The sequence below is a fragment of the Macaca thibetana genome, chromosome 15 (genome assembly GCF_024542745.1).
Source record: "Macaca thibetana thibetana isolate TM-01 chromosome 15, ASM2454274v1, whole genome shotgun sequence".
NCBI classification, from domain to species: Eukaryota; Metazoa; Chordata; class Mammalia; order Primates; family Cercopithecidae; genus Macaca; species Macaca thibetana.
Genome location: NC_065592.1, coordinates 64387105 through 64531283, shown reverse-complemented (window position 1 = coordinate 64531283; position 144179 = coordinate 64387105).

Genomic DNA, 144179 nt, shown 5'->3' with positions numbered 1-144179 from the left:
GTGGGTGTGGGGTCTCCTTTGGGACTGATGAAATGTTCTGGAACCAGATAATAGCAGTGGTTACACAACATTAATGCACTAAAAGCCACTAATTGTGCATACTAAAATAGTGAATTTTGTGTTATGTGAATTTTACTACAGTTAAACAATTTTTTAAAAAACAAGACAGTCCCAGGCCAAGTGGGACGAGTTGGTCACCCTATGGCTAGCATCCACACTGGTAAGGAAACCAGGCTCAACTGTATGGTAAGGGAAGATCACGATACTCAGAGATACCACGCCAAGCTCTGTGTTTTGCTGGAGAGGAACTGGGTCAGAGGAGTGGGTGTGGTAACCTATCTCACCCCTCACACAGGAACCTAAAAGTTGTGGAGTCCTCTGCTTGTTAAAGCTGGGGTCACCCTAACCCTGCCACACCAGAACCAGGGTCTCAACAGATACACGTGGTGTTGGACAGACAGGGAGACTCAACCAGTCATTAGCTATCCCTCAAACACTTGTGCTCATTTGATCACCTGTAATAAAGGTTCTCTGGCTGTGAATCCAGACTACCTTTCCCTAAGGTCTCTGGGTTTGGGATGGGAGATTCACCAGAAGTTGCTACAGGCATCTGGAATCCAGTCAGTGGGTTTTCAAGCCACCTCGAGGGCCCTTGCTCCTTTGTTGCCCTGTGTCTCCACCCCTTTACCCAGTGGGTAATCATTTAACCTATTCTTGGACCTTGATCCTCAATACACGACTTGCGTGTTTTGCTCATCAGTTGATAATGGCAGAAATGTTCGCTTCTGTCCAGTCCTGGGCTCCCACAGAGCTGAGCAAGGACATTTCTCTGCCCCAACTGCCAGAGGCAGGAGATTAGACAGGGATGACAATTAAGAGGTTACTGGTATTGAGAAAATCATTAAAACTGGAGATATAACTAGGTAAAAAAGAAAAAGCTAGAAATGTGGTTTCACTGGATAAAAAGCAATAATAATTGAAGCATTTATGAAAATGTTTATCATCTATATTTAATTGCTCTGCAGCATAACACAATTATGTGTATTGGTTAATATGTATTATATTAATATATTGTCACTTTAGATTTCCCCAGTTAACCCTCTGTGAGTTTACTCAGTCTTCATAATTTATTGCTCATGCAGCATGGTCATCTGTTTCCAGCCTAGAAAATTAGTGGGCCTATGCCTCGGGCTTATGAGCTATCAGTTCTATGCCTTGACATTGCACTTGGTGATGCAGGGCAGAAGTAGTTTGGTGGTTTCTCAGCCCAAGGTTGAGTAAACAGATGTCCCGGAGTTGATTTTCCCCAGAATAATTGCATACAATGAGCACAAATGTTTAATTAATCAGGAATCTTGTGCTTATTATCTTTTCTCTGGGCTTCCACTGATAATGACCCAGAGGAAATTTCTTTTCCTTTGTGGGAATGATATTTTATTTAAAGGTTTTCATTTCATCATCTGATCCTCCCCCCAACCCCCTTTTCTAGTAAAAGAGAGAGAAAGAGACTGACTGAGTGAATACCTGGACCACCAACAAAAGAAAGGAACACCCAAGCTCGTGACTGCAGAGAGGCAGTGATGCAGCCGGGTGGAAGGCATCCCCACCACTCACATCAGTCTCAAAACTATGCTGAACTCAGAATAATTTAATATTTTATATTCACTTGATGCAAAACTTTTCTCCCCAAAATCAAAGTTGAGAGGAAGGAAAGAGAGTTAAGCAAATGTTTAACATACAAGAAAGTGGAAAGGCACTTGTGTATGAAGTCAGGTTTGAGTTTTCAGGACTGAGTGTTGCAGTCCAGGTTGATTCCCTAATGAAGGGCCCACTTGTCAAGCCTGGTGCACGGCACAAAACATTAATCAGGACATTGTTTGCATTAAAGGGCTGAGTTTTTCAGTGGGTAATCATCAGGGAAACCCAGTCAAGGGCGAACAAGGACGGCAGACCTGATTAATTAAACATCTGCACCAGGGCTAAACGCAAGACTTACCCTGTTGGTTGTATAAGAGCTGTTGATATTAATGCCACGTGTGGAATTGGGAAATATTGTTTGCTGAAATCCTGTCTGCATGGAAAGCTCCACGTTCAGAGCATATCAAGTTATATCTGTCTATATTATTTTAGCTGCTTCCTGTGTCACTAGGTGTAAGGGGTTCTGGGCAGAGTAATGGTATACTTAGCTTATCCCTTCAAGGAGAAGGTGGCATTTGAACTAGCCTTGACACATAGGTTAAATTTTGTGAAGGGCATTCCAGGGAATGGGGCTAGCGTGAGCAAAGGCAGGAGATATGTCTTCACGGCCACGAGTCTTGGTCTGATTGGAGCCAGGGACTGGAAACTCAGTGGGAATTAGTGTTGCAAATGCATGTCCTGATACCAGACACTGAGGTTCAATCTGAAAGCCATGGAGCTACTGGAAGCTTCTTCAGTGGTGGATGGGTGGCATGACCACAATGTTTCCAGAAGAATGATTTGGAGTAGTGGGGAGAATGGATGTCTGGTTAGGAGAGAGACCGACCGGGAGAGGGATCCGTTAAGATGATACCCAGTGATGTGGGTACTAAAGCAGACCAAAGTAAATCTAGTACGAAAGAGAAAGGATTTTCACAGATAAAGTCTAGTACAAAAGGAGCTACAGTGAGGGTGGCCAGATAAAATATACGACACCCATATATGGACACACTGATACTAAATATTATTTGTTGTTTATGTGAAATAAAAACTTACTTGTCATCCTGTATTTTTGTTAAGTCTGGCAGCTCTAGCTCCTGTCAGTTTTGTTAAATCTGGCAGCTCTAGCTCCTGATGTGGCAGCTCTGAGAATGTACCTCTCAGATCTCCAACTGGAGGGAGAATCATTCATTGACTGAGGCCCCAGCTGCTGTATTCTGAAATTGCTGCATTTGTCCCAAGGCTGTGCTTCCCGTGGGCTGCTCTCAGTCAGTGACTTGGCATGGCAGGGATGCTAGGCATGGGACCTCTCTGATGGATGACTTTGGCTCTGGGACTTCCCCTAGTATTGCACTGCAGTCTAAGACACTTCCACTCAATCCTCCTTCCTTCCCTCCTTTTCATGGAGTTAGATCTATACTGTAGTCTGACAGCTCTCCGGTCTCTGCTGGCTCCTTTTTTTCTCTAGGGGCTTGCCATGGTAAAAAGCCTTAGCCTCCTCTTGGCCTCTTCTTCTAAAAAGACCCAGAGTAATGTATCTGGTGTCCAAATGGAAGATGGCAGGCCCTGGGTGGAGAAAGTTTAAGATTTTTAGATGTGGAATAGGAACTAGTGAGGGCTGTAAGGCAACAAGTGGTAAAAGGAGAGGAGAGAAAGGACTTAGAAGGGGCAACATCTTCTGATTTGGGCTTGTTTTACTTAGTCCTCGATGAGTGCACACCTAAATCATACATAATACATTTTAAAATGCCCATAATTCGTGCCCACAAAAATTCTGGTTAAGTCTTAGGTCTTAGATGATTCAGACATCTGTGATCCTGATGTTCCCTCCTGGATGAGAAACCTTGTTTTAAAGGACTTGGGTCAGGAATGGTAAATAGATTTTGTCTCTAGAGGATCTCTGATAAATTGGTGATGCTTGGAGGGCTGTGCTGACAAAAGCTGTGTGGCCACATCTGGGCTCAGGGGAAAAGATCTGGGATTGATTAGAATGGTCTGCTAAGGTTGAGGGAATAGGGGCACTAGGAGTGCTCTGTATTTGTTACGCCTGCCTATGTTGGTAGACTGTTAAAGCCAATATCCTATGCCTGAAAGGAGGCTGTTCCTGTAGTCTGGGAAAGAAGCAGAAGGGCCTGAAGTATAGTTGAGGCTGTCAGGGTTAGAGAGGGAAAAAATAGGGTGATAAATGTGAGATTTTTGGAGCTAGAAGGAGAAAGACTTGGGAACCAAATTGGTGCACAAAGTAAAGATGAGAAAGACTCAGATAAGATTCTGAGGTTTCAATGACTGAGAGGCGTGTATGTGTTCAACTAGCTGGACCATAGCTCCTTGCCAACTGGGACTAAGTCATAGTTGGGGCTGTTATGGCAAAATACCTTAGACAGGGTAGTTTATAAACAGGAAGTTATTTACCACAGTTCTGGAGGCTAGGAAGTCCAGGATCAAGGCTCTGTCAGATTTGGTGCCTGGTAAGGGGCTGTTCCTCATTGATAGCACCTTTTGTTTGTGCTCACATGGCAGAAAGGCAAGAGGGCAGGGCAGCTCTCTGGGGCCCATTTTTTAAGGTCACTAATTCCATTCATGAGGAGAGAGCCCTCATGATCTAATCATCTCCCAAAGACCCCGCTTTTAATACCATCACCTTGGTGATTTGGTATCAACACATACATTTTAAGGCAAGGTCACAAACATTTAGATAACAGCAGACTGAAAATTTGAGTTACTCTTTATATACCTAGTAGTAGTAGCAGCAGCAGTAGTGGTCATCATCAGTCTTTTTATTTTCTAGTTCATTTCACCTCTGTGTATTTTATATGAATGGCATATTTGGATGAATAGATAAATGTACAGATTCATATTTAGTTATGTACATATTTGTTGTTTAAATATGAAAATGTGTATAGAAATTTCATCTATTTTGAAGCACTTTCAAAGATTTTAGTATATAGTCTATAGGTGTGTACTGTTCAATGCATCTTTAGTAGAAAAAGAATGGGTTTAAAGTGGGTTTAGATTAAGAATATGAACATTTGATATGCAAGAGTGGCAGTGTGTATGGTGTGTTAAGGACAAAGGAACATCTGTCTGGTGCTGCTTCTCACCAGGAGGTCCCATGCTTGGTCAGGCACGTACCCACAGGGAGGGGAGAGGTGACAGAGGCTCTGGGTTTGTGACCACGGAATGCAGAGGACCTGACTCATTTCCCTTCCCGCGCTGTAGGCCGTGGTTTGTGGTGGTGGCTCACCACGCTGGCCAGGAGCTTGCCTCTCCTACCGTTCCCACTCCATGTTATCGCTTCTGAAGGTGCCAGCTCCTGGCTTTCCATCTGGGGAACGCAGACATTTTTTTCAAGAGGGTGGAGGGAAAATCAACATAAAGATTAATGGAGTTCAAAGCAGAAAGAGAATGAAAAGACTGGAAACCTTTGCCTGTGATTCAGTGTTCAGGGGCACAAGAATACACTGGAGACAAAGAAGAAGAGCCAAGTTGAGTTCTGGGGCCAGAGCTTTGAGTTTAAGAAATCACTTAAAGACCTCACTTTATGCAATATGGCCCTGAAATTAGCGGTTGAATATTGCCCACTTTCTCTTCTTTCTTGAATGCTGGCTGGGGGCTTAGGTTTAAGATGCATTTTAGGAGCATTCCTCTGAAAATAGGTTTTTCAGCCTGCATTTGTAAAAATAGCTTCTCCCAACTAGAACACCAACGCATGTTCCACATAATGTGGGCGTTCTATGGGATAACACGCTACTAAATACTACACAAAAGTAAGTTATTAATCTCATTTTAAGTAGCATAGGAAATTTTTAGTGACTAGTAAATCCAATATTTCACACTCAAAAAACTTGAAAGAATGTTCAGTACAAATCTAACATGTGTTAAGTTGTATGTATACCAACCAGCAGATCCACTCTTCACTGTAGACGTTGGCAATAATCTAGCCAGGCTAGAGTCACAGTGTTTACTGTGATATGCTAAATTACCTGAATCTGTTGCACCCTGATTTCTCTCTAAAAAGCCAAGTTGTTGATGGTCAGGGAGCTACTCCCTCAATTGGATCTGTATAGGGCTTCGGGGAAATCGAATGGCCAGTTAAGCTAATCACAGGTGTGAATTCCTTATGGGCCCCCTGAGGACAGCCCAGAGAATGCGTTTCCCAGCTGCAAGAGGTACACTGAATCATAATATGTAACCACATCCTGAGGGGGCGATAGGATTCCCTGGCTGCCAAACAGGGCCGTTTTTGATGAGGCTCAACTAGGGGGAACATGTTGAGGTGGGGTAGCTACTGGACACCACGGTCCGTGAGCATGCCCTCCACCCCAGGGCTCTGTGGGATGTGGCAGCCCCCAGAGCTGGGCAGGGAGCAAGCTTGCCCTTCCTCAGTTCCCACTGCTTACTCTTCAGCAGGGGAGCACAGCCAGTGCTGCTCAACTCACAAAATGGTGCCAGACGGGCCCTGAGAGAAACACGTTCAAAGGCCTTTTTGTCTAGGAATGCATCTGTGCCGAGGAAGGGAATGTTATGCATGACATGCACGGATGGGCTTTCAACCCACCCAAGTCCCAACCTCATTTGCTCTCTGGGAGAGAGGAAGGTGGCAGGAGAGGAAGCCAAGTGGGCAGGATGCTGCCAACATTCAAGCGGGAAGGGCCCTGCTCTGGAATGAGCACGCTGGCAGAGGAATGCATTTTAGAAATGTTGTGGTGAGTGAGACACCAAGGTTTATTTTAAAATGAAAGATTTATGAAAATAGCCTGATACCTGAGGGAAAAAAAGAGACGAGAGTTGAAATAGATGATGGTTTGCAAGCTTGGATGATGTGGAACATGAGAGAGCAATGTGGAGGACTGGCTGGGAGGAGAAGGACCACTGGCCATGGGCGAGAGGCCAAGAAGAGAGTTCGGGGAGGGCAGCGGAGGGCATAGGTGGCCAGTCTGGGATCTGGCTTCTATCCTACTTCCACATTAGTTTCCCTGACCTGGGAATGTTTTCTCATCTGTACAGCGGAGTGGGGACCGAGACACATTGTTGCAAAGCACAAATATCCAAGGAGCAGAGAACTTTTTTTGTTTGTTTTTTAGAGGCAGGGTCTTGCTCTGTTGCCCAGGCTGGAGTACAGTGGCACCATCATAGCTCGTAGCAGCCTCAAACTCCCAGGCTCGAGTGATCCTCCCGCCTAGGCCTCCCAAAGTGCTGGGATTTCAGGCATGAGCCGCGATGCCTGGCAAACAGGGAACTTATTGTAAGGATAAGGATTAGCTCCTAGAACCTGAGGAAGGGGTGAGAATCAAGGCAACTGTAGGGATTTGGCAAAACAGGGACAAATGTGCAGGTTCTCCAGGGTCTGGAATCCAGGTTTAATGAGCTCTAAAAGTCTTCTGTCTTAGTGCAGCTCCTCCCCAAGATCCACATTCTTAGGAGGGCAATTCCAGCTGGTTTAGCGTGGGTCACATTCTCACCTGCTGGCCAGAGGAGGGCACCCAAACCATGAGCCGGGGAAGAGAGGTTCCCAGAAGAGGACTGAGGGAACTGGAGCTGGACAAACAGAAACACTGGTGTCCACTGTGCAGGGTTAGGATTAAACCACAAGCAGGCATCATCTCAATTCCACAGAGTCATGGAAGCAAGGGAAGGCTGTAGTATATGTCTGATAGTGCTGCTTTGTATGTGTTATTACAGGGGTCCCCAGCCACCCCGTTAGGAACTGGGCTGCACAGCAGGAGGTGAGCAGCAGGAGAGCGATGTACGCTTCATCTGTACTTACAGCCACTCCCCATCGCTCACATTACGGCCCAAGCTCCACCTCCTATCAGAACACCAGCGACGTTAGATCCTCATAGGAGCGCAAGCCCTATTGTAAACTGCATGCATGGGATCTGGGTTTCGTTCCTTATGAGAATCTAATGCTCGATGATCTGTCTCTGTCTCCCATCACCCCCAGATGGGACTGCCTAGTTGCAGGAAAACAAGCTCCGAGCTCCCACTGATTCTACATTATGGTGAGCCGTATAATTATTTAATTATATATTACAATGTAACAATAATGGAAAACCTAGGGCAATAAATCTAATGCGCTTGAACCATCCCGAAACCATCCCCCTAGCCCCACCCCCTGTCTGTGGCAAAACTGTCTCACACAAAACCAGTCCCTGGTGCCAAAAAGTTTGGGGACACTGTGTGACTGTATTTACCTTCCACAGTCTCCCTGAGAAAGAGGAAACTGAGGACAGAGAGACTCAGGAAATTGTCTGGGTTCTCCCAACATCCTATGCTAAGATCAGGTGGCAGGACCCCAAGGGCAGGCGTGCCTCCTGGTTGTCAGTGGTGCCCACACAGGGAGCTCAAGGGAAGAGGGGAGTGGAATGGTGTCTTCCAGCCTGAGGCTGCCCCAGAATTCTGCATGCTTCATATGTGCACAACAGAATTTTTTCACCTAAGCTTCTTAATGTAAGTTTGAAGATCAAGTACTTATCTCATATCTTACATATTTTCAGGAATGCTGGAAGAGGGGAAACAGGCCACCTAGTAGCATTTTCAGAAAGAATTACCTAGGGGAAGGAAGCAACAACGTGCACTGACAGGTGCTAGGTTCAGTCACTGGCTTTGGGTTGCCACAGAGCCCTCCTTGTTTCTGTAGCAAGAGGTGTGGCTTCAGTTGCGTTGGAGTTCCCACCATTGGCGTCTATCAGCCTTCCTTATGAAGAGATGCAAAGATTTAACGGTTTCAGGAGGGAGGCCACCTAATTTGACACACATTTGATACACACATTTGACACATTCTGCACATTCTTGTACTAGAATAATAATAGGCTGATGAGATGGCATTTTCAACGGGTGGTAAACTGCCCTTTTTACCTCACTGTGGGAAGGGAGATCTCACACATTTTTTCCACAGTAATTTGATTTCAGCTGAGAACAACTGCAGGAGACACTGTTGGGAATGCAACCAAAGTTCAATGTGGAGCTCATTACTGAAATTAGATGTTTCAGTGCGTGTGACATAGTTGAGTTCTCCTGAATGCCTCAGGGAAGCCTCCTGTCGTGAGTTCTGTCCATCAGAATGGACAGGGGGCCAGTGTTCTCCCCACTCTGATGGACACTGCCCCAATCCTGGGGCGCAGGTGGCTTGAGTGTTTTGGAAAGCTAATATAGCCTGAAGACTTTACCTACCAAAGCTTCCCTGGATCTCAGGTTGGTACTACAATCATGTTTTTCATGTTGTGGGCTTTATTCTCCAGAGTTTTTACATGTGGCGTCCTCCATTTGGTTTTCAAGTTTTCTGGGCCCAAAGGTTAACTTGGAGAGTGGGGTCTATCCTCTTCTATCCGCAGGCCAAACTTAATAAATGCACAATTGAGAAGAAACATAGTACACTTGATATGCAAACACAGTTTCAAATTGAGTCTGCCAGTCCCTATTTTTCAACCAGATGGCCAACCCTAAGACCTTTGACGACTCTGTTAGTAGCGCTGAGTCGAATGAATTATATACTGAGAATAAAGAAAACTTAGGTAAGGCAGCGTTTTGTAAGGGAACTGTTTTCTTAGCTCCCAGGTTTTGACTGCAGCTCTCAGCTAATTCAGATATCTGTTTATAATAGCATTTGGAGAGATCCTTCAAACTGGGTCTTAAAAACAAAAAGAACATACTAAGAAAGAATCCACAGGAGGATTTGAACTGCTTATATGTTAATACATAATTAACATGGACATTATTAGATATGAAAAACTAACACAGTGGATCCCTTTAAAAAAAATTTCGGTTCTTTCCCCCTAAGTCCCTTATGCAGTTATGTCTAAGAGAATTGTCTTCTTTTTTTTGTGGGGTGTGATTTCTCTTAATTTAACACCCAAGTTCACAGATTACTTCCTGCCCTAGGATCTGTGGCGGATGTCACCACCTGTGACGGGGCTCTTATTTATGAACTGAGGAACATTCTCCATCTTGGTATGTATGCTAATTCAAAATCCACTCCAAGTTCCAAGCATTTATGATGACTTCTAAAAGAGATTACTTTCTTCCAGCATACTTTGCTTACCACCTGCTTCTAGTTACTTATTTCTCCAGGAAAGATTTACCTTTCTTTCAGCATGGCCTTATAGCTTTCTGTCTCCGAACATTTTCTCCCTGCTGCCTCTGTGTGTTTCATTCTCCCCTTACTGAAGATTAGAGGAGGGGATTGATGTTTGTTTCAACAAATATTTATTCAATATCCACTATGTCAGTCACTGGGCTAGGTGTTGTGTGGAAGAGTAACTTACACATTTGATCAGAGTTGAAAATAAATTCTACCGCTATGCAGAAACATGCTCACCTTGATGTTTCCTGAGAAACACTATCAACACCTTCCCTGGTTACAGCAGCTGACTCTTACCTTTAATAATTTTGTGCCCACAGCTGGGGGTATACATCATTGATGGCATAGCTTTATACAAGAGAAGTGTTGAAGAAAAGTTATTGGTTTCAGGGATACTAATTATTTCCTCTAATGATCACTTCTTCCCTTTCTCTAGGTCCTCTTGCCAGAAAAGTTCTCTCTCCACAGACCAACAGGAAGTTCCCTAAGTACTATGAGACCATGTCTCTGCCTATAGCTGGCTGCATTGGACATGGATTCCTGGCCCAAGGGGACAAAGACACAGAAACTACGTTAGTTGTGTTGGGAACATGAATTGGAAAGGCAAGTTTTGTGAAAGCTGAGACCTACATTTTGTGGTTTCCACGATGGCCCAAGAACAGGCCAAGAAAGCCATCAGCACAAAGCGACAAAAGAGAAATTTCTCTATCTTAACCAGCACAAAAAAAGTCTCTCAATTGTCAATCAAGAATTCTGAACCAAGAATCCAATGCCTTACTTCGGTTTGAGGTTTGAATTTATACTATAGATGTGCTCTAGGAATATCTGAGATGAGATATTGACATAAAAATGTGGTTCTATACTATTCAGCCATAAAAAAAGAATGAAATCCTGTCATTCACAGCAACATGGATGAGCCTGGGGGACATCATGTTAAGTGAAATAAGTCAGGCACAGAAAGACAAATACTGCGTGTTTTCATTTGTGGGAGCTGAAAAAGTTGTGCTCATAGAAGTAAAGAGTAGAATGTTAGGATCGGGGATGAAGAGGAAAGGATGGTTACAGATACAAAATTACAGCTAAATAGAAGAATAAGTTCTAATGTTCTATAGCATTGTAGGATAACCATAGTTAACAATAATTTATTGTACATTTTCAAATAGCTAGAAGGGAGGATTTGAATGTTCTCAATACAGAAATGATGTGTTTGAGGCGATAAATATTCTATTTACCTTGAATTGATCATTACATATTGTATACATGTATGAAAATGCCACTCTGTACCCAATAAATATGTACAATTATCACATGTCAATTAAAAAAAATAAATACATGGATGAATAAATGTGATTCTAGGCCATGATGCCATGCAATCATGAACCAAGCACAAAACTCTCCAGTAGGTCACATCCTCAACCCAGACCACACGAGATCCCCTGAATAGATAGAGCTCCACTGAAGATGATCTCGGCTTCCAAAATTATGAAGCATATTAGAAATGGTTCCCCATGAGAGAGAACCAGTGGATAGAATACACAGCGGGATCAGATCCCCAGGCACTTCAGATAACAAACATGTTACATAAAGACTATGTTTAAAATGATTTAAAGCATAAAATTAGGAATTGAAAACATAATAAATTATGACAAATATATAACATACCATGAAAAAATAAGAGATTTGAAAAAGAAACAAATGAAACTTCTAGAAGTAATAAATATAGTCATCAATTTTAACAGATTAGATTTGGTTAAAGAAAAAAGTAGTAAACTGGAAGAGATGTAATTCCAATTCAGAATGCATCACAAAAACATAAACATGTGAGGGAGTAACTAAAGAAATGAAGGAAAAAATGAGAAAGAATAAGAGTTTAGAAGTAGAAATAGAAAATGAAGGAGAAGAAATATTCAGAGAGAAAAAAGACAGAATTTTTTTTACAATGGCTAAAAGATAAATATCATGAGATTCAGGAAGTAAGGTGAGCCATCAGCTGAATAAGTAAGTGTGAATTCAAACTTCAAGTCCACTATAATGAAATTGTAAAATACTGATGCCAAAAAGTTCTTAAAGCAATCAAGATTTTTTGGGTGGGAATATAATTAGACAGGCAGCAGATTTCTGAACAGCAACAACAGAAACCAAAAGTCAGTAAGATGACATACCCAAAGCACTAAGAAAAATCACTGTCAGTTTGCAGTTATATAGCCAGCTAAACTAGTACTCAACAACACATACAAAATTAAGGTTTTATTTCGTTTTGGTCACTAAAAATGCTCGTAAAGTAATTGCTAAGGGATTTATTTCAAGTAGAAGAAAATTGAACTAAAAAGGAAGGGATGAACTCTAAGAGGGGAAGTTAAATTTAAATAAGCATTGTCTATAGAAGTTAATATTGACCGATTTTAAGGGTATAAAAGTGAAAATGAGATATTTGACAACAATAATAGATAAAATGGGTGGGAGATGTTTGGAGCTCTGAAGATTGATAGGTGAGTAGAGATGACATTTTGTACTTTTCAAAGTCAAGTATGTATGTTAAAAATGTAAGGGTAACATCTAAAACGTCTGTATGTATATACAGAAATACAAATAAGACTGATAATTACCAAATCAGTAGAATAGGAAAAGAGGAAATAAAGAAATCGGAATCAATCCCACTAAAAGTTTGGAAAAAAGAAAGCAAAGATCATATATAGCAAGGTAAATACAAAGCTCAAACTAAGATGGCAGAAATGAACCCTAAAAAAATGTAAATGAATTAAATGTATCTGTTAAAACACAGAGATTATTAACCTGGATGAAAAAAATAAAAATCTATGTGGTTTTATAAGAGAAAATATGAGGGCAAAGAAAAGAACAAAAACAGGAAAAAAAAAAATTAGAAAAAGACCTATCAGGCAAAAAAAAAAAAAAAAAAAAAAAAAGGCTGAATATATGCCTGAATATATGTTACACTTGTGCCAGACTAAAGGGCAGAATTCATGATTATTAATAAAGGTTGTTATAAAAAATGTAACACTTCTGGTACATATATAATATGATAAGTCTCAAAACTTGGAGTCCCAAGAGGAACTGTGAAATTACAATAATAGTAGATATTTTAACACATCTGTCTCAGGGAAGTAAAGCTGACTTTAATTAGAGAGGAAGACTTTTCAACAAGTCATTTTGGGAATGATAATGACAGTTGTCCAAATAGTGCATCTGGTTCCAGCTCAATGAGGTTCAGGGTCCTTCTTAGGCAAACTTTCCGTAGTAAAATCCTATGGGGAGGAGGGAGCAGGATTCTCTGACCTTTGCTGTCACCTGTGCAGGACTCCCTCATGTGACTGAGGCCCCTATTCCAGCCTTGACTCGGGGAGCCGGTGATTTTGGCATGTGAGTACTGCTGTTATGTAACTTGGCTACGATTTTTTTCCTTCTGCTTTTTAAGTTAGTGCAAGCTATTGTGGCCTCAAGATTCTTTGCACACAGCTGAGGCTGCAGAAAGTCACACGTGTTAGTTAGAATGCAGGCTAAATGGCCGTCACAAAGACATGGAAGAATACAGTGGCTCAGAGGAGGCTGATGATTTCTCCTCATGGAACAGTCTAGGTTCCCTGCAGGTCGGTAGCCCTAGGAAGGTAGGTGGCGCTGTTCCATAAAATCATCTAGCCTCCTGTTGTGCTGCTCCAGTAGCCCCTAAGGTTGTCCTCTTCCTCATTCTTATGTCTGCGTCCCAGCCCATGAGAAAGGCAAGCAGCTACTTTAAAAAGTTGTGACCCAGAATTTGCCCACATTACTCCCACCATGTCCATCTCCTTGGAAATCAGTCACTCAGTCACATGGCCCCCCTGAGCTACGTGGGTGTCTGGGAAATACCATCTCCAGCCAGGCAGCCATCTTCCTTGCTTCTGTGTGTGAGTGTAATGGGGTGGGGGGTGGAGGTGGAGGTGTGTTCATTCCATTGCCAGAAGGAAGGAGATTGGACCAGTTAACAGAAGAAAATGAACAGTGTCTGCCACAGCATACAAGTTTATTTCTAATCATCGCCTACTCATTACATGTGAGGGACACTGGAACCTTTCAGAATCTCAGTTTCATCATCTAGAAAACTGCACCTCCCAGAGTTGTTATTAATGGCAATCAAGTTGAAGGGAGGAAAGGTGAGGGCCAGCTGGGTGCCCTGTTACCCCCTCACTCCGCAATCCCTCCTCTGCATAGCACAGAGGCCCCTAGCCAGACGCATACTCCGCCACAGAGCCACAGGCACCGTGTTGGAGGCTGGCCAACACTTTGCCCAGTCCTGCCTCTGTTCGTGGAGCCCCTCTTTCCTTATCTTGATCCCCCCACTTCTCCCTCCTGCACCGCCCCCGTGAAGGGATTCTGCAGATTGATGGACTGTCATCTAGAAGGTGGATGCAGACCTCAGATTCCTGAGTTCTTGAAGGAAAGGGATTAATGAGCCCTCAGAGTTGTCTCTGGGCTGGAGCTCATCTCGGTGCCTGCTCCAGCTGGGACAGCCCACTGCAGAGAGAAAGGCAGGCGGCTGCGAAGCTTTGGTCATGCCGCCCTGTAGGTGACCTGTCAGGTTTTGTTTGTGATTGTTTGTGCCCAGTGGTGCAGGTCACACGCTGAGCTCCTTCCAGGAATTTGATTGTTTGCAGTTGTAAAGTACAGGAGCTTGGATCTGTCCGAGCAGAGGGTTAAATCATAGAGTGTTTTACAAGAGCAGCTATAGGGAATGCCTTGTTTTCTCCTTATATGGCTATTTTTCTCAGTCCAGAATCCCAGGGTGTATTTTACGTGGTTGAAATACACAAATGGAGTCACAGTCTTAGCCAAACATGCTATGTGGCTTTAAAATTAACAAGCTTCTCTCTACTTCTGTACCCCAAACACACATTCACATGCACACTTTCTGTTGAGACTCTGCAAAGATACTCTCTCGCTCTCTTTTTTTTTTTTTTGCCAAAAATATTTGATGGGGGTGAATTTCTACAATTCCCTTGCTTTATGTATAAGAAATATTTCTTTTGAGGAGAGTCGTTTGCAAGCATGTGGGTCAAACCTAAGCATCAAGTTTTTAATGAGCGGCTACTGTGTATGTAGCTAACTCTAGGGTATAAAGACAGAACTGGGTGCCCAACATTAAAATATGACAAGGAAAGATGTTTAATGAAAGTTCAAGATGACACTGGGCAAAGTAGCAGAAGGCAGCACTAGGTGAGTAAGCGCATGGGCTTCCTTTACCACAGGGGCTCAGAGGAAGGAGAAATCTGTTCAGATTGGTGTGTTCAGAACAGATTTCATGGAAGAAGTGGAGGTTCGAGCTAGTTGAATTTGGCCAACTAGGTCAGTGGGAATGGGGAGGCATTTGGGTGCAGGGAAAAGGCCTAAGAGAAAATACAGAGGAAATAAAACGAAGAAGCTTTTAGAAGACAGCAAATAGTCCAGTGTCTAGAGCAAATGGCTCATGCAGGAGAAAAGGAATTTTAGGTGGGAAAGATAGGCTGAGGCTGGGAATGTTCTGTATAAGGCGAAGAAGCTGGGGTTTTTGTTTCATGATAAAGGGAAGGCAATGAAGATTTTTTAGTACTTATTTTGATCTGAACCAGGTGTCTGAGTTACAGGATTTCCAATAATTTATATTTCTGAAACATTTTTTTTTCTTTTAGCTTGCATTAGTGAATATCACTTAACCCAGAAAACTAGGATTGGATTAATTAAATATGATGTTTGGATATTGAAAATAAGAGGATTTATCAAAATTTCCTTATTGTTGATTTCATAAATGAGAAATACAGAGTTTAATATTGAATATAGTTCTTGGCCACACCTTCTGGAACACAAATTATGAACTCAGGTTTTTCAGGGAAAAGTTGAATGACCAACTTTCATTCTTTGTGGGCACAGGAGGAAATTTTGGAGAAAAAATTTGGCATTGGATTCAGATCCAGAAACACCATATTTTGAGCAAGTTTGGATGAAAATGTGCATTTTGGGGGCATTTTGGAGATAAAATCTGGCATGGGAATGATGTTCCCCAAAGCCAACTTTCTGAGTCTCATTCAATCTTCATTTTAGTTTTCTTTCAGAGATAAAACTGAAATTATTGTGCATACTATAACTGCAAAGAAACTGCCAGGGAGTTTTAATGACTTTCCCAGACTCAGTCAGCTAGTTCATGGTGGAGCAAGACTCTTGCGAAGCTGGTCGGATCCAGGCAGCGTCTCTGGAACAGTGAGCTGGCAGTGGGCAGGCTCCAGTGGATTAGAGCACAGACATATAGTCAAGGAGGCAACCAAATTAGACCAGAGCCTTTTGCAGCCAGGCAGGTGTGAGATGGTAACAAGACAACTGGGAATGAGGCATGAGAGAGAAAGCCCTTATGAAGAGGATCATGAGGATTCTGGCCTGAGAGAAGAGGGCCCCATCAACCTAATAGGCAGCCTCCGAAGGCCAGGCGGCAGGTAGGGCTTCTGGGCAGGACTAGCTCCAGCAAAGACTGAATGATTGAAGGCGTTTTGTTCCCCAGGGACCTTGAGGAAGTCACTTGATTTTTCTGAGCCTCAGCTTCTTCCTGTGCTAAATAAAGTGAATTATAACCCCTAAGGACAAAGTGTTAAGAGGATTAAGTGAGAAGACTGGATGGAGCATCTAGCTCAGTCTCTGGGACACATTTGAGTTCAATACAGATTTTTGAATGAGTGCCATCAAGAACTGTCAAACTAGCAATGATATGGAGACCTGCAGTTTCTCTTGGGGTGAGGGTGGTGATGGGGTTTATGTCCAGGAACAAAAGAGAGGCTCTAAGGAAAAGTCTCTTGGAAAATAACTCTCTTTTTTATTTTCATTTCTAACAGTTCATTAAAGAAGATGAGGGAAAATAAACACACATGTACACACACACCAGATAAAACTGAATGCTTCCTTCTGCTGGGAACACGCTATAGGTGAGCAAAGTGCACCAAGGACAAGGCGGCCACCGGTAGATGCCCTTTGTAGGCCTATCAAGGATCATTTGAGATGATGCTATTTTCCTGCTTTAAAATCTCCTTCTAGAATATTTAGTGCTTACAGTGGGGAGTGCCAGGCTTCCAGGTTGCTTGTCCAGGTGTTGGGTGAGTGTTAAGCCAGTGAAGTGTGATGAGCCCAAGTCATCTCTGATCCAAGATCAGCACTGAAACATGCAAAGGTCCCAGGATGCTGAAGCCAGAGAGGTTGGGGAAAACAACAGATACATGTGGGTTCTACATAAATATTTATACATATGGGTTCACTATCAAAGTACATATTATTTGCAAATGTTTATTGTAAAATCCATTGTGTAACACAACTCATTCTTGCCTCTGGAGAGTAAAATTTTTATTATATATTTTTGGGTTATTAATACCGTTAGGGTATCCTTGTTCTTATATCTTGGATGACTGTTGTTAATTTATTATGACTGTATGATTTGTATTAGGGAGCTACGTTACCAACATTTATTTGGGGTGTTGAAAAGTTATAGATAAATTAGTTTTGTAAGAAAACAGAATCTTGGGGATGAGTACTGAAGTATGTAGAACCAGGCCAGTTATAAAGCAGATTTCATAAAACCATTCTCAGAAATAAAAATGTGTCCAAAAACCCCACCACAATATTTGTTTTCCATGGTTCTATTACACCTGCATGAAGTGGGCTCAGCACCAGAAGGGCTACATTTACCTGTGCCCCTTCCAAGACCAAAGGGAAACCTTTTGAGGAGAGACTAGTAAGTCCCAGTGCTGGAGGAGATCTGTGGATATCAGGTATGGCTTTGTTCCTTACTTCTTTCTTGGACCTTTTCCTACAATAGTACTTGTGGAACCTAAGCTATCTGTCCATCTCATAGTAAATTTGAGAGAGATTTCAAAAAACTGAAGTACAGAATCTTACTACAGGACCCTTAGGATGAGTCAAGATCTTGTTTGGGTTTCAAAGAACAATTCAGTGCCCTGGCATCACAGATACATCCGTTTGAGTTGCAGTTACCCTTGTTCCAGGGTCTGGAATGCATGGTTAGCATAGGCAAACCCAGCCGAGGAGAGAGAGCTCAGCAGTCACCAGGGAAAACAGTGCCATTTATTCTGAGAATGTGCAGAAACAGCATTTGATTGGGAAGAGGCCTTCGGTCATTTATCTCTCACTTTTAAAATGATGAGATCGATGTGTCTCCCCAGTGGGCTGTCCCCCTTCTATTCAGCAACAATACACTACTTCTTTTCAAAGAGAAATATGCTTCCAATAAGGGGGAAGGGAGGCTGGGGGTGGTAGTGAAGGGGATCAAGCAACTTTCATTGAAGGATTCATTTTTGATTTAAATATTTTGGTCTAATCTCCAACTTCCTTTTTAACTTGGCAGAATGACCAAAAGAAAAACAATGTCCCTCCCTAGCCCAGTTTACAGCCTGCCAGAGCAGAGGATCCGGTTACTTCTTCCAAATTGTATACGTTGGGTTGTTCGATATACTAGGTTTTTTTCTTTTTACATCTATTGCTCATGTACGTGGGGTTTTCTTTTAATGGCTTGTCAAAGTGGACTTTGGTGAAAAACCACAGGAGAAAAAAAAAGAATGAAAAATATAGATCAACTATAGCCAGCTATTTAATGCTTTTTTTTTTTTTTTTTTTTTTTTTTTTTTTTGGTTCTTTGAGTATGCTGCGGAAGGAATTCTCTGCAAGTGATACATCCTGTAACTGTAGGCAGATGTAATCCCCTGGCCGTGACACAGGCAAAAATTTCCCTTCACATTGGAGACATTCGCAGCCATTTTGTTCCCTCCCACAAAGAGGAAGTGCACAGGGAGGAGGGTGCTCTGGGCCCCACGCACTCCCTGTGATGCTCCAGAATTGTTTTTACAATTCCCATGGTGCCCCATGAATGCTGCCTTGGAAGGGAAAGAGGCCCAGGGTGTTGCAGCCTGGGGTTGGAATCTGGGCTGAATCTTCTCCAAAAGCCCTTTCTCCTTCTTGTTGCCGATTTGCCCCACTCCTTGCTTTAAGCTTGGCTTCAAACTTACCTCAAGGACACATGCTGAGATTGATTCTGCTCAATCTAGTCCCTGCTCTTTTTAGCGTTATCTATAGTGTGTCCTGAGAGGTACTGTTTGTGTTATATTCATTGGGACTTGTACCTTTGCTTTGTAAATATGTAAAAAGCATATTTTTTCCTTGTGGTGGAGAATGCTTCTCCTACTGGGTGTAGGAATAAATTCCACCTTACCCAGACCAGAAATAGCTCAACGCATGTCTTCTTTGGGGGTCTCCAGAAGCATAGCCTGAGACAATGATTTGTGTGCAGTGGCTCAATGGAGAGGAATCCCGGGAGATCCTAGTCGAGGAGTGGATAAATGAGACAGGGAAGGGAAGGAAGCCACCGAAGGAAGCCTCGTCAAGGTGGTGTCCACTGTGGACAATTGGATCTTAACACAGCCTAGGAGGCTTGTCAACCTCAGCACTATTGACGATTTTAGCTGATGATTCTTTGTTATGGGGGCTGTCTTGTGAATTACAGGAGGCTTACAGCAGCCCTGACCTCTGCCTGCTAGGTGCTGGTAGCACTCCCTCCATCACGGCTTATTGCATGGGTTGTAACAATCAAGAATGTCTCCAGACATTGCCTAGTACTCCCAGGGGGGCAAAACTGCCCATGGTTTAGAACCACAGGAGCCACAGGAACTCTGGCCATGGGTAGTCTGGCTGCCATGCTCTGAGATGGTAAAGGCCACGGTGAGCCCTAGAGTGTCCACTGCATCCTCTTCTAGAGCCAGAGCAGCACTTGGGGAGGCTGAGGAGTGAGCAGAACTGCCCGTCACTCAGCAGACAGCTGCTGGGATGAGGCAGGCCTGCCTAACATAAAACCAATGGAAATATTTGTTTTCAGTGACTCCTTTCTAACTCTGCAAGCTCCCATTAACCTGGTGATCTCTCATCCTTCACCCCCATAAAATCTTCTCTAAGAAAAGGTTAGATAAACCCAGGCTCTACTTCCTTGGGCTATACACATTCTTAGAGCCTGGAGAGAATTTAAGCTAAAAGAAAACAACATTTCTTGAGCCTGTTAGGAGGGAGGCAGTTTCCCTATGGGCTATCTCATTAATTCCTCAAATCAGCCCTGCAACAGAAGTCTTATTAACCTATTTTACACACTGGTTGGATCACTCCCGTAGACACAGTTATTGAGGGCAAAGTCTAGATTTGAATTCAGCTCTCCTTGCATCTAATAAAGGGCATGAATTTTCTGTGTTCACTATGGGTTGGTGAGTGTGAGGCCAGAATACTTCAGCAAGAGGAATATTTTCAGGAGGCTCCAACACATGGATGGATGCTGAAGAAACCAACCAAGAAGTAAAATGGGGTCCAGAGTGTGGGAACTGAGGGTTTCAGAGGAGCAGGGTGCATTAGAGTAGGCAGTGGCTGCCAGGCTTTCTGAGGCCCAAATCAGAGACTTGGGTCTGCAGAGCTGTGATTGTGTTCCATACAGAGCATCTGCAGGGCAATCTCTTTTCTTCCCCATGCCACTGATAGTATTTTGGCAAAGCTCTGGCAAAAATTCTCAAAATAGCCAAATTCAATGGACATAGTTCTCCCTCCACTGGACTCGATTTGACACGGTGATATGGTTTGGCTCTGTGTCCCCACCCAAATCTCATCATGAATTGTAGCTCCCATAATTCCCACATGTTATGGGAGGGACCTGGTGGGAGATAATTGAATCATGAGAGTGGTTTCTCCCATTCTGTCCTCATGGTAGTGAATAAGTCTGACGAGATCTGATGATTTTATAAGGGGTTTCCCTTTCACTTGACTCTCTCATTCTTGCTTGCGTGCTGCCGTGTAAGATGTGCCTTTCACCTTCCACCATGGTTATAAGGCCTCCCCAGCCACGTGGAACTGTGAGTCCATTAAATCTCTTTTTCTTTACAGATTACTGAGTCTTGGGTATGTCTTTTTCAGCAGTGTGAGAACAGACTAATACACACAGTAAACCACTCCCTTCTGGAAATAACCTTCAGTCATTCCCCAGGCATCTCACTCTCCTTCCCTCCCTTCACTCTGACCATTCCCCCCAAGTCCCCTTAGCTGGGTGTTCTCCTACTGCTTGCTAGAAAGCATGGACTCTAAGGACTACATCCCTGGCCTACTTATTTCATCACTTACCACAGTTTCCCTGGGTGACCTCTTAAACTGCAGTATATTTAGTTCCTGAATTTAAGAATGGCAGCTTTTAAGTCTGATCTCCAGCTCAGACCCTTTAGGGTGGGGAGTGTGGGTGGCATTTTCATCCAAATGTCCTCTGGGTACCTTGAACTCAACACGTCCCAAACAGAACCCAGTAATCTCCCCCCAAGTGCCCTTAAATCCGTGCCCTCCCTGGTCTCTTTCCAGTTGATGGTCCATCTATCTATGCAACTGCCCAGGCCAGAAATCTGGGAGTGATCCTAACCATCTTCCTTTCACCCACCCCTGCCTAATAAGCCTAGTTCTACCTCCAGCATCTCCTAGGTCTGTTTCCTCTTCACTACCTCCTGCCACTACTTTAGTACAGGTGCTTTTGGGAGTCATTCCTCGATTATCACTGCAGCCTCCAGATGGTCCCCCTGTCTCTAAAGCCCTCCTAATTTTCTACCTGTGGCCATTCTTTCTTAAAGATATATGACCATCACCAAATTCTATTTGAAGGTTTTTAAAATCTCACCATTTTCAGGGTGAAGTCCAATAGTTTAGTCAGACATACCAAGTCCTTTGTTACCTGGGAAGTGGGTAAGAGTCAGGAGCACCTGGATTCGAATCCTGGTACCTTGGGTAAATGACTCATCCTCTCTCAACGTCTGCTTCCTCAATTGTAAAATAGCGATCAACCACAGTATTCATATAATCTATAAAAAGCACTTTTAAGAGCACGTGGCCCATATTAAGAGATCAATAAACATTCTCGATCATCGTTGTTGCCTGGCTTCCAGGTTGTGATGGGTGTGAGGTAAGGGGACACTCGTGGAAGAGCTCTACCCCTGCACATCCTCCCATTTCTTCTTCTTTGCTTCCTCATCTGACACAGAACTGACGGCTTTCAGAGAGGTAGGGAGTGGGGACAGAGGAAGGATGAACACATTGCCTGCATCGGCAAGTTGGCTCAAAGGGATGGCCCTCAGTGGAAACACATAGGCAGAAGAAGAAGGGTTTTGAGTCAAAGCACCAAGTCACTTGTCAAGTTTTGACATTGGCTGCCAAGCTTGAGCTGCATCCTCTCTAAGAATTCACTACTCAGTCCCTTGAGCTTCCTTTGGAGCAACTTTAAGAGGTCTAGCGTGTTCCCAGTACCATTCTCCCTGATGGCTGAACTCGTGGGAAACATGTAGAGCCCTTATTGTAGAGCCCATACAGATGGCACTCTGCATGGCAGTGGGGCTGGACAGGAAAGGTGCAGACTGATGGGCCTCTCTCTGAGGAGGGAGCTGGCTGAGGGAGGGAGGATGGCAGGTCGCCTTGGAAGGCCCCATCTTGAAGAGTGAGCTGGAGGCACCAGGTGAAGTGGGGCCAGCCAATGCCACATTACAAATTAGTGACCTGGGGCCCTGGCACTTCAGTAACAGTGACAACCCCCCTCCGTTTCTTTCAGGGTCCTCTTGTGCCCCTTATCCTTTAGAGATGAAGACCACAGAGTTAGGGACAAAATTTTCAGGGTTAGAACCTCAGTTCTGCCCTTTAGTAGCCAGTGTAACTTTACGTAAGTGGCTTTATCTCTCTCTCTTTTTTCTTTTCTTTCCTTCTTTCTTTTTGTTTTGGAAAGTAGAGAAATAAAGAATGGCTACTGTGTAGGCAGAACACCCGGCTCTAATCTCTTTATGCCTCAGTTTTCTCATCTGTAAAGTGGGGATAAGATAGTAGTAGCACCCACCTTACAGAGTTATTGTGGGAATTTAAATGAGTTATTAGAACAGTACCTGGCATGTGGTAAAAGCTGTGGACAGGCAGTATTAACAAGGGTTTCAGGGAGGCATTTAGACCACACAATAGGCTGGGAGACAGAAGTGCTGAGTTTGGTGCCAATCATAATACAGAAAGACAAAAAAAAAAAAAAAAAAAAAAAAAAAAAAAAAAAAAACAGACACCCAAACACCATAATCCCAAATGTTGAAATCCCCAAAGATCAAAATCCCTAAAAATTACAATCCCTAAAGTCTAAAATCCTAAACATCTAAAATCCCTAATGTCTAAATTCAGAAAATCACAATCCCAACAGATTAAAATCCTGAATGTTGAAATCCTGAAAGCCGAATTCTAGGGAAGGGATTAGTATATTTTCAGTTGCATACAGGATTGCTGCACTGTGTTAGTTGCATCATGTTAGGCAGAACAATTAACTTGCTATTGTCTTTATTTGGAAATGAAGTATGGCTTACAGAGATGTGTGTGGGTGCCAAGTGGATGAGGGGTAGAATTGTGGACTTAATTTTAGGTGTCAATTTGACTGAGGTAAGGAATACCTGGAAACCTGATAAAGCATTATTTTGGGTGTGTCTGTGAGGATGTTTCCAGAGATTAGTGTGTGAGTCTGAATGAATTAGGCAGGGAAGATCTGTCCTCAATGCTGGTGGGCACCATCTAATCAGCCAGGGGCCTAAAGAGAACAAACACAGAAGGCAAGTTGGTCTTTATCTGAAGCTGGCACAGGCTTTTCTGCAGCTGCCTTGGATATCAGAACTTCAGGCTAGCTGGTCTTTGGGCTCCAGGACTTACACCAGCAGCACCCTGGGTCCCGAGGCTTTTGACGTTGGACTGAGAGATACACCATCTGCTTTCTAGGTTCTGAGGCTTTTGAGCTTCGACAGAGCCACACTACCAGCATCCCCGGGTCTCCAGCTTGCAGATGGCCTGTCATGGGGCTTCTCAGCCTCCATAATCATGTGAGCCAATTCCCCAATAAATCCCCTCTTGTATATCTATATCAATATCCTGTTGGTTCTGTCCCTCTGAAGAACCCTGACTAATACAGATTTGATACCGGGGAAGCCAGATATTATTCTTTCTTACAGTGTTGTTTGTTTGTTTGTTTGTTTGTTTTTTACAAGGTCTCACTCTGTCACACAGCTGGAGTGCAGTGGTGCTATCTTGGCACACTGCAACCTCCTCCTCCCTGGTTCAACCAATTCTCCCACCTTAGCCTCCCAGGTAGCTGGGATTACAGGTGCATGCCACCACACCCAGCTAATTTTTGTATTTTTAGTAGGGACAGGGTTTTGCCATGTTGGCCAGGCTGGTCTCGATCTCCTGACCTCTGGTGATTCACCCACCTTGGCCTCCCAAAGTGCTGGGATTACAGGCATGAGCCACCGTGCCTGGCCTTGTTACTGTATTTCTTACAGCACAATGGAAGATCTGTGTAATTGTTGGTAAGTCAAATGTATGAGGCTACCTAATGGTAAAGGATAAATGTTTAAAGGCTAATTATTACTGATGCTGCAAAAGCATAAATTGCTTAATTGCAACGGCCAGGCAATAATCCAGTTTTTGAATGGACAGCATATACTTTCAAAATGTGTAGACCACAACCACTGTCCAAATACAAATACAACACTCGCTGTATTTTGAAGATCTTAGAGGTAAAAATGCAGACGAACAGTACAAGAACTCTCCCCTGGCAAATTATTTAATTATGTATGACTTCTGCCCCTGTGCACACAGTGCCAGTTTGCCATACTGTTTTTCACCTTCACATTATTACCAATACTGGAGGCATGAATTATGTAAACTTTAGGGAGTTCTAATTAGTTCTATGCACTGTTTTGCAAATTTGACACCACAGAAGTGCATTATCACAACGTTGTCTTTGTATATGAGCATTGCACATGTCCATAAAAATGTTGAAACCCCCTCAATAAACGAAGAGCTGTCCTTTTCGTATATCTGCATTTGTGAAAAATACAATTTCGCAAGATCTGGGCTCTTGAGCCACTGCATATGTGATAGTAGCCCCTCAAAGTTTTTGAATGATCTTGTCAAATGACTGAGGTTGTCCTTCTAGGTATTTCCAGTGACAGCAGTTATAAAACTGCTGCACACAATTACCAACCATAGTGAAGCACTTTTATACATTTCACTTTTTGACCTGTTTCTTTATAAATATGGTTCATCTGCTCATAACTTTTATACTCATAACTCTAGTTAGTATACCTGAGTGTTTATACTTACAAAAATATATTTTATTGCCTATTTTACTGTACAAAGTGGCCTATGCAGTGTTCTACCATGTTTTTATATGTTTCTGAAATAAATTCCCCTTAAAAACATAAATAAATGTTTTTTAAAGAATTTCTAAAATTATTGTTTTCCATAATTATATTTTCAGGATTTCAGCATTCAGGATTGTGTCTTTGGGGATGATAGCCCAAGCTCTGCTTGGTTCTGCTGTCATCCGTGTTTCTAATGATTCATGTCACTTAGTCCCTCTGACCTCAGTTTCCTTATGTAAAAGAGTGTCTGGACAATGTGTTTCCATAGCAAGCAGTCCCCAGGCCTTGGTTTTGCCCCCTGTGCCGGGAGGAGTCCCAGGCTATCCTCTCTCTCCCTGACTGCTACCCTCATCCTCTGTGAGTTTTGGGTAAGTTTGCTCTGATTCCGTTTTTAGAGAGCTGTCTCTCTGGGTTCTACTTGCCAGCCCCCTCCTTGACCTTTGTGGCCCGAACACTCCCTGCTGTGACCAGCTTTGAGGTACGACCCATCCTTTGTTGTTTTCCTAAACCCAGTCCACACCATTGAAAAAAAAAATTCCTTTATTGCTGCCCAGCACAAGTGCACTATGATGGATCTGGGATCAAACCCCAGTAATTCAAATCCAGAGATCTTAACCACTACACTGTCCTCATCATCTCAGGATGCAAGTGACATCACATCTCCTTAGTTTTCTAACTAAACTGATTTGAGCCCGCTGTGTTAGTCTGTTCTCTTGCTGCTAATAAAGACATACCTGAGATTGGGTAATTTATAAAGGAAAGAGGACATGTGGACTCAAAGTTCCACATGGCTGGGGAGGCCTCACAGTCATGGAGGAAGTCAAATGAGAAGCAAAGTCATGTCTTACACGGTGGCAGGCAAGAGAGAGAGCTCCCCTTTATAAAACCGTCAGATCTCATGAGACTTACTATTGTGAGAACAGCAGGGGAAAAACCTGCCCCCATGATTCAATTACCTCACACCAGGTCCCTCCCATGACAGGTGGGAATTACAGGAGCTACAATTCAAGATGAGATTTGGGTGGGGACACAGCCAAACCAAATCACCCCCTTTGGTTTGGAGTTGTGGACCCCATGCTTCTGTTGGAGCCTCTCCATCCTTCTGAATTGTTTGTCTCAGTCCAAGTACTGGAAGGAGGGAGATAGGGAGGCTCTGAGGAGGCCTCTCTTGGTCCTGGTGTGATCCCTGCTGCTGTTTCTCCAGCATGTCATCGTGGGCTGACACTGTGGAAAGCTGGCCTCATGCAGTCTGGCCTTCCTGTCTGCTGCTGTGAGACTATGGCTCATCCAGGCTGTTTTCTGTCATGAATGAGTGACAGCACTCTCAGGCCCAAGATACCACTGGGTTACACATGTGCAGCCTCCTTTTATTCTCACAAAGCTCTTATGGTGCACAAACTTCTCTTCACACTGGAAATGAGGAAACTGAGGTCTAGAAAGAGTAATTCACTGATCTGCATTATATATATTAGAACTTTCCAGCTTTTAAAATAAAATTTGCCTCCAAAACCTCCTTTCTGGTGTTAACAATATTCTTAAGAGTTAATCATGGGCCTCCCAGCCAGGGCCCGAGGCCTTTTGTAGAATCTGCCCTCTATCTGATTTGTTCCATGATTCCAGGCTCTGAATTTGTCCTGTTTTTATCACTTTCTCTTTATTCCCCTCTGTTCACTCCATAAACTCTCTTTCTTTCCTCCCCCGACCCACCGCTCCCCATTACACTTTGAGAAGTTGTTAAAATCCGGAGTGAGTGAGCGTGTCCCATTAAAACCCTTTTTCTTTTCAAACAGAATGTGAGTCTTTCCAGATTCCCTTTTCCCATCACCCGGCTCACCATTCAGCCACATTTAAGCCCACTGCTGACAGATGGACTTCCGCTCTTCCCTAAGATCCCTCTCTCCGGCCAGGAATATTCTATGCACACATTGTTGCTGGAACAGTAACATTTGCAAAACCTTAACATTCCATGTCTCATATCCACAGGAATAATTCTTTTCAGAATTGTAGCTGGACAAATCCTAACCGATGGGTGTTAAGTTTCTAAGATCAAAGAATTTTTGAGCTAGAAGGCCTATTGGAGATCTACGGGCAGCTCCACTCTAGATACATGAGGAACTTGAAACCTGCAGAGCTCAGGGAACCTCCCCAAGGTCGACCATCAACTTGAGCCTGGACCAGAGCCCAGGTCCACTGACTCTTGGGCAGCGCCCAGCACTGTTGTGATGCAACTTGCAATATTTTCCACCTCCCGGCATCATGGCAGCATCGCTTGAGTTTTTGGTGTGGGAGGGAAGGGACTGGGGGATACAGGCAAGTAAGGGCTCACATGTCAGCCCTGCCACTTACATGCTCTGTATCTAGTCAGGTTACTGGACCCATCCGAGCCTCAGTTTCCTGTCCTTGATGAAGGTGTGTTTGAGTATAGGCGCATGGCACAGACATCGGTCAAGAAGCGATTGCCTCTTTTCTCTCGTCCTGCTCCTGTGCCTCTCCATAAAGCAGTCTGCTGTCAGCCTGCCTCCTGAGCATGGCCCCTCTCCATCATCGTGGCAGCAGATGCTATTTACCACGAAGGCTGAATCACCAAAGGCTGCAGTGCGGGGCCAGAGAAAGCTCCTGATGTGAGTCTGGTACCTTCAAGATGGTGTCTTCCCTCACTGGGGCTACCCCACTTCATTCCACGGGCTTTCCAGAGTGATGGGTTTTAAAGCACAGTTTCACAGCTATTCTACTAAAAGGCTTTGGGGTCCATAGATGAGTAAATCTGAACATCCCTTCTCATGGGCATGCTGCCTGCCACGTCACTGATGCATTCACGTTCTTGCCCTGTTAGCACTCTCCTTCTAGCCTCAGAACTGAGCCGGTCTTTGTCATAGGGAGAAGAGGCGGCCTTAGTTCCCAGAACCTGCAGCCTGGCCTGCTGATGTTCTTTCCTGCCTTCTGAGACCGTCTTTCCTTTTTCTTCAGGGTTCAGTGCTCCTTTTAAAAGTGGGCTCATGAGGCCACGTCTTTGAATGCGTGGAAAGATATGGTCCTTCTTTGAGGTCTGGGCTTTGTAGGCAGCAGCCAGACCATGGCCAGAGGGAGCGAAGGGAGTTGTCCACTCAGAGGTCCTGGAAGCACGCCCTGGTAACCCATTATCCTGCCCTCAAGGAACCCTCTAATTAGTAGGGGGAAAGATACATAATAAATAATTGCTACATTGTGACAGAGGCTGTCATTCAGGTGTGCATGAAGTCCAGAGATGGCACAAAGGCGTCTGCAGCTGCATGGAGTAGCCAGTGGGGCTCCCACAGGAGGTAACGTTAGAGTGAATTCTCAAGAATTCGTAGGAGGGCACCAGCTAGATGGGGAGGGAGATTTCAGGCATAGCGAGTCCCATAAGCACCTTTTTTTGGTGGTGGTTCTCTAAAGATCCTCTCCTCTCCCTTCCCTTCTAGGACTTGGAGATTCCTTGATTAGTGGTGGTTAACTGTGACAGGCCTCCTACCCGTCTGGGATAGAGCCAGGGGGAGAACTTAACATGGAAACTGCTGGCTTCAAGGTTCAAAAAATATATTTTTTAATGTAAAAAGCCATTTAAACATTTCTTCCAGGGAGCTGTTTGATGGAGAGAGTCCTTGCAATTTGGGTCTTGAAAGGATCACTGCAGGTGAGAGCTTCTCAGGGAAGAGTTATTGGCATTTTGGATGGGATATTTCATAGTGGTGAGCATTTAGGACACTAGTCCTTCAGGCACTAAAGCAATGAGCATTGTTGTGACAACCCAGAACCCCCCTACATATATCCAAACATGCAGGGGAGGGTGGGCAGGTGGAACTACTTTGGTGAGAACTTAGCGTGGAGACGAAGCCCCTCGGGGCAAGCGTGGATGCAGAGGGGGCAAGCGTGGATGCAGAGAGGCCAGCTGGGAAGCTGCCACAGTGGCCAGGCGAGAGGGGGCAGTGGCTGTCAGGCTGGTGGAGGTGGGAAGGTAGGATTTGAGGAATTTAATGATGGATGAGGCATTAGAGAAAGAGAAGGGCAAAGGAGGACCTCAGATTTTTGACCTGAGCATTTAGAAAAACGGAGATGTCGTTTATGGAGATGGGGGAACTGTAGTAGGGGCAGAGATTTTTGTTATCTTTGTTCATTTATTTGAAAGGGAGATGGATAAAATTACATTTTAGTTTTGAGATGCCCAGTGGAGATGCTTTGGCAGATGTCTGAGTCTGGAGTTCAGAGAGAGTTCAGGAGGCAGAGAGAAGTTTGGGGTCCTCTTGGCGGCTAAAGCCACAGGCTGGCTGAGCTGGGTCACTGAAGAGCTTGAAGGCAGAGCCTGTGGTCCTTGACAGTCATGTGAAGGGGAAGAGGAGACCGGTGTAGTAGGAGAAGAGCCTGCCAGGGGATGGTTCTGGAAGCTTTCTGAGAGAGTGTGCCAGGCTCTGTGTGGGGTCTTTTCACATCCACTGCCCCCTCAGCAACGCCGCTGGACCCTGTGAGGCTCACAGTGTATTACAGGAAGAAGGCTCTGAGGGGGCATAATCCTTCTGCGTTAGCTTTTAGCAAATGAAACGTGTAATTTCTTCATGACTATCCTCATTTTGCAGCATGTTGCCCTTACTTAGCATCTGCTGAGCACAGCCCTAAAGTCGTGGGAGATGACACACACGTGTGCCTCCTCCAAGTTCACGGGCTCAGGAAGGGACCGGAAGCCATCAATGGTTCAAGCAGATTATTCCTGATGCTCCCAGGTTTTGTGTATATTAGGAACTATTGTAGAATGCAGTAATTTCTCTGGGCTCTTTTTAAAGCAAGCAAGTGCTATTAAATCAGAAATTTTACCTTTATTTGAATTAAGAAAAATTCAAACATGTACCCTCTATATGCCAACAATTGGGTAGTGAAATATTCTGCAGGCATTACAAATGATGTTTCTGAAAAGGAGGCAACAACATGGAAGAATGCTTTTATTTTAAAGTTTAACAGACTATAACATTGCATATTCAATAGATCACAACCATGTAATCTAAACAAAACAAAACAGATATTCAGGAAAAAACCCAAACATTATAAATAATCTGCTAAATTATTAATAGTGGTTTTCATTGGTGGTGGGAAAATAAGAAATTTGTATCTTTTCCCTGATCTTATATGTTTTCCACATTTTTGTAATGAGTATATTCTGTATTATTTTAGAGCAGTGTTGCCCGACAGAACTTTCTACAACAATGGAACTGGTCTATATCTGTACTGTCTATTCCATAGCCACTAGCCACACATGGCTACTGAGCATTGAAATGTGATTAGTATGACTGAGAAACTGGATTTTTAGTTGTACTAAGTAATTGTTAATTTAAATTGAAATTCGAGTAGCCACATAAGCCTAGTGACTACTGTATTTGACAGTGAAATTTGTTGTTCTTTTGTTTTATTTTGTCTTGTTTTTGAGATGGAGTCTCCTTCTGTGGCCCAGGCTGGAGTGTAGCAGTGTGATCTTGGCTCACTGCAACCTCCGCCTCCTGGGTTCAAGTGATCCTCCCACTTCAGCCTCCGGAGTAGCTGGGACTACAGGGGCGCACCACCACACCTGACTAATTTTTGTATTTTTAGTAGAGACAGGATTTCACCATGTTGTCCAGGCTGGTCTCAAACTCCTGACCTCAGATGATCTGCCTGCCTCAGCTTCCCAAAGTGCTGGGATTAGAGGTGTGAGCCACTGTGCCCGGCCCTAACAGTGAAGTTTTAAAGTGTAAAAAATAATATAAGAGAACATGAATTATATCTCATTAAAGCTATTAAAATAAGCATTTAAAATGTGCTCACTATATTATGTTTAAAATTTAATTGTAGTGTAGAAATCAGTTTGGATTTCAAAATAGAGAATGTAGACACAGCAGAAGAAAGTACTGGAGTTTTTATTTAACTCGCTTATTTTCTAGCACAATAAAAAGCGATCCAGCATTGAGCTTGTTCATGCCGGAGTTCAGTTTTAGTTTAAGAAGAAACAATAACCTGGACATTATTAGGTGTTGTTCTGTAACAACTACTGCTATTATGAATGACATCCTTTTATATATATGTCTTGATCTTTACACAGGAGTTCATATCATGTGAGTAATGTTTTTTGAGGTGGGAGCAAAGCTTATTAACCCCATTTTATAGATGAAAATGATGAGAACCATGAAGGTTCAGTTCCGAAAGTCACGAAACAAGAAGCAAAATCAAAGCCTCTTAGTTCTGGAAGCCCAGAGGATTTTATTATCTTTTACAATATGGAGAAAACAGTTTCTGATAAACGGTAGTGGAAAGGGGACTTCCTCAATGAACTGGAAAGATTTAAGGTGTGCTGGTTTTGGTTAAGTTCTTTCAAGGAAGTTTATTTTTTATTATTTTATTTATTTATTTATTTGGTTAGCGCTTCATTTTGTTTTGTTTTTGGCTTCTAGGGCTATTGTAAGATCAGTCCTCAGAAGGCAGGGCACTATGTGTCTATCCAAGGTTGCTCTTCATCTGGTGGGATCTGCACCTTTAGGCTTTCCATGGGAATGCCAAGTCCAAAACCCTTGTCCCTTGTCTCTTCATGTGACCTGCCACTGGGTCCCCAGCCCCAAAGTCCCCTCCCTCTTCCTTCCCTCTGCCACATGCAGGCCCTGTTGCCAGACGGGGAGGTAGCAACTGTGATTCCATGTCTGGCAGTTTCAGTTTAGAGAGATTTATAAAGGTGTGAGCTCCCCCAGGATGATGTTCCTGGCTCCACTCAGGCACAGTGGACATGGCATCAGAGAGACTGGCTGCAGGTTAACAGGGGCTGGGACATCTCCCTGTGTGCCCTTGTCTGGGTGGCCCTGAGTGTTTGCTATGAGCAGCAGGCAGCAGTGCAAATGAAGCACAGCACAAATGAATCCCCTGAATGTTTTCAGACCTAAAGTCTCAATCCCTTTTGGTTCAAGGTCTAGGGGAGAGTTGAAGCCAGTTGTGAATTTTTTGAAAATAATAATAATAGTAATAAATTGGCTCACCCGTCTGTCAGAGCCACCAAGAAATATTCACACGAGTGGGACTATCCAAAAAAATGAAGAGTAGCTCTTTTCCAAGACCGACCTCTGGAACTCTCTCCCTCCCCTTGCTCAGAACCACTTCCTCTCCTCAAATCTCACTTTAAAACCTTCCTGTTTGCTTTAGCCTATGACTGACTCAGGCCCCATTCATCTTTCTTTCCTCTCTCCCCATGACCACATCCTTCCACTCTCCCCTCATCGCCCACCGTGAGAACACCCCCCTGCCTCTTTCCTCCTTCCATTTTTCAGCCCTCTTGCCTGTGACCCTGCAGTGACCGCAGGTATGCTGGGGTTCCTTGCTGGCCTGCACGAGTCACCTCCGCGTCCAGATGTGTTTGTGAGCATGAAGGTCCTCCACATGGGGGCCTGTTCCTTTGCCTGGTTCTCAGAGGAGGAGATAATGAATTTCAGTGGTACTTCTGCCTAAAGAGGGACTTTGCAAGGTGTATTTCAGGAGTTACAGATTCAGAAACTGGAGAAGCAGAACACGAAGAGACCTTGTAATAGACCAGCAAAGATACCAATTCCCCACTGTGTTTCCCTTGAGATACTTCAGGTAAAGCCTGAAGGAGAGGTGGGAATAAAACACAGGCCGAACTGGAGCTGTTGTTTTGCCTCCAGAATAGAATTCTAATTGTCTCAACTGAGCTTCTTATTTCCCTCAAGTAATGAGAAACGTAAATTCCTCAGCAAAGTTCTAAGGCAGGATTGACCCTGGGAAAACAATCCCGGCATAAGCTCAAGTGTTTGAATTCTTTTTGTTCAGGTTGTAGACTCAATACTTGCTAACCAGTGTGATTTCAGTTGTGTTTTCTGAACAACGAGCATGCTGTGGGTTTTCCCACAATGCATTCCTGTCCTCCATTCCAAGATGGTGCCTTTTCCCACAAACATGGAAGCAAAATGGTCTGTTCTTATCTCCACAGTGACCTCACTGCTGGCTCCAGAAGAAATGCTTCCAGGACCAAGCACCCCAGACTGTATCTGATGAGCCAAGTTCTTGCATCAGTTTTGATCTTATTACAATAATAACAGCTGCCATTTCCCTACCAAGTTATTGTTTCCAAAGCACATTTGTATTTGCTTGTGACATATGTCAGGCAGGTGTGAATGTTTCTGTTTTACACTTAAAGGACTAAGGTTGACATGACTTGTCTAAGGTCACAGAAGTTGAATGGTGGGGTTAGAATCCACACGAATATTCTTTAGAAACTACGGCCCAATTAGAGGCATTCCCAGGTGAGAATATGCATCCGGTATCCGGAGAGGACCTCCACGCTGGGAGTGATACAAACAGTAACTCGAGGGGGCTTTCCAGGGGACAGTGGGCTTTTTGCTTGAATTTTGATAGCAGGTCTTTTTTTTTTTTTTTTTTTTTTTTTTTTTTTTTTTAACACACCTGACTTATTAAAAAACTTGAAAGTAAGTGAGTCAGTATTGCCTGTGCTCACCCAAGCAGGTGGCAGAGTGATGGAGCTCAGAACTGTGCCAGAGTGTTTAAGCCAACCTGAGATGAAGTCTGGAGCAGTTAATTCTGCTGTGTGAAAAACAAATAATGAAAAGCATATTTTTAATAAAAACCTGGAAAAACAAATAAAAAGCAACTGCCCAACCTCCCTTCCTTAATTTTTGAGGGAGACATAGAATGTAAATATATATGTATGTAAATTTGTATTTAATTGTGTATTAGTTTTTCTCCTTTGCAGGGTCTTCCCTCTGAAGGCTAGTGGTTGGACCTGCACTCGGATGGCAATTCAGGTCCAGTTCATGAGATCTTGGACTGCTTTGACAAATGATTTGGGGAACGGGATAGGGAGAGAGTTGTCAGCACCAATGCTGAGACTGTGAGAGCCATTTCTGAGTAGAGGTGAGGAAAAACGGAGTGATGACCATGAGGGTCTTTGCGTGGCGCCTCCAGACCACACCTGGGAATGGTGACTTTGGAACTGGCTGACGTGTTTATTTGGTGTGAGGTCAACTACAGCCCTGAGGGCAATAACATGATCCTCATAAAACAGACCCCCAAGCTGGGCCTCAGCCTGCTTGCTGCCAAGGGGGTGGTGGCCTAATAAGTGAGACATTGCTGTCAACTCTCTGTCAATGGTGGGTTCATTCACTCTGTGGATGACATAGCCTCTTCTTTGCCCTTCTGTGTCAGTCCCATTGATTGCTTTTTAACCACCTTCTTGCTTTGTGCTGCTTCTTTCAGATGAAAAGGAAGGGAAAAGAGATTTAATTTCCGTGCCCACTAACCACACCAACAGAAGGCTTTGTGAAGAAGGAAGTAAAAGCTATCGCTAGGAGTTAGAAAAAAACATTTCTAGTTAGCAGAAAAAGACCTGAATTTCAGAATGGACCACAAATGAATATGAATTAATAACACAGATCTCTTTTCAAAAGCCAACAAAAAATGAGGATGTGTTTTTTGCAAAAGCAGCTGTTCTTGCCACTGGGCTTATGCTTGTCATTCGTTCATGTGTCACAACCAGATCTAGGAAATTCCCTGGTAAGTCCCCTTCATCACACTCCTGCAGTTTTTCCATTTGAGTGTAATTTTGTTGGGCCTTGAAAGACTTTGATCTTTGGGAAGCTCCTATCACCGAATGAATCTTTCTGCAGGAAGAAGACGGAGGAAAGGGGTGGACTATGAGATGGGAGCCTGGGTCCCAATTTCAGTTCAACCATTACCAACCAGATGGCTTTAGGCAAGTCTGGTCATTTACTTTGCTTCAGTGGCTCTCTGTAAAACGGAATTCTGTAAGGATGATAAAAGTGAAAACATTAGCCACTATGCTTGTTAGTGCTCAAGAAATGATTCCTTCCCGCCTGCCTGCCTCAGTTTTCCATCTGTAAACAAGGATTCAACTAGAACATCTTTGAGGTTCCTTGAGCTCTAACACTCTGTGATTCTGTTGGCAGCACCTTAAGAAATTTACAATGAACCCTCCAGTGAGTCTTAAATCTATTAGATCCCATTCAGTTCTAATAGTGTTGTGATTTTGACTTTGTAGCATAACGTTTATTTTCTCTCTTCCTGATATTTATATATTCTATTTAATTGCTTTTTCTTTTTTCAAGTTGCCACCAATTCTTTGTAGAATAAGAAAAAAGCATAACCAACTAGAGGAAAGAATGCATTAGCTGAAAGCCAAGGAATAATAACGCTAATGCTAATATAATACTACTGCTAATAAAAATAACTGCCTTTATTGAACACTTACTATGTGCAAAGAACTGTGCTAAGCACTTTATAAACATTGGGTCTCTTAATTCTGACACTAACCCCGTGAAGCCATACTTTTCATCTCCATTTTACAGATAAGGGGACTGAGTCTTAGAGATATCAAGCAACTTGTCCGTGGTAAAGCTGAGCTGCAAATTCAGGTTGGGATAACTCGGAGAAGTGGAGTGCTGACAAACAAGCACTCAAAAACAAAAGCAAAACCAGAACTCCAAATCCCTGGTTTGGAGCGTTTACTGATTTCCATGGTATTAACCCTCCCACTATGGCTGAATTCAAGTTACCAACAGTTTAAAACCAGCTCAAAAAGTTTTAAAAATACCTCATTGCTAGGGAATACCAGGAATTGTACAATTCGCTACCTTCATTTTAACAGTCCACTCTTGCAAGCCAGTCAGAGCCAACCCCAACACATCCTAGAGAGAACCTGTGTTGATGACCACTAGGCTACACTGTCTCCTTGTATCACAGGCTGGGGCTGAGGATGATAGGAAGAACAAACAAACAAAAGAAAAACAAAATAAACAAGAAAGGGGAGATGGTTATGGAATGAGAAAGTAAGGAGATTTTGCAGCAACATGGATGGAGCTGGAAATCATTATTCTAAATGAATTAATGCAGGATCAGAAAACCAAGTGCTGCATGTTCTCACTCATAAGTGGGAGCTAAACACTGAGCACACATGGACACAAAGAAGGGAACAACAGACATCAGGGACAACTTGAGGGTGGAAGCTGGGAGGAGGAAGAGGATTGAAAAACTACCTATCAGGTACTAAGTTTATTACCTGGGTGACAAAATAGTCTGTATACCAAAACCCTGGAACCTGCAATTTACCCATCTAACAAACCTGCCCCTGTGTGCCCTGAACCTAAAAGAAATGTTGGAAAGAAAACAAAAAGAATGTAAGGTGATGACAAATTCATCCATTCATTCCTGCATTCATTCCCTCCACAAAGCCTTTTTGAGTACCAGCTAAGTACCTGGACTTGTGGTACACACTTCAGATACAGACATGAGTAAGATAAAGAACCTGGAGTGTGTTGGTGAGAGAGTGACATGCACACAAATGACTGAGCACATGATGTGTACAAGTATGTGTAGGAGTCCAGAGGAACCCAGTGAGGGAGGAATTAATTCTACGTGGAGATCCTTGAAGGATGGAGCTTCAGGTGACACAAATTTCACTCCAATTTGTGGGGGAGTTTCCCTCACTAGAGACATGTGCTCAGCATAGCTCTTGACATTTTGGGACTAAATAGTGAAACAGAAGATGGGGCTGGGAGAGGAAGAATGATGAGAAAGTATGCTCCTTGGAGTTAGGGATGCTGGTGCGTCACCTGCGTGTTACCGACACCTGGAACCACACAGTTGGCGCTCTGTGACTATTTGTTGACTTGGTGAATCACTGACGAATAATGATTTGTAAGCTCCAAGGAAGGTTGTTTGCGGAAAGGGGACCAGTGATAGCAGGAAAATGCACAACGTGAGTAGTGATTCCTAAGCATTTAAGGGGTGATTTTCAAGTAATAGAGTGAGCAGAAGACACAATGGGCAGAGACTCCAGATGCCCCAGGCGGAGGTAAAATCCTCGGAAGAAGGGAACATCACTACCTGGTGGGCAGGTGGGGACAGCCTTGCTGGGGATGGTCTGGGGATGGGATAACTCTCTGGCTCCCAGTCTGAGAAGCAGGAGGCGATCTGGCCACAAGCCCTCAAGACGTGTTGCGTTTGGGAATACCTCATTGCTAGGGAATACCAGGAATTATGCAATTCACTGTCTTCATTTTAAAATCCTGTATGGGAGAAGCTAAAAAGTGAAGTTGAGGGGTTTTAGTATATTTCATTTGCATTGGTTTACTCTTCTGCTTCCTTGATTATCTGAGAGGAGGTTGCTGTTATGGAAAAGCGAAAACCAGGAGTGGTTTGAATATTCTTCCTTGAGACTTTTGACTGTTTCTATAAGAAGTGGATCTGCATGTGCCTCTTGGATATTGTATTCCTCATGACAATGCCTTATGTTCATAGACGGTTCCTAGTTTCCAAAGACTTTCCCCATAATAACATTTGCTGCATCCTCAAAACAGTCAAATGCAAAGGCCTCCATTTTATTAAAGGAGAAAGTACGACTCACAGAAGTCGGGTGACTCACCCGAGGTCACACAGCTAAATTCTAGCAGAGCAAGGGCCCAAGATAGTGAATTCTAAATGGAGAGACCTTCTTATTCTCCCAGTTTTCTGTCCGACAATGCCTACCTCCTGGAGTGAGCAAGTCTTGCTGGAGACACAACAGCAGCTACAAGTGGTCCTACCGACTATTCCAGAACTCCTTTTTCCACAGTGAAAAACGGAACCTGCCTGCCCCAGTTTCCCAGCCACCTCATGACTCGATGAGCAATTGCTTTAACTCTGACAAAATTAGGCCACCTCCAACCTAAATGTAACCCGTTTTCAGAGTGAGACCCTGCGTGGAGGCAGCTCTTTTCCTGAAAGGATAACAAAAGCATGCTTTTGTGTGTGTTGCACTTGATGGAAAGGAATCCCCAGTGAGGCCGTTTTTTCCCCCTGAATTCTCCCAAGTCCAGAATGTATCCAAGTTTCCAATATTATCTCAGAAGAGTCATTCATCTATGAAGATGGCCGAATTGTCTTCCAGCTCGGTAGACAGGGTGTCTGCGAGAGAGAAGGTGAGGGGGTGCGGATAGGGGTGTGGGGAGAGAGTGAGGGAGGCTGAGGGCAGAGGAGGAAGACACGAGAGGAGAAAATGTGTGCAGACAAATGCTGACAAGAGAAGGAAAGAAACGAAAGGGCCAGCCCTGACTCTGGGGTCCCATCTGCCAGGGACACTTTCAGCTGATTCTTTGTAGGGCCTGTCAAGATCTGCCTGGTGAGCTGTCACTTCTCATCACTTGGCTGTCACTGAGGAGCTTTGTGTCATCACTGGCACGGAGAGGCCTGGCAACTGGCAAAGAATTTCCTGGGGCGCTACCTGATCCACCATTATTCGCCTCTTATCATCTTAGCAGAGTAGTTATGCCACTGTCAGAGGTAATGGAGACCATGCCACTAAGAAAATTGGCCGTAATTTATTTATCAATTGTTTCTGTATACCACAAAAGCGGCCTTCTACTTTACGGCTGGGTCTAAGGTATTTGAGAGCCCCCGAAGTTCATGGTTTTCCGGTATTCTAAGTTCTACTTATGGTCTTTCCTGTAGATGACACACAACACCGCCCTTGTGGCTTGCAGTCGGTTTTCTTCTTTACTTTCTTTAGTCACAAATCATCCTGAGGCATCCCTTAAGTGCATTTGTATTGTTAAGTGCACCGGCTTGATTTGGTGTTAATTCAATTTGAGTGCCCTTAATATCTTGCGGGGGTGATGCAATGCAGGCTGCCTGTACCTTGTAAAATCGGGTCCCAGGTCTGCCTGTGAGCAAAGCACCTTTCCCATAGCCACTTACCAAAGTTGCTGATAAAATTTTCATAAGGGAACCTTTTTAGTCTGACCCTATTGTGTTATTCTACCATTAAGTCTCGGAGAACTGAGCTGGCTTCTAGTGACAGCTTATCACATTCTCCATTATTGCTGCCTGCCCGGAGAGCTGGCTGGCTGTGTGTAGTGCAAGCTCCCTCCCTCCCGACCACTTCTGGGACGTTCTGGGAAAAGCTTGTGGGCCAGCACCTCGGGGCTAATGGGAGATTGTCTCTCTGTGGGTGCCAGATAACTGAGCTCTCTTCCTGATGAGCTGGTTCCTTTCACCTTGGAAAGCTCAAGGGGCCCTGAAGGATGAGGAACCTGAGGGATAAAAAAGAGCAGTGAAGGGTGAGCTGAAGTGGAGGAAGAGTTACAAAGCACTTTCCTTAAAACAGCACAGAATTCAGCCACAACCGTGTCAGCACCACTCTGACACACAGTTTGAGGCAGAGGATTAGACCAAGTATTTGTCCTTGGACTATTTGCTTTAGAAACCTGATGACATTATTCACTCAAAGAGAACTCCAAAATCGTGGGCCAGTTGTCCCTGGGTTAGCATCTGAACTCAGTGACTTACCTGCTTTGTGACCTTGATCAGTTTTCCCATCTGTGAAATGGGAATATCAACACCTACCTATGGGTTTGTGTGCATGGTGTGGGGGTGTGTGTATGTGTGTGTGCTGATTAAACGAGGCAACACACATAGAGACCACCAAAAACAGTATCTCCTGTGACTATCTTAGAATCCAGGAGGCCGTCAAAGGTCAAGGTGAGAAAGCTGGTTCAGACAGTGCAGAAATTATCTGGGTACCACAAGATGAGAAAGAGATAATAAGTCTAGAAACTTGGTCTTCTGATCCTTGACCCAATCTAGGTCCTTTCCATCCATCCACTGTCTCCCTAATGCTGTCCATGGACATCAGGAGTTTGAGTAGATTTGGGGTGCGCCAGGGTACTTTCTACTTCCTTGATGACAAGATTTCTTAACTGCAGACTAACCTCTTCTAGGTCACTCTTCCTTGTTTTGTTGACTGTGTCTGAGAAATGGCTTAAATCTGCCTGACAGCATGAGCCTTGCCCCTGCCTGGCTGCTGCGTTGGGTGAAAAAGCATGGTGGTCTCATAAACAGAACTGGGAGATGCTCTTTCAAAAGAGCATTTTAAAATTATTGTTCACTGTAGATGTCACAAAAGTATAGATAAAATGCAAATACTACAGCAAAAGGGAAAAAATCCCTTGTCATGCTACCTGTAACTGTGAAGTCACGTGTTGTGTTTTCTTCCTCTTTTTCTATGCGCACACACGTGCTCACTTGTTCACCTGCTTGCTCTTTTCAGTATACTGTGATGGCTAAAAGCACAGACTCTTGAACCATTCTGGGTTCAAACTCTGGCTCCACCACTTGAGCAAGTTATTTCACTTTTCCGCTGTTGTTTCATCATCTGTTAATTTGGCTTCATGATGGTGCCTTCCTCAGCGTGGGGGTTACGAGAAGCAAGTGAGCGAGTCTCCGTAAATCAAGGTGCCTGGCACGCAGTCAACATTGTACAGAGATTCCTTTAGGATGACGATTACATACAACAGAAACCTGGGGTCATACGACGTATTCTGCCAGAGGTCTGGTTTTTATGGGGGCAGTTTCTTTGCTCACACCCAGCTGCTAGACTATAATGCTTTGTTAAACTGCTCACTCGAACAGGGTCTCAAAGTCAGGAGGAGTCCCGCCCGCCTCCTGGTTCAGCATGCCATGGTGAGCATCGCGTCTTCATCTCCAAAAGCGTCTGGCAGAAGTTAACACCCTACAACATGATTGCTGGAGTGGGTAGCTAGACGCATTTTAGAGGAGGGAGGATTAAGACTGAGCAGCTATTGCAGTGGCTGCATTCAGGCCTTCAAGCACATGAGATGGACTTCCTGCCCCGTGTAAGGGACTGGGCCACTCACTGGCCTTGGTATACACTTTTATTACACTGGAGATTGAGGCCTACATGTAGCAAGGAGTAAGGTTAAAATCACGAGAAAAGACTAATTCTCTGAAAAAAAAAATCTCATGGAAAAAAGCTCTGAGTGGCTTGATATACGTGTATGTGTGTGTAGATATGTGTGTGCATTACCATTTTGGTGTTTTTAAACATCTTTTTGTGAGATTCGAAAATGCTGAGAGTGAAAAATGATCATCTCAAACCAGACGGGCCAGGTAGTATCATCAGTCAGGAAGGAAGATCAGAGTCCAGCGGTGTGCGTGTGCGTGTGCGTGTGCACATGTGTGTGCGTGGAGACCATATGCACGAAGAAGGCGCCAGCGTGCGAGCCTCTCGGGGTGAGCAGGAGGAGCAGATGTGGGCCCGAGGAAGGGAGTAGGTTTTGATGAAATATTGGCTAACGCTTGGGGCACCGAAGGAGAAGCAGCTCTGGTCGGGGAACTGTGCTACATTAGAATTTATAATAGATTAGCTTAGCTGCCCCTTGATCTTCAAGGGTATTTGGGGAGCTGAGGACGAGGCATTTCTGCCTTGATTTTCACAGTGAGAGGAAACCTCTGGAACACTATTCCCAGCCTTTCCTTTTGCACAGCCTAAGGCGGTGAGAGCTTGCTGTTCACACCCCCGCTCGGGTCATTTGAAGGAGGCTGACAGTACCCGGGAATGCTGACATGCTTCAAAACATCACACACAAAAGAACCTACTCAGATTCCTAAGGGGAGTTGCTGTCGGCCCTTCCCAAGCTGGATTCTAACATTGGATGTGATTGCCAGGGCTCCCCCTCCCACAGCAGGGGCAGGAAATCCATATTCATTCTGTCCGTCTGCCAGACTCTCCTCTCCCTGTCCATCTGTGTGTCTGTCTGTCTGACTCTGCCTTACTCTCCGAGGGTGTGTGCTCTCATGAAAAGGGGAGCGCTCGGGGATGTTCCAGATGAGCTGCTGCCAGCCGTGTAGCTTTAAACTCCAATGAGCTGAAGCGGCCGGGAAAGAAAGAGCGAGGGGTGAAGTCTGGTTTGATGTCTTGGCGCACTGGGGAGATGATTCATATAACATGAGCCCCTCGGGGTCCGTGGTTAAATCCCAGCCTAACACCCCCGGCCGGACTGGAACTCTGAAGTCCAGCCAAGGAGTGTTACTGGTCCTGCCTCGGCAAACAATTGGTGGGTCAGAGGCAAAGGACAGAGGAGGGGTGATTCTTTCCCTGGAAAAATTACCTGCTGGGAAGGAAGGAATCATATGATGTGTGTGGTGGGGACATCCAGCCAGGGAGGATCTGGCTCTCACATTATAAGCTCCCTTGCAGAAGCCAGAAGGGACTTTTTATTGCCGGTGGGGCCTGGGGGCCCAGCAACAGTGGCTCTGGCTTGGTTCTGGAAGGCTGGAGAAGGGGTGGGGGGTTGTGAGCCGGGCTCTGGATGCCAGGGTGGGTGTGATGAAGGAGGGAAGCCAGGGATGGGTGTGACTGTCTTCAGACTCACCATCTAAGGCAGGAGCAAGACAGAGGAGAGGAGCCGCTTGGTTTCCTCTCTGGCCAAGTGCCGTGGGGCCTCTATGGCCCCTACTTTGGCCTTTGCCTGACATTTAACATGTGTGGCCACCCACCTCCACCCTCGGCTTCTTAAACATCCTCTCCTGCTGGACCCACTCTCTGCCACTCTGACCGTACTCCTTCCCTTTTCATGTGGCAGTTGTGTAGCCCTCTTTCTTCAGGGAAAGCCCCTTTCCCGATGCTTAGTTAATGTGGTTTTGGAGGGGGGACTTTAGGCTTGTGACCCAGGCCTGGCCACAGTGACTGGTTTAAGCACAGGCCTGTGAGCCAGTAGGGTCCAATCAGAGCCAAAGCTGGAACTTCTGTTGGCATTTTTGGGACAAGGAAGTTCCTTTTCAATTGGGGTTGATGAGATGAAAGGCTAAAAGCCTGGAGCTCCCAGGAGCCGTCACAATGAGAGAGGCTGTGCAAAGGTGAATGCACAGGAGAGGGAGGCAGAGAGAGGAGACGGAGTTCCAATGGCATCATTTGAGACCTGAGACCTAATCACAGCTGAGGTCAGGATCTACCCCTGGACTCTTCAGCCATGCTGCTAACCAAGATATCCCCCCTTTTTCCTCCACCAAGTCTGACTTTTTCTGCTCCTGTGATTGCCAGCACTGTGACTGTGTGTCCGTTCAGCACACCTTGTTGTCTGTCCTGCCCAGTCTCCTCTGCCCTTCTCCACTGCTGATCCGTGTCTTCCTGTTAAGTCGAGCCCTCGATCTTCAGTGTTTGCTCCTCTCTCCTTACTCCCTCAGACTTTCCAGCCACTCTTATGGTGTCCGCTGCGCCTTCTGTGAGAATGGCCCCACTCCCACGTGTTGTGTTTTTGCTTAGATCTTGCCTGTCCCCAGTGCCTGGCCATCGAGAACACATTCCCACATGGGCGTCGTGCACAAGCACACGAGCACAGCTGGCTGACGTCGGTATGTTCCTCCTGCTCCTTGGGAAGAGGAAGCTTCCCTTCCCAACCCTGGAATCACATCCCCAGGGTTCAAAGTTAGAGCTGTCTTTGATTCCTTCTTCTCTGTCTGGCCCCCTAGAGTGAGTCATCCACCAGGTCTTCAAACATTTCTCTTCTGTATGTTGTTTTTTGCTTCATCCACTGCCATCCTCTAGTCTAAGAGCTCATTGGGATTCCCTTAAAAGCCTCTTACCTGGCTTTCTAATACCCATTTCAAACTGATCCAACCCCATACCCCCTAATTTAACTCCCCCAAATCCCTCTTTCCCCTCACAGCTCACCTGAACAAATCAAATCCCTCACTGTTGTATATCATCCAATACTGGCTTTCATGAGGCATGAGAAGCCACGGGAGCATCTTGCTGGGATATTAATTTGACTGCAAGTATTCTTGGAGTGTGGGAAGTATTTTTACTGGAAATTAATTAAAAACTATTTTCATATTAAAACAGACTGATCTTATGTAAAGTAAAATGCAAAGCTCATATGAATTTTACAGATTAAACAGAAGTTCTGAGATTGTAAAAGTCCACTTCCAGTTACCACCCAAGATTTCCAGACCTTCTTTTCCTCTACTATTAGGTAGAAAGCTTTGAGAAGCACTAGCATGTTGAGATCAGCGTAACCTTCTCAATGTAGTGTCTACCTCTCCTGGTCCTAATTTACCTATGCTCCTCCTGGTCTCTCCTTATTTCCTGGAAGCAGGGAGCTCCACTGGCTGTTTTTTAAACTCAATACTTGCATTCTCAACTCTGTTTCATGCCACAGTCACCCTTTCCAAATGACCTCTGTTCTCCTTTTCCTTATCTTACCTTGAGTAGCCTTTGGAATCCACATCAACAAATGGATTATAAACTAGATAAGAGTCACTCCCTAGCTCAAAACCCTTACAAAGCTCATATCTAGCTGTGGAATGAGTCCTGGCTCCTTCACATGGCACACTGGCTCTTGGCTGATCTGGTTTCTACCTGATCTGATGCTTTAGCCTCAACTCTTCTTGGGACGGTGTAGTGATCAAGAACCATTGAAATGCCCCCAAAGCGCCGTGCTCACTCTCACCTCTGTCTTAGTCCTCTTCATTCCCCTTTCCTTTTCATCCTATTCATTAAGATGCAGCTCAGGCATAATTTTCTTCTTGGCCATCTTCGCTGAGATACCCTAGCCCCCTGAGCAGAGCTGCATCTTAGCATTAATCTTTCTTACCACTTTCTCTGGTCACCAGATTGTGGGGTCCTTACATGCAAGAACTAATCACCTTTGTTATTCGTGCTATTTCTTGAATAAGTTAATTAGTGGACAAATAAGAGATATCAGGAGACTCAGGATTTACTACCTGTCCACATGACTTTGGGCAAGTTGCTTTACCTTTCTAAGCCTGTGTATTATTTTTTAGTCAAATCTGTTTCATGCACACAATTTTTTTTATTATATTTTAAGTTCTAGGGTACATGTGCATAACATGCAGGTTTGTTACATATGTATACTTGTGCCATGTTGGCGTGCTGCACCCATCAACTCGTCAGCACCCATCAATTCGTCATTTACATCAGGTATAACTCCCAATACAATCCCTCCCCCCTCCCTCCTCCCCATGATAGGCCCCGGTGTATGATGTTCCCCTTCCCGAGTCCAAGTGATCTCATTGTTCAGTTCCCACCTATGAGTGAGAACATGTGGTGTTTGGTTTTCTGTTCTTGTGATAGTTTGCTGAGAATGATGGTTTCCAGCTGCATCCATGTCCCTACAAAGGACACAAACTCATCCTTTTTTATGGCTGCATAGTATTCCATGGTGTATATGTGCCACATTTTCTTAATCCAGTCTGTCACTGATGGACATTTGGGTTGATTCCAAGTCTTTGCTATTGTGAATAGTGTCACAATAAACTTACGTGTGCATGTGTCTTTACAGCAGCATGATTTATAATCCTTTGGGTATATGCACACAATTTTAAAAAATCTCTATTTTGCCTAAGGGCCCCTGGAAGTATCAATGGTTGCATAGATTGGAACTGAAGACTGGGTCTGGGACTGAGGCTACAAATAAGGAACTGGAGTCAGTGGATGAGTAGGACCAAGGAGTAGGACCTGCCTCCTCCCTGGGAAGACACAGCTTGCACAGAAAAGCATCCATATACTCGGGTTTGGTGTAGGAACCCTGGGTAAAAGTCCACAGAGAAACTATTTGAATTTGGGGTTAGACACACATTTTTATTCATATTATTCTGTCCCTACCTGCAGGAAAGCTATTATGTTTTTAAATTCCAAGAGCTCTTATTTGCTGAAAGTTATTTTTACAAGCACTCTGTTCTTGTTATATGGATGTAAAATCTTCTCTTATCTCTCTTAATAATGTTGCTTACAAACATAATTAATATTTGTTTTGTTCTCTGCCTTGTCTCTATTTCCTGTAAATTTCTTTTGATCTCTTCCATTTAGGTTAGTGGTTTTCCTTAAGTGCCAAGAATATAAACCATTTATATTTATATTTATACATATTTAAGAATGAGGGACCAGAAGCTAATTGAGAAACCCATGTGCCTAGTGGAACTGTTGGGTGGCAGACCTCACCAAATCACAATCTGGCAGCTGATTTGATAGAGGCCCCATGTCAGCATAGGTCGGTCATGAGTCAGGTGCTGTTCTTTTCACCTTCATGCTCACTATTCCTGGGTTAGTCCTCCTCTTTTCATTGGAGTTGTGTTTCTGTGATCCCCTGTCCTTCTAATTACCTGTCTGAGGTGAGGTAAACAAAGTAGAGAAGGGATTGGGAAGAGGGCTTTCAAAATTTCACTTAACCTTCTTGTCTTTGGTAGAGTATCTCACTGCTGCTCTCTACCTTACCTGATGCCTCTAAGGCCAGAGCCATTCTAGAACAATCTAGCCACAGTGCAAACTGATTATCTTTTGCTTGGATATGGGGTAGGTCAGTTGCTTAGTATCACTGGATGAGAGGATGGAGGTTTCTACATTCTCCATATAAGGACTTACTATCGGTCCCCTTATTTTAGGCCACCATTTTCTGAAATACCCAGTGCCTTCAGTTACTGAGCCTTTCCAGTTCTTCGGCGCTTTAAACCTTGCTTCTTGTTGGTTTCCACGCCCATCTACCACCATCCAATTAAGCTTCATATTTATCCCCTGTGATAAGCTATCTCCAATAGCATTCTCTTTGTCCTGCTGGATATATGTCTTGAAAACTAATTTTACTGGCATTTTAGTGAGGTTTTATGGGAAGTGGGCAAAGACAGATTTAAATGTACATTCTGCCATGTTGAACCAGAAGTTGGGCTAATTTTCTATAGTTAAACTTCCATTATTACTTTACAAATACTTTTTCGGATTCAGTTAGTATACTCACTGTGCAACAGGGTGTCCAGGGTACTAAAAGTATACCGGTGACCACCACAGGCACTGTTCTTTCCTCACAGTGCTTACTGTCTAGTGGTGGAGACAGAGAATTAAACAAGAAATTTACAAATAAGAGGGGTGCTATGAAAGGCCTAATACATTCAAGGTTTTGTGAAAGAAAGAACATCTCATCTAAGATGGTTTGGATAAGTAGTGATTATTTAGGCAAAGAGGTGGAGGAAGATATTCCAGGCAGAAGAACAACAAATTTTAGGGTTTGAAAGTAAGAGAGTAAAGGCATATATGAAGAATAAAAATAAACTCAAAATTACTGCAGAAAGCATTCCAGAGGGTAAGGTAAGAAAAATGGGCTGGAGAGATGAGAAGGGACTAGATCCCACTGGGCCTCACAAGCCCTGATATTGGATTTTATTCTGAGGGTGTCAGGAAACCACCAAACGCTGTAAGTACAAAAGAGACTAAATCATTTGTGCTTTTGGAGGCATGTCTAACTATTTTTTCTTCCTCCCAGTTTCATCCTTGTTACTTTATACATGCTGAGTCTGTATTGTGAGGTGCATATAATTTCAATGATGGTTACATGGTTCTTGCTTACTGTTCTTGATTACTTTTGCCTCGAATTCCATTTTACCAGATATCAAAATTCATACTTTCCTTCTTAGACTCCTACTATCCAGATGTTGGCATGTCTCCCAGGTTTCCTGTAATACTTTCTCTTTATCTCTTCCTACTTCTTTCTGTTAGAGATCCTAATATTTCAGCACCCTAATTTGTTACTGGGCTGTATCCTGTTGTTTTTCTGCCTATGGTGTTCCTTGTGTCAATTGTTACTTTTTTTTGTAATTAAAGTCGCTAATCTTTTCTTTCTTTTGATTTCCTGTTCCTTACTCATATTACCTACATAATCCCTTGTCTCTTTGGAGATATTTATTATACTTATTTTAAAATCTTGATCTGTTACAATAGATCTGCTCCATGAAGTATAAGCTGCTCAGCCTGTTGTCTTTCTGGTTGACTTCTTACGGTCCTCAGTCTTTGGGCTATAAACTCTGGTTCCTTTAGGGGCAACAGCTACTGTGCCTGGTTATCTATACTAACAAAGAAACTCAAATCCCACTCCTAAAGAAGGACAGGGTAAGCTCCAAGACATGGTGCTTCAGGTCTCACAGAATGATAGCCCATCACCCCAATTCTGTGTCCTCTATCAGGCCACAGCTTTAGTCAGGATCCTCCTTTAAATGCTCTGAAAAAAGTAACTCAGGAAGGAAATAATCTCTATAGATAAGCTTTTCAATCCCTACTGGCAACCCATTAATGGGTCACACAATCAATTTAGTGAGTCAGCTAGCATTAAAGAGAGAATAGCGTAGCGTAGCACAGGTTGAAATAGATAAGAGGGCATCCCACCAGTAAGCACACTGTTTTATGAAACTTTCGTGTATATGTACTGAGTCATCACGTAAAATGTACTTCTTATTGCAAGCGATAGTCAAAATCAGTTTGAAGAACAGTTTTTGGCTGTGATCCACCAATGCAGAGGGTCTGTGGGTGAGTGGGTGTGGAGGAGGTAGAGGGGTGAATGCTCTGGGCCAGTCAGCTAGTCAATTGATTCTTCTCATCAGCTCTTTACCCCACAGGGCTTGAGCGTTGCTCTGCTCTCCCGCTCCTCACACCTACCATCTATTGATGCTGCTAACTCCTTTTCCAACATGGGACAGGCAATTATCCCTCAGAGGTTACGTGGGCAAGTGCAGAACTAAGCTTTCCCTCAACCTGTCCTCCATCCATACACCTGGTACCCCCTGTGCCCGGTTGGTTGCACCATGTATTTAGTCAACCAAAGGGCTCCCCACAGTTTCTATCTGAGTCCTCCAGATCCAGTCTTCCTTCTCACTTTTGCTGTTCTTCCAGGTTGATTGTGTGGGAGGGGGCCGGGAGCCCAGGCTTGCTTTCATCTTTCAGAAGCAGAAACCTTAACTGCAATCCAGTTTTGAGCTGTGGTGGTCCCGTGCTGAGCTCCTTAGAGTCCCATATCCTTAGGGTCCCATGCTTCCGGCAGCCTTCAACTCTCTCCGCCCCACCCAGCCCTTCCCTCAGCACATCCTTGTGCTGGGTTTCTCTCCTTTCCTCCATGCACTGTTTTGACTTCTGCCTTTGCCCGTGACTATTAGAAACCTCAGGCCCCAGCCAACAGGAACACTTATAGCTAAACAATTACATTGTTGAAACCCTGACGAGTCCACTCTGGTTAATGGCTCTGAAAATGTAGGAGAGGTGTGAATGACTAAATCTATGAGGCTCCATATTGTGGGCCTATAAAGACAGACTTGTAGAACCTGGTATTTGATGGAAATTTCTCGTTTTTTCCCCCTGTGTTGTTCTAAATGCTACTCTCGCTCAACATGGATTCATTACCTAGAGAATGGCTTGGATATCTGGATAATCATCTTTTAAATAGTTTCTTTTTTTTCCCTTTCCTCTTGATATTTTTGGAACTCAACCAACAACAATGCAACAATGCAACAGGCAGGCAACTGACTGAGAAAAAAAGCAAACAGTGCTGGGTTACATTAGGAAATTATCATGTATTAGATGCAGGTGGGATTCCTCGACTTCCCAGCCTGGTGGAAAGCTTTTAATAAAGCAGCATGAGGAAGGAGTGCTTTTGAAGAGGTGGTGTCATGGAATCTGGTGGGGGGAAAGAGAACGTTGGAGGGCTCAGTGATCAAAGATCAAACCCTGTGGTTTGGACAGGTACATGATGGGCAAACAAGCCATGGGTAACTTGAAGAATGGGGCCCTCGCCTTACCGTGGTATCATATTATTGGTCACAATTCTCTGCTCCCTTGTAGTAGCATTATACCTGCACACCCTTGCCATGACCTTGCATGACCTTGCCATGACAGGTGGACTTTAGGCTTCTCCTTGACTTTAGGATTCTCCTTGGCTTTAGGCTTGACCAAGCGAATCACTTCAACCAATGGGAGACTAGTGGATGTGATGTGAGATTATGCTCACCCTCTTGTGCTCCTGCCTTTTTTCATGAGAAGAAAACACCTGACGCAAGTGCTCATCCAGAGACGATGAGAGACACGTGGAGGAGCTCTAAATCCAATCCACAGGTTGGAGGCAACCTCAGCTCAGCTGAAGCTCAGCCTACATCAGCAGCCAAACCCCTCCCACTCACAGATGTTAAGAGGGAAAAAAAGCCTTTTGTTGCTTTCCACTGAGATTGTTTTTGTGTGTGGTTGTTTGCAATGCAGCACACCTGACTGATGCATTCCCTGAACAGGGTTGCCCTGGGACAAATGGGGGAGACATACACTTCTGTTTTCTAAGAGGTTGATGCCTAAGAGGAGGTGGTTTCAGTACCCAGGAAAAAAATCTAAACTGTTGCTTTCTGTGGGAAGATGTTGGCAAAGAATACACATTTGTAGTTTATAAGATGAATAAAACCTAATATACACTGTGATGGTTGTAGTAAATAATAATGTATTATATACTTGAAATTTGCCAAGAGAGTAGATCTGAAGTATTAATACACACATGCAAACACACACACACACACACACACAAAGGTGAGGGATATGTTAATTGGCTTGATTGTGGTCATTTCACAGTGTATTCATTTGTCAAAACATCACATTGTACACCTTGAATATATACACTTTTTGTGAATTCTACCTCAATAAAGCTGGGGAAAAAATGACCAACCCAAAGGCATGCCATCCTCTCCAAGGTGTGAGTCTAGAGGGCAGAGCAGGAATGCAGCCTCCACATCTTGCTGAGGCTCGGCAAGGAGAATCGAGGTATGTGGTCTAGTGACAAGCAGGGAAACAGCATTTCGGAACACTGCTTATGGTGGGAGGTTGAAGTGAAAGCCACTGGCTGATCTGCATGCAATTGTGCCAAGAAAAAAAAAAAACGTTTTGGGCACTTTCATGGTCATGGCTTGGTTAAGAGTGAGCAGGAAGTCCACTTGGCCTCTGCTGGCAGGGCTTCTCAACACTGGAAGTTTTAGTGGTTTGATTTGACAGGTACCAGGGGTCCATCTTCAATACTGAGCACTGTGCTAAACAAATAGGAGATGTCCAAGAAATCAACTTGTGATTGATAGATTATCAGGATATACCTCATTGATATACCTCATCACAGCACCACCATTAATTAATTACATGACCCCAGGATAACAGCTTAACCTCTCCGTTCCCTCACATGGAATGAGCATGGTACCATTTGATGTCCTTGGCCTCTATAACTGTTCAAAAAGGGTAAGATGAAATGAAGGTGGAAAAAGTCTGCAGTGGGCCAGAAGTGACAGGTTAGTCTTCTTTCCCCACAGGTGCTGCTATTTTGGGTGTTTTGTGCTTGTGGAGCAGAAAGAATGCTGAAGCAGGAATGCAGGTGATTCAAGACTAAGCTCGGCCTTGAAGGGGTCACCACTAGATATTTTCCCTTATGGTCTCTGCAGGACAATAGACCAAGGAGGTAATGGTTATATTGCTCTGTACTTTTACTGCTCTAACTTATAAGGCCAAGTTAAGTTCCTGGATTAAGCAATCAAGCTTTCTATTGCGCCCTAAATTGAATGGTGCGAGTCCTGATTTAACCAATCATTGTTTTGTAAAGGCAGATCCTCAGCTGGCTGTATTGTAGGACTACAACCAGCAACATCTCTGATCCACAGGCCATCTGACTCTTCTGAAAGATCCCCAGTGGCCTGGTGTTATGGTTTGAATTGTATGCACCCCCAGCTCCAATGCATATGTAGAAGTCCTAACCCTCAGTACATAGAATGTGACCTTATTTGGAGCTAGGGTCTTCACAGACATGATCAAGTTAAAATGAGGTAATTAGGATGATCCCTAATCCAATACAGCTGCTGTCCTTATAAAGTGGGAAATGTGGAGACAGTTATTCACTTAGAGAGAACACTGTGTGAGGATGAAGGCAGAGATCAGGTGATGCTTCTGTAAATCAAAGAGCACCAAAGATTGGAGTGAGTTGGCTGAAGGCAAGAAGCAAACGAACAAAGAACACCAAAGATTGTCCACAAATCACCAGAAGCTGGGAGAGAGGCCTGGAGCCGATTCTTTCTCGGTAAGGAACCAAATCTGCCAACACTTTGCTTTTGGACTTCTAATCTCCAGAACTGAGATGATAATTCTATTTGTTCAAGCCACTCAGTTTGTGGCACTTCATTAGAGCAGACTTAGCAACCTAATACATATGGAATCTCTGTTGATGAAAAAGCTGGTTCTTTGTATGAATAGCAGAGGCTTATACAACACTTACAATTTAGCAGGCACTGTCCTAGGCACTTATATTAATTCCTTTATTCCTCATAAGAATCCTAGAAAGTAGCAGCTCATAGTATCCTCATTTTGCACATGAGGAAACTGAGGCACAGAGGGATTCAATAATCTGCCCGAAGTTACGATGTCACTGTGTGATAGAATCAGAAACCTTTCATGCTTGTGATGTGGGGCACTTCTCATGGCATCAGCTTGTTCTTACGAAAAGCTGAAATCTGCTGCCTTGGAATAACAGGAGCAACTTTATTTTCTACTCTATAGGATGGCCTCTCTGCTGTGTTTATGCTATGGCTTCTGGAGCCTTTACCCTCTCAGGCACTCTCCACTGAGTACCTCCTACTTTGTCAACATCACTATTAATTACCTCAGTGATCCAGAACAAAGGCAGGTCCCCAGATGTGGTCTGATTCAAATGGAAAATGGTCTAAATATTATAGTGATGCCTAGTCATTTTATTGGTTTTTTTTCCCCCAGCACTTTAGGGCTTTTGTGTGTATGTATGTATGTGCATGTGTGTATATGTGCCTGTTGGTATTTGTATTATATTCCAATATTTTAAAACTTGGTTTGCCCGTGGTTCTTTATTTTTGTTAAGCTTAATTGTTTTCTACCTCTTTCTCTCTATCTCTAAAATGCTGAATCACGCTCAGCTCCAAAGGCCACGACTTATTCCTGGCTTGGTCTGACCAAGATGAGCTCTATTACATCTCCTTCTCTGTGACCTTCCTTGGGTGATGCAGCAAGTCCAAAATTCCAGTCTACTCACCTTCCATGAAGTCTTGGAAGATCCTCCCTTACGAGAAATGTTCTCCAGCCTGGGAGAGAAAGGAAGGCTAAATCAGTGTTCTTAGCAGTTACCCTAGGACTCTGGGATTCTTTATACATCTTTGTCTCTGCGCCCCTATCTACTAGAAATACCGAGTCCCAAAGACATCTCAAATCTCCTTCTTTTCCATGGTGGGTGACTTTTGTCTTCTTGAAGGCATTTGGGCTTTTCTGCTGCCCCCGAGCCATGTCTCTCTGACTATAGTCAGAAGTTACTGCTTCTGTTTTTGCTGACGTGGGGCATGTCTTTGTTTCTAGTGATTTTATCACTCTCTAACAAGCTCTGATAAAGTTTCATCTGCCTTTTAAGTTTATTTGCAGCCCTCTCTCTTGTGGAACTTAGAATCCATTTTCCTGGGGCTAGATGGAAGCACATAGGCTTACACTTAGAGACAGTCCTTCCTGCGAGTAGCGGGCCACTCTCCTACCCAAAGTTCAGACACTCCATCAGAGCCAACATTCTTTTCATCACTTCTGGGAAGCCCAGTGGGTTCTGATATGGACATTGTCAGTTGCTTTCTAGCATCAATTCTTTCTTACTTCCTAATGGAACCCAGATTTTCTTTGAATATTCAACCCTTATGCCCAATGCAGCCCAATAACTCAAGAAAGGTACATCAAATCTCTCAGAGGTGAGTCTGGATGCATCCAGGCCATCTCCCTTACTGGTCAGGGCTTAAGACAATTACTGCTTGATAGTTCCCTGGCAACTATTGGTACAGTGGTGGGCATGGGAACTCATGGGTCAAATAAGACTGAAGGGAAGGATTTTTATTCTATGGTTGGAAGAGTTTTTGTCTCTTGCTCACTGAACATGAACAAGAAAAAATGTAGCTCTAGACGCTGTTGACAGTCAATTTGCAACCATGAAGAAAGCCAGCCTGGTACAACACCAGCACATGCAGAAGGGTCAAGCTGGGAATATTTCAGAGCAACAGAGCCCAGGCTATGATGTGCCTAGACTTTCTGCTATGTGGGGTAATACATTTTTTTTTTTTTATTGTTTACACCTCTGTGGGTCTAACACATCTTAATTGACACAGAACCTTAAAGAAAATAAGAATCCTGTGGTCTTGCCAGGTACAGTAGAGCTTCTGAGTTAGGTTTGCATGGGGAAAACTCAGATTTTCAATGTTGAAATATTGGCTGTATTTGTATAATGCAACTAAAATGTTTACTTCTTATTGATTAGTTTAAAAAAAAAAAAAAAAAAAAAAGCCCAGGACAGAGATGCTCACTGCATCCTCAAATGACTCTTCTCCACTGATCAATATTTTATTCCAGATATTTTGTCTGAATATTCTACCTGTCTTGACTAAAGAGTAGAAATGGTCACATGGCAAACTGAACATGTCTTATAAGTAATACATAACTATGAGAACCTTTAAAATCCCTCAAAAACCTGCTCTTGATTTTGTAAAATTGTCTAAATTACATTGGAAAAGGGAAATATTTAGTTTTGGGGGGACTGCATATATGACTAAAACAGAAAAAGAAAAATAGATCATGGCCTTTCATTTCTAGATGACTGCTCTTAGGAAAGGTATTTCATGTCTTCCTCACAAAAAGTGTAAATCTTCTTTGTAGTATGTCACATCTCTGTTGACTTGGAGAATGAGGGGCTTTATGCTATAAAATGATTATTTCCAACATTTCTAATCAAATAGCTTATAAGGAAATGAGTTGTATATGGTCCAAACGGGGTTGATGCAGAATCGGTTCTTGGCTTCGTGGTAGGTCAGATGAGTTTTCAAGTTTTAGACGTTTAGTCTCTTTTCTTTTGTGACAGCTTCATTTTAATGCCTAAGAACCGGTAGCCTGGAGTTTCCTCAATTCTTGGTTAATATAAAGCTTCATCAGTATTTTTGACCTGGGCCTGGAGTCATTTGCTTTTGTAAAGCAAAGAAGGGCTAATTCTTGTAAAGAATAAACTTTTCTGGTTTTATTTCAAGTAATCAAAGTATAACTTCTAGGTTTTATTTTAGCAAAATTTATGTATCTGTGGAGAGTGTGCGTGTGTGTGTGTGTCTAAGTACACGCATGCATGAGCTTTTTATAAACCGGTAACAACCAGGAGATGTGGTAACATAGAATGGACCGTGCATTCTTTTCTTGAGGGAGAGATAAATCATTCTTCTCAGGTGGAATCTTTTATTTATGCTTTCGGATTCCATTTTATCAAGAAAGCTTTGGTTTTCCTTTTTGGCTTTGTCTAAGCTGTTCTTTAGCAAGTAATTGAAATCAAGCTGACATTTATTAGTGAGGACATGGTCCACTCCAATCTCATACTCACAGTCTAGCCGCTGCCGTACAAATTTTGCTATGGACTTTCCTATTTGTGACTACGTGTGTGTAATGGCAATGGTGTATGGTTGCAGATTTACTGTCTCTAAGTCAATGGAATGAAATCACTGTGCACTCCCATGACATAAGAGTTAGTTATCAGGGGTTTTTATTTTGTCATTAAAAGAATGACAACTTAAAATCTGAGCAATTAGATAGGGTTATCATAGGAATACAAGATTTTTAGTAATGGGTCCTATGTTGAGAATGTTCCTATTTTCTAAGACATTTCCACACTCTTAACACTTTTTGCTCACAATAATCCTGGAAGTCAGCAAAGCACACACCATTATCCCTGCCTTACAGTTGAACCACACAACTCAGGGAAGCAAAGCAGTTTTCCCAAGGTCACTCAGTGAAAATGTGGCCAGTCTTGGGACTTACATTCATAGCTTCTGGGTTCTACTCTCTTTCTACCACAGAGAGAACCAAAGGTGGAAACAGTACTCTGAGATCATGTCCAGAATATTTCCTCTGTTGTTCTTGACATTGACATTTAAATATATTCCATTGAGATTTTGAATAACTCCCTTTGTTGGAAGACAATATATTTATTTGGGTACCTTGGCTGGTGTGCTGGTTAAATCATTTGTGGTGTTAAATGCTTCTTAGGACGAGGGTGGAGATGGTTCTAGAAAGACCTAGCCACACATTCCTATCTTTCTTAAAGGCCCAGAAATTCATATTCCCTGGGGATGGAACCTCTTAGGTTCAGGTGTTGAAAGACCCTGCCGGTGGTGTTAGCTCCCCTAATGGAAGACTTGAAAAATTTTAATGATCTTTCTGCATCTAAGAGATACTATTTTGTCCTGATAGTCATATCTCCTGGAATTCCCTTTGTGATTTCAAGAACTCGCTGAGTTAACCATTTTTTGAGTGTCTATTTCAGGCTGCAGGGCTCAGTCCTCCCTTTGGTGATCTCACCATGTTTTCTTGTTTGCAGGAACTGTATTTGGGAGCAAACAGTCGATTTTGCTAAGATAAGTGATACACTAAAGACACTGAAACATGGTTTTTCTACTTGAGTTACTCTGCTCTTACAGAATATCCCATTGAGTGAATGCTGGACGCAGATGGTTCCTTTTAAACCTGAATCAATATGTTCCAGAAGTTGTGCTATTAACGTTTGAAATCTGTAAAGCAGAATACTTAAAGGCTGCTGCTTTAAATTGGGGAAACAGTATCTTTTGGTCTTGAGTGCCATTTTTGTTTAACTCTGAAGAGTACCCCCTTGGTGGCTGACTGCTCGCTATCCTCAGCTCCTGATCATTTCTCTTTCTCTCTGTCTTTGGCTGCCTGCCTTCTCTGTACCTTAGATACCCAAGAAGTCCCTTCCAGGGCTGTGTAACTTGCTGCCTTTCTTGTGTTCCTCTCTCTACTTGGCATTCCGCACCTCTTCATCCTGGTATTCCTGTTGTCCTCTTTGTCTACCTCATATCCATGGCTCAACTTGAGGGCAACAACAGTAACAACAATTTATTGAGCCCCCTTGTAATTGAAGTCCATGCATTTTGGTAATTGGCCCAGCGTTGCCAATTAGAAAGTGGCCAGTTAGAAAGCTAGAAAATGTACTATTTGAACGCAGACTACCTGCTTTCCAATTTGCCATGGTGACTTCTCAAACTTTATACTGCCTATGCCCATCAATGATGAGCACCTCCGGGCTGCCATGGGGGTCCCCAGGAAGCAGGCCTGAGATAAACTGTCAATTCACATAGTCACAGAAGATTGGATCCAGGCAGGATTTTGGATGTCATCTAACCCAATTCCATCATTTAACAGATGGAAAAACTGAGGTGGGAGAATCCAGAGGGCTGGTGAGTTAAGGCAGCATGGCGGAGTAGAATGAACATGAAATTTCATGATAGTCCAGGGTTCCAATCCAAACTGGTAATAAGTCAACGGGCCTTGACCAACTCAATCTCTTTGAGCATCAGTTTCATTTGGTATGAAATGAAAATCATAACACCTAAAAATTATGTGTGTATAGTGCCTACCTGTGGTGGGTTTTAAGAACTGATGCCTGTTATATTATGACAACCAGTCTAGTAGCCACCTTGCTTGGATCCTGGGAGGGGCCCTACTGAGCTGGAGGGCAGCATGTCAGCCTGTGCCAGGCAGGGGAAGGAAAGAGGTAGCTCATGTGCCCCTTGTCCTCTTATCTGTTGACACTCAATCCATAAATGATCTTGTCCCATTCCAATGGTTTGCTGTATTTGTCAGAGCTTGGTCAGGGAAACAGAAGCTACACGAAGTATTATGAGCAGTAATATTTTAATTCAGAGAAGTAGAGTCTTACAATACTGTTGGAAGGGCTGGGAGCTAGGGTAGGGGGAACTCAAGCTGCTGACCTCAGCTGCATGTAGCACTGAAATGGGTCATTCTCAAATGCCTGCCCTGAAGTCACTGTAATTTCAAGAGTCTATAGGAAGCCAGTGCCACTGGCCTATAGTTCCAGGACAGGCGATTCACTGGGCTTGCCTGGAAACCTCTGCATCTACCAACTGACAACAGGTATGCCAGGAACCGATGCTGGAGAACACTGGTTCCAAATCTTGTGCAAGGGCTCTTAGAGGCGGACTCTAACTCACAGCTACACTGGGAAGATTTCTGGGAAATGTGTTTCCAGGTCCTCCCCTGTGATGCAGAGAGAATGTGGCAGGAGGTGGTATTGATGCCAAATTATCAGCCCACAAACAAACATGAGCTTTATTCCTTTTGAAAACATTTTTTCATTCTTCACTACATGCAATAAACACTGTTTTAGTGCCCAAGACTGTGTGAGACCTGGTCTCTATGATTGTCACAAATACAATAAAGACCACAGACATGAATGGGAGTGATAAATGGAATGCGGTACTCTTTATTCTCTTTTAAAACTTGCCCTTTTATCAGGAATATTGGCCTGAAATTATTTTATTGTTGTGTCTCTGCCAGGTTTTGGTAACAGGATGATGCTGGTCTCATAAAATGAGTTAGGGAGGAGTTTCTCTCTTTCTGTTGTTTGGAATAGTTTCAGAAGGAATGGTACCAGCTCCTCTTTGTAGCTCTGTGGCTCACCGGCTGTGAGTCCATCTGGTCCTGGGCTTTTTTTGGTTCATAGGCTATTAATTACTGCCTCAATTTTAGAACTTGTTCATTGGTCTATTCAGGGATTCGACTTCTTCCTGGTTTAGTCTTGGGAAGGGTGTATGTATCCAGAAATTTATCCATTTCGTCTAGATTTTCTAGTTTATTTACATAGAGGTATTTATAGTATTGTCTGATAGTAGTTTGTATTTCTGTGGGACCAGTGGTGATATCCCCTTTATAATTTTTTTTTTTTTTTTTTTTTTTGAGATGTGGTCTTGCTCTGTTGATGAGGCTAAAGTGCAGTGGCACGATCTTGGTTCACTGCAACCTCCACCTCCTGGGTTCAAGCGGTTCTCCTGCCTCAGCCTCCCAAGTAGCTGGGATTACAGGTGTGCACCACCACCCCTGGCTAATTTTTGTATTTTTAGTAGAGATGGGGTTTCATCACATTGGTCAGGCTGGTCTCAAACTCCTGACCTCGTGATCTGCCCGCCTCAGCCTCCCTATCATTTTTTGTTGTGTCTATTTGATTTTTCTCTCTTTTTTCTTTATTAGTCTGGCTAGCAGTCTGTCTATTTTGTTAATCTTTCAAAAAAAAAAAAACAGCTCCTGGATTCATTGAGTTTTTGAAGGGTTTTCGTTTCTCTATCTCCTTCAGTTCAGCTCTGGTCTTAGTTATTTCTTGCCTTCTGCTAACTTTTGAATTTGTTTGCTCTTGCTTCTCTAGTTCATTTAATTGTGATGTTAGGATGTTGATTTTAGATCTTTCCTGCTTTCTGCTGTGGGCATTTGGTGCTATAAATTTCCCTCTAAACACTGCTTTAGCTGTGTCACAGAGATTCTGGTACATTGTGTCTTTGTTCTCATTGATTTTAAAGAAATTATTTATTTCTGCCTTTATTTCGTTATTTACCCAGTAGTTATTCAGGAGCAGGTTGTTCAGTTTCCATGTAGTTGTGCAGTTTTGAGTGAGTTTCTTAATCCTGAGCTCTAATTTGGTTGCACTGTGGTCTGAGAGACTGTTATGATTTCCCTTCTTTTGCATTTGCTGAGGAGTGTTTTACTTCCAATTATGTGGTCAGTTTTAGAATAAGAGCAGTGTGGTGCTGAGAAGAAAGTATATTCTGTTGATTTGGGCTGGAGAGTTCTGTAGATGTCTGTTATGTCCTGCTGTTCCAGAGCTGAGTTCAAATCCTGAATATCCTTGTTAATTTTCTGTCCCGTTGATCTGTCTAATATTGACAGTGGAGTGTTAAAGTCTCCCACTATTGTTGTGTGGGAGTCTAAGTCTCTTTGTACGTCTCTAAGAACTTGCCGTATGAATCTGGGTGCTCCTGTATTGGGTGCATATATATTTAGGATAGTTAGCTCTTCTTGTTGCATTGATCCCTTTACCATTATGTAATGCCCTTCTTTGTCTTTTTTGATCTTTGTTGGTTTAAAGTGTTTTATCAGAGACTAGGATTGCAACTCCTGCTTTTTTTTTTTTTTTTTTTTTTTTTTTTTTTGTTTTCCATTTGCTTGGTAAATCTTCCTCCATCCCTTTATTTTGAGCCTATGTGTGTGTGTTTGCATGTGAGATGGGTCTCCTGAATACAGCACACCAATGGGTCTTGACTCTTTATCAAACTTGCCAGTCTGTGTCTTTTAATTGGGGCATTGAGCCCATTTACATTTAAGGTTAATATTGTTATGTATGGATTTGATACTGTCATTATGATGCTAGCTGGTTATTTTGCCTGTTAGTTGATGCAGTTTCTTCGTAGTGTCAGTGGTCATTACAGTTGGGTCCGTTTTTGCAGTGGCTGCTCCTGGTTTTTCCTTTCCATGTTTAGTGCTTCCTTCAGGAGCTCTTGTAAGGCAGGCCTGGTGGTGACAAAATCGCTCAGCCTTTGCTTGTCTGTAAAGGATTTTATTTCTCCTTCGCTTATGAAACTTAGTTTGTGAAAATCCTCCATAAAATACTGGCAAACCAAATCCAGCAGCACATTAAAAAGCTTATCCACCACGATCAACTCTGCTTCATCCCTGGGATGCAAGGCTGGTTCAACATACGCAAATCAATAAATGTAATCCACAACATAAACAGACCCAATGACAAAAACCACATGTTTATCTCAATAGATGCAGAAAAGGCCTTTGATAAAATTCAACACTCCTTCATGCTAAAAACTCTCAATAAACTAGGTATTGATGGAATGTATCTCAAAATAATAAGAGCTATTTATGACAGACCCACATCCAATATCATACTGAATGGGCAAAAGCTGGAAGTTTTCCCCTTGAAAACGGGCACAAGACAAGGATGCCCTCTCTCACCACTCCTATTCAACATAGTATTGGAAGTTCTGGCCAGGGCAATCAGGCAAGAGAAAGAAAAAGTTATTCAAATAGAAATAGAGGAAGTCAAATTGTCCCTGTTTGCAGATGCCAACCAAATGCCCATCAATGATATACTGGATAAAGAAAATGTGGCACATATACACCATGGAATACTATCCAGCCATAAAAAGGATGAGTTCATGTCCTTTGCAGGGACATAAATGAAAGTGGAAACCATCATTCTCAGCAAACTAACACAGGGACAGAAAACCAAACACTGCATGTTCTCACTCATAAGTGGGAGTTGAACAATGAAAACACATGGACACAGGGAGGGGAACATCATACACCAGGGCCTGTCAGGGGGTGGGGGTCAAGGGGAGGGATAGCATTAGGAGAAATACCTAATGTAGATGATAGGTTGATGGGTGCAGCAAACCACCATGGTACGTGTATACATATGGAACAAACCTGCATGCTCTGCATATGTATCCCACAACTTAAAGTATAATTTTTAAAAATGCTCTTTTGTACAAAAGTAGGGAAATAAAAATGAAAGAGAAGGAAATCAATGGTGGCCTCACTTTTATCTACATGTCCCCGAAGCACACAACCTCTCACCATGAAGTTAATTTTTAAAAAAATTAGTCATTCCAGTGACCTTATGAAGCCTAACATGAGTTTCAAATATTGGCTAAGAATAGGAGCTATATTCTGACATAAACAGAGACACTCTTAATAATTCCCAAAATGTCTGATGTAGTGAAGTACTTGCAGAGAATTAATGCAATTAAGAAAAATAGCATTCCTTTTAAGAGGGATGATTAGGGCAATAGGAGAAATAATTCTTGAAAGTTGAGACATGTGTCCTGGTTCTTACCTCTGACCGTTTCTTTTTTCTACTCTCTTTCTTCATTTTCTTGTTCTCCAGTTCTCTTTTCTGTCCTCTTCCTACTTGTGCCATTTGCTCTTCCCTTTCTAACAGACTTGGCCATAGCCAGTGATGGTCACCCCCCACCCGGGAATGCTGATTGTGTGACTAAATCATTTGTGGATCACATGATTAACTAACTGGAGCTGACTGATTAGTCCGCTAGGTCTCAGAATGTGTCCTCCCTGAACCCCTCCTCCATCCCACATACATCTTCGTCACTGGATTTCAAATACAGATAGTGCACAGGAAGAGATAGGAGCCATTTTTTTTCCAGTATCTTCTCCACCCCCACCCCAAACTCATCATTCTACCCAATGGCAAAGAAATGAGATAATTAGAATTCTTCTTTCATTAGAAAATGTGCAAGATGAGACCCAAGAGGTGGAACACGCCAGATGTTGTGGAGAGCATGACTGCTCAGTCCCTTTGGCCACATATGCTGAAGTCATGAAATTGGGAAATCTGACTCAGGAATCACCGTCCAGTGTGGGAGCTGACGAAGCACCAAATGCTCTGGGACAACTGGTCAACCTGCCAGTCCCTGGAGCACAGGCCTGGTCTGAGGCTGCTCTCCGGCCGTGATCAGTCAGAGGGGAATGGGAGAGTTGGGACTCCTTCTGCACATTCTAGGAAACCCTGAAAGGTTCAGATTCAAGGTGAGCTGTGAGCTGGGAATACCTGCAGTTGCAAGGGAAGGTCTGTTGATATTTCTGATTCTTTCTGAGGGCCTGGAGTCTATCTCCAGGTGAATGGTAGAGTACCTTGGATGCATATGTCTGTTTTAGGTATCAGAGGAATAAGATAGGATGCTCCAATAGGTTTCAATGAGAGAGTGTGAGAAACCACATACTTCTGTGCTTTTTGTTACAGCTGTATCTTTTTAAAAATTAAGATGTGAGGCCGGGCGCGGTGGCTCAAGCCTGTAATCCCAGCACTTTGGGAGGCCGAGACGGGCGGATCACGAGGTCAGGAGATCGAGACCATCCTGGCTAACACGGTGAAACCCCGTCTCTACTAAAAAATACAAAAAACTAGTTGGGCGAGGTGGCGGGCGCCTGTAGTCCCAGCTACTCGGGAGGCTGAGGCAGGAGAATGGTCTAAACCCGGGAGGCGGAGCTTGCAGTGAGCTGAGATCCGGCCACTGCACCCCAGCCTGGGCGACAGAGCAAGACTCTGTCTCAAAAAAAAAAAAAAAAAAAAAAAAAAAAAAAAAAAATTAAGATGTGAGTGAGTCATCACTTTCTAAAAAAATGAACAAAGACATAAGAGGGAACAAGGTTTTAAATACAGGCTCTAGGCTCAGCGTGTTCCTCACTGAGCCCAATTCCAATCAATTCTTGGTCTGTCCTAAGCTGCTGTTCCAGGTCTAAGTGGTACATTTATCCCAATTTTAAAAAATAGATTCAGAAAGTTTGAGCTCTGTGTTACTTTTCTCCAGTCTTGACACAACTTGGAGAAGCAAATAGGATCCTCCTCCTCAGCTTTGCTTATCAGCTCTGGGACCCCTCCAAGTTTCCTTCACTCCCTGAAGCCTGGAATGTCCTTTCAGGCTCAGATGTCAAAACATTCCTCAGACCTGGGGTCCTCTAATCAATATCACCCAGGTGACCTGACTCTCAAATGAATTTAGGTTGCAATCACTTGGGAAGCTTGTTCTAAATGCAGATTCCAGGCAGCCAGCCCCAAAGGTGTGGGTGGCCCCCGCAGGCACCTTTAGTGTGTTTCCAGGTGAGTCTGATAGAGTTGCTGAGATACACTGGTCTGCCTGGGACAGCTGCCTCAGGAACTTTTTTTTTGGCAGTGATGCTTCTGCACCACTTCCTCCTTTGGTTCCCCGCTCTCCCTGCCCACCCCCCTCCCCCGAAGCAGGTGCAGACATTTGCTAACAGAGGTTCTTTGCTATATGTCATAGCATTTTACAACTAGCTTTCTGCAGAACACTTGAAAAAAAAGGAGTTCAACCTAAACATAGCCAAACAACTTTTACCAGAGCAGTAAAGTGATTTCCTCACTGGGCTGTGCTCTGAGGCAGATCTGAGGAGCTCTGTTCACTCTGGGCCCTTTTGCAAGTTTACCCCGGGCTCACCTTTGGCAAGATTCACCCTGCAAGAGACCTGGACCACCATGTGGATCTGGTCTCCGTGGACTGTCATGCTGGCTTATTTCAGACTCGTGTCCCCAGGGGTGGGTGGGAGCTGGCTGAGGCCTCAGGCCAGCTGGGTAGCAGAGCCTCGTGCCCGGCTGGCCCTGTGCTGCCTGGTGGCCTTCTGAGCTCTGCAACATGGGTGGTCCTCGTGCTGGCAGAGCAGAAGGCTGTGGGAGTTCATGGCCCCCTCTGGGGGACATGACGAATGGCCTTGCTGACAAAACGTGGTCTGCTTTCCATCTCTGAGCTATGAACGGTTTCATTTTCAAAGCAAGAAAACAAACCACGGGAACCAGACACAACACACCCAGGCCACAAACGATACAGCCATTTTCTCATCTCAAATAAGGGACCTGCAAAGGTAAAAGAAAAACGGCTTTGTTAGAATTCTTTGATGAAAAGCAAATACGGAAAACTCAACCGGAGGTTGTAATGAGACTTCCTTCGCCTTCCCTCACTGGTCCTTCTCCTGACCTGGTGTAGTCCCAGTCCTCTGTGGTGGGCCAGCCTACATGATAGTGACCTTCAGGGGCTTCCCACAGGCCACTGTGGAGGTGGGAGAGGCAGGGAGTAGGGGGAATTCAGGCAGGCAGGTCGGTGCTCTCAGCCCCTCTGCACCCCACCAGCCCCATTTCTATCTGATTCATTTAATACACTTCCATTAACATTTCTTTTGAAGGAAAGGTTCAGCATCTAAAGAACATTTGAAATATTCTAGTCTAGTCTGATCTCACATGCATGCTAATGAATGGTTCCAGTGAAGAAAGAAGGAGAAAAGAATAGTAATTTAACAAGAAGTGCATTGATTTCTGTGCCTCTCCTCTCTCTGATGTTGCCCACTGTTTCCCTTTAACATTTGTTCCTTTCTTTAGGGGTATGTGTGATAACTTAAGGCTGAGTTCTCGAGAGTGAGAAAGAACTAGCCAAAAATTTTGTCCCTGTATCTTGTGAATGATAGCACAAGCATGCCAGCTAACCAACATAAGTGAGTACCCTGCCTCAGCCTCTAGTGCTTGGCACATAGACCCGTATGCCACAACTAGCTCATGGATATAGAGGCTATCCTGTCTATGTTCCTATAGTAATATAGGAAATATAATACAAAAATTGGGGTAGCTGCCAGATTGATAATGTCTCACCCTCCTATGGCCCCGCCACTGAGTACTCCCCATTGGCCATGTGTGGCTTTGTTTCTCTAGCCATTGTTAATTGAGCCAAACTGGGCCAGTGGATTCTTTCCCCTGCTAGTGGCTAAAAGCATGGACTCAGGCTAAGCCAGGAGATGTAGTAAGAGGTTGGACAATAAGCAGTGTGGGGAGAGAGGATCATGAGTAAAGGTAGGGGTGCATAAATGAGTACAGAGTGCACGGTGGACTGGAGGGAGCACTTGGAAAGAGGGGTGGGCCCCACCCAGCTGCATCAGGTTAAGGTATTTGGATTGTTCTTTTAGGCCTTTAGCAGCCATTAGGAGGTGCCTATGTGAAATCAAATCTAAAATTTACAGTGTTGACTGTAGTGGTCCAGTGAAGATGAATAAAGAGGGGCGAGGTGGTTAGGAGAGTCTGTCTCAAAATGGTTCATGTGTTCACATTTGGGAAACCTTTATGGAGTGGGTGCTCATTGTGTATCAAAGGAGAGGGGGAAAGGACTTAAACTATGGTGTCAGTGTGAGGAAGAAGCAGGAACAGATTCACAATCCAGGCCCAATTAGTACCTCATGACCAATTTGATGTGGGTATGAGGGAGGGGCAAGAGTCAAGGGTTATTTAGTCCACAAAAGGACTGATAGGGCTTTGTAGGAAAAGAAGCTATTTGGGAGGTGGTGGGGATGTATATGGAAATGAGTTTTCTCCTTAAGAGTGGGATTATTTTAACATTCAGAGGACTTTCAGGAGATGTAGTTCCAATGCACACCTTCTACAAAACTAATGTTAAAGCAAACAAGTATCTTACATCAAGATATGAAATAATCAGAAAGTGTTAACAGGGAGGTCATCCAAGAAACAGGTTATTAGAAAGGAGTGTGATAGATTTGGGCAGGGACACAGATCTAAACCATCAAGTCAAATTGCAAGCCCCCCAGTGTTGGAGGAGGGGCCTGATGGAGGTGATTGGATCCTGGGAGAAGATTTCCCCGTTGCTGTCTCATGAGCGTGAGCAAGTTCTCATGAGATCTGGTTGTTTAAGTGGGTAGTACCTGCCCCATCTCCTCCTCCTGTTCTGGCCATGTGAGACGTGTATGCTTCCTTTCACTTTCCTCCGTGATTGTAAGTTTCCTGAGGCCTCCCAGCCATGCTTCCTGTATAGCCTGAAGAGCCATGAGCCAAATACACCTCTTTTCTTTATAAATTACCCAGCCTCAGGTATTTCTTTACAGCAATGTGAGAAGGGACTAATAGTGTGTGTGATCCCAGTGCTAATGTGAAGCCCCCTTGGGAGCAGTTGTGCCTCTTATTGACTCCGAGCAAGGCAAGGACACAATCACCTACGGTGAGCATAGGCTGCTTTGCAGAACGTACATTCACATGTGGGCCCATGGAAAAATAGGGGTCAAACTGTTCTGGGGAAGAATGCTCAGAACAGATCTTATTTTCCACCAGTTCTTTCCCCTACTCCTATTCTTTTAGAACTTCCCTCAAAGATTTTCTTTCAAGCTTCTGAAATCTACACTTTCTTTCTCTCTCCCCCCTCTTTCATTTTCTCTTTCTATGTCCCTCTTTCTGTCTCTATCTCTATTCTCTCTCTGACACACACTCTCTCTCTCTGTCACACACACATGTTGAAATATGGAAAACTCTGAGTTCTTAGGATAGTTCTTCTGAATCACCTATTTCCTCATAGAAATGAAGGGAAGACATAGGGGTGGGGAATCAGAGCAGGGGCTTTTGTGTCAGGCAAACCTGGTGTTGACTTGTGAATCTGACATATGCCAGATGTGACCCTGGGTAAGGTACTGAACTTCTCTGAGCTTCAGTGTCTGTAATACTTCATAGGGCTATTTCAATGTTGGAGGGAGTATACATACACACACACACACACACACACACACGTGTTTATATATACACACATATGTATACACACATATGTATACACACACGCGCGCGTGTGTGTGTGTATATATGTATATACCGCCTCCAACATATGATATATGATATAGGGGTATGTTTATATATAATATCTAATGCTTAGTAGGCATTTGATAAATATAATTAAATTAGTTCTGTGTTTCTATACACTGAAGGCTTTCCTCCTTCATTGCTCATCGTCGTAAATAATGGTCCCAGCATATCTTCCAACAGGTGAAATTCTCTAGAAACAAAACTTTAGCAAATATCAGCGTGGAATTTATTCATGTTTTATTTAATTACTTGGGGCATTTAATGAAAGAATGAATTATTAAATGAGAACATTGATTGTTCCCTCTGTATGGCAAGAAGATCTCCTGTGTATGCTTAAAATAGCTCCATAAAATGTAGAGCAGGCCATAGTAAATTAAAGAAAGGAAGGAAAACGGAACAAGGATTGAAAACACAATTTAGCCTGTAAATCTGCATAAATGACAACCACACCCCAATTACCCCACACCTCTGCACTCAGGATTTCCATCTGTCTGGATGGGTGGTGAGTCCAGACCCAAAAAAGGATTATATGCTGCTACAGGAAGTTGAAGATGTGTGACTGCTATATTCATGAGTTAAAAGAAAGCAAGCTCTTTGGTTAGCGTGTGCCTCTAGACAGCTGTACCCTGCTTTACCCTGCCATGTGCCCTGGAAGCCTTGTTCTTTAACTTCTCACTTGTTCTTTGTCCAGTGGAAGCCCTAGACAGATATGGAAGGGAGGGAGAAGAGAAAGTTTGAGGTATTTATCCCCTGGTCCTCTCAAGTGAGACTACTGTCCCTCTTCAGTAGGGTCTTTCTCTATGACACACGTCTCCCAAGTTCTAGAAACCACTCCCTTTCCTCATCCACTTGGGGCTAGAAGTAGTGATAGCTCCCTTGTTTTTAGACCCAGTGTACTGCACCATCCAGAATGAACCAGAAGGTAGTTCACTCTGCCCACACTTGGTAGATAATACTTTTGTTAAGCCCTTCTAGAATTCTAATTTGAGCATACCACCTGTTTCCTACTGGGATCTTGACTGGTACAATTAGCTCTGATGAAAACCAAGTCTCCCTAATATCAAAGGCTGAGAAAATGGAAGGAAAGGAGACAAAAGGAGAAAATAGAAATTCAGAAAGAAGAAGAGAGGTTTATGAGGGTGATGAAGCGTATCCTTGGAGAACAGAGGAGTAGAGAAGGCATGATGCAAAGTGGAGTAACACCCACTGAGTGAATGGGGGAAAGAAACTGAAACCCAACCCAGGAGGCTGGCCTGTCTATCAGGCTGAGACTCCCCAGCCCTGGAACACACCCCAAGTGTCAAGGTGAAACCATACAAGCCAATCCACACAGATGAGACGGAATGTTTATGGCAGGGGGAAATTGGGTCCCACTTAGGTAAGTAATCGCTGAGTGCCTCACTGTATTAAGGCACAATCTAAGAGTGGATGGTTATGGTTTGTATATGCTAGCGTCTAAGAGAAAAAGCTAAATTATATTCCATATATTCCAAAAGGGAAAGCAATATTTGTTGAAGGCCTACTCATTGTCAGAACAGGTGTATTTTAATCCCCACAACAGCCAGAAAATAGGTTAGCATTATCCTCATTTTATTAGGTGAGGAAGTGTGTTCAGTGAAATTAAGTACTGAAGCTTGCTTGAAGCCACACAACTAGTGTGTTTCACAGGCAGGAGCTGAACACAACCTTTTGGATTTCACTGAGCAACCATACTATCTCAAAAAAGGATGAATCTTTACCCAGCATGATCCTTGAATGTTTCCAGTAGTTGAGGCATGACCATATACTTCTATGTTCTGCTACTTTTAACAGGGCAAGCCTTGCTAAGACTGCCCTGTGTTTAAGGTGCACCATTTACAAAGAGGCTCATAGAGATAAATAAATGCATCTCTCAGAACGAATCTGATCTATGTTATTGGTGAGAATCCAGACACAGCAGCATTGAACTTCAAATGTTGCCACTGAGACAGAAAAAGAGAGGGACTGACTGACTTACATTTCTGCCTTCTTTGCACCCCATGCATTCTGCCCTAGGTGGTGATCAACTTTATGTGGGTACCAGTCAGCTTCATGTTAGGAAATGTTATATGGAACTAGCAGTTAGAAGTGCCTACTGTGAGAAATTAGAAGCTAGTCTGAGCTTGAAAGGGAAAGAGACACGAAAACAATCCGCGTAGCCTTTGTAGCCAAGTATTTTGTTCAGTGCAATCCATTAGTTACTGAGAACATACACAGCACAGTTTAAGTGAGAGTTCAGCTATCTTTTAGCTTAGAGACTTTGGGCTAGTTAACATCTCTGAGCCTTTTTTCTCCTAATGCATAAAATGGGGCTAATACTATTACCCTAACTTACAGGGTTATTTTGAAGAGTTCATTAAATTCAAGCATGATACATGTGCTTTAAAGTGTTTGAAATGTAGTGGGTCAAAACAAATGGTCTCCAGTGTCATCATCACCATCATTATCATCATCATCATCATCATCAAGGACTTCATAGTCTGGTAGGAAGAATATATGAATAAGAGCTGCTGTTTAGAAAAAAATGTGTTGATTCTGAGCAGTTTCCCTCAAAAGGAGAACAAGAAAGCTGGCTTTGGTCCACACTCTTGAGTGTTGGAGTAAGCCACCTAATTTCCCTGAGCCCCAGTTTTGGCATATGTACAATGGGCTTATCATATGTCAGCTTCCCAGTGTACTGTGTTAATGAAGTCGATGAAATGAAATCTAGTACCTTAGAACACAGAATTACAAGGGACCAAGAGTGCTCCTAACTTACAAGACTACTAGTTGGGTTTTTGCCACCTTGAATTGCTGTCTCAATTCACAACCAGTGTTTTAAAGATCCCTTTCTGTTTTCAAAAACAATTTCTTGATCCATTTTCCTATGGAATATTCCCCCTTTGAAGAAATAGACTTACATGTGTTCGCCAGAGAAAGCGTCTAAATTGGGAGTGGGGGAGCAATGATGGTACAGTATGCTGTGCACATACGTGGGCACGTATGTTCCTAGAAAAATCGAGACTGCTCTGAGGATTTCCAGTGCCAAGTCCTGCATCAGGGAGGGCTCATTTTGTAGTTCTGACATAGGATGGATATAATGATAATCCCTTATTTGGGAAAGCTTTCATTTGGGGGAAGATTTTTAATACTTTTTCTTAAAACTGAAAAACTAGTCAATATCAAATCCAGTTGATTCCAGACTGTTTAGAGACAGACTGTTAAGTGTAAGACTCTGGGTTTGAAAACTTCATCTCTTTAAGGCTTATTTAAAACATCAATGTTTTGCTAATTCTTGGAGATTTAATAAAGCACAACCAGGCTTTTAGACACCCTTAGAGGGGTTAACATGAGAATTCTTCTTAGGAGCATTGGTCTGTGCCAGTGGGGATGCAGCCTGTTCCCCCTGGTTTATTCTCCTAAGTTTCATTTTCACAACAGAGGAAAAGTGACAGAGGAGCCTGTAGGCTGGGAACATGGATGGGAAATGCCATTGCAGGGGCTCTCAGAAGGTTCTGGTGAGGAAGGGCTTTGCAAACACAGGACGAAGATGTGGCAGGTGAATAAGCTCAAGGGAGCGTGATTCAACCTGAAGACGAATCAGCTGTTTCTGATTTATTGTTGCACACCCTTTTCTAAGCATTTCTGATGTCCTTTTCATAAGAAAAATGCTGTGAGCTTCCCTAGTGACTTCTAAAACAAGTGTCTGAGAAGCAGCTTGTGGAGGGCACCTTTGCATGAAGGGTGCATCCAGACTCCCCCAAGTCCACCCCAGCTGGCAATATTCATGGACTTCTGGTGGGTGACCACAGTCTGCACTGGTTTGGCAATGAGATAGTCTCAACAAGAAAGAGATCACACAACGAAGCCATTTAACAAGGACAATGATTAAGAAAAAGACTCAAATAGATCCTCTTCTGCAAGTGGGTAGGAAACTCGAAACAGACACAAGACAAGTTAGTGCATGTTGGCCAAGTATGAAGATGGAAAGAAAGAATGATTATAAAGAAACCCACCCACGCTCTCACTGGCCATTGCTTGCTTGTGGAAAAAGGCCAGTCTATGACAAACTAGAGACTCTTTGAGAAACCAACACTGTATGGAGATAGCTTTCAAGTTAAAAAAAAAAAAAAAAAAAAAATCTAATCCAGGCTTTGCAAAATATCAGTGAGTGTGTGTAATACCAGCAAAACCTGAGCTTTCAATAAATCAGAAAACAATGGGGGCATTGTCTGAACTCACCAAACAGTCTTTCGCTCCCACAGCACAGAACACTCTAATCTGTGTGCAGCCAAAACTCAGCCCCATCTTATCGAACTAAATTGATTTATGAGAGGAAAAACCTAAAAAGGGAAGCAGCAAAATAATGATATTAATTCTAATAATGCATTGACTGGTGCTTATATAAATCACTCTCCCCACTCGGATTGATTTCATCCGAGTAAAAACTCCATGCATAAGCCTATCTCCAGCCGCTCAGCTCAGGCAGCTACCTCAGGCCTCCTCTTGGAGATAGAGCTCAGGATAAAGGGTGGGGGGTCTGCTGGAAGTTCACAGGTATTTTGCCTGAGAAAGGCCTGTGGGATCAGCCCCAGAGGTATCGATGTAATTGGCCACACACACAAATGTTGCGGCATCCGAACATTTTTGGCAGCTCATGAAAGTGCCTTTCCTAGAGGCTACTTGAGTGTCCAAATAAAAGAGGATTTTGTTAGTGAAAACTGGAAGGAATAACCCATCTTAGGATCAGGCTAATAGGGCCTGGCCTGTTAAAATGTAACACTGGGCTGGCCAGAGTTGGAAATGTTGCTGGCAAGGGTTGGAAGCAGCTGCAAGGAGAGCCAAGCCTCGCTCCCAAGGAAAACTCTTCTGCTGGTTCAGGGGAGTTTTCTATAGCCCAGAGAGCCTGTCACATGCCCCCCACCAAGGGCAAGAGCTTCTGCTGGGGCAGAAGGGAGAGGGCCTGGTGTAGTTTCTGCCTCCCCCTTCACCCAAGCGCCCCTCTCCAATTCCCTACCCCATCCCCCAGGCTCTGTGATTCTAGGCAAGTGAGCCTCTGTGGCTGACCTCTGTGGCCTGTTTCTGCACACGGCCTGGGAACAGCAATTGCTCTCAGTGAGTATGCAGGGTGTTGACAGGCTTGGGCTGAGGGAGCTGGGAGGGAAGCAGAGAAAGCTGGACTGCAGAAATAAGGCCACAGAGGCCTTCTCTTATCAACAAAAGGCCCCCAGCTGAAGAAAGGTCTACTGCTCCTTGCTACACAAAGGAAATGCATTCTGCTGCAAGCCAGTCTCTGCCTTTCCGTGGAGCGTGTAGGCTCTCCACCTAGGGTGGCCAGGTAACATACAGGGCACCCAGTTAAATTTGAATTTCAGATAAACAATGAATAATATTTTAGTATAGATGGGTCCTGAATATTGTATAAGAAATAATTAAAATGTATTGTTTATCTGAAATTCAAATTTAATTGGGCATATTGTATGTTTATTTCTGCTATTAGGAAGAATTCTGAGACGTTCCCCAGTGACCCTCCCTCTGGTATAATCTCTTACCCCAAAGTGTAGGTGAAACCTGTGAATGTGATGCAACATCACTCCTGTGATTATGTTACACTAGATGGCAAAAGGGATTTTTGCAAATGCAATTAAGCTCACTAATCAGTTGACTATCGAGTTAAAGAGAATATTATCTGGGTATACCTAACCAAACTACATGAACCCTTTAATTCTGGGTCTAGAGTCCAGAGAAAAAGGAAGTCAGGAATTTGAAGCAGTAGATAATTGTCTATTGACCTTGAAGGAGAAAACTGCTGTGTTGTGGAGAAGGCCACAGGGGAGGGAACAGTGGTCAGCCTCTAGGAGCTAAGACTAGCCCCCAGTTGAAGCCAGGAAGAAAGCAGGGAACCTCAGCTCCATGCTGCAGTGAACTGGGTTCTGCCAACAACATGAGAGCTGGGAAGAAGCCCCCCAAGCCTTGGACGAGATGGCAGACCTGGCCAACACCTTGGCTTTAGCTATGTGAGACCTGAGTGGAGAACCCATCCAGACCGTGCCAGACTCCTGAACCAGGGGAACTTTGAGGCACAAAAATACACGTTGTTTTAAGCTGCTGAGTTTGTGGTAATGTGTGCTGCAGCGATAGTAAACTAAAACACTGGCTATATCTGGCAGCCCTCCCTGCATCCTGTGGTCGCCAGCGTACACTTACAGGGGTTCCTGGTGTAGGCACCATGGACTGAAGATGAAGAACAGTAAAGGAAACAGATGTACTGGACTAACTCCTGTGAACATCCTCCACAGTCAAAGAGCAGGGCTAGAAGGGAAATTATGATATTGTCTGTTTTGGTGTCCATGTCCTGGCCTCCTAGACCCTGCAGCCCCAACATCTCAGTTTAGATCTGTAGACATGTACACACATGCTTGCTCTCCTACACACCTTCCTTTCCAGGGAGGAGTGTGGGGGATGAGCGTGTCACTTGTCTCAGACAGATGTAGTTGCTAGGTCACTAAGTAAACAGGTCGTCTCAGCCAAAGTTCATTGTGGATCTGAAGCTGTAGAAAGAGATGCATTTCATGTAAGGATAAACGTATGTGTGTGTGTGCGTGTATTGGAGGGGAAGGGTGGGTACAAATATAAACAGAAGGTGAAACAGTCTAGAACCTCCTTAGGCATGGATTAAGTTTCCGTGCAGATCATGTAAATAAGTCCTCATAATCTACAAGAAACGCGGATATCTTTTTTAAAAGGGTCAGAAGATCTGTGTGTGTTTTGCAATTCTCCAAATGTTCTTCTGCTTATGAATTCCCCTAAATTCACTTTCCAACAGCTCTTCGTCCCCCTGGTCTCATGCTGCCCTTGAAAGTGGCCGGAGGAAACTCTTAGGTGTCAGGCAGTCAGCATGGAGAGCTTCTTTTCATCCCCTGAGTGTCTGGAGATGTGAGTTTAATGAGAGGCATCGACCTTTGAATTATACAAATGGACCTCTTTAGCAATCACTTCCCTCCCCAGTCCATACCCACCCTCAGCTTTTAATCTTCTCAATTATATTTCCTTTCCATTGATTACTACTTTGCTAACTTTCAGATTGAGCAGGCAGTAAAACCTCAGCCGCACAGGTAATGCAATTGCTTTTCAAGCCTTGACGCCTGCGTCTCACCTCCTGAGGGGACCCGCGGGCCCCCCTCCCACCCTTTTGGGTCTTGGCAGGTCCATCAGCCTTCAATTGATTTTGCAAGATGGCCCCTTCCATCCAAAGATCTGTGCAATCCTGGTTAGGAAGATGGAGTTTCAGTTCTGAGCTTTAAGTAGCAAAGATAAGGGGGATTTGCATGCTGGCAGGGTGTGAGAAGGCCACTCACAGTCACCAACTGTTTGCAGCTAGGTCTGGGAATGGGCAAGGGATGGGCCTGGGAGCGGGGAGTTCTGGGTTCCTTTCCCACCGCTGTTCTGACTTTTTGAGTGACCTTCATTAAACCACTTAACTTGCTGTGCTTTCCTCTCACTGCCATCTTCTGTAAGGGGGAAGACAACAGCACTTGTCTGTGAAAATGCTTTGAGGGATACTGGCATAAAAGACGCAATGTAAAAGCAAGTGATGGGCAATGTTTTCCATAAAGAGCCCCTTGTTTTCATCTGCAGGAGGCCTCATTTGAAGGCTAAGAAGAAAAATTGAGAAATGTCCTTGATATCCGAGGCCAGGCAGAGGACGTGGCTTGGGACAAGTTAGAAATCCCTTCTGTGGCTGGGGGCTCCTGCGCTGCTGCCGGGATGTGAGCTCAGCAAGGGGCATGCTGGGAATTGGCCCGCAGAACAAACAGATCCGAGGTCTCTGCACCGAGCAGGACCAAGGGCCATATCAGGATTAGCCCAGCGACCTGACAAATGGCGAGGGGGGCCTGCCTCCCAGTGATTTACGGGCACTGATGCATGGACTCTGGGGGCGCTGGGGAGGGGAGTCAAAGAAATTTGGGGACATGTTCAAAACTGGAGGTCGTCCAGAGGAAATTACTCAATAAAAACCAGGTTTCTGTAACTGAATAGATCAATTTACAGCTCATAAGGTGGAAAAAGTCTGAGACTTCAAGATGCCGGCTGGGTGGGTCTCCTAAGGTTTCCTCCCTTGGCAGAGTGGCTGTGGCTTTGGCTTTTTTACCCTGGGTACCCCTTCTGTAGCTTTCAGGGCCAGCATTTTTCTTTCTTCTTGTTTTCCTCTTTCTCTGTTGCTTAAATTTGGCTGGTTAAGATTCTTTCCCTCCTCTCCTTCCTTTTACAAACCTCCCACTTTCAACTTTCACCTCCCTACAGTCCTCTCAGAAAAGCTCCTATTGTTTTTGTCATCCTAATGGCACAGATTCTCTTCTAAGCTCTCCCTTCTCAGCTGCCTCCCCCTCTCCTCGGCTCATCTCAACATCCCTTCTCCCTCTGTTTTTCCCTTAGGTCTCCGAAGCTCCTGCGTTTCTCTTCCAGCTGCCCGTGGTCTGTGCTGCTGCATACCTCTCACCCCTCTACTTCTCCCTCTCTGCCTTCTATCTTCCCAGCCTTTCTCTTTGGTTGTACTTTTTGGCCTTTCTCAGTTGCTGCCCAAGTAATTCATCATGAGCATCCAGGAACACCTTCACCTATTGGCTGAGCTGCTTTAAGCTGCAGTTGAGCCACAGAGCTCTCAGGGAGGCAGGATTACAGGAAGATGGACAGGGCCCAGATGCATTGGCACTGAAATTCCATCATCCATCAATCATTCATCCATCCATGCACCCATCATCATCCATCCATCTTTCCATTCATCCACCCACCCATCCACCCACCCGTTCATGCAAGCCTTCGTTTAATCATATCATTCATTGCTTTTTTTCATTCAACAGACATTCGTTGAGCATGTGCTATATGCCAGGCATTGGGCTAGGCACTTGAGAGAGAATGATGATCAAATATAGATGTGGGTCTTGACCTACGGGGCTCAGCGGAAGAGGCAGACATAAGTAATCACAGATAACAATATAAAACTCCAGTAAGAGCTAAGGAGAGGTGTAGGTACCAGCAGACCATCTCAGCGGAATTTGACCTACTTAGGAGTGAAGTATTAAGCAGAGGTCTAAAGGCTGAGGGGAGAGAAGATGCAGGCAGTAAGGAAAGCTCTTGATAAAGCCTGGCCCTCCTCATCCCTACCAAATTCCCTCCCATTTGCTTGCCAAAGACTAAAATTCTTTTAGCAGAAGTCAAGGCTGTTAGGCCACAGACTTCAAATGCAACACATCCTATGAGACGGTAGCAGTGACGTAAATATATTTGGACTAGGTGTAAATAATGGATATTAATCTTTCCCTGGAAACAGGCCTTATTAGGTGATAGAAGGGGCATTTAATATCTGAGAGCAGGAGATGTGTGGGGAAGAAGGCATCCCTAACAAGTTGATGGTACCTAGGACATTGGCATTCACTCTACACTGTGCCAGGAGCAGACTCAGGAAAAAGCACATACTGTCTCTACCTGCTGCTCCACGTGTCACTTGGCTGGCCTGACAAACTGTCCCTTCCTCCTCGGGGGCCTCAGTGCTTCCATAAACTTTGGAGACCAGGCAGTTCTTGAAGTCCAGCACCCCCCTTCTCTTTTTCAGTGGCACTGGTCACAAATTCAAAGTGGACATCGGGTTTCATGGCTTGATGGCCTCGTAATTGTTATTGGAACTAGCCTTGGATGGATTTACGGTAATGAACTCACCTAACAGCAAACCCGCCACTGGCCTCTCTGCAGACAGGATCTTTCCTGAGTGAAGATAATAGAAAACCATTCTGTAAAGGAAAAGCAATACTGACTGGTGACTTTGACTTCAAGTTTAGGAAAAAACACCACTGTTTGGGTTTTTCTGCTGGCCTCTAACTTTAAATGCTACATTGGCCAGTTGCTAACCAACACGGTTTTTGGCCAGAGTCCTGTTTACGTTGGCACCAAATGTATGTATCACAAGCAATTTGTGTATTTCTGGGCATGTGTGTATGAGTCTGTATATATTATAAACTCCAAAACTTTTGAACACAAAGTTTTGTACTCTTTTTACAGATTCTTCTGGCCAAGAAAACAGGCCACTGGCAGGCAGGGCATCCATGTCCATTAGCGACCTGCTTTCAGGCCACCACACCCCATCACAGCCACCCTTTGGCTTGTCCAATGTGGCATTAAACTCTCTGGCCTCTCTGGACCCCTGTCCTATTGAGTTATGAATGAATGAGGTGGCCCCTGCCCAGTGAGAGGGGTTCTGGGGACAGTGGCTGTTTTCTGTGTCACCTCAGTCTGCAGGCAAATCATCAAGAATGCTTGGGATACGGAGTTTTCTCCTAACCGGGGCCAGAAAGGCTCCATGTTTTTGTGGCTTGGCATTAAGCAAACAACTGCTTTTTTGTTCTCTCCTCAAATTATTTGCCCAAACAAAAGGCAGCTGTCATGGGGAGAAAAGTAGGATTTTTCCAGCGTTTGCCCCTTTCTGCGCCCCTCGTACAGCATGCTTTCGGACTGTGCATTTCCGTAGCTCAGTGTCAGATTTCCAGCCTGCAGAAATGCTCCAGAATGTGAAGCCACCTCCTGCCTCTCCCAGGCCTCCTGACCCAGTGCAATTCCAGAGCTGAAGGCAGCATTCACAGGATGGCACCTTCTCTCTCCAAAGCCTGTAAACCATGAGTTAGAAACATTTCTTCAGGGACTAACAGCTTGGATAAACAGTGAATTCCAGAACAAAGGTTGTTTTCCTTCAAACTCCTATTTCTTTAGAAAGTTGAGAAGTCAGATCTTCTGCCTAACAAGGGACTGTTATTTAATTGAGAGTCATCTCTCAGAAAAGATATGGCTTATCATTTGTATCTCATTAGAATATGATAAAATATGCTAAACAATAAAACCAAATGCTAGAGAGTTTAATCTTCCTCTGAGGCTTGTTGGGATTAGGCCCTGTCCTTATCTGCCCAGCACACTCAGGATTTTCCTGCAAGACTTGGGCCAGGTGTCACCCTCTGGGTTCAGGACTTCTGCACCATCTACGCTGGAGCCACCCTCACTGCCCCCCTGCAAAACTGGGGGACCCAGGCTGCCTCTTCTGCCTCCCCAAGCTCTCGTAGCACTGTCTTGGTTCAGTGTTTACACTCTTCATTCTGAAATAATTTCAGACTTATAGAAAAGTTGCCAAAAAAGTATAAGGAATTCCTGTATACAAGTATTTCTCAACCTCTTTCTGATTATCACCCCCAAAGAAACTTTGCAGCCATTTTTTTCCTAATCACCCTCCTATATGAATTTTCTTTCAGAGACAGGGTCTCGCTCTGTCGCCCAGGCTGGAGTACAGTGGTACGATCATAGCTCACTGCAGCCTTAAATTCCTGGGTTCGAGCGATCCTCTCACCTTAGCCTCCTGAGTAGCCGGGGCCACAGGCATGTCACCATGCCTAGCTCCTGACATGAAATTCGACTACCCAGATATGCTCTATATCTGCTTATGGACTTTGTGTATATCTGAGCTCTCTATGTAAACAGTAAGGTTTCTTTTATCCCCAAGAACAATTTTTATTCCCTTGGGTATGATATTGCCTCCACGGAGAATGTATTTTATATACCGTTTACACAAGTTCCCCAAATGCTAATATTTTACCATATTTGCTTTACCCTTCTCTCTCTAAATGTGTGTGTATATCACACACACACACATATATACACATATGCATAAATATATCCATTTGTACATACACATATATACATACATATATAAACAATATATATACATATAAATGATTTTTTTCTGAACTATTTGAGAGTAAGTTAAAAACATGATGTCTCTTAACCCCTAAATATTTTAGAAAGCATTTCCTATAAACAATGACTTTCTTAAAAAAATGTTAAACATTTTCATCTCTTTCCACATGACCATAAGTTTCTCAAGGTCAGGAGCCTATGTCTTTTTTGTTTGTTTGTTTGTTTTTGTTTTTGTTTTTTGAGATGGAGTCTCGCTCTGCCGCCCAGGCTGGAGTGCAGTGGCCGGATCTCAGCTCACTGCAAGCTTCGCCTCCCAGGTTTATGCCATTCTCCTGCCTCAGCCTCCCGAGTAGCTGGGACTACAGGCGCCCACAATCAAGCCCGGCTAATTTTTTGTATTTTTTAGTAGAGACAGGGTTTCATTGTGTTAGCCAGGATGGTCTCGATCTCCTGACCTTGTGATCCGCCCGTCTCGGCCTCCCAAAGTGCTGGGATTACAGGCTTGAGCCACCGCGCCCGGCCGTCTATGTCTTAATCATTGTCGGAGACTGAGTATCAGGATAGGGCCTGGTATGTAGCAGGAGCTATTATGAAACAATACATTTCATTATAATGTAGCATATGCCATGCATTTATACATAATTTATACATAATATAACTATTATGAAAGCTTTATTTCAATGTAAATGATATCAAATATTGAGTACTGTGCATAATAAAAAATACATTGTTGCTGGCAAGTGAATGGAAAATTCAGGGTCAGCAGTATAAACTTCAGTCACAAAGTATTCTATAGTTTCAGAAGCTGGAAGAAATTGGGTGGAAATTTTACAGATTTTGGAAGTTGCTTTGGAAACAGTAAGTAACAAAATTGGAGGCTACTAATGGGAGGTCAGTGTCATAGGCCGAGAATGATACTCCACAGTCAGTTGAGCTTTCCCGTCATTTGTAGGAGTCTGCCCTTCCAGGCTCAACACGTATTCTGTTCTTTGGGAGGCAGCAATAATCTGGTAACTCAAACTCTTGTCTTCTTGCATTTACTTACAAAGATTTATTAACCACCTACCACTTAACACGTAAATATTGGAGGCTTGTGAATTTTATTTCTTATTTTCTATGTGTTAGAAAAACAGTAAGTGACCTAACTTCTATTTCCCTTGATTTCCTTGATTGCAGAATGGGTGTCCCCATAGTGGGCTCTGTGCCGCCCATAGGCAGTAGTTAATGTGGCACTGAGTATGTCGGAGGCAGATTCTTCATGGATTCTGAAGTGAGCACATTTAGAACAGGATTTCAGGGACTGGATGACCCACATAGAACTTCTTTCAGGAATTTGGCATCATGTGTGTGAATATACTCAGTCCAAATAAAGCCCCATTCCACAAAGCGTGTAAGAGATGGACAGTCGGCCCTTTGTGTTCACAGGTCTGCATCTGCCAATTCAGCCAGCCCTGATTGAAAATATTTAGGAAAAATATTACAATTAAAAGTAAGAATATTCGCCTTCTGCCATGAGCAAAAGCTTCCTGAAGCCTCACCAGAAGCTGAACAAATGCTGGCGTCATGCTTGTACATCCTGCAGAACCGTGAGTCAAATAAATATCTTTTCTTTATATTAAAAAAGGAACAATGTAACAATAAAAAGAATATACATGTTTAAAAATACAGTATAACACCAATTTACATAGTGTTTATATTGCATTCAGTATTATAAGTAATCTAAAGATGATTGAAGGTATATGGAAGGATGTACGTAGGTCATATGCAATTTTATATGACGGACTTAAGCATCTGAGGATTATGGTGTAGCAGGGGGTTGGGGGAGAGTCCTGGAATCAAGCTCCTACAGATAATTGACTTTGTGATAAATTGTTTTTGATGAAGCGAGTTTTACCAAGAATGACACAATGTTATTTGACAGTCCTGAGCATAAATGAAAAAAAAAAATGTTGTTGGTATTTAATATTCTGATCACAGTTTAAACATTTTCTTGACTTCCTTGCAGACAGCTGACCCCTCCATTGTGTCCTTGAGACTTCTTGTCTCCATGCAGACTTAGGAGGCAGCTTCTTCACTGAATTATCCCAAATCTCATGAGAGAGCACTAGAACTTAGGGGGATTGTTTGGGGTGGGGCTGTGAAGAAGGATGTGAGGTTCAATAAATATAGAGCAAGAGGGTGGGGTGCAGTGGTTCACACCTGTAATCCCAGCACTTTGGGAGGCCAAGGCATGCGGATCACCTGAGGTCAGGAATTTGAGACCAGCCTGGCCAAGATGGTGTGAAACCCCGCCTCTACTAAAAATACAAAAATTAGCTGGATATGACCCCAGCTACTTGGGAGGTTGAGGCAGGAGAATTGCTTGAACCTGGGAGGCAGAGGTTGCAGTGAGCAGAGATCGGGCCACTGCACTCCAGCCTAGGCAACAGAGCAAGACTCCATGTCTTATATGTGTGTATATATATTATATATGTACATATATGTATATTATATATGTACATATGTGTGTGTATATATATTATATACACACACAGCAACAGGATATATACCATGGATTTTGTTTAAACAACAATGTCAATGTTCAGAAGTTATGTATTTCCATTCTTTGTGCCTTAATATTTCCACTGCAACAAATGACCAGGAGAGCTGCTCATATCTTCTAAACTCTGAGACAAGGCATAAATAGGGTTGGAACAAGTGATGACACATGGCCCAGCATCACTGACTCCTGAGCTAGAAGGGACCACAGGGGTTGTAATATCTTGTAGTGTAATTCTCTCTCTCTCTCTCTCTCTCTCTCTCTCTCTCTCTCTCTCTCTCACACACACACACACACACACACACACACACACACACACGTACACTAAAAAAAAAAAAGGCGCTGGAAAGAAAGTGACTTGGTTAAAGTTACAGAGCAATTTACTGACAAAGTTAAGACTAAAATTAAAGTTTGGCTTCTAGTTTGGGAAGTAGAATTCTTTTTTTAAATGTCCTTTTTGGAAAGTTTGAAGATTAATGGGATGAGAATATGTTTTGTTTCTACTTCTGCTTCTTCAAAGAAATAGTTTGCATAAATTTAAATACTTTATCTACCATTATTTGAAATGATCAAAGAGTCCAATTAAGTTCATATTAATCTGAGACTCAGAAACAGAATAGTTGACTTCGTTCATTTTCATTTCCCCACTTTGCAGATGGGTAAAATAGGGTCTTGCTGAAGGTGGTGGTGTCCCTGTGAGCCCTCTTTGAAGCTCTGGCAGAGTTGGAACAAAGACTTTCTTCCCTAAGCTAGGTACCTGTTGAGTTTCTAGGAGATTACATTGTTCCTTAGTGGTGAAGCCTGGCAGTAAGGGCAGGGAAAGTTTACTTCTACCTCCCTCTCCAAAGCCCCACATGCCCACTACCATTTTGCCATACCCTGGCTCCCTTTTCTTCCCTACAACTAGGATTTTCACCCTGCTAATACAGTGGCACCCCACACCCTAGATTTTTTCCAAACGCCTCTCTCCATTGAAATATATCCATCCTGTGCCCAACTCCTTAATAGCCCCAGTGATCTACTAGGGCAAGATGGGTCCCAATAGGCTTATCACAAAAATAATCTGAAGCATTGAGTAAGATAGGCAATGTGTTAGTCTTCTCATATAACATCATGCCGTAACTAACTTAACATGCACATGGCTCTAAAATATCTCCCGTTTATGGTAAACTCAAATTTTTAAAGAAATTTAACGTGTTTTATTGAATCATATTTATAGCATATAACAAAAATGATAAAATACAAAGCTCCTGGCTCATTAAAAACTCTTAAAATGTGATTCCATTTTGAGGGAGACACAAGCAACCATTTTGGGGGAGATACTGATCAGCTAGAGAGTGAACATCTATGTAATGTGTAGGTCCAGGGTTAGAGTTGCAGGCAGATTTACCTGAAGTAACTAGTAGCATCCAGTGGAATGAAGAAGGTCCTGAAATGCTAGGTGACAATCTGTACAGTCATTGGAAACATGGCTCCTGGTGGGAGAATTTCTTCCTTAGTCCTACAACCTCTAAACCAACGGTGTTCCAGGAATGAGACAAGAACATTTTTACAGTACAGCCTTGAGTGAAATACTAGCAGTACCTTTCCTACTTCTGTGCTTTGATCAGTGATCCATGCTTTCTGACTGTGGGAGAAACATCAGAAATAGAACCAGTATTTCTTAGTCAGTGGTTCACAGGATATGCTGCATCCTGCAGGACTCACTTCAAACTTGCATTCTTGTGTCTCCCAGATGGAGCTGGAACCAAGGCTTCAAATGTCCATTCCCAGCTACTCAGGAGGCTGAGGTGGGAGGATCACTTGAGTCCAGGAGGTCGAGGCTGCAGTGAGCTATGATCATATCACTGCACTCCACCCTGAGTGACAGAGTGAGAGACCCTGTCTCAAAAAAAAAAAAAAAAAAAAAAAAAAAAAGTCCATTCCATCTTTCCCTAAGACAGCTGCTTCTGGGTGATGGGATACATAGTAACACCATGAATACCATGAGCATAGGCTGTTGCCTTGCTTCTTTTGCTGAAAAAGGAGTTGACAGGCAAAAGTGACACTTTGTGCAATAATATTTTGGTTAACAAGGTATCTAATGTTCTAACTTAAAAGGGAAATACATATCCACAAGGTGTCCATTCTGTGAGGACAAATCACTGCCTCTTGTGTGATGGAAGGGGTCCAGTGTAATGAACCTTCCTGGAGGCTGATAACTACTTGTCATAGGCTAGTCCTCTTTGGGTATGAGCCTGTATTTGGGCTTAGGGTGAGTTGTTGCTATTGGCATGTTACCTGATGACTTAGAACTTTCTTGCAACTGAAGTCCATTTAGTGAGCAGCCACATGGGACAAAAGCGTTCCATACTCTGGGGTCATTTTAAGACCATACCTAGTCGTCGTCTTACTTCCCTGTCACCACCAGTCCTACAGTTTTGTTCTTCCAAGTTCTCAATCCCTTAGCAAAGCCTGAAGCCACTTCTCATGAAACAGTGTAGATCTGCACCTAACGCTGCCTAAGATTCTCTGGGAAAAGAAGAACACTTTGTTTACTGTCCAAGGTTCTGCTCACTGGGAGGATTTCTCTTCTTCACTGCCCTTCAGGGCCACCCCTAACAGAAGCTGTAACATGATAGCCATTGACTTCAAGCTGGTGATTTTAAGCTCAGAGCCAACTGCTAAGTAGATACCATGTTTTTTGCTTTTCAGTCAACTCTGTCATGGGAAACTCCTAGAGAATACAGATGTGAGTTGAGGAAAGAGTAGGGATGTGTCCAGAGTGGATATTATCAGGAGTGTGAACCACTAAGTCAATCGACAGCCAGGGCCTGCTTGACCTTACCTTCATAGAAACACTTCATTTGGTGGTGGAGTGCAGCAACATGTGGTTTAGTATATCAGATAATACCCAGTTCATTGACGGGTACTCAGATAGCACAGCCACCTGATATCCAGTGGATTGGTGTTCTGACAGTGCCAAGGGTTAATAGCTAGTGTAGAGTTTTTCTCAATGATAATAACATGGCTCCTTACACTTCTGAAGTTACCCTGTCACCATAAACAACTAGAAAACTGGAAAAATATAGGATATAGCTAGTTTATATGTAAATATATAAAAATAAATGAAACAAAATTGGAAAAAGTCAGTGCATGACTACCGCTAAATGAAAGAATACAAACAAAGTGATCTCTATATGAGTGGCAGCACTCTGCCTGGAAGCAATTTGTATATGGCCGTGCAGGGGCAGGGACCCCAGATAGTGCCAGGGGCTCATTGAGTTAAGAGACGGAGACTAGAAGTTAAGGACACCAAGGTGGGAGAGATTTGCAGAATGGAGTACAGAGAAGTCAGAACTGTGCAGAAAACGAGCTCCATAAATGTGGATACAGGTCTCCTTGAGTCTTTGGCTAAATACCAGTATGCACATACTTAGGGTGAAATACCATGAGGTTGAGCCAAAAAAAAAAAAAAAAAAAAAAAAAAAAGGCGGGGGAGCCATAAGCTGTGGAATTCCAAGAGTACATAGAGGGGAAAGGAGAGTTTTTGGGCTTAGACCACCCAGAGAATCTCCACTGATCACCTGGGGTCAGGAGGACCATGCCTTGGTTATAGGGCTAAACTATCTCTAGAGTAAGGATTACTACTGACCCTCCCTAAAGCCTTTAAAACAAGCCATAAAGGGATCAAAATGATCACCAAGTAACTGAACAGACTGCAAAATGAACAAGTCAAATACTTTTTTAAAGGAAGAAACAAAATTCAGATATTCAGCAATGTAACATTTACAATGTCCAGGATCCAATTTTAAAAGTATGAAACATAAGAGGCAGGAATAAGTGATTTATAACCAGTTGATAAATCAGTCAATAGAAAAAAAATCCCAGAAACATCAGATTTGATGGATTTGTAGATAGAAACTTTAAAGAGCAATTAGAAATGTGCTCAATATACTTACAAATTTGAATTAAAACCAAAATATAAGGAGATAAACGAAAGAAACAAGCCAAACAGAACCATATCAACATCTGAAAAAATCTTGGAGGAACTGTCAGCAAAAAAGATAGCAGAAAAGAAAAAATTAGTGATTTAAAAAGATCATAATAGAAACAAAGCACGGGGGTAAAAGAGACTAAAAGTGAGTGAACAGAGTTTTAGTGATGTAAGGGACTAGATCAAGTGGTCTAAGATACGTGTAATTGTAATCCAGGAGGGAAAAGAAAGGAAAAAACAAAACAAAACAAAAAGTTGAAGAAATAATGGGTGAAATATTTTCAAATCTGATGAAAGTTACAAATCAACATATCGAATAGGTCAACAAATTCCAAGCAAGATAAACAGAAAGAAAATAACACTAAGGCACTTCATAATCAATTTGGTGAAAAACCAGAGATAAAAAGAGCATCTTAAATGCAGCCAGAGTGGGGAAGAGCACATTACATAAAGAAGAAGAAAGATAGGATTAATTGCAGACTTCTCATCAGAATCAGTGCAAACCAAAAGGCAATAAAATGGTATCTTTTCAATGCTGTGAGGAAGAAGGAAAAAACCTGTCAACTCAGAATTCTACATCTATCTGTTGTTCTGTTGATTAATGGATCATCTGTGTATTGTCATTTAAAAAGTACAGTGTTCAGAAATACTTCCAAGCATATTTATCAATTGATTTTTGACATGGTTATTCAGTGGAGAAAGCATAGTTTTTTCAACAAGCGGTACACGAACAACTGGATATTCGTATGGAAAAATGAACCTCAACTTTTGCCATACACTATATGCAAAGTTTAATTAGAATTGGATAATGGAACTACTGAGAGCTAATGGTATAAAATTTCTAGAAGAAACATAGCAGAAAATCTCTGTGGCTTAAAGTTAGTCAAAATGTGTTAGATAGGAGACAAATAGCAAACCATTGAATAAAATGTGATAATTGAACTTTATCAAAATTTAAAACTCTTGCTCTTTGGAAAATTCCACTAAGAAGATGAAAAGGTAAGCCACAGATCAGGAGAAAATGTTCACGGTACATTTATCTGACAAATAACTTGTTTCTAGATTATATAGAAAGCTTTTACAACTCCATAATTTAAAAAACAATTAAAATGGGGCAAAAATGTAATTAACCAGCCCACGATAAGATGCTCATCATTATTAGACATCAGGAAAGGAATATTTAAACCACAATTAAATACTACTATACACTCATTAAGACAGCTAACATTTAACACATTGAAAATATCAAATATCAATGTCAAAAACATCTCATATACAAGGTCATTTTGGGAAACAGTTCATTAGTTTCTTATAAAGTTAAATATGCATTTACCATACGTCCCTGAAATTTCTTATAGGTATTTAGCCAAGAGAAATGAAAATATACGTCCATAAAAAGATAACACAGGAATATTTATAGTAGCTTTATTCGTGAGAACCAAAACCTGTAAACAACACAAATGTTTGTTAACAGGTAAGGAAACTGTGGTATGTCCATACAATGAAATACTTAATCATTAAGAAGGAACAAACTGCTGATACTACTGATACATGTAAAGCACAGAAGAATCTTAGAAACATTATATTGAATGAAAAAGTTCAGACCCAAAGTATACTGTATACTGCATGATTTCATTTATATAAAACTCTAGAAAAGATAAACCAAATGTATGATGACAGAAGATGAGTAGTTGACTGGGGCTAGGTTCAAGGAAGAATTGGTGCAAAGGAGCAAAATTCTGGTTTGATCAAAATGCTCCTTATCTTGATTTTGCTGAAGTTTTCCAGGTGTATAAATTTATCAAAAGTCATTGGACTGTCCACTTAAAATGTCACATTTTATTGCATGTAAATTATATCTCGGTAAAGTTGACTCAAAAAAATAAAAAAATACACTAACTTGCTACTGAGGGCTAACCTTTGCCCTCAAACTCCAGGGTTCTTTATTGTGATTCTTCTGTCAGGCCTTGGCATGGGGTCCATATAATATCCTGAACAGTGACTCTTCAAGCACCATTAGGTTAATTAATCATAAGACCTACGAGTAGAATTGCTTACTTTATGGCCTGAATCAACTACTTTTGTTTTGGACCCTTTATTAGTCTGTTTTCATGCTGCCAATAAAGACATACCAGAGACCAGGTAATTTACAAAGGAAAGAGGTTTAATTGACTCGCAGTTCCACATGGCTGGGGAGGTCTCACAATCCTGGCAGAAGGTGAATGTGGAACAAAGTCACGTCTTACATGGCAGCAGGCAAGAGAGCTTTTGCAGGGGAACTCCCATTTATAAAACCATTAGATCTTGTGAGACTTATTCACTACCACAAGAACAGTATGGGGAAAATGATCCCCATGATTCAGTTATCTCCACCTGACCCCACCCTTGACACATGGGAATTATTACCATTCAAAATGAGATTTGGGTGGGGACTCAGCCAAACCATATCAGACCCCATTCAAAGATAGTAACCAATGCATCATTCAGCAACAAGGTTCAGAGGAATACATCCTTATGCGGAATACATCCTTATATGTTGCCTTCAGAAATCCAAAGAGGGGCTAGGTGCAGTGGCTCATGACTGTAATCCTAGCACTTTGGGAGGCTGAGGCAGGTGGATCACTTGAGGTCAGGAGTTTGAGAAAAGCCTGGCCAACATGGCAAAACACTATCTCTACTAAAAATACAAAAAATAGCTGGGCATGGTGGAACATGCCTGTAATCCCAGCTATTTGGGAGACTGAGGTAGGAGAACCTCCAGAACCTGGGAGGCAGAGGTTGCAGTGAGCCACCAAGATTGTACCACTCCACTCCAGCCTGGGTGACAGAACAAGACTCAATCAATCAATCACCAACCAACCAAGCAACCAACCAAAGAGGGCTGGGTATGGTGGCTCAGACCTATAATCCCAGCATTTTGGGAGGCTGAGCTGTGAGGACAGCTTGAGGCCAGGAGTTTGAGACAGGCCTGGGCAACATAGTGAGGCCCTGTCTCTACTATAAGTAAATAAGTAAGTAAATAAATAAATAAATAAATAAATCAGCCAGTTATGGTAGCTCATGCTTGAATTCCTAGCTATTTAGGAGGCTGTGGCAGGAGGATTGCTTGAGTGCAGGAGTTTGAGGCTACGGTGAGCTATGATCACACCACTGCTCTCCAGCCTCAGTGACAGAGACCCTGTCTCTAAAAAAAAATAAAAATTAAGTCAAAGAGAGATAATTAACATATTGCTTGTTTTTAGTTGGGGGATATGCATGGTTCAGGAATTTTTCTTCCCATTTTGTAGGGGATATTCTGATATATAGTTATCTGAACTTCTAGAAACATCTGTCCCTGAAATCCCTGAGTTTCCAATGGATGCGTCTCAATCTTCTGATATACATGTGTTTGACAAGACATTTAGGGTATTTGCTCCTGCCTGATCACCTGATCTATTATTAGCATGATATCATCTAAATTGTGGTCCAGCATAAAGTTTTGTCAGTTAATAAAGGGATCAAAGATCTTATTGCCATAAGTTATGGTATAAAGCAAAATAATTAATGCAGCTTTGAGACCAGGATGGTGAATGTATGCTGTTATTCCTCTCAGGTAAAAGCAACTTTCTTCTAATAGAGAAAATGTATTCACCAGATCAGTAGACTCATGGCAAACTCACAGAATAAAGACAGCAGCAGCGTCAATTGTAGTCATCACCTTACAACACTTAAAATAATATACTGTCTTTCTCCAACACTTAAAATAATACGCTGTCTTTTTCTAGCATGCATCTGATTTTTTGCAGCAGTCAAATAGATCAGTTAACTAGAGAGTTGTAACAGAGATGACTTCCCTTGCAACTTTAAAGTCTTTGTTGCTAAAATAATTGTGTTAGGCTGCCAGGGATGTGATGATGCATTTAGTTCATTACTTTGGTATGGAGGGGGTGGCACAAATGCTTCTATTTTACCCATTGTATCATAAAAGCCCCGATTCTTCAAGTCAAAGGGTCAATGTGGTGGTTCCAGGAGTTGCTGAGTACACCTATTCAAACTACATTCTTAAGAACTATGAAAATAACAAAAAGATATGTTCACAGATTATTCTAGGCCCAAGTGAGATTGAAGTAGCCTCACATTCAAGTTATCAGTGAACTCCCCTAAACGTCCATTTTAACTTATGGGCTGTGGTGATTGTCTGGAACCATAATGATTAGCATTGGTTTTGAGTCGCTGTCCAATAATCCCTAAAATGTCCAGATAGTTCTATTTTTCTAGTCCAAAATTATGTGTAACTTGCTGCAGTTTCCTTTGAGGAACTAGAATGAATATTTAGAGTTTTCTAAGTGCGGTCCCTAGACTAGCCGCGGCAGTATCACCTGGGAAATTCTCAAAAATGAAAATTCTCAGGACCCACCCCAGGCCCCATTAATCTTAAACTCTGGGAGTGGAACCTAGCGATCTGCCTTTTAACAAGTCCATATAGGGATTCTGGGACACACCAGAATTTGAGGTCCACTGATTTAAAGTGCATACTTATGGTGGGATGATGGGTTTTTGTTTTCTTTCTCTTTCTCTCTAAACATAAGCATCCTCTCTTCATTCAAGGGGCCCTGGATCTATGAACTGACTCAGATCTGAGAATTGTGCATCTATTACTGTGATTTGGTTAGACCTCTGTTCACTAAACCTATAGCTCTTAGAATTATGTGATCATGTAGGACCTTAGTTATATGCTCATTGATTGTGCATCTAAGATTCCTGACCCGTGAGATATGACACACTGTATTCCCAGTACTTGGCAAGACCAGGCCCTTTCCTTAAAGAAGCTCAGGCTAGATGGATGAAGCAGATCTTGCTGAGGAATATGCTTCAAGGACAGCCTGGAAGAGCCAGCAGCTCTGATTTTAAAAGGAGAGAGAAGAAACAGATCTCTGGTTGAAGTATGAACAGGCCAGGCAAACTAAGGCCAGGAGTGGAATGCCCAGGGCATTTATGGATCAATGTTCTGCCCCTTTTTGAATTTATGGGTGGAGTGCTCCCATCTCAGCCAACCATGCCCAGAGCTGGCATCCGCAGAACAGGAAGAAAGCAGTGGTATTAGGAACTCACCGTGCTTCAATTTAGGCAATGTTAGCACTGTACCTCCAGCTAACAGATGAGATGGACTCTCTGTGGCTGAGATGAGACCCTCAAGAGAAAATTAAGTGGTCGTAGCAGGAAAAATGGTTTGGTCACTGATGTGGTTTGGCTCTGTGTCCTCACCCAAATCTCACCTTGGATTGTAATAATCCCCACGTGTCAAGGGTGGGACCAGGTGGAGGTAATTGAATCATGGGGGTGATTTCCCCCATTTCCCCCATGCTGTTCTTGTGATAGCAAGTGAGTGCTCACAAGATCTGACGGTTTTATAAGGAGCCTCCCCCTTTGCTCGGCAGTTATTCTCTCTCCTGCCGCCCTATGGAGAGGTACCTTCTGCCATGATTGTAAGTTTCCTGAGGCCTCCCCAACCAAGTGAAACTGTGGGTCAGTTAAACCTCTTTCTCTTATAAATTACCCAATCTGTTATGTCTTTATTAGCAGTGTGAGAATGGACTAATACAGTCATATACCCTTAACATTGTTAACTATTATAATGTTCGTTAACTGCAATAAACTTTTCCACCTGCGATTAGGCAGAAACCTGTTGTAGTGAAACACTGCCCAACTGACCTTGGTGGACTGCGTGACGCCAGCTGACCATGGCACCCCCATACTGAGGGTCCTGCAAACAGCACTGATTGGATAGGAGACTGGCCTTGCAAACATTCTTTCCTGATAAGAAACCACAGACCTTAAGCCAGTTCTAGCTGGCTTCCAGAGACTATGCACACGATGTCTCTGTGCCCTATAGTTCACCTTTTGATGTAAAAGCCAAATTCAACCTCATCTTGATGTTAAAATCCCACCCCAAAATGAACATGGGATGTATGTCATATATGTGTTAACTCACTGCATGTGCACTAGATTTTCTCCATAAATATTCATAGACATCCCCCAAACGTGATGAATATGCATGTTAAACCCTAGAAGGCTTAAATACCTGTTTCCTCTCCTTCTGTGTAGCATGTGCTCTCTGTTCCCCGGGAGGCTACATCCCCAACCTGCAGATTGTTATTCTGGAAATAACACTTTTTCCTTTATCCTTCCTCCATAGATCTCATGTTCATTTTATTAACAGCAGTAATTATTACCTTGTTTTCTTGTATCTTAAGTGACTTACTGAGGTGAGAGAATCACCCAAGACATCTTAGAAATACACATCCTGGAATGAGACATCCTACCTTACTGGGGGTTGCCCAGGAAGTGACCCCATTAAGATGACTTCCCAGAGTTCACAGGGCAGAGAGATGGGATTGTTAGTGGTAGAAGAAGGCCTGTGGGAGAGGTGGAGTGAAATAGATCATGTGGTCCACAGAGAGAAGATGAAGGCCTTGGCTTTAGAGAATGGTTTGTGTGGCACCAAATACATTCCAATAGAGTATCCAGAAGTCTCCTGGTGCCAGCAAAGGCTTTTGCTGAGGGAGACATGAGAACTGCTCCCGAGTTGCTGGGTCCTGTAAGAGCACTGAGGATGGCCTATTTTTGTTTTATTTCTCTCTCTCTCTCTTTTTTTTTTTTTTTTTAATAATGATCACCAAATTCCTGTCATTCTTTGTATGCAACACCCATTAAACCTAAACGATTCTCCAAGACAAAGAAAACACCATGTCTAGGGACATATGCCAGTAAGAAGTCCATGACCCTTTCTTGCTGGGGCACTGGTATTTTTAAAGCAACAAATGCATGATATCAAATGTCCCATAGGCTCCCTAACTGAGCAGATCCAACAACTGTCTCAGAGAAGAAACAAACTGGGAAATGCCCCCAAATGACTATGGGGTGCCCACAAAAACAGATCATCAAATTCCTATCCCTCATCAGGAAGGCAGGGGGCAGGGTATGTATGTAAGAGAGAGGGAGAGTGAGCTGCTTGTCATGGCGCTGGGAACCCACTGTTGTCCCCTTATAGGCATAGATGATGACTGTTGGACCTTCCGCTCACTCCTAGAAAAACACAAGACACAACAAGTTTCTTGCCAAGGACACATTCCACCCAGAGGTCTTTGCCTCAAGGCAAAAATGTTGACTATTTTGCCCCCTCCCCAAGGCCTTCTGGCAGATGACAACCCCCCTGTGGCTATGTGAATAACTCGCTCTGTTCTGGAGCTTGTGGGCAGAGCAAGCTCTGCGGTGCCCAGCCAGGGCCAGTGAGGCCGAGGGCTGAGCAGGTGGCACTGAGCCTCTGAGTTCCCCGTCACTGCTCCATTGGGCTCCTCTGCGGGCCAGAGCCACAGCCACAGCTGTCCGCTGCTTCTGATTGTTTTTCAGCAGCAAGCGAAGGCAAAGGTAGAAGAAAGGGAAATTCAATCTCCAGTGAATGGCAATATTTTGCTTTCTCTAATCCTATTCAGGTGGTGACTGTAGCAAAAAGGAAAAACAGGCCAACATGCAGGAAGGATAAAAACCCTGATTATTACCCCAATGAATGCCAGTTGGCTGAATTGAATTCAAGTCCCAGTGATGCATTATTAATGGGCCTCAAGTTCCAACCTGAGGTTGAAGATGGAGCTTATGTGAAGTGGGAGGGGGCGGCTGTGGGAGGGTCTCTCTCTGGAGAGGGGCTGGGCCAAGGGAGCAGGCAGCCTCCGAGCCTGTCCCAGACCACAGCTGGCTGCATGCCGGGGGCTTCCTCCAGGACCGCCTACTGCACACCTGCGACTCTGCTCCCTTTCTCTCGGGGCCCTGCTGCAGGTGATTTATTCTCCCCTGGAGCCTCCCCGAGGCCGGACCTGGGGAGACAGTGTGCAGAGAGGTTGGGGGGAACCACACTCCATCTTCTCCATTCTCTAGTGAGGGCCTCCCCAGTGAGGAGAGTGGAAAACATTGTCTTGCATGAATAACATGCCTTCTCCTTAGCTCTTTTGAAGAGCTCCGAGCACCTAGCAGACAGGATGTTCTTCACCCTCAGCAACTCCCTGAGGCTGAATCAGATTTTGATCCCCTCTCCCATTTTTTTTTTTAATAGATGAAGAAATGACAGCCCCAAGCTATTGATGTCTGTGAGTCAGCTGGCTGCAGCCAGAAGCTGTGTTGGGATATCAGGAAGCAGACAGGGAAGAGCCGCTCTGGTCAGAGTCCTTCACAGAAGCAAAACATCTCTGGGCTAACCCCATGCTCAGTCATTGCAGGCACATGAAAGAGATCCTAACCATTTTAGAAGTCCTGGCATATGTAATACCTTGTCTCAGAAGATAGTCAACTAATAGGGTTTTTGTCTGTCTATTTTAACTAGCAAAGGGTTTCTCTTCTAAGAGTATGCTGCTAGGTCATGTAGAAATATCATCACAGCTCCACCCAAGCAGGTGCAAAGCAGAGGAGAAATACTGCTTCTTTCAAACTGGAGTCCTGTTGAGCTCAGGTAGTGAAGGCAAAACTCTGTCAGATGTCTCTGAGAGATGATTCCCAGATTTTTCTGCCAAATGGATGGAACAAGAAGAGAGGCCCAGACTTCTGAGTCTTAAGTCTACGTCCATAATCTTCTTTTGCCTTTATATTTGTGCAGACTGTTGCTAACCTATCTCATGGCCTCTAGACTTCCTTTTACCACATTATGGAAACCATGATTTTTCAAAAAACCAAAATCTGATCATGATCATGCCACTCCTATATTGAAAACATACAATGTTCGTGGCCTTCAAAATAAAACTCAGACTTCTTAGCATAGCATGAAAGGCCCCTGTCTGTTTCACAGGCATATGAAAGGCTCATTCATTCATTCATTTGTTTGGACATCAAACTGAAATTTACTGGGTGGCTAGTATTTCCCAGTCATTCACCAGGCACTGGGAATATACTGCTTCTTCCAATGCCTAAAACATGATCTGACCAAGACTCAATGAAATCTACTTGTAAGAGCTCAGCTCTCGCTCTGCATATAACTACATTCTTGCCTCTTTGATCAGCTAGCTTAACTGGTCCATGAGTTTTCATCTTTATCCCTCCTGTGCTTCCCAAATGCCACTCTTGAGTGCCGTGATAAGACATGGTGCAGTAATTGGGTATTTTTGATCTGTTTCTCCACTTGGTCTATGAGTCTTTTGAGGGCAGGGACTTTGTCTTATGAGCCTTTGGCACAGGGCTCAACTCCTGGTAGGTGACTATAGTGGTCATGGTTCCACTGCTGCATTGACTTTGGCCAATGAGATGTGACGAAAAGCCTCCTGTGGGCTTCTGGGAGAGAAATCTCTTTAAGTGACTGTGCCTTGTTTTCTCTAGGGTGTTGTATCTGGAAGTGACACCCAGAACTGCTGCAGCCACTTTGCTGTCCAAATGGAACTAGCTTTCTAAACAAACCGATGATGACGACAGCGGAGTGGAGAGATGGAGGGAACCTTAGCCTGAGATCATCCTACTTCTAGACTTGAAATAATGTAAATTACAAACGTCTTACGGCTTAAGCCATTCCAAGTCAAAGTCTTCCCTTTCCTTCCTTTTCCCTCCTCCTCTTCTCGTTCTCCCTTTTCTTTTCCCTCCTTTTCCTTCTTGTCCTCTTCCTTCTTTTCCTTTCTTTATCCTGCTAACATCTTCCTGATTTGAAGTTTAACACCAATCTTTTGTTGGATTGACCGTGTAGGGCCCAGCAACTGAGTCCGATTGACAGCATCCGACATTAATGGTCTTCTCTGGCCCACTAAGCTACAGGCTCTTTGAGAAAAGGAAATCTATTTTGTCTAAAATCACCCTATTCCTCTCCTCTCCCAAGTGTCTACCTAATGCCTGCTATGTAGTAAGAAGCTTCATAAAGTTTTGTACAATTGAGTTGGTCTTCAACTACTTTTTTCCTTAATCATGATTTATGACTCATCTTTGCACCACATAAGTCTGCATTTTACTCTGTACTGTTGTTTACACATTTTTTTTCTCATTGGAAGGCTTGCACTCCCCAACAGGATGTTAAGGTCCTAGAGAATGGCATCTGAGACTCATCTCATAGGTCTGTGGTAGCCCACACAGCTCTCAGCATTTGTAGGGCTCTTAAGGGGCCTTCCTGATGAACTAAGCCTCTGAAACCTTGGATAGCATTGACTCTGTGTCCATATTCATAATTATGTACTTTATGCTTGTGCTGACCACTATTGCATGTTGGTCTCAGTTCCTTCATGATAGAAGTTCTCACCTCCTCCTTCTTTGTGCTAGACTATGCTAGGCATGGCGTTGGCATTAATAAAGGTTCTGATTCATGGATGAGAATATTAAACTATTGTTTCCCCACAGATCACATCCCACAAGGCTATTTTGATGAACTTAAACCTCTCAAGGACTGGTGTGGTGAGGGTGGAACTAATATTTTTTAGTGTTTTTTGGGATGCAAGGCTGTTTCTGGAAGTGACACCACACACTGATATCCTTGCCAGCCATTAAGATAGTTTTGATGTTATCTGTAGGTAATTATGGGAAGCTGAGTTTTCTTTCTCAGTCAGACAGTTCTGTTTTTGAAGCTCCACTTCTTAGGTATATGCCTGTGGGTCTCCAAAGAACCATGCACTCACAACTACTGTTTGCTGAAAGGGCCCTTGGCACCCTGTGTTCTGTCCTTAAGAAGTCCTCTGACAAGCTGTTCCAGCTGCCTGAGTTTCAGGCCTTGCCACATGACTGATATTCAAGAATACAACTCAGCACTTTAAATTATTTACACCAACTCCCAACAAATAACCAACCAGGGAGAGGTAAATATAGGGCCCTATGCATTTCCATTCCTTCACTGCCACTGTAAACAGAGTTTCTCCTATCTTGGTGATGGATTTTGACCGTGGTTATAACACAGCACCTCCCAGAGACATTTTAAAGCCTTAAAACCAAGAGAAAGCAGGGATTGAGTAAGAGTCAACAACATCTGTCCTCATTTTTTCCTCATTTTATTTATCAGAGTGGCCTAGCTCCCCTCTCCAAATCCAAAGAACAGGTGTTCTTTGAAGAATGGTTATGCATTCTCTGCCTTGTTTCATTCTACCTAAGCATGAAGGTGGTGGTGGTGATGAACGAAGGGTGAATCATATGCATGTTTGTGTATCAAGAGCATTCACAATATGTAGGAGGGAATGCTGGAAAGCTGGGCTTTTACTCTAATCTCTTGTGTCGGTGCTCTACAACCAATCAAAATATCCCAGTTTAAGACAACTTTTGACAGGTAAGGCAGTCTGCTGCAGTCCCTAGAGGCTGCAGAGATGTGCAAGACATATTCAGACCCTCCAGGGATGCTATGAGAGATCAGCAATTTTAAAAAGGACGAAGAACTTTTTTCAAAATAAAAAAGTTTTATTAAACATTTTTTTGTAAAATTAATTTGCTGTCATTAAAATTGACATGAAGTAGAAAAGTGTAGTAAAGGGAGTACTTCCCCACTTCTAATCTCATGGACAGGCACTATTAATAATTTTGCTGTAGCCTTTCAGAATTTTTATGTGTATGAAATGTGCATTCTTATGGAATTGATGCATATTACGCTGACTGTTCTCTAAGCTGTATCATTACATGTAGATATATCTTATCCTTGCTTTACTTTCATTGGCTGCGTAATATTCCATCATAGTGTAACACAATGTCTTGTCTTGGATGGACATTTCAGTTCTCTTTTACTCCTTTAGAATTAGTGTTGCAGTGAACATCCTTGTTCATTTATTCTTTTGCACTTGTTAAACCAGCTTCTGCTTGGGGAAGATCAAGGAATATTTCAGAGAAAAGGTGGGATATTTGTAGGGCTGGAAGGCAGGAAGCAGGAAACAGCATGAACAAGAGTAGAAGGAAGAGGGTCCATTCACAGCTCTGTAAGAAGACCAATAAGTTATGTGGTCTCAATCTTCAGTAACTTTTAAAATGAAGGAGTTGGGGTGAAGGGACAGTTGACAAGGGAACATACATTCAGGTTTACATCTTTTGAGTGTGCAGTGATGTCATGATACTCACATCTGTCTGGGAATGGAGGATATTGGGAGGATGGGAGCCACTGGAGACCGGAAGGCTTTCCTGGTAGCACTGGGAAAGCTAAGACACATGAAAGAGACATTGTGAAACGATGATTCAACAGGGTTTGTACGTGAAGAGAGTCAGTAGAGTAACATGCAAAGTTTCTTCATCCATAAAATGGGGCAATTCCCAAACTCTGGGGGGTGTTATGAACACCAATCAAAATAATGGGTGATTTTTCAATAAGTAGCAGTTACTACTATAACGACATTTAATTTGGTTTATGAACTTTCTCTGTAGTTCCCTAAATAATGGTTATCCCAACATGGGTTCAGAGTTGCTAGTTTATGGTATAAAGAGGGTGGATTACAATGACCTTTTCAGATAGCAACTGTGAAGTCACTGAAGAGGGTTGGCTGTGTTTTCTCAGTGATTCAGTGGAAACTTAAGATTTACCTCCAAAGATCTATATCTGGACTAAATACTTCGGGCACTTTCACATCTGTGGTTACTGAGTTAAATTTTCCTTTTATCTAATTCAGTCACCCCCACCCACCAAATTACAGAGACTTGTTTTTGCTTTTCCAGCAGAAAGGATGAGGAGACACACTCCAAATATTTAGTCAGTTTCAGAACTGTGTGTTGTTCAAAGCACCTTCAAGTACTAGGTTTCTTGAAATAAGAAACTCTATCATCTTACACTGCTGTGTTCCCTTTGGCAGGAGCCTGAACTTTAACCATCCACTTCAAGTACATAACACGCAGCTATTTGCAGGGAAAGAATAACAGCCTGAGAGTCTGGAGAGCGAGATTCTAGGCTCAACTTTTTCTCCATCTGGCTGGGGCCACTTCTCTGGGCCTCAATTTTCTTATCAGTAAAATGAGAGGACTGAACGTAATGTTGTTGTGTTCCTTGTTTGTGGGACATCATGACCTCTGGGTGCAAACTCCTTGAGAGGTTGATGGGTCAGTATCATGAGGCCTGTTTTGCAGATTTGAAAATGGAAACCAAAAGAGGTGAAGGACTTGGATAAACCAAATGCGATTCCCCAAGAGATGAGACCAGAACCCCCATTCATCCCTTTCTGTAGTTAACTCTTACTCCTCCTTAGGGATTTCATTCCAGCATTGCTTCTTCCACATAGCTTCCCCTGACCCTCCGTCCAAATTAGGTTAGAGGCAATGTCTTGGGACGCCATAGAACTCTATACTTCCTCTCTTAAGATGAAACCAGAATCCATGCCTCCTAGCTGATTGCTAACAGGTAATGCTGTTTTTTGAAAGTTTCTGAGTTCTGTTAGGACAGACAGAAGGTCAGGTGTCTGACTTCCTTTAGGCGGACAAACACTGTCCACCACTAGGCAGCCACCACCTCAGGGGGGCCACCAATATCTCTTCACTTCTCGCCCCCTCTTCGTGCTCTTCTTATGGATACCCTAAACATCTTTGAGTTTTCATGGGCCGCACTCCCTCCCACCTCCTGGTCTTTGCATAAGCTGGGTTTATTTGGGGGGCTTGGAAATTTTCCCCCCCATTAATCCATTTCTGTAGTTAACTCTTACTCCTCCTCAAGGTTCCCATTCCATCACTGCCTCTTCCAGATAGCTTTCCCTCACCCTTCCTCCAAGCTGGGTTAGAGGCAATATCTCAGGACACCATGGAGCTCTGTACTTCCCCAATCATTGTGATCATAGTATTTACCACCCTACACGGTAAACACCTGTTCATTCATGTCACAGATGAAATGTGCTTAATAGTTCCAAATCATAGTGGCTTACACAAGAGAAATGTCTAATTTCTTTTATGTAACATCAAATTTGGAGATACGCTGTTTAGAGCTTTATGATCAACAGGAACTTGGGTTCTTAAAGCTTTTTGTTCCAATATCTTTGGTGTTACCTCGTGGCTGCAAGATGGCTGTTGGAGCGGAAGCATCACAAACACAAAAGGGGCAGGAACAAAAGGAAATAACTCCCAGATGAGTCAGCCCACTTTAGGAAATCTTTCTGTAAGCTCTACCGAAAACCATCTCCTTGCCTGTGTTTAGCTGCTATGTAGTGTTTTACCACCCTGGAAAATACTAAATGCCCTTGGTAAGGTAGAAGGAGAGAGTAGCTGTGGGCAGGAGTAGGGTGGGCAATCAGAAGTCTCTGCCACCCCAGCTACTCAAGGCGTGGTGGGCAGTCCATGTCAGTCTATAAGCAGATAAACACAGGAACGTGGACATTTAGACATTTTGTAACAATTTGACATTGGCATGGCATGACATCAGTCCAGTGGATGGGAAATGAATCCATAGCAGCTGGGGCTCCACCACACAGAGGCTGAAAAGCCCTGGTTTCTGAGGCCTTCTGTCTCTGTCTCCCCGACAAGGGCACAACTGTCATGAGGGTAGGTAAGCTGCACGCCCTGTTGTACTCACAGGTCCTGCTGCACCATGACAGGAAGAGGGGCTTAACGGGCCTTTGAAGCAGGATGAGCAGGGACCCACTCATCACCACCTGGTTCTAGCTCAGCTCGCTTTCTGTCATTGGTTTGAGGTTCTTTCCTCTCCCGTTTCCCCTCATGATCTTCTGTCTTGCTTTCTCTTTCCCTCCTGACAGTATCTCCTTGGTCCCTCTTTCTCTTCTACCTCTTGAATGTGATGACTCCCAGGCTTCACCCCGGAGCCCTCTGCTCCTCTCTCTCTGCATGCTGTCCCTCAGGGCCTGCCAACTTCAGCACTTTCCCTACTGCAGGACAAGGACTCCCAGGTCCCTGCAGGGTTGGGCTCCCTCCGATCCCAGTGTTCTCCTGCATGTCTCTCCTCCCCTAAGTCAAGCTGACACCCAGGATGGGACCACAGCCCCCAGCTTGAACAAGAAGAGTTCTTCCATTTTTCTGTGACCCTTTCCTCACTTTTCATCTTCTTCTTCTAGCTTCCCGGGACTGCTCTAATAAAATACCATGAACTGAATGCCCTAAGAAAACCAGTTTCTCTCTCACTGTTCTGGAGGCTGGCAGTCTGGAGGCATGGTGTTGGCAGGGCCCTCTCTGAAACCTCTGGGACCTTCCAGCTTCTGGAACCCCAGCTGTCCTTGGCTTGAGGCAGGAATCTCCAGTATCCCCTTCCATCTTCACAGGGCTTCCCTTCCCCAGTGTGTCCGTGTCTTCACTTGGCTATCGTCTCCTCTGTGTCTCTGTCTTCTAAAAAAATCCCCCTGTCATATTGGATGAGGAACCCACCTTACTCCCGTGTGACCTCACCTAAACTAATAATATCAACAAAGTCCCCGTTCCCTAGCACCACATCCTGAGGTCCTGGGGAACACAAATGAATGCATAACATTTCCTTTCCTATTCCTTTTCATAATTGTTACTTACTGGAAATGTTCATTGAGGTCTCCAAGATGCAGACTCTGAGGCAGAGTTCAAGGTGTTTTTAGGAAGGGCTTCGGGGATCAACCCACCTGGAAGGGTGGGCCAGGGACCAGGATTAGGCAGAGGGAGAAGTGGGGCTTTGAAGCAGGGCAAGGCCAGCCTGCTGGCACTAAAAGGGCTCTTCAGCCAGCTGTAACTTGGGCCCAAATGGTCATGTCTACTGTGATGAACTGAACTGGTTTGAGGGATTTTCAATGCTAAAACTAGAAGCATCTCAGGCCAAGGGAATGGTTGTCACCTCTACACTTCTGCATCAGTCAGTCATACGGGGTGGGTAGAGGCTCCGTATCTGGTAGCCAGAATAGTAGATGTAATCTGAGCACTTCCTTCCTGACAGGGAAGAGAGAATGCACCTGAAAACAGATTTTAATAACCTCTAGTGGCTTTCCATCAAGAAAATTTGAACAGGAAAGTGACAAAATATTCATCCTCAGGTTTCTCTCTCAAAAGCCCTTGTATGAAGGCCACATCTGCCTGAGCATCTCCACAAGCCAGCCTCCACCATCTGACCCAGCTCTGGGAACATTGGCTGTAGGCAGCCGAGGAGGGACCCTCTGTCTTCCCTCTTCCCCTTTGCTCACAGGAGTGCCCTGTGGAACCCACATCCCATTTCTCCCAACTGCTCATACTCCTCTGACTCAAGGCCCCATACCCTTTGGGACTGCGTGGAACCCAAGTAGCTTCAGGGATTGATCTCCCTCAAGACATGCCAGGACCCCCAGCCTTACACCAGGCCAAGAGGGGCCCCTGTTTTGGGGCTATGGGCTGATGGCCATGGTTCTGTTTGTCAAACCACAGTGTTTTTCATACAAGAGGAAGGAGCGGTACTGTGTGAGAAACTCCCCCCTCAAGGCTACACCTTTGGTCACTTGGGCAATTGCCCTTCCCTTATTGACTATACCAACAGCTCACTCCCCAGGCCTGTTCAGAACTGACCAGGTCTTCTCAGCCTGCTTTGCAATCAATGGCTCCAGAAAAGGCAGCTTTATTCACTGAAGTCACAGATCGATGAGACCAGATTTGCATATGAGCTTAGTATATAAATCCTGGGGTGACGTCACCATTTGTCATCCCTGCTATCTCCTGATTTCCCTCCCTCTCTTGTTTCCTCTGCTGCTTCTCCTTTCTGCTCTTTTGTCCTTCTCTTCACTGACAATGTCCTTTCTTTACAGACTCCTCCTTTCCCCAAGCCCCTAAGCCCCCCTAAGGAACATACCTCCTCTGTTCCCCAGGTAAGTACCCCTATGATAATTATCTGCTAATTTGCCTCCCTCCCATCACCCCCAGCATTCTGTGAGCAAGTCGTGTGCAGAGGTGGTGTTCCCCCCTTGGTCCCCACTCCGAGACAGAGCCTGCCTCATGGCAGATGCTCAGCACAGTGTCTTGACCATGTCTTTGACACCTTCCTCTGCTCCTCCTCCTTCCATCGCTCCTCTTCTTTCTCCTCTTCTCCTCTCTTTTCACTTACCTTTCTTAAGGGAAAGACCTCTAAAGGTGCTGGGGAAAGGAGGAGCTAGTGTGTAGCCCCACAATTGTGATTCTCATATCCTAGACGCCAGGGAACCACCCTGAGGAATTAGGATTGTTTTCTTGCTGCATGACAATGTCGCCTGTTCCAGGTGTTCCCCAGTGTACTCCTTACCCTCGGAAGACCTTAAGAACATGAAAACCATGCATGTCCTTCTCTTAGTTGAAGGCTTTGGGAGCCTCACTTGGAGGCAGAGGCACCATTTGACCAAAATAGTATCAGGGGAAGCCTGGAGAACCCAGCTGTTGTAAGTTTTGCCCTGGGATGGTGCCCATAGGCTTCCTCTATCCTTATTTTCTATCTCGACCAAAAATTTGTAATGCTTGCACTCTTTCAAAATATATTGAATTTTTGGTTTTATTTTTGGCAGCTCTATCATGTTTCCAACTGTTCTAATGTTCTTTTACTTCTTCTGGGATATTGAAAAAAATAACACTGGCATGTTTTGGGGGCCCTTCCTCAATGCTACACATAGAGATGGATAATCTTTTCAAATGAAAATTGGCATGGATTGCTACCAAGACAACCTCCTACATGATCAGAAAGAAGCCTCAGGGGCCATCCAGTGTGCGGCAGGTTGACATCAGAGGCGCTGGGGTTTTGTCGTTGCTGCCTGTGAGCGTGGTAGCTGCTGACATTCCCACAGCATGGCACAGTGCAGCTCCACGTCGAATCTTTCTTGAGTCTTACATCAGCTCTCATGAGATTGGTTGCTGTAATCACATCCCTGGTAGATGAGTGAATGGAGGCTCCCAGGCCTTCTGTAACTCGCCTGCAATTCCACAGCACCACCTACAGTGCAAACCCAAACCTTCTATTGCTAAATTCCTTGCTCTTCCTGTTGTGGCACAATGTCCAGGAATGAGCAACTTTCCAGAATGATTGGCATTAGAGGGAGGTGCTTGACTAGACTCACCTGTTACCCTCCTGATGGATGCCACTGACCTAGTTGACGATGTGGAAAACGTTGCCTGATGAAGCCCACTTTTCCTGAGGAAGAAAACCTGTACTTTGGTCAAGTATATGCAAACAGCTGGGCCTCCCTTCTCCAACTTCCAAAAATGCTACCAGATCCCATAAACAGTCCCGCCTTTACATGGTTCAAGGCTATCCTCTTCCCGTGCAGTTTCTTTTCCACTAGGCCTCTCAGTACTGGCCTTCCTTCTCCCTCCTGCCCTCTGACTATAGCAAAGCCCATTAATATATGTTGTCTTCATCAAAAATATTGTGCAGTTACTCTCCTGTCCCAACCTCTGCTGAAAAAAAATCTGGTTAATTAACATTGATTACAATCCACCAACTGCAAGTAAAAATCGATCGCTGCCATCCCTAATTTGAATGCTCTTCTCTCTCCTTATCTCTTGTAAGAAAGAGTGTGAGTAAGAGAGAGGGGAGAGGAGAGGAGAGAGGATATTTTTTAAGCAGTCCAATTTCCAGGGTCCCTGGTGAGAGACATTAGTGATGTGCTGGTCCTTAGATCTTGCCCACTCACCTTCAGCGTGGCCATTTTTCAGTGTGACGTCTAATTGCTGCAAATAGTCATTGTGCACATTTGGGCCTTGTTCATAGCTCCCTTCTTTATTGAGAGAGGAGCGATGGTATTGATTCCGGATGGCTAGGGAGAATGCCAGAGAATATTAGTAAGGAGCAGAGAGAACACAGTACATAAACTTTTATGACACAGTGTCAGGCTGGATTGTGAAGACATAAATGAAAGGGACAACACGGTCTGTAATTACCACAAGCCCACATCTTCCATCTGCTGGGGAAGGCAGCCCAAGCTGGCCAGAGCAAATCGCAAAGAGGGATGGATGGTCCTGCTCCTAGGAATGGTGGCCCGTAGTTGTTGCTCCTCATTGTGAGAAAGAATATATGGGGCATAAAAAAAGCACTTGTCACGGGTCACAGGGCAGGCCTGAGAAAAGTGCGTGGATTCTAAAGTCAGCTTGGCCGTTTACTGCTAGCCATGTGGCACTGGGCCGATCACTTAACCTCTCTGAGCCACAATTCCTTCGCTGCTAAAACAGATAATAATAACGACTTTGCAGGGATGATGTAAGGATTAAATGAGATGGTGCAAGCAAAACCCTTTGTTGGTGCCTGGAAAATAACTGGCTCTTAGCAGACAGCAGATATTATCATCATTATAACTTTTTTTATTCCATCAATATTTATGGAATGTTTGCTATGTGCCAGAGCTGTGCTAAATGCTAGGGATAGAGTGGTGCCCCAGCCTCATGGATCTCACAGCTCTGTGGGTGGAATAGACATTAATCAATTATTTACCCAAATCAGTGTGAAAATGCTTCTGTAGAAGGCACTAGTAAGGAAGGACACCACACTATAGGAGTGGCTTGTCCAGGAATTTTTGTTGGTCCTGCTTTGTCAGTAGTCACATGTGTTTACTATCTGTCTCTCCCTCTATAGCATAAATTCCCTGAGGACAGGGAATCAGTCTGTTTGGTTACTGCTCTATCTCTAGTTCCTAGAATAGTGAATGACAGGTGGTAGGCACTCAGTATTTACTAAATGAATAGCTGCAGACTTAGGGCACAGAGGAAGAATTTGCACCTGCTTCTTCAGAGCTGATAGTCAAATGGTGTGCAAAAGAAAGACATAGCATGTAAGACTCCGCGGGATCAGTAGCAGGGTTAGGTACAAAATCAGTTAAACTTATACTCTGAAAACTGTGCCTAGACACTGGCAGCATGTGGGGGTGGATGTACAGTTGGCATCTTGTGTCAAGTAGTGACAGGAAATGGAAAGACAAGGGAACTGCTCATCCATCTCTGAACTGAGCTGCTTTGGCTCACACAATGTGTGTGTGTGTTTGTCAGGGTAGGCTAACGGGCAAACGAGCAATGCCACCAGAGCGACTCCTCTCCATGCAGTCTTCAGGGCTCAGGCCCTGCCTGTCGGGTCTGGGGTCCTTTGCTGGAGCCTCCACAGGCAGCTGGCAGGTGAGGGAAGAGAGACCTTGGAGAACTCAAATGAGGGCACTTCACCCACTCCTTCCTATGTCCGTCTGGAAATGGCCAAGTCATGGCTCGTGTTACATTGGCAAGAACAAGTCACATGGCCTCACCTAGGTGCCAGGGAGCTGGACGTGTGTGCCCAAGTAGTGTGTTCAAGAGCAGGAGTTGGTGGGCGCTCCACGTCCCTGCCACAGTGAATTCAGTAAACACTTAATGGAGACTCCAGCGTGTGCCAAGCACGGGGATCCCAGCTGACCCGAGCTCAGAGCCCTCCAAGAGAGCGCCATCTAGTGGAGAAAACACATAACATAAATAACTGTGATAAGCCTTGCAGTAGGAAGGACCGCAGGCACAAAGTGAGCACGGAAGAGGGAGGAGTTAATTCTGCACAGATTACGGGGCAGGTTCACTGGGCTCAGTCAGCCTGAAAAGCACTTTAATACTCTAACCACTGGTGTGCTGGAGATGCCTAACTGTACATCAGAGATGTGTGTTTCCTTTGCGATAGTATACACATGTCGTTGGTAAGCAGCTGTCTAGCATGGCACTCAAATTCACAGCATTCTTTCGCCTGGGTAAGGCCTGAGACGAGTTCTCAATGGAATGTTAGCCAAAGGGATGATGATTACCTCTGGGCCATCCATAAAGAAAAAGGTGTTCCTTCTCCATCCTCTCATTCCTCATTCATGGCTAAATACTGATGCCCAAGTTGCTCGATAAGCTTTATTTGGGGAAGGAAGAGCTGCCAGCCTAGTCTCTAAATGACCATGTGGAGCAAACTTACCCCAGAAACATCCTACTGACATAAAACTACCTCGGACACCGTGTGAGTGAGAAGATGTGTCATTGGGTTTGAGGCATTATGCATGTTGGGTGTGTTTGTTACAGATATTAGGTGACTTAACAGAGGTGACTCAAGGGAGAAGAGCCAGGCAGTAGCCATAGGGCTCTCCAGGTTTAGTAAACAATGAAAAATAAAGACTCAGAGGCAAGAAGATACAGAGTCTATTCAATCTCTTACATTGTTGGTGGGGGTATAAAATGGTACAACCACTCTGGAAAACAGTTTAACAGTTTCTTACAAAGTAAAACGTGCCTATCCTACATCCCAGTAATTCCGCTCCTAGGTATTTACCTAAAAAAATGAAAACATACATCCACAGATAGACTTGTGCTAGATGTGTTCATTGCAACTTTATGAACGATAGCCAAAACCTGCAAACTGTCCAATTATCTACAATGGATGAATGAATATAAACATTGTGCCATGTTCATATCATGGAATACTATTCAGCAATGAAAAAGAATGAATTACTACTACATGTTACAAGATATATAAATATCAAAATCATTACGTTTTATGAAAGGAGTCAGACACAAAAGAGTATATGCTCTGCTTTCTATAAAGTTCCAGGCAGGCAAAGCAACCTATGGCAATGGAAACCAGGATGGTGGTTGCTTATGGAGGAGAAGACCCACTTGGGGGAGATATAAGATGCTTTCTGAGATATGGAAATATTGAGGGGGTGGTATATGCATGTATCAAAACTCATCAAATTGTATATTTAAGATCTGTGCATTTCGACTGGGTGCAGTGGCACACACCAGTAATCCCAGCACTTTGGGAGGCCAAGGTGGGCAGATCACCTGAGGTCGGGAGTTCGAGACCAGCCTGACCAACATGGCAAAACCCTGTCTCTACTAAAATTACAAAATTAGCCAGATGTGGTGGTGCATGCCAGCAATCCCCAGCTACTTGGGAGGCTGAGGCAGGAGAATCGCTTGAACTCAGGAGGCGGAGGTTGCAGTGAGCCAAGATTGTGCCATTGCACTCCAGCCTGGGCAGCAAGAGCGAAACTCCATCTCAAAAAAAAAAAAAAAAAAAAAAAAAATTCTATGCGTTTCACTGTATGTAAAGTTTTCCTTTACTGAAAACTAAACAAAAAATGTGTTCAGGAAAATGAATAGGTAATTTTTATTAGAGCATGAGATTCTAGACTGGGAAATAGGTGCAGAGTGCACTAGGAAGTAAGACTGATGTAGAGTTCAAGGTATTTAATGCCAAAAGAGTTGAGATTCTATTACCTAAACAATGGGGAACCACCTAAGCCATTTGAGAAGGGGAGAAGCAAGCTCATGTGCAAGTTTTTGGAATGTAAATGGCGTCAGTACGGAGGAGGGAATAAAGGAAGATGACAAGTTTTGTTAGGGGCAGTGGTCCCTATAAGTTGTGCATGGAGTGGAATTTCCTGACCCATGTATGCAAAGGCCAGCCCAGGGAGACTGCTGGGGATCTAGTGGCTGTGTTTGCCAAAGGTTGAATGATGGAACAAATGGTCTCTTTCACACAAAGAATATTTTAATCCCTATGACTCTATAGTAGGATCAGGCCACATGTTATTATTGGAAGTGATTTCTATTATTAGTTACTATTACTACTCTTGGACTGCAGAATGCCAAGGCTTGGGAGGAGCTGGGCTGAGCCCAGAGAAAGAAATGGTCTGTGAAGTTTGCATTTTCCAGAGCTCAGCACACAGGCACTCAGCCTTGCAGCTACTTATTTTATGTTCATCCACTCACACCTTGGGCGGTGTTCCTCAGTGTGTGTCAGAAGCTCCGAAGCTTCGGACAGTGGTGACCGGGTGGGGGCCATGCCCATAGGGGCCTGCTTCTCTGGAAAGCAGTGACGGTGGAACCACAGGGCACAGGCTCAAAGGGTGTGTGGTTATTCAGGCCCACTACTGAGTAGCCAGGTGTGTTTCTCAAATATTCTGAGAGAGACGGTGGCAGGAATGCCTCCTTGCCCTCCTGATTTGGCATGTGGATTAACCTCACTGACTTCTTCAGGCTTCAGAAAAGATGTAAGAACTACCAAAGCAGCTCAGAAAACTCTTGCGTATTAAGGAAATGTCGTGGGCATTCTCCGAGTGCTGCTCTGTGCTGGCACTGGACAGAATCGGGTAGGACGGACGGGGGCCTCTTCGCCTCTTCTGTGTCATTTGCATCAGCCAGCAACATTTCCACGTCAGGTATTTTCCAAGACGGCCCTGAGCCTCCGTATTTTTTTCCTTTTCAGAAAATATGATTCATTAAATGTCAAACCAAATATGACCTTATTTTAGTACCTTTGTCAGGCTTAAAAAAAATACCTAGAGATCAGAACAACAGATCCTTTGTCAGTTTCTGAAGTAGGGTCGCATGAGTAGCAGTAATTGTAGTGGTATGTACATAGCAGGTGGTCAGTAAGTGCTTAAAAGACCCCTAACCTGAGCCACATGGGACCTTCTGGAAGTTAAAGCCAGGCAGCTGCTTCCCAGGGTTTGTCATCCCGGCTGTGACACCCTAGGAGCTCCCCTCCAACCTCGTCTGTGGGTGTTATGCAATTTCATGGTGATAAGTTCCTACTGAATTGTTGCAATGTTTGCAATCCCACGGTGCTGGGGTCTCTCAGTGGATGTAGGGGGCCCTCATTTAGTCCACCCAACCTCGTCTGTGGGTGTTATGCAATTTCATGGTGATAAGTTCCTACTGAATTGTTGCAATGTTTGCAATCCCACGGTGCTGGGGTCTCTCAGTGGATGTAGGGGGCCCTCATTTAGTCCACCAGCTGTCCTGAATGCGCAATACTCATCAGGTTAAGAGTTCTTTAGAGGATCCTTGCCCTGCCCTGAACAGCAGTGGCTTGGACACGATGAATCAATCTTCTTGGAAGCTGCAGATGGTCAGACTTCTTTCCAGACTTCCCTGGAGGTGGAGCTGATTACCAAGGATAACTGGCTTTCTCTGGCAGGGAGACCTGTTTCCCACTATGGGCAAATCTGTGGGCCTCAGAACTCTTGCACACATGGGCCTTTGTCATGAAGAGGCAGCAAAGCAGAGTAAAAAGCTTTTGAGGCATATAGGCCTAGGTTTGAATCCAGGCTCTGCCATTTACTCACAATGGTGCCTAATCCATTAACCTCCAAGCCTCGGTTTCCTCATAAATAAATGGAGACAGTAATGATAACCACTTCTATTAGGATAAATATTGCTGGATACCATCACCAGCAAACTTAAATTTCATGTTCTTGCCATGAGAAGATTCTTTCTCATCCATGCAAAGTCTAATGTGAATGCTTTTGATCAGCAGCTCTCTTGGTGGCTTCTCTAAGGGAAATAGTTCTGAGGTCAGGACTCCTCCCATTGTGTGTATCTCCCGCCTTCTAGTGGCTGGGAGTCTATGTTTCCAGCCCTGGAAGAGGCAAGGAAGATGGGGGGTTGGGATGTGGAGAGAGCGTGACAGAAAACACAAGCATTCTTGAAAAGATGGTCGAGAACAAAAGCTGTCAGGATCTCTGCTCACAAGCTGTGCTGAAACACAAGATACTGATGAAGAATTGTCTCCTAATTCTTGGTAGCCGAAATTGGCCATGATGGGAATATTTACACCACAAAAATTGGCAAGTGCTACAAATCAGGGCTTTTCCCCACAGAGAGTTGGTTGTTAAACATTTCCAAGAATGTCATTGGTCCCCTCCAGCTTTGAGTTGTATGGGTGTCTCTGGGGTTGAGCTCTCTCCTCAAACCCCTTGTGTCAAATGATGTTTGAGAAGGAGGTGATCCTGTTTCCAAGCTCTTTCGTAGAAGTAGTCCCTGTGGAAATTGTCATAGAACGGTGTCCTTCGCCAGGATTCAAATTCAGTTCTGCCAGCCTTTAGAGGCTGGATATTTTTCACTAAGTCATGCTTTGTTTCAGTGACAAGGTCCAGAGCTTTGCCCGTATCTTGGAAACATGACATCCACATTCTCCACATGGGCAGCAACATTTGGAAGGTCAGAGGCTCTCTCCACTTGCTCTCCCTAATCCTGCCTCAAGTGTTTGTCCATTCTTGACCTTTTCTCATGCTGCTAGAATTGAGAGATTTTGTGGAGCTGAGAAGGCTTGACTGAAAGAGGATCTCCCTTACAGCAGCCCCAGTACAGAAGACTGGTCTTCTAAAAATGACTCTTAGTCATGCGCAGCATGCGCCCATGCACATGCCCTGTTTCCTAATATTAACATTTCCTCCTTTTGCCATTTTCTTTTCTGAGACCCCTGGGAACCATTAACAGGGTTTTCCTGCTACCCAGGATTTGCAGGAGAATGCACATGGGCCCAGAGCGGCCCAAGTGACGTCTGGAAGCATGTGATAGAATTTGCTACTGGAACTCCAGCTTTTCTTACCTGTGGCGAATATTCGTCATCATTTCCCAAAATAGCACAGACAGAACAAAGACTTCTCTGGATGTCCGGGCTAGCCTTGGCCTGGGTCTGTGTGCACTGGAGGACTGGGCTGGGCAGAGGGAGTGAGGTTAGCTTCACTGCTCGTTGCAGTGGAGGAAAGGAAGGGTTCAGCGCATTTTTGTTTGTTTTTACAAACTCAGTGGGACCACCTCAGCCCCACCCCCACCCAATTTTCACTCAGACCTTCCCCAGACTCTGGAACACAGCCGCACACAGCCACAAGCTCCAGGCAGCAGTGGATGAATGGCAAAACCTGAAATGATGTCAACTGCTTGTGCCGAAGCCAAGGAAAATATGCGGGGGCCCTTGGTGGCTTCATCCCGGTGCTTGTTGCGATGCAGCTGCGAGTCATAAGTTTTCCTTCTGAACAGACAGAGTACTGTACATCTGAATTGGATTCTGAACCTAGCGTACCCTTTCTGACCTCTTGCAGCCTCCCCCTGCTCCCCAGCCTCCTTGAAGAACTCAAGTTCTTTAAGATAAAGTCAGAGAGGAGCATGGGGAAGAATGTGGGGTGGCTAGAACCAGTGGTTTGTTGAAAGTGTTTGGGGGAAGAGCTTAAAGTCCACACGGCATAGCAGTAGGGATGGGGAAGAAATATGACCAAGCAGGGCAGGGGACAGAAGTGTAAAAGATGGAATTCCATCACCAAAGTGACTCCAAGAGTTGAGACAGCTGTTTTGATAACTCAGGACCTTAAACCGATTTTCTCCTGATTTATAGAGGTTTTTGCATTTGGTTTTGTGTTTTGAAGAGGCAGAGGCTTGAGTTGCCTAAAATCATTGTTCCAATCTTCCAATTGATTCTAACCAGGTAGAATCAAGTCAGAGGGTTTCTGAAAACTTCTAGCCATGGAGACACAGGACAGAGCTAGAGGCCTCTGAGGGCCCAGAGCATCCTTCAGGCTGCTTGATGGTGGAACCATCTCCATGGTCAGTAATTCTGTTTTTGAGTGAGAATCACACAGATGCAGCCCTAGGGGAATATTGTAAGTACCCAAGCAGTGCATTTTATGGATCAAATGACATGTCGGTGGAAGCCGTATTATTTTTCAGAGTCCAGCAAGGCCTTGGAGCCTGGGAGAGGGAGCGGTTAAGCATGACTCCCTGGTTGCCTCCTGCTTCTCCTCCTCCTCCTCCCCCTCCCAGCTGTCTCTTTCTTCGCTGACCCTCTATAAATTGCTCCAGCCAAGTGAAGTTTGGAGAAAGTAGGGTGTGACAACATGATGGGATGCAGGGCCTCTCCTCCTCCACACTGACTGCTGGGGCTGGGCTGGACGCAACCAGCCATCTCTGGAACAATGCCTCTCCCCGTCTCGCTCCAGCCTTGCCATCGCTGATGCACAGCTTTCATTTTATGATTGCTTTTATAGAGCAAACACTTGGGGGGGCAAAAACTCCCCATGGCTGCCAGCCATACCACCTTGCAACTGCAGTAGCAAAGTAGGACTGTGCTTGATTGGTGGGTGCCACAGAGTCCCCCTGGGGTCCTAGGTGCTCCGAGTCAGTGGGCCCAGTCAGTGACTCGTGTCCTGACATCCACTCTTCTGAGTCACTTGCCTCTGTGAGAAGCAGATGGGGCTTCAAGTCTCCCCAGGAAGGTATAAAGATAAGCCACAAAGTCAAGAGACCCAGTCCATATTTGAACCTCGAACACCCATTCTCTTACACCAAGAATAAAATTAAAATAGCTTTATAGCTACCAGTTTCCAAGAACACAGTGAGTGCTCCCAGGCTTCAGCTGTCATTATTAGTAATGTACCACTAGGCACTGTCTTGGTGCTTTGCATATGTTTTCTCAAATCCTTACACTAACCAAGCAAGAAAGGTACTTTTATCCTATCTTAAAGATCTGTCTCAGAGAAGTTAAGGAACTTGCCCATGGTCACAGAGCTAGACAGTGTTGGAGGCTGCCTGACTCCAAAGTCTAAGCTCTTTGTAGGAAAACCCACAGCCTCCTAATACTTTTCCTCTGTCTTCTTTTTTCTGCTTCAGTGGACAACACAGGGACTGACCACAAGTAGTGCTAGATCCTCAGGCTCCACTGGGTCCTTGGCTTCCTCTTGGAGAGGAACTGCTTCTTTGCTTCTCTTTCCCCCAAGCCTGTTCGCTGGCCTCTGGGACTCTTAAAGAACCCCTGGCGTGTTTCTGAGTGGTGGCGCTGTGAAGAGTGATGGTCTTTGTGGAAAATGTGCTTTCCGATGCTCCTCATGGAGCTGCTGAAAATAGCACTGAGGAGTGGGAACGGCTTGGAGCTCAGACTGTTGTCTCCTGGGAGCAGCCTTCTCCACAGACTGCATCTCCAGGGCCTCCCCATCTACACTGGGTGGTAGGATCTATACGACTCCAAGCTCTCACAACTGTGGGGGCGAGGGGAGATGGCCAGGAAGGAGGAAGAGGCCATGGAGTCCATCCAGGACCCTGAAGTCACAGCTACTGGAGCCAATGGACTTCGAGGTTGAGCGATCTACTGAGAAGCAGAGAGAGAGAGAAAGAGACAGAGGGAAAACTCTGTGACTCCAAGATCTGTGGGAAGAAAGCAGATGCCCTCACCTGCAGTAGGCCCTCAACCCCAACACTCTCTTCTCCATGATGTGGGCTTCAGGTGTAGGGGGGGGGTGTGTGTGTGTGCGCACGTGAGCTGTTACTGCTCCCAGGAATCAAGTCTTCATGTCTGGAATGTGGAGCCAGGTCTCTAAGATACAACCCATGACGTTGTCTGGTGGGAGCTAGACAGGGCATCCCCAAAGATCCACAGTAGAATAAAGGGACGATTGCATGCATGCATGAATGAATGAACAGACAGATGAGCAAGGAGATCTAGTTGGTCTACTCTGGTCTCTTCTCTCCTTTCCACAGGCTACCTACGTAGCCCTGTCTTGTACTTTCTAATTGAACAAAAATTGGATCAACCTATGAACAACCCTCAGATACTGTATCCAGGGTCATTGCTAAGGTGAATGCCAGTCCCATGGCCTATTCTAGGTAGTCTGTGGTGAACACTGGGCTGGAGACAGGAGGCCCACATTTGGCCCCCAGTAAACTCTGTGACCGTGACCTTTGTTAGGTCTCTTTCCTTCCTTGGGAATTAGCCACTGGTTCTGTCAAAGGAGGGTGGAATCTCAAAACTTCAAACTCACAGAAGAAGAGTAGAATGGTGGTTAACAGAGGCTGAGGGGAGGGGGCACTGGGGAGGTGTTAGTCAAAGGGCACAAGAGTTCAGTTGGACAGGAAGAATAAATTCAAGAGATCTCATGTACATCCTGGTGGCTATAGTTTATAACAATATATTGTATACTTGAGAATTGCTAAGAGGGTAGATTTTAAGTGTTCTCACCACAAAAAAATGACAAATTTGTGAGGCATGCATATGTTAATTCACTTGATTGAGCTATTTCACAATTATGTACATCAAAACATGGTGTACACCATAAATATATACAATTTTATGTCAATTAAGAAAACTTTTAAGAGGGTGTGGCCTAGGTGATCTGCTGGAGCCCATCAAAATATGGTGGTCTGTAAGTGGCCTTTGCAGGTGCCCACGGCCATCACACACTTGGCCTTTGGTGCAGGAGCCACAGTCACTGAAAGCCACGGACTCTTCAGAGGCTGTGGTTGAATTTTCAAGTGTCTGCCGCTCAGACCTTAAATCTTCCAGCTCATGGCAGGGTGACTTCCAGTCCTGTGGGCAGCCCTGTCCTCAGAGCCATAGTCAGAGAGGGAGGGAAGAGGGATGGAGGTTCAGGATGAGGAACCCCCAGTGCTGGAGGTGAATTTCAGGGCAGGTGAAGGCAAGGAGAGCCAAGGCAGGCAGGGAGGGAGGGAGGAGGAGAACGCAGCTTTCTTGGGCTAAGGGCCAACCAAGGACAACAGGCTTTTTAGTGCTGCAGGGTCGCCCTCTCTCCCACTCCCTGACCCCTGTGATAGTGACCCCGGGGAGGCAGGAGTGAGGAGGGGAGCTGGAGTCTCTGTCCCCTGTCAGTGGCTCCATCCTGAGCTGATGATTCCGTGATGATAACAGAGTCAGACTCCCAAGGTAAGGCACGGCTTACCAAACAGCCTCGCTGGGAATTTGGGTCAGGGAAGGAAAGAGGGTCTGAAAGAAGAAAGGCCAGGAGAAAACATCTGTAGGCCAGGCTGCGGCAACGGGGAGGGGAAGCCAGCATCCACCCACAAGCACATAGGCCGCGAATCATCTCCCTCGTGAGGGCCCAGGAGCTGCAAGGATGGCAGGGGAGAGAGGCCTAGTTGGCTGGGGGCCTACAGGTCAGTCTTTTGCCCCCAAAATAGCAGGTTTCAGGCAGGCTCAACTCCCAGAGATGCTACTACCGAAACTGCATGCTGCAGGGTGAGGAGCAGGTCTCCTGTCCTCCCTAACGCCCAGCTCCTAATAATAATGTTCCTGTAGGCATCTGGAATGTCATCCAGGTATGGAAGGCTTTATTATTTAGGGAATTATTCATACTTTTATTGAGCACATACTGAGTCAGGAATTGTGCTCAGTATTTTGTATATATTGTATTAGTTCTCCAGAGAAACAAGCAATAGGGATATGTGTACATATATATTATAAATGATAGAGAGGTAGGGAGAGAAAGAGACATTTGTTTTAGGGAACTGGCTCACACAATTGTGGCAGCTGGCAAGTGCAAAATCTGCAGGGCAGCTCAGGGGGCTGGAGACAAAGGGAAGAGGCGATGTTGGAGTCTTGAGTCTGGAGGCAGAATTCCTTCCTCTTCAGGGGACCTCAGTGTTTTCTCTTAAGGCCTTCAACTGATTGGATGAGGCCCAGCCACACCATGGAGGGAACTCTGCTTTCCTGAAAGTCCACTGCTTGAAAAATCCATCGTATTGCAAACAGACTTTCACAGCAACATCTAGGCTGGTGTTTGACCAAACAACTGGGTGCCATAACCTAGCCAGGTTGATGCATAAAATTAGCCAGTGCACACATTTTACCTCTTTTAATTCTCACAGCAACCACGTGAAGTAGGCACTACTATAATCCCCATTTTCAGGCTAGAAAACTGAGACTAACGAGGGCTGACACGTTGCCAAAAATAACACAGCAAGTAGGTGGTAGAGCCAGGACTCAGATTGAGGATTGTTTAATACTGCAGACCACCCTCAGCCAACACACCGCACACCTTCCTTGGCTTTAGTCCCAGAGATCCTGTTTGAAAACACATAACTTAGGAAGAATCGCAGCTAAGTAAGTAGTGAATTTCTTGCTCATTCTATCTTTCGAATATCTTGAGCGTGTCTTTGATGAGTCAGAAGTGTGCTAGTGACACAGTCTGGCCGGTCATGTTTTGCCCCCTGGGTCAGCAGTTTCCAACACTTCTCATCCAGAGCGCCCTCATCTCACTGGCATGAACGGGCATGCCTGGCATTGGGGCGATACACAGCACGCTTGTGGTTTGTCTGTTCTTTCATATTACATGCCACAAACACTTTCCTGCTCAGATCATAGCTTCTCTCCGACCCTGCCCAGAAGTTCATTTACTCAGGAATCCCCAGCAGGCTTCAAGTTGGATTTGGGGCTTCTACTGTCCCAAACCAATCACCATGGTTGTCTGAGATGTGGCGTTCCCAGGAATTGGAAGCCAGGAAGCCCATCAGCCTCCAGAAGACCAGGCCATCAGCCTCCTCCTTTCACTGCCAGAGGTCCAAGACCCCACTACTCAATTGCCTGCACTTGGAAACATGGACATCATTCTAACTCCAAGTCAGAGGTAAAGAGAGAAAAGGAAGAGAAATTTCGATTCCCACGAAGAACCTTGAGAAATGAGTAGCTCGAATTAAAAAGCAAAACTTTTTTTCCAGCTTCAGGCTCCCTGGGGAAGGGAGAAAAACTCCAAAACAGTGAGGCGAGAGAGAGTTCCTTGACTCTGTGCCTCAACTCTCACCTGCCAGTGGTTCCTCACATGGCTCTGTCTTACTGTTGGCCTCTAGGCCTCTCCCCTCTCTGCTTCACCTCCTGGATAGAGCTTGATGAAAAAGGTCAACAAGATGCCCTCCCTAATTCTTATCAGCTGATGTTCTCTGTACGTAAACACAAGACAAATGGTTCCAGCCACTACAAATCATGACCCTGACATGCCGCAGACCTAACGTCAAGCATGCACCAACGCCGAGACTCCCACACTGTTTCTCTCGTGGAAGAAATCTGTCTAGTAAGTTCCCTTTCCTCTGTGTGAGAGGGAGGGAAAGAGAGGAACCAGCCCGCTTGCACACAAAGCCTCACATGCTGAAGGCCTGGTGTTCACTGCTTTGCTAGGTACTCCCTGTTCGGGTACCGGCCACCAGGCCTTACACAGCATTTGCTCCCCGGTTGTGCCACAGACTGGTTACAGGAAGAGGGAAAAGGCAGACAGATGTTGCTTCTCAGCTTTCAGAGTTTTAGGAGCCACTGGCGCCACAAGATTCGAATACCACAGGTGTTTCCCAACTGCAGCCAAGATGGTCAAGTTAGAAGGGGAGACAGAAGCCCAGTATGCTCAGAGATGTGAGATCAGAGGTGGTGCTGTGTGGGCTTCTTGAAGTTACTACTTAGGCCTGCATGAGTCAATTGGCCAGTCTTGTCCTCTGCATAAAAACATGGGTTTCATGTCTTTTTTTAATCAGAGAACTGATTAAACAGCATTTTATTCCAATAGTGATATCTCTAAGAGGATCCCTCTGATCACAAGATCCATGCTCCAGGGAGCATCAGTTAGGGGTAAACCAAACATAAAATAGTCAGAGGTTGCCCTGTGGTGGCCAGCTGCCTCTTACTGCCACGAGTCAGGTTCAGCCGGAAAGAAGGACATTTTGCCAAGCGAAGACCCACTACAGACATAGTGACAGGTACTCTCTACACTGATGTCAGAGGAAAACGTGAAGGAATGAGAAAAGTGTCTTTCAAAACAACTAAATTCTATTTTTTTTTTTTTTTTTTTGAGACGGAGTCTTACTCTGTCACCCAGGCTGGAGTGCGGTGGCACGATCTCGGCTCACTGCAAGCTCCACCTCCCAGGTTCACACCATTCTCCTGCCTCAGCCTCTCAAGTGGCTGGGACCACAGGTGCGTGCCACCATGCCCAGCTAATTTTTTTTAATTTTTAGTAGAGATGGGGTTTCACCGTGTTAGCCAGGATGGTCTCGGTCTCCTGACCTCGTGATCTGCCCACCTCAGCCTCCCGAAGTGCTAGGATTACAGGTGTGAGCTACCGTGTCCAGCCAACAACTGAATTCTAAAGAAAATGGTGTGAATAGGAAGGTTGATGCATGGGCCAAATGTTCCAGCTCACAAACAAATAGGTTATATTGGAGGATGGCAGGAAACTTACATTTCCACTAATATTAGGAAAAGAAGGCTCTATCTTATGGATATCAGTTGCGTATTTTTAAGGTTTCTCCCTCCCTTCCTCACTTTCTTCCTTCCTGCCTTCATGAAAATAGAACCATATCTACAGTGAAGTGTGTAATAGTAAGCAAAACTGCTTAGAGTGGGTCTGGAAATTCATGCTTGAATCTCCATGTTACAAGACTAGGTCACTGATCTTGGAATATGCTGGTTTGGATTCTCTTTGTGTTGAGTCTAAGAAGCAGAACTTAAAGCTAAATTGAGCATGGATAAATAAATCAAATCCCCTTACCTTTCAAAAGGGAGGAAATCAAGACCAGAGAAGTTAAGATTCTTAAAAACCATCACACAGAGAAGAGGAGTCCTAAAGTCCTAAAGTCTGAGTTTGGAAAAGTGATACCAGTTGCAACTGCAGATTGCGGCGGGGGAGAAAGCCCTCTTTTTTCCTCGTGGAGCATGAAAGCTTTTCAGAGCCCTCCACTAGCCCCATGACCTCACTTCCTTTTGTGGGCGACTTCCCTTTCTCTCTCTGTCTCTTTCACTCCAGCTTCATGCTTTGAAAACAAAGGATCTGGAAGTCTTCTGTATTTTGCAAAAGGCTGCAAGGGCATGCCTGTGTTGGACAACCTATCTTGTAAGGTGATTTTGTTTTTGTTCTTTTTAGAGACAGAGTCTTGCTCTGTTACCCAGGCTGGAGTGCAGTGGCATGATCATGGCTTACTGCAGCCTCGGACCCCTGTGCTTAAGCGATCCTCCCACCCCAGCCTCTTGAGTAGCTGGGACTACACGTGTGTACCATCATGCCTGGCTAATTTTTCTATCTTTATGTTTTGTAGAGGAGGAGCCTTGCTATGTTGCTCAGGCTAGTCTTGAACTCCTGGGCTCAATTGATCCTTCTACCTTGGCCTCCCAAATCATGGAGATTACAGGCATAAGCCACTGTGCCCAGCCTCTTGTGAGGTTCTTAATGGCCAAAGAAAAACTTTAATTGGGAAGGCCCTCAGAAATATTTGATCCTCCCTTTGAAAATGTTGAGGGAGGAGGTGGAGGAAGATGGCTGAATAGAAGCCTACATCATTTGTCCCTCGAGCAGGAACACCAAATTTTAACAGCCACACACAAAAAGCATCATCACAAGAACCAAAAATCAGGTGGGTAATCACAGTACCAGGTGTTAACTTTATTTCACAGAAAGAGACATTGAGGAGGGAAAGGAAAGACCATCTTGAAGGGCCAACGCCACCCCTCCCTCACCCGCTGTGCTCTCCTTCTTCCAGGCTCTCCTTACCACACAGTAAGGAGAACCTGTGTACCTGGAAGAAGAGCACGGTGATCGAGAGGCTCTGCGCTGAACTCAGTGCTGCCCTGTCACAGAAAGCAGAACTTGCTATATTCAGTCGGTGCCCCCGAGAAAGCATTTGGATTGGCCATAGCCAGAGGGTAAATCACCCATCTCAGCATCAGGGCTTGAGTTCTGGCAAGTCTCGGCACCACAGGCAGGAGTGCTCTGGGGCCTTAAGTGAACTTGAGAGAGTCTAGGCCACAAGGACTGCAATTCCTAGGCAAGTCCTAGTGCTTAGCTGGGCTCAGAGCCAGTAGACTGCAGGGGCAGGGGGGGACCCAGGGGGATACCCACAACCTGCTGAGACACCAGCCTAGATGGCTTAGGGAGTACTTGTGCCACCCATCCCCAGCCCGCAGCAGCGATCCTGCTGCACAGAGAAATCTGTGAACTTGGGAGAGGGAGAGTGCAGTGGGTGGGGGACTTTGCATTGAACTCAGTGCTGTCCTGTTACAGTGGAGACCTGTCAGGATTCATCACCTGCTGACTAAAGATTCCCTGGGCCCTGAATAACCAACAGTGATACCCAGGTAATATGCTGTGGGCTTTGGGCTCTTAGATACGCTGGCTTCAGGTGTGACCCAGCACATTCCCAGCTGTGGTGGCTGTGGTGAAAGACTTCTGTTTGAGAAAAGCAGGGGGAAAATTAAGGGAACTTTTGCATGTTTGATTTTTGAAGTGGATTCCTGCCTGTGTGTGACCACACTTTTCTCTCAAAATCTCATCTTGGAAACACTACAATAAAACCAAAGAACCAGAACACCAAAGATTGTTACATATGGATTTGAGAACATAAGGGGAAATTCCTGGGCTCCCAGAAGAGGGTAAGGTAAGAGTAGAATTTGTACTACCCTCCTAGCCTCCCCACCCTCAATGCTCTAATAATTATCAACTCTGAAAAAATGATAACATTGAGAGCATCTCCAGTTTAGAGCATTAATAAAGAGTGAGCTTTCTGATATCTTGGCTCCTTACCAGTTTGAGTTGGCACCAAGAGCATTTTTAGAAAAACAATTTTTGTGGGTACATAGTAGGTGTATACATTTATAGGGTACATGAGCTACGTTGATACAGACATGCAGTAAGAAACGATCATGTCATGGAAAATGGGGTATCCATTCCCTCAAACATTTATTCTCTGTGTTACAAACAATCCAATTATATTCTTTTAGTTATTTTTAAATACACAATTGAATTATTACTCACTGCAATCACCCTGTTGTGCTATCAAATACTACGTCTTATTTATTCTGTCTATTTTTTGAACCCATTAAGCCATCCCCACTTCCCTCCTACTCCCCAACTCCCCTACCACCACTACCCTTCCCAGCCTCTGGTAACCATCCTGCTATTCTCTATCTCCATGAGTTCAATTGTTTTAATGTTTAGCACCCACAAATAAGTGAGAACACACAAAGTTTGTCTGTGTCTGGCTTATTTCACGTAACATAATGACTTTCAGTTCTATCCATATTGTTGCAAAGGACAGGATCTCATCCTTTTTTACAGCTGCATAGTACTCCATTGTGTATATGTAACACATTTTCTTTATCCAATTATCTGTTGATGGACATTCAGGTTGCTTCCAAATCTTGGCTACTGTGAACAGTGCTGCAAAAAACATAGGAGTACAGATATCTCTTTGATACACTGTTTTCCTTTCTTATGAGTATATACGCAGTAGTGGGATTGCTGGATTGTATGGTAGCTCTGTCTTTAGTTTTCTGAGGAACCTCCACACTGTTCTCCATAGCAGTTGTACTAATTTACCTTCCCACCAGCACTGTATGAGGGTTCCCTTTTCTCCACATCCTTTCTAAATTTTTTGGAAATTTAAATCAAATAATATCATTGTCTTGCTCAAAAACGTTCCAATGACTTCCTTTCACTCTCAGAACAAAATTCATATTCCCTCCGTGACATATAAAGCCCTACATAACCTGGCCCCTACCTACTTTCATGGCTTCACCTGTCTTTCATTTGTTCCAATCACACTGGCATCTTTGTTTCTCTAATACACAAAACGGTCCCTGCCTCAGGGTCTTTGCATTTGCGGCTTCATCTTTCTACAGCGTCTTCTGCACAAATAGCTATATATCTAACTCCTGATTTATTCACGTTTCTGCTCAAAGAGGCTCCCTTCACCCCCCATTCACCCATCATTGTTCCCTCAACTTCACTTTTCTCCATACCACTGATCTATTTATCTATTATTTATTTTCTGTTTCCTTCATTCAAATATAGATATCACAAGGCTAGTAATTTTGTCTGTGCCCCTAGAGTAGTGCCTAGCACCTGGTGAGCACTCAATAAATATTTCTAGAAGAAACGAACGAATGACTTCATATTTATTGTTCACATATCTTTATCTCACTCTCTATATATTTTTCCAAGTATACACCTACCCGCACACACACTCCTCCTACACACAAATACACACATATCACCTATCACACTAAGCACAAAACACTTATCCATGAGGTCAGATTCATAAAATTCAGATTTATTAGGCATTAACTGAGTATGCTGTAAGCGTAAAGCTCCTTACCAGGTGCTGGGGCAAGAAGAAAGTCCTAGATAAAGAAATAAGAATGGTTTGCACTCTCCAGCAAAGCCCTCTTTCCACTGAATCTTCACTAAATCTATTTTGCTTACTGTAATTGTAGCAAAAAGTGTACATCAGAAATTATTTCTTTGCACTCACATATGTCCTAAAACTTCACTTTGTTTTTAAGCATGTCACTTTGTAAAATTTTTCCTTTTTTATGTCATTGTGTCCTTGGGATTATAATTACCCTTTTACATTGAGTTGCAATTTTGGAATTCTTGATGAGGAATACTCCCAGTACTGAGATCACACAATTAATTCTTCAAAATAAGATTTAAAAACTCTGCATTCTGGATGGAAGACCCTGTCTGGTGATTAGTTGCCTGGAAGAGCTTGTTACAAGCCAAATAGAAGGAGCTGTCATCCTGTTGATGGTTTCCAGGGACTAAGGCTCCAGGACCTGCAGTAATTTCATTTGTCATCATTGCAAAACCAGATAGTCACGTGAGCTGCCAAGGCCTGCAGCGGAGGAGGTTCACTTGCCAACTGTCCTTAGGAATCGGAACACAAGGTAGACAAGGCAACTGCTGGAAATGAATTATTTCTAGCAGTTATATTATCATTGTCGTGAAAAATGGAGGAGGCAGTGAGGTTGGATATACTTGTAAAAATTTCCCAACTCTAGGCGAAAACTTCTAATGATGAAGATATCTCCAGAAATCATAAAAATAACTATCTCCCTTGTCATGGTGAGAACAGGCTCAGAGGAAGCTTTGATCAGGCAGGGCAGCAACAACAGACCAAGAGGAGGAGAAAGAAATGTGACTCTGGCAGAACCTCCCTACCAGCATGTTAGGTGTCAGCTGGAGGGAATTCACCTCCAGCAAGACAGCCTGGAGCGCAGTGTCCCAGGAGAATAAAAACACAGGTGATACTGAGTCAAGCAAGAGTGCCAGTGGAAGGTGGGGAAATCAGGACCCTGTGGGCAGTCAGAGCTGCACTTGCAGGCTGCCGAGTCTGTCTATCTGTTGATTTCGTGGAAGTTTCTCAGCCGAAACCTTGGGATAAAAGTAGAGGACTCAAGTCCCGGGGAAGATTAGCAAGAGCTGAAAAGAGCACAAGGACCTTACATTAGCCAGGAGAGGCTAAGTTATGTTGTGGTGACAAACCTCAAAGCTCAGGGACTTAAAACCACAAGTTTGTTCTTGTTTGTGTACTATGTAACCATTGCAACAGCAAAGGACTCAACTCATCATTGGCAATCAGGGACACAGGCTGATGTGACAGTCACCATCTTAAAGATTGCCAGTCACCCTGCCTGAGAGAAAAGAGATCTTGGGATGGGGGACTTAATAAATATATGCTCTATCCAAGAAATGACCCCACACGACTCACTGGCCAGGACTAGGTTCACGGACTTTACGCAAGAGATCCAGGAAGTACAATTTTACCAAATAGGTAGGTGGAAAGGAGAACTGGAAATACTTGGTGAATAGCATTAATGACCAGTACAACCCCCTCCTGGTCCTGTGGGATGCTCAGGCCGTAATGAAGAGAACATTGTCCAACTCAGTGCCCAAGATCCAGGGGAGTTTGAGAGAGAGAATAAGAGGGATGAGAAATGGGGGAGGGGAGGACATGGCAAAAGCCCAAAATGTGAACATGAGCCCACAAAGTGGAGGTGGGAAGGCAGAGTGGCAGAGAGGCATGATGGCCCTGCCACCTAGGGCTGCCCCTAGGAATCTCATCTAGATGGTGGATAACTTAATTCCAAATCCATCCTCTCTCAATGTGGGGACTGAGGCTGCAAACACACTCCTTCCTGCAATCCTGATGGCCTACAGATCCTCCAGGACCTGCAGGAGGTGCCCAGCAGAAGATTATACCTGTGAGAAAATACAGATGGGAAAGTTGGGGAGGAGAGGCAGAGGCTGACACCTGGTGCTTATCTTCCTCTGACTTAGATGCATTTATATTGTTTTCAAGGAATGTCATCGTGAGTCTCAAACACCCACAGGAATAGATAGAAGGAAGAATTTTCTGAAGCTTTTGAAATTCTCAGATGGGCTCCTAAGGGAGGTAGAGGACTTTTGTTTGCTTAAGGCTCTAAAGCAGAGTTTAACAGAGCATAGTTCAAGACCACCTGCGTCTGAATCACAGGGGAGCTTGTCAAACATGCAGCTCCCTGGGCTTCTCCAGACTCGCTGTATCAGAACTTCTGGGGATGGAGCCCAGAAATTTGCATGTTTGACAAGTTTCCCTGGTGCAAATGAAAGCTGGAGAACCATTGCCTTAAAAAGGAATAAGATGGCTCTTGGGGTGGCACAGGTTGGTCCTCCCTGGAAACAGAAATGGCAGTCCTTGTAGTCCCATGGCCTTAGACTCGAGGGCAGCAGTTTAAAGATACCCATGGAAATCACAAATCAGTCCTGTATTTATTCTGGTTCATAACCTAATTCTGGCGCCAACCTCTAAAATGTTTCAACTTTCCCCAGCATTTGCCAGAGTCTGAACTACCAGTTGCTGCGATGGGAAAGACAGGTGGCTGGGCCTATGGGGCAGGGGATCTGCTCTCCCCAGGAGACAATTACATGCTCAGAAAAGGACAACCATGGCTTGTCCTAGGCAACAGAGGGGAACTCTTGTCAGCATTTTGAAGAGCTGGCGCCATGCTTGAAAGGGGCTGACGGGAGCCACTGATGGGTCTGGCTGAAAAACAATTGCTTATGAGGAGGATCAGTGTCAGCTTTGAAGGGAGCCATGCTCGAATTAGCACCATCGTGGTAACAAGCAGAATGAGCAGGGCTGAAATGACATATTTAGTCAGGAAAGAGGCCTGTGTTTAAGCAAGGATTCTTTCAAAAGGAAACAACACAGGAGACTTGGATGAGCCTCTGGCTCCTTGTTTGTCTGGTTTAAAATTCAGGAAAGTTGACATTTCGTTGAGTGGCTCCTTCCCTGGAGTTCTGTGCGTAGCTTCCGTATTTCTGTAGCAGATGGGACCAGTCCTTTCTGGATCATTATATTGGTTCGATCCTTCATGGTGCCATGTGTCTTGAAGAGTCATGCAACCTCTATGTGTTCCCGAGTTTCCAAAGGTGGGCTGCCACGGCTCCCTGCTGATTGGGGGCACCCTGAGCAGTTCCATGGAAAAAGTGAATCACAGTGGCTCAACCCTGGCAACTGAGGTCCATTTTCCCTTCCTCCTTAAGGATCATCTCCCTCTAATAATTCGCAGAGAGTGCTGGTGGTGGTATGATGGTGGTGGGAGCACAGCTGAGTGAATGGTGGTGCCACCCTCTTCCCAGCCTCCTTTCCCCACACCCCGCCTTTGTTTTTTGCTTCACTGTGAGCTTCCACAATCTTTATTTCTGGCATCAGCTCCAAACTCTTGGTCTCCTGATCCCCTCAGCTGAGGTTGTCCCTTCTCTTCACAGAGGCCCCCAACCAAAGCTTGTAATGGCCAAATGAAGTTCTTGGGCCAGGTCCCCTCCTCCTCCCTAGCTCTGGGTAGGTGGTGGGAAATGGGGCAGGAAACTGGTTATTCTTCCAATTATCCCTTCATAAGCCTTTACTTGTTCAACTTCCTCATGGAGAAAATGTGGGAATAATGCCTTCCTTTAAGAAGAATTTCTAAAAAGCCTGGTTCAATGCCTGGCCAAAAAAAAAAAAGCCTGCAATACATATTTCTTGAATTTAATTGGACTATTTTCATTAATATTAAAACTAATACTCGTATGATATTTCCTTCCTATTTTAAAGCAGCATTGATTCAGCCTCCTACATCAGTCACATTACAGATGTCACAAAAAGTGGCATGTTTTTTCTAATCTCTAGCATACAAAACAAACAGCTATACTTGTCTTAATTTAGGAGCAAAGTGTTTTTGCCTCTTTTCTCTTAAAACCATTCTTTACCAGAGTTCAAAATGCACAGCTGGAAGATGTTGTCCAGTTTGTAACTGGGAGCGGGAGTCCATTCCTACCTCTCTGCACACACCCGGCCAAGTGATTTGACATTCTTTATCCTGACCTCCCCACCGGTAAAACTGGGGACAATGTCCATCTTCCTGATGGTCATTTGTCAGCTGTGTTGTAAAGATGAATAAAAGAAGATCATTCAAACATTTTCTAATCCTCCAAAGAAAAAGTTGCTATAGTAACCCAAAGCACCAGAGTCGAGGTCTCAGTTCGTTGTTGGAAAATCTTGCAAAAAAAAAAAAAAAGTTTTTGCGTGGGGGAAAAAAGACATCATGTGTCAATCACCCATTTAAGTTAACACTTGGAACTCAAAAGCAGATCGAGAATCACTTCCGGAAGGTTATGGAGTGAGTGCGTTGAGAGCAACTTGCAGCAAAGAAAAAGCTGAGCGCAGCTCCTCGCCGCTCGGCCATCTGGCGCGATCCCGCTCCCTCTCCCTCCACCCTTCTGTCGCTCACCTGGTGGAGCGCGGCCCGGGGACGGCAGGGGGCGGCTGTGCGGCTCCGACGCCACGCTGATGCTGCAGCAGCAAGCGCCGCGAGCCAGCCACGAGACAGGAGAGCCCATTAATTGGCTAATTTTGCTTATAATGTCTGGTCACTGCTTGGCAGGCCCAGCTGTCTCTTGGGCGGGGTTTGCTTGGGCTCGTTTGGAGAACTGGCCTGGCTTGGAATTATTTTTTGAATGACTTGATGACATCTTTAAATGGCTCCAATCTCAGACCGACTCCCATCTTTGTCTTTCCCTTTGCCCCACACTCTAGATCAACTCTTCTGGCCCAGCTACCTCTGGCAGGCCAGTTCAGAGGTTAACCTCAGTGGGTCTCTCCAAGTTCCTGCTCTTTCCTAACTTCAGACTCTCTCCTTTCAGGTGGGGGAAGACGGCTGGGAACTCTCAGCTACCCACAGTCTGCCTTGGGAATCCTCTTTAATCAAATATGTCACTATGCGAGGGACATCTCAGGTTCTAAACTCATCCGAGGTCCCTAGCACCAGAGGACATAAGCCTCTCGGGTGTTTACTGCAATCTGGATTTCAGTACTTTTCTCCTGAGGGGGGGTGTGTGTGTGTGTGTTCCTAAGGTATTTTTGGTTCTTTGTGGAAATTTGCTAGAAATTGCTGAACAAAGATGAGCCCGTGGCTCCCCTCTATTTGATGTTTTAGTTTCCTGTCAGTTACCCCTGGATGTTTTTCTATTTCTCTAGGATGTTGCTTTGCAAACTTCTCACAGGCCTTGGAAACATGCTTTTTTTTTTTTTTTTTTTTTTTTTTTTTTTCTCAATACAGCTTCATCCAATACCCCACCCCAAAATTCTTCCTTTTAGACCTACAGAGGGACCATGTCTCCTACTATCAACTTCAAAATCTTTAAGAACTTCATAACCTTATACTCCCCTTCTTTCCTTGCAAGAAAATGCCATTACCGTGTCCTCTATCTCTTTCTGGGCCTATACTGAAAATGCCTTTTTATTCTTTACCGTTTGCCCAGCTCCCTCTTTCATTTGTCAAAGATTTTCTGAAATCCCATTTTCTTCCCAATGACCATTCTGCCCATTGGAGGGGACTGGTGAGTTATCTTGACATCCAATGCACGGATGTCTTTTCTTCCTTCCAGCTGTCTCAGCTTTCACATAATGAAGATTCTTTAATCTTCTTATTTGCTCAATGCTTGCAACTTGGTGTGTGTGACTTCTCATCCCCTTGGGTTTGCAGTGTGCAAACTACTCGATGTCAGATGTTGTCTTTACCTAGCCTTGTCCACTCACTGCATGGCTCCAGGTAATTTAATTTTCTTTCACGATAATGAGGAGCTCTGGTTTACAAATGGCAAAATGAAGTACTGATAGATTCCTCAGAACAAATTAGTGGCTTGATTAGACATGGAGTTAATCTTTTAGAGCATGAGTTATTTGGTCGCATTCTCTACAGTTTTTCCTTTTTCTTAGATCCCACAAAAGAGGGGAGCCATTCTTTCCATCTAAATTCCGCTCCATTTCCCCTACTACCTGGGGGACGTTTTATACATGCTATTCCATGAAAATGAAAAACTCACATTGCAAAGAGCAACAACATTAGAGCCTTTATCTTACTTTTAAGTTTCTAACAAGCTCTCAGAATGTGACTTGTTTTTCTTTGGGAAATAATTCAGTTAACAGTCAGTTACAGTTCTTCTCAAGGATAACATAGAGTCACTGAAATCCAATTCCTTTTGAAGTTTTCCTTTTTAGTGAAAGTGTGACTCTGAGGCTGTGTGTGTGTGTGTGTGTGGTGTCTTGGAGTCCTGGTAAAAAGAACAAAACTGTAAGCATCTTGGAGGAAATGTCCATAGCTAAATTTGAAGTTGAGAGCTCTTCCCTGGGCTCAAGTTTCACTGAAAACCCAAAACCTGGGCCAAATTCAGCAAAAGGCTGATTTGTGGCTGCGACTCTTGAGGGCTGGGCAAATCTGATAGTTCATCAGCAGTGGTTTCTTGGGGACCCCAGGTCAGTTTGTGGGAGATAGTCTGTGTCCAATTAGGACTTGATGTGCAAGGAAGGTTTACTAACGATCTAAAGAACAATTTTGGGTTTCTCTAAAGAGAAGCAACACACGCATGCATACACATAGACACAGACAAACACCTTATCTGGGTTTTACAAGGTTTGCATGTGAGGGACTCTTCCAACTGCATTCCACTTTGATGTTTTCAGGCTCAGAGAAATGTACTTTATTATTATTTTTTTTAAAGGAAATTTTCTGTTGTAAGACATTCAGAAACCAGAAACAAAGGAGGGAGTGCGCTGCCTCCTCCATGGGAAATGTCAGCCCCATTTTTATACCTTTAACTAGGCTCCTCTGGGATGAACAGTGATGATCACGAGCCGTCACTTTGGAACTCTAACTTTAAAGATACATTTCTGACACATAAATAATTTGCAAACACTAGGGCTGGAAAAGTCCCGGTGCAGCTTCCAGTTATTAAGCGCAGATCGACACTCAGGCGTGCTTTGGTCCTGGAGAATCTTTTTACATAAAACAATTAGATCTGCCTATGTATCTTGTCACCAATCAAATCACTGCTTTGTGCTAAAGCAAGATAAATACATGCCTGCATTCCTTGTGCAGGAAAATAGCCTAAGTGAATTATTTTGAAAATCTGATTGTGAGATATGCCTGTTCCCTTTAACAAACAGAAAGGGCAGAGTTGAATGACCATCCTTGTCCTATAAAACCCCAGCTGTAGTGAAATCAGCTTCGCATGTTTGCTGCTAGATAATGGTAGAAAACATTAGGCAATTGCTACTTCTTTTGAAACACTGTGAAAAGTAACACAAAAAACAAAACAAAACAAAAACAGCAGGAGAAGAGAATGTAAAATAGTTTTCAGGTAGCATTTCGGGGGGAAAAAAAAATCCAAAGAGCAGTATCTTTCTTCCACATGCTTCTCAGTGTTTTTCTCTTTGTATTGACTGTAACCTTAATTCTCCACATCTAGTATGACAGATAGCAAGAAGACTGAATTCTACCACATGGTTGACATCTTAAAGGAAGTTTCACTTACATGGTAGAAGTTTAGAGGAGCTTTTTGCTATACTCGAGGGAAGAAAAGGAAAAAAGAGTACTATCTGTGTTTTGTATGTCTACTCATGCAGGATTTTTATTTAAAAACAAATATCCTGGATGTCTGGAAATAATTGAGACCCCACATAATATATAAGTCAATAATGAGAAATGCATAAACAATTCAGATAGCAACCAAGAAACAGATTAATGTAAAATAACATAATTCTGCAACACATTGGCTTCTGCCTTCTTTTGAGGTAGTGAAAACACACGTTTGTGTTGTCTGGTTTCCAGGACATTCCCTTTAAAACGTCCTCAAAAATGTTATCTTATCTCTGGCACACTCCGGCCTTAACCCGGAGTCCGATGTCTCTGGGATAATGATGCTGAACGCTCATGAGATCCAGAAAGCAATATGTTAACCATACGGTGTTCAAAACTGTTCATCAGGCGGAGACACTGGTATGTGCATATTCCGTGGCACAGCAGCAGAAAGGATGGAGAGCCTTTATGTTGTCTGATAATGCAGCTCTTTGAAACATTGCTGGCGGACTCTCTTCACATCATGTCACACAGGACAAGAAACGGGACAGGCCCTCTCTGCTTCTCGATTCATCGACCTGCCATACAATACAACAAACCGGCTTTTTCAAGGCCCCTGAATGAAGGCCTGTGCCTGCAAGGGAAATTTAATTGGATTTCTTTATGGGTTGCAACAATCCAATGAAAAATTATGTAAGAATGGCATGATTCAGTTTCAGCATGCACTTGAATAATAATAATTTTTTTTTATTTATAACAAGAATTCTTTAAAAATATAATAAGAATTTTTAAATGAAAACATCCTGCACCAGCACTTTTCAGCTCAACTCGACCAGGCAGCCCAACTTTACACATGGCAGCTTGTGTTGTGTGGATGTTTGTGTCATTGTCCCAGCTTAGAAAATGATTTTAAATGCATAGATTGCAACACATTCAGAATGGAGTCAGAGGCTTTCAAAAGCGCTTGGTTTGGCTTTCTGGAAGAATAACGTTGTCTTTAACAATGTCCCCTGCTTTGAACCAAAGTGCATTTGTGCATCCTGGAGAGCAGGAAAATGTCCATCACTTCATCCATTCTTTGGAACATCTTTGTGACAAACGAAGATTAAGTCCTCTGTCACGTTTTGACATTTCCAAATCGGAAACAGCGTTGAGGATTATTGCTTATCCTCCTCCTGGAAGTGGGCAAGTGGCTAGTATCTGCCTAAGATTCCTTTTTTGTTTTTCCTTTGCTAGGAACCTTCATCTTATTCCCATGGTTCCAGTGTCCTTTCTAGCTACTTGGGCAGCATATTAGTTAAAAGGAGTTCATTGCGCATATCTCCATCCACAAATAGCCACACAGTTGAAATTCAAGGTGGCAGATCATTTAGGTTTATCTCCTTTATTACTTAAGCTATTCTTTCACTCATCTATCATCCTTTATTCACCAAATCACATGCTCTTCCCAATAGCTGAATACATCTTTTGCATCTAGTTCACCTAGAAAACCCATACTCATTCTTCAAGACTGGGTTCAAATATTATCTCCTCTGAAAGGCCTCTTACAACACTCCACACCACTGCAGAGGAGGAATAAGAGCTTCCTCCTCTGTGCTCCCATCACTGCTTGCACGTGTGTACCTCTCCATTACAGTCCACATCACATAGTTGTAACTGTGTTTATAGGTTAGGCTTCCCCAGTAGACAGTTAGATGAATTCAAGAACCACCAGTCATATCTTTCATTGTATCCTCAGCACTTAATAGAATGCCTGCCACAGGGTAGGCATTTAATTAATAGTTCTTAAGTGTGTGACTGAATTGACGAATGGATATATGAAGATAAAAAACAGGTAACCCTCACATATACATGCTCAGCAAAAAAAAAAAAAAAAAAAAAAAAAAATCTATTTTTCCAAGGAAGCAATGTTAAATGCAGGATTTTATACTCTTGAATCAGGGCTTTGTGCTGAATTTCTATAGAAATGATTAAAAGCATCATACTCATTCAAGGAAATGATATGCCTAAGAACTGTACAGTGGAAATTATTTTAAATACATATATAAATTGGTTGAACAGGGCAACCTAGTAACCAATCACTTGGTATTTACATGATGTCTCATAATAATGATAGTATTTGACATTAGTGTGTGCTTTGCAGTTTTCAAAGTACTTTTACATTCTCATATTTGTTCAGCTAATACTCATCGAAGGCTTGCTGTATTGTAATTACTCTGCTATAGTGTGCCATATTGAGCTACAATGGTGAGCAAAATAGGCCTCATGGAACTTACAGTCTAGTGGAGGAGGCAGATTTTAAACAAATCATTGCATGAATCATTAAAACTGCAGGCATAAGTGCTGTACATGAAAGGAAGAGTCTCTATGACATTTTACTTGGTATTTCCACCTTTGTCAAGGTTACAGACAGGTATTCATCATCACATGTTTAAGGTGTTTAAGAATAGACAAAGTTTACAATGGGTAGCAGGAGTGGAAGCAAGATTAGAATTCAGTTCTTGTATTTCCACGTTGGACTAGGTATTGAAAAAGGCTCCATGCTAAATTTCTTGAGCTATTGCTCTGGGCTTTCCAGAGACTTTCAGACTGAGGTGGTGGTAAGAGGTCCCAGCTTTGTGAATGGGAAGGACTTGGAGGCCTAAAAGCAGACTTTCACAAGAGTGTATCGAACCTGAGAGGCTTGATAGTTCTCTTGGGTATATGTGTTTGAATGAGTACATGTGTGTGTAGCCATACAAATGTTGGGGGAGGTGTGGTATTGGTAGGGACGGTGTACATGGTATCCTCTAGTTCTTGTTAATTTAAATGAGATGGTCATCATTTGAGTACTTATGACATGCCAGGCATTTATATATATTATGCCCATTTTACAAATGACAAAAAGGTAGGAAGCCCTGATAGCTGGTGCTTAGAGAAATTGAGGAAGTTGTCCAAGAACATGGAGCTAAAAGGTGATAGGGTCTGGATTTGAACACAGGTCTGTGGCCTCAATATCTGTGTATGTTGCTGTACCCATTGTGCCTTCTACCTCTTGACCTGCACATCATATGGTTTTATAAATTTTACAGTTGCTATAAACAGAACATTTCCATCATCTTTACTCTTACACTGGCACATAGACATTAGAGGAGTCTCAGAATAATCGAGTTGGCTGCTTTCAAGCTATGAAGGCAAATGGGTTTTAGATTTGGGTAAGAACCTTCCACCCATGTGTGCACAGATGCACGCGCGCGCGCGTGCACGCACACACACACACACACACACCCCTCAGCTCTGGAGCTTGTCTTTATAGCTCTGCTTTCTTGCCACCAAGAAGAGACCTCAAATGTGTTTCAGGCCTCTCTGACTTCAATGGGATACACATGTGTGCATCTGGAGATAGCATTTGGCTGGTGGAGAAGAAATGAATTGTCATTTTCAGTGACCGTAGAGAGAAAACTTGATCCAAGAGTCTCTTTTTACCATGGGAAGTAGCTTTGTTGGTAACAGTCCTAATCTTCTTTTTCAGCGGGCGAACAGAGTAATGATGCTTTTTGCCAAGGGTCATGGGGAAGGGTGGCGCATGGGGGACTAGTTGAGCATTCACGGGAGGAAATAGAATCTCAGGAGCTGTAAAACCACTGCCATTCAACGCCGCTCCCAACAGTTCCAGCCCCTCACGTTTCAGCCACTCATAACTTTACAACAAATTCTCCTTTTGGGATAAAAGTTTCCAAGTTCAGTCTCTGCTCCCTAGAGGCCAGCTTTTTATGGGAAATTTGTGCTAAATCAGCAAAGCTATGCTCAAGATGGAGAAATACAAGACACAATGCACTTTCCCTCTGCCAACTTGAAAGAGACGGTCAGCAGGGAGCGTCCCCTGAGGTTGTGTCTCAAGGATGTCTCTTGTTTCTGAAAGTTTCAGGCTTAGATATGAGCATAGCGATGATGAGAAACAGGATCGCCAGTTTCAGAGATGTCTGGATCAATGACAGAACCAATAAATGGATATTGCCAGTGAATGGAGACAGATGTAAGAGAGATTGGGAGGGAGTAATTAACAAACAGAGACAGATTGTAACACAGAAAATATTAATTGAAAAGGACTTCTTTGATTCAGAAAACAAAAAGCAAACTACCAGATTTGAATGGGAAAACATCCTTCTTGAATGTGCCCATGTGTGTGCAGGTAAGAAATCTCTCAAATTGGGCAGCTAATGTGTCCTGAGCATCTACCAGGTGCCAGACACCACATGAAGCCATTGGCATTGTGTTCCCCCATTCTCATCACAAGCCTCCATGGCAGAAGTTACTATCCCCATCTCACAGATGATGAAACAGACATTCATTCAGCCAATAAATATTTTTGGAAAGTTTACAATGTGTTTAAAGCCATGAACAAAACCATAATGTCCCTTTCTTAGGAAAGTCACATTCTAGTGGGGGCAGGGCAAAGATAGACAACCAACAAGTAGTTATATGTCAAGGAGGGATAAGATGGTGAAGAAAAATAAAGCAGGATGTGAGGTAACATTGGGTGGTCGAGAGCTCCCTGATGAGGTGACATCTAAGCAGAGCCCTGAGGAGGAGTGTCCTTGATGTATTGGAGGATGCACAAGCCGGCCAATGTGACTGCAGCGGAGAGAACAAGGGAGAGGGGGAAAAGAAATGAAGTCAAAGGGCTAGTCAAGGGCAAGATCCTATAGGACTTTGTGGGCCTTGGAAAGGTTTCAGACTTTAGTCTAATTGCAAAAGCAAGGCATTGGCGGGGGTGGTGTATAGCTAGGGTACATGTTCAGCTGCTGTAATAATTTCATGAAATCGAATTCTCACTCATGTCACATCCACAGGTACAGTCCAGAGTAGTTAGTGTTGCTCTGGTCCACCCTTCTCCAGAGTGTGATGGTGAACAACCAGCAAGAGGGGAAAGGAAGAGGTTGAACCTCTTCCTTTAGAGCATGACCTGCCCCTTGTTCATGTTCCTTCTGCTCACATCTCATTAGTTCCAGCCCAGTCACATGGGCACATCAGCGACAACAGAGGCTGGAAAATAGAGTTGTTAGTCATTGTCTGAGTAACATTGGGAAGATCTGTCACTTAAGAAAGGAAGGAGAATAGATGTTGGGGAATAGCAAGGAGTCTTAGGTTTTGAGGGAAGGAGTGACATGATTTGACTTACGTTTTTAATAAGACTGCTCTAAACATCAGATGAAAAAATAGTCTGGAACGCCAGGGGTGGAAGTAATGAGAGTAGTTAGGAAGTGATTTTAATAATTCTGATAACGAATTATGATGGCACAGACTAGAGTGACAGGGCAGGAGATAGTGAGAAGTGCACACATTCTGGATATATTTAAAGGTAAGGTTATACAGATTTGCTGATGGGTAAAAATGTGAGGTAGGAGAAGGAGAAAAGGAAGTTAAGAATGACTCCTAAAACTTTGGGCTCAAATACAAAAAAAATGGACTTACCATCTACCAAGATGAGGAAGATTGGGTAAAGAGCATATTTGGGGATGAAATTGAGAGTTTGCTTTTTGATATACTGAGTCAGAACTGCCTATCAAACATTCAAATACAAATGTCTAGAAGGAAGTTAGAATTTAACCCTCTAATTTAGTAGGAAAATCAGGGCTGGAGTACAAATTGGAGAGTTGTTGATGCTGCGATGAGATTCAGTGCCACACACAGAGATATAATGAACTTGTTCCACATGCTGATCTAACTATGATCCCTCAGTCCATGTTTGTGTTATTACAAAGCCTAGGCTCTTTACACTGGGCCACACGAGCCATCTAGGACCTAGGACCTGCTAGTCTGCCTTTCCAGACCCATTGCTCATTGCTCCCTCTCCTTCCTCTCTCTCCACACCCTGTTTCAACTTTAATTTATGCCTTCACCATTTCACTAGAGAAGAGAAGCAAAATATGCTTCCATCCGAGAGAGATCATGTAAGAAAGGAGTGCCTTAGGGGTAGAAACTCTGAAGGGTACATCAAAGGACTTAAGATTAAAACAAAGCTGAGCCCAAAAACTGGTTGACTGGGCTCACCAAGAGAAGGGAATTGGGATTCTCTGAAGACACAAGTCACAGATGAAACAGTGAGGTGTGGTGATGGCTGGGCAGGTGGTAGAGGTTGTTGGGAGAAGGGAAAGAGGAATGCTTCAAGAGCTCATGAAGTTAGGTGAGGAACTTCTGGGAAGCCATTGGCATCTTTGAAGCCTGCACAAGATGTGGGACGGGTCTTTATTTCAGAGTTCTATTTACTTGGCCAAGATAGCTGTTTGAAGGGCTGTTTGTGGTGCAGTCATTAAGAACAGCTTTTATGAAGATGTCATGAGGATTGGGGGAAGACTGGAGAAGAGTTTTGAGACTCTGAATAATCTCCCATTGATTTTTAGCACCTCTTTGTTTCTACCATGGCTATATTATCTCAAAAAGAAGAGAAAGATTCTAGAAGAATGAAGAACATTGGGAATGCCATCATTAAGGTTTGCTTTTATGGACTTTCTTTATTAATTCACTTTCCCAGGACCTATATTTCCCCATGAGTTGACTGACTGATGGAGACAAGGGATTTTTGTCCTCCTACACTAGAGGCCTTATTATAGTTTCAATTATGCCCCCTTTGCAAATTCATAGGTTGAAGTCCTAACTCCCTGTACCTCAAAATGTGACCTTATTTGGAAATCAGATTATCGTGGATGTAATTAGTTAAAATGAGGAATTAGAGTAAACCCCAATTCAGTATTCTGGCATCCTTATAAGAAAGGAAAATTTGGACCCAGAAACACCCATAGAGTGAAGGTGATGTGAAGAGACGTGGAGAAGATAGTCTTCTACAAGCCAAGGAGAAAGGCCTGGAACGCCTCCTTCCCTCATGAGCCCTCAGAAGGAACAACCCTGCCAACACCTTGATTTTGGTTTTCTAGCCTCCATCATTGTGAGTCAATAAATTTCTGTCACATAAGCCACCCAGTTTGTGGCACTTTGTCATATAAGCCCTAGCAAACTAACATTGTCCTCTACATGTGTAACTTCAACAAGTATACACGATAAGATACCAGGCTTGGCCTGGGGACAAGGAACTTATACAAAAATCATTACCTCACCTCTAATTTGTTGTAAAGTTTGGGCTAGGCCCTTTTGATTTGTCTTTACTGATGCATTTTAGAACTCAAGAAGCAGTTTTCCAGATGCACTAGTGACCCTGGTGGAAATTGAGTCATGCCATATACATACTCCTTAAAGAAAGTTGACTACACCAATTCGGGGGACAAAGGGAGAGACAGAAATTTAGATAATGCTGGGAGTTTTCCCATCATCCTACTCAATAGGTTTATGCCTCAGAATGAGTATGAGCTGAGAGGCAGAAATCTGTGGCTGCAATCTGCTGTTTTCTCCTGGTCTCAGTTCTCATGTGCCTTCATGCAAGAGCATCTTTCTGTGGCAAGAATGGTTCCTATCTATAAAGATGCCATCTTAGTCCATTTGTGTTACTGTAAAGGAATACCTGAGGCTAAGTAATTTATAAAGAAGATATTTATTTGGCTTATGGTTTTGCAGGTTGTATGAGAAGCATGGCACCAGCATCTGCTTCTGGTGAGGGTCTCAGGAAATTTCCACTCATGGTAGAAGGCAAAGGGGAGCTGGCATGTGCAGAGATTACATGGTAACAGAGGAAGCAAGAAAGGGGAGGGAGGTGCCAGGCTCTTTTTAACAATTTGTTCTCATGGGAACTAATAGAGTGAGAACTCACTCATTACCACAAAGGTGGCACCAAGCTATTCATGAGGGATCTACTTCCATGACCCAAACACCTTCCATTAAGTCCCACTGTCAACATGGGGGATCAAATTTCAACATGAGACTTGGAAGGGTCAAGTGAACCAACTGATGGCAAATGTCTATTTTCCATACCTTGAGGTAATTTGAGGTTTAAGATACTTGTGCTGTATAAGATGACTTTACCCCCAACCCCACATAGAAGGCAGCTGCATGTAAAGATTTTCTTCTTATTGATGCAGCTGGTGTGAGGCAGTTCTGGTAAGCACAGTGGCATTGGTGGTGGTGACCTTCATGTAGGCATCACACTCTATGGCATGGATTGGAGTGAGCACAACAGGCCACACAGAGTTTATGAAATTGCCTCTCTTCTCATTCAAGTTGAATGTGACAATGGAAGGGTAAGACTGATGTGAAAGAGCAGGAAGGTCATCTAAGCAAGTCACGTTTAAACTTTTCTTTTAAAGCCTCAGATGGTTTTACTCAAGGCACACCTACATGAAACCCACTGTAGAAAGGTGATGAAGGTGGAGCTTTCTCTAGACCAGAGTCATCCCAGGCATATATCTCAGGGGGCCAGGCAGGTAATGCAGCTGAGTGAAGTGGGAAGGATGCGGTTCTGGAGAACTGGGGAGTGCTGGCTGTCTACAGAGGCAGCCGCCAGAGACTTTAGCCCTGCAGGCATGGATCCCAGTGTTACCAGATGCATTTCCAAGAGAAGCCAGAAAGCCAGATTGTTACGTAAAATGTCCTGATTTTTAAAAACTTCTGGTCTGTGAAAGACACTGTGAAAAGAGTGGAAAAAAAACCAAAACAAACATGGACTGAGAGAGAATATTTGCAAAACACATACATCATCAAGTACTTACATCCAAAACATACCAAAAAACTCCACAATGGGAAAACAACCCTATTTTAAAATGGGCAAAGATCTAAACAGACACCTCACCAAAGAAGATATACAGATGGCAAATTAGCATATGAAAAGATGCTCCACATCATATATTGTAACCCATGGAAATTGCCAATTAAAACAAGATACTACTACATGCTATTAGAATGGCTAAAGTGAAAAACTGAAAACACTATATGTTGGTAAAAATGTGGAGCAATGAGAACTCTTATTCATTGGTGGTAAAAATGAAAAATGATACGCTGTCTTTGGAAGACAGTGTGACAATTTCTTACAAAGCTAAACACAGTCTTACCACATGATTTAGCAATTGTGTTTGTTGGTATTTACCCAAACGAATTGGAAACATATGTCCACACAAAAACCTGCACATAGATTTTCATAGCAGCTTTATTCATAATTGCCAAAATTTGTGAGCAACCAATATGTCCTTCAGTAGGTGAAATGAGTAAATAAACTGTGATGCATCCACACAATATACTACTTATTCAGTACTAAAATGAAATGAGTTATCAAGTCATGAAGAGACACGGAGGAGCTTTAAACACATTTTGCTAAGTGAAAGAAACTAGTCTGAAAATATTACATACTTTATAATTCTATGACATTCTGAAAAAGGCAAAACTATAGATATAGTAAAAAGATCAGTTCCAGGGGGTAGAGGGAAGGGAAGGATGAGTAGGCAGAACATGCAGGGTTTTTTTAGGGCTGTGAAGCTCTTGTGTATAATACTGTAAAGTTGGATACACGATATTGTGCATTTGCAAAACCCGTAGAATGTACAACACAAAGTGTAAAACCTAATGTAAACTGTGAACTTTAGTTAATAATAACGTACCAATATTGGTTCATCAATTGTAATAGGCATACCTGTTGCAAGATGCAAGATGGGAATAATAGAGAAAACCTGGGATGAGGGTCCACTTGGAAGGGGGGAGGACATATGTGGGAACTCTCTATACTTTTTCTCAATTTTTCTGTAAACCTAAAACAGCTATTAAAAAATAAAGTGGGCCAGGCATGGTGGCTCACGCCTGTAATCCCAGCACTTTGGGAGGCTGAGGCGGGCGGATCACGAGGTCAGGAGTCCGAGACCAGCTTTGCCAACACAGTGAAACCCCATCTCTACTAAAAATACAAAAATTAGCCAGGCACGGTGGCGCGTGCCTGAACCCCAGCTACTTGGGAAGCTGAGGCAGGAGAATTGCTTGAACCCGGGAGGCAGAGGCTGTGGCAAGCTGAGATCACGCCACTGGACTCCAGCCTGGGCAATGGAGCAAGACTCTGTCTCAAAATAAATAAATAAAATGTATATTAAAAACCTCCTGGTTTTGAAATTTTAGCTACTACTTCAATATTTAAAGAAAAGAAAATCATTGCATAGATCAATAAAAACTCATCCGGAGGTTGGCCATGAGGTGCTGGAGTTTGACCTCTGCCCCAGGCCCCTGTGGCAGCCTCGGAGGTGCTGCTATGGGGCCCCAGGCTCCGTGGAACACGGTGTGAAGACCATGGAGCTACTCCAATCTCCCCTCCTTAAAGAGAAGGAAACTGAGGCCCAGAAAGGTGAAACGACTTGCCCAGGGTGAGCTGGCCCATTAGGGACAGAGCTTAGACGGAGATTCCAGGTGCCTTTCAGTTTCTTCCCCAAGATGCCTTTCCTAAGGCCTCAGGACCTCAGCCTCATTTTCCCACCAACTGGGAGGGAAACAGAGAGGCCAACTGGGCTCATATTTATAGAGACAAATACTGAATTGTTGAGGCTTGGACTTGGAAAAGAGGGGGAGAAAAAAAATACAGAATGGTGAGCCTAGAAAACAGACAGGGAAGCTAAGGAAAAATGCCCCCAAGACTGTCATCAGAGCTGCTTACCTGCCAGGTTCTGACTGTAATCCCTCTGGGGCAGTTCCCCAGAGAACTGCACGTGAGAGCTCATCTGCCATATTTCTTGGGCTGGTAAATGGTCTGTTGTATCCTAAAACTTGGTCTGGTTTTAGTAGCCATTTTGCTGAAAAAAATCTCAAGACTCCCCAAAATATCACCCCCAATGACTTGCTGAGATGTTCCCACTCTCTATAATCAGAACCACTGAAAGAAAGCCCTCGCCTCTTCCACACTCCAGTTAGAATGGAAACTCATTCCTGACTTGGAAAAGGTACAGACCCCTTATCACCCATCCCCCAGATTGATTTCATGGAGGGTGACCAGAAGAAGGGAGCAGACATTTATTGAGAACTTAGCTTCAATGTGCTCTCTTGTTTAATTCTCACATCATACTATGAGTTGAAAGAGTATTTATTCTAGACTTTATTCTAGATTACAGAGGAGGAAGTTAAAACTCAGTGTAGTACCACAAATACTGGAAATTTCACAGCGAATTCACTTAGAGCCAGATCTTAAACCACACCTGTCTCACTACTTTTCATTTCCAGTTCAGACTATGGCACCACCCTGCACAAACAGGGCCTTGAAGGATGTGCTTTTATCACCCAATTTTATATGCACTAATGATGGATGTTTTGACTTGAGAAGAAAAATGTAAGGAGGCTCAGCTAAGATCCTCCTTCCCACTTCTCAGTGCTATCCCTTGGTGGGGAAAGATAAATTCTTCCAGCAGGGTGCTTCCTGCAAGGCCACAATGATGCTGAATTTCTGATCCATAGCTCATAGATTGAGGTTAAATGTATGTGGAAACATTTATGGGAACGCAAAGGATTTGGGGAAAAGGGAGCATAGCATTTATGGAGTGGTTATTAATAACTCCCGTTGCCATTATTGAGCACTGACTGTGTCAGGCACTAATATAAGTCCTGCGCATGCTGTGAGCTATTTTATCCTCACTGCCACCCAACAAGGCAGGTGCCATTCCTACTGCCATTTACAATTAATTAACTGAAGCACATAAAGGTTACCATCTGCCCAAGGTTATACAGGTACTAAATGGTAAAAGCTGGAATTTGAACTTGAGTGGTATGATTCCCAACCCTCTGCCATAATGTCTGCTTAGCACCTGTCAAGTGCCAGCACTGGCATTTTGGTGTTTTAACTGTGTCATTGCATCCCCACACATCCCTGTGAGGCAAGTACAACTGGTTATGAACATGTGAAGTCAGATTATCCAGCTTCATCCTGTACAAACTGTGTTGTTTTGGGGCACATTACTTAGCCTCTCTGTACCTCAGTTCCCCCTTCGTAAAATGGGGCTAATAGTATCAACCTTGTGGGGCTACTGTGAGAGTAAAAAGTGGTTATATGCATCAGTTACCTCATATTTATCCCACCTTTTAATACCTGAGAAAAATGAGTTTCAGAGAGATTAAGTCACTTGCCAAAGATCACACAGCTGGTGAGTGTATCGCCTCCTTGGACAGGAGGGAGAAGGAAGTTGGGGGCTGCTTCTGAAATGAAAGTAATTTACTCTAAAATGAATGCAATTTGGACACCAAATGCAGTGGAGAGCATCAGCCTCTAATAGAGAAAATATGATTTAGTGGTTGGTTTTTAAACTAAACAAATTTACTGTGGTCTCTAAATGAGTCTCATGACAAGACCAAAACATTTCTTTTGCCCCAGATTACCAATATCATATGTTAAGGAGAGAAAACCAGATGGCTCTTAAGCTGGTGTCCGTAGAAATATATATAGGTGGGCTGTTTTTTATAGCTGTTGGCATATAAAATAAGTCATCATTCTAAATAGAAAAATATTGATGATGTCATCGAGGCCATTGAAAGACACATCAACCTGATCTGATGAACTGGAAAATCAATAGATACTTTCCAAACAAGATGACATGCCTTTTTAATTGGTTGTGTGAGTGTGATATACTGTGTACTGCGAAGGTTCAAAGTTAATTCTCATTGGTTTGGGGTTTGGGTTGCTGTTTCTGTATGCAGGCACTTTCACATCCACTTAATGTATTATTAATAGCAGTAATAGTACCTGGTATGTATGCTTTCATTCCAAGAAGGAATACATTTATTGGTTATGTTTGCTCCCTTATAATAAGAGGACTGGCATTTCTACCTACTTCTCAGGTGGCCAAAGGATAGCTGCCATGGGTTTGGTCTACATTTAGCACAGGGGACCTCAGCCAAAGAATATCTCATTTCTCATGGGATATTAATTCAGAGGCAGGCGACTTTCTAGACACATCCAATCAATTCCGGTTGTAGGATCTCTGAGCTATTGCCCTGGCTTCAAACATAACCCAAATGAACTGTGGAAACACAGCCTTGATGTTGAAACACCTTGTCGAAGAGGTCTCGAGGCCAGAGTAAGTGAGCTTAAGGGGAAGGGAGGTGGTGTCTCGCTGCCGCACTGTGTGACTTCCATTAGAAAACTGTGCGATATTATTCTGATATGCATCTTCCTAAGAAGCAGGCCTGGGTAAACATTAGAGGGTTTTTTCCCAAAAGGACTTGACATGCTGTTGTGTGCCTTTCCTTGACTTCACATCAATTGGAGTAAATTTCCTTTTGGAAAGCAACTGAAAGTCTTGAGAGGCCCAGGTGGGGAAAAGGCGTGAGTGACCTCCGAAAACTACCTGGGAAAGCAGAGCTGGAGGGAACCTGAGATCCTGCATTTAGTTAGTACCCCTTTGCGTAGATGAGGAGGGGTTCCAGCTGACACTACATCCTGACAAACGAGCTGAATATCGAGTTAAAGTTTTTTTTAAAATATCGACTTAGCTTGGTGTTGTTCAGGTAACACTAGAAGAGAAATAATTTGACCTTCTGTGAAACTCCTGAAATACCCACATTTTGGAGAAAATGATACATGAAAGGAAAAGAGGAAAAGTCGGAGAAAGGGTCAGAAAAAAAGCAAGAGGAAGAAGGAAAGGATGCGGGATGAGAGACAGAGGAGAAGGTGACAAGGAAAAGGGAGAAACTCCCATACCATACTCTTGAGTCCTCACATTGCCTGCCTCCCAAATATTACAGGGCTTTGTCCTGGCCACTGGGAAGTGGTCCCATAAACCAAGAACTGTGTGAAAGCCATCAGCCCACAGGCAAAAAAATAGCTGGTGTTTTAGACCCCCTCCACACATGCTTGGCATCTCTGAGCGATACCTGATTATTTTCTCTCAGGAGGCAAAAATGCTAGGCACCCAGTTATTATGAAGGGAGAGGGAGTGGAAGTGGGATTGTAAGGAGGTGGGGAGCACGGTAGATGGAGCGTGGAAATGGGCAGAGGGCAAAGACCATGGCCACGTGGGTGGGCTGGGAGGTAGCTTGGACACTCTTATGCTCTCAGGCAAGTTCCTCGGCATCTGCAGAGGGTCCTTTCTCATGGAGTACTCATGTTAGAGGAGAAAGCAGCTGTCTTGCTCCAGAAAAACCCTGTATTTACAACAGCCGGCACCAACTGAGATTTATAAGCCTGCCCCTTAGGAGGGAAGCCCCGAGAACACAGACCAACCTTGAACTGGCGTTGGCTCTTCACACCTTATCAGCTCTTCATCAATCACAATGACATTTTTTATGGTTGTCTTCCCAGGCCAGGGTCAGGGATAGGGCAGTTGGGCTTCTCTTGTTTTCCTTTCTTCTGAGAATGTCAGGCGACCTTGCTTTGCTCTTTCCCCCCAGGCCTCCTGAAGGGCTTTTTCTGCTCATCCTGAGCTGGGCTGCTGCTGCTCAATGCCCAGTCCTGGCTAGGAGGTTGGCAACCCTCATGGGGGCTCATTGTGGCTGAGTCTCATTTGAGTTCAGCCGACCACCGTTTCCATCAGCCATGCTTTCTCCACTGAGGGCACCATCAGTGCCACTCTGGGTGGCCCCATGCCAGAGTCTGCCAGGATGAAGCAGACCTCATGGTCCAGAAAGTGACTTAAATGCAACAGGTTCGTCACCTGACATCATACTTTTTCTGTGGAATTATGACCTTCAATTTTCCTGGGACTGAATATCCTCATCATGGATAATAATGACAATAATGAGAATAAAATAATAATAATAATAACAACAAGTGCTAATATGTATTGTGTTCTTATTATGGAAGAGATTGTTACCGCCGAAGCACTTTTCCTGAATTAATTCATCTAAATCTCTCAAGAACCCTCTCATGCAGGTGCTATTATCATCCCCATTTCACAGTTGAAGAAACTGAGGCCCAGGTTGTTTCAGTGACTCACCTAAAGCCACTCAGTGGGTCAGTAGTAAGTACTGCTGGAATTTGGATCCAGGCACTGTGACTTTTGTTTAGGGTCTTAAAACAGTTTGCAAAGATTTTCACAAATGCTATTTCACCAACTTCTCCACTTAGCTCTGGAAAGAAAGCAGGATAAGAATTATTATTCCCGTTTGACAAACAAGAAAACTGAACTGCAGAGCTTAAGTGATATCCAAGCGTAGCTGGCCAGGGCAGAGTGGAGTCTGGAACCCCAGTTTCTTCTTTGGTAATTCCAGACCTCTCAGGGCTGAGCCTCTGCAAAATGAAATGCTCAGCCTGGTGATTTCTAAGCTTCCTTCAAGCCATCTCCTCTGATCATAAATGCTGACTTCATTTTTCTTTAACAGCTTTAGAATGTAGGAAGGAATTTCTTCTCATGGAGGCTGTTGTTG